Source organism: Tamandua tetradactyla, chromosome 7 (genome assembly GCF_023851605.1).
Source record: "Tamandua tetradactyla isolate mTamTet1 chromosome 7, mTamTet1.pri, whole genome shotgun sequence".
Taxonomy (NCBI): domain Eukaryota; kingdom Metazoa; phylum Chordata; class Mammalia; order Pilosa; family Myrmecophagidae; genus Tamandua; species Tamandua tetradactyla.
This window is the reverse complement of record NC_135333.1, coordinates 81,240,122-81,384,300: the sequence shown is the minus strand read 5'-3', so window position 1 is coordinate 81,384,300 and position 144,179 is coordinate 81,240,122. Positions and strand designations below refer to the sequence as shown.

Here is a 144,179-nt window from a genome sequence, read left to right as displayed (position 1 = left end):
ATAATCTAATACAGAGGTGAAAATCCAGAGAACTCTGAGGCCAATTTCTGGGTGTTTAGGTAGAAATACATGGAGCGTTTAAGGGGATTTAGGGAATGCTAGTTATTTTGGAAATAGTTATTTTGGTACAATTCTGACCAGACAATTCTGACCAGATTTTAATAATAGTAAATCATTAAAAAAATTATTGAAGATGTTTTTGTCTTAATTTTAAAAGACAATAATTTTATTATGATAAAGGATGCCTAACACTTCACTCCCATATTTACAATTATATATTTTGAAGTGCCTTAAAAAACAGTGGGGTTGGGCCACAGTGGCTTAGCAGGTAGAGTTCTTGCCTGCCATGCCAGAGATCTGGGTTTGATTCCTTGTGCCTGCCCATGCAAAAAGAAAAAATAATAAGAAAAAAAAAATTGGGAGAGTTAGTTTTGGTAATGGATGATGGCAATGGTAGCACAATATTGTGAATGCAATTAATATCACTAATTGTACATTTGAAAGTGGCTAAAATGGGAAATTTTAGGTTGTATATATGTTGTCTGAATAACAATTAAAAAACAAAGCAAAACCATAAAAGTATGCAACACAAAGAGTGAACCCTCATGCAAACTATGGACTATAGTTAATTATATAATTATAATGATATTGTTTAATCCATTGTAACAAGTTACTACACTAATACAAAATGTTAATACAATAGGACCTCATGTTCCATGAACTCAACAGGTGAAGCTGGGTATACATGATTGGCAATTGAAAAAGATTAAGGCAGGGAGAGAGAGAATTGAAAATTAAAAAAATTACTTCTATGATTAATTTTGTTTACTCATTGCTCCTAGAATGTTTATTTCCCTTATTTATAGAAAAAGGTGCAATAAGTATAGAACGTTGCATAAGAAATACTTATTGAATAATGGGGTTTGGTATTATGTGTGATTTTCAACTTATGTGAAGAATCTTGGAACGTACTGTCATGTAACGTGAGGTCCTACTGTAATAGGGAAAACTGTGTGTGATTGGAGGGGGAGATATATGAAAACTCTGTACATTCTATATCATTTTTTCTCTAAAACTACAATTGCTTTAATTTAAAATAAAAGGAAAGTAAGACAAAACAACAACAAAAACTGAATTTGCAAAGAATAGTGTACATTTCAATTTGGATTTATTTCACTCTTCCCTTTCCCCAAATATTTCAGCTTGTCTTGGGGTGGGGCTGGGTAGGAATGAGATGGGAGGGGAGAGCATGTTTTTATTGTTTGGTACCCTATTCTATTATTTGCGGTTCTGTAACTTCTGATCTGCAGACTGATTTTTGGCCTTTAAAAGAAAAAAAAATTAGCTTGCTAGTAATGTAACTCAAAAATGAAAATGGAGAAAAGTGCTAAAATGTACCTCAATTTGTTTTATGATAACAGGGCATCTGCTAGCAACACAGCCAGTTTTATTTGCAAACTCTTAACGAATAGACTTGCAAAAGGAACAAAGAGAGATTGCTCTTCTCCGAGTCTTAACATCTTCAGTCTGTGTCTTTATGGTGACAGTCAATGTTCAGTTATTTCAGCTCATCTGAGTGCAGCGCTTATCAGTTCCACATCATTAATTCAATTCCCATATGAGCTAGTTGGCTTTGTTCAGTGCGGTGGCCCCAGGTTGACTCTGAACTGTTGCCTCACAAATGGCTGCTATTGATCACAAAGACAGAACCAGAGATTGTGAGTGAATACATGTAAATCCATTACCACCACCAGCAAAGAACTCTGAACACAGGCCTACCATGGCAAAGGAGATTCAACTTCTGTGCATTCAAAGAAAATAATGTGTTTCATTTTCATTTATTAAATTGGCTCATTTAATCCTCATAACAACTCATTGTGGTAGAGATTTTTATCTCACTTATTCTTATGAGAAAGTAAGTCTCAGAGAGGTTAAATATAGCAGTGGGGAAAGATGATGGGCTTTAGTTTGCTCAAACATAACAATGTGAAGAGGGAAAAGTTAATAATAAAATTGGGTGAAAAATATTTGCTTTACCTTGTAAACTTTAAAAGAAACAATGCATATAAAGTACTTAGCATTATGTCTGATGTAGAGTATTTTTATTAAATTATCTGCTTGCACTCATACAATTTCTGAGGTGGCAGAACCAAGACTTGTGCAGGGATCTTCTGACTTCAAGTCTAGTGTTCTTTCCATTATGAGACAGCTAATATTACATGAAATGAAGGCTAAAGGAGGAAATCACATAATTTTTCTCTATGCAGTGTTTCTCTAACTTGCCTCTGTACTGGAATCACCTGAGGGGTGTGGCAGGCTGCTTGAGTTCCCACAAATGTGTTTTCTTCTTACTCTTGGGGGTGTGGCTGTCCAGCTTCACACTGCTTCCCAGCCATGTGACAAAGTCCTCACCAAGAGAAGGGAATAGAAGTGGTGTAGGCACCTTCTTCCCCTTTTGCTGATTAGGAAATTGCTTGGCTTGGACCTTTAGTCATTTGCTTTCCAAGAGGTAGAAAGTGAATGGGACAAAAACAACATTTTGACCAGCCATTCAAGGGTGATACCTTAGGGAATCTTTCTAAAAGTTCTTGGTTGTAAGCTGGCTCTATAGATGAACAAAAAGAATGGAATCTGGGATTCTTCTTGATTAAATGGAGCAGAGCTATACCCTGCCAACTTGGATTGATCACCTTCCAGCTGTTAAATGTGAAAGAAATACATTTCTATCATTTAAACTACTGTATTTTTTAGGGGCAAGTCATCTTTGTTTCAGGAGCTTAATCTTTAGTCTAAACCACTTAGGGAGCTGTTAAGAATAAAGATTTTCAAGCCCCACTAGGCTAACAAAGTCAAATCTTTGAGAGTGAAGCTCAGGTATCTGTATTAGTAAAAAAGCGCTAATGTATAGCCGGCCTCGAAAACCACTGCTCTACATAGCGAAGACCCCTTTCTCTGGAAGCTTTCATTTCTATAAAACAAGAAAGATGGGAAGCAAGAGAGGAAAAAACTAAGAAGAGAGAATAGAGCAAATGAAGTGAGAGAAGATGAGACAAGACTGAAGGTTCTCAGAGTTTCTGGTGGTGGTCCCAATTTTTGCATCTGACTGCCCCTCCCCCTTTTCTTGAATCTGCAGATTTTATTGAGATATGTTTATACACCACATTCTAGTCCCTTTTAAGGTCTCACTTGGCATTTCTGTGCTGGATTTATTGAGATGCATTGCATCTACTTAAAACTGTGAAGGGGAAAATATTTATGATTTACATGCTTCCCTGCCTTCCAAGGAGATAGGTACCTGATCTCACAGTTGAAGCTTATGAGGCTGGGAATTATAGAGACCTCAATTCCTTTGCATAAGAAAAGGAACTCAGATCACCATCTAGTAGAACTTAACTGGAAAAGCTGGAATAACAAAACTTGGCAGGAAAGATGGACTGCAGTACTGAGAGAGAACATTTTGAGAAATAAAGTTTGGCCATACCATATGGTATATAAACCCTCTTCAGCATCTCCCTACAAAACCTTCAATAATTAACCTATTTTTTTGTGTGTGGGTAATATTTTGAAGAGATGGATATATGTCTGGATGCCTGGGATGTTTCAGAGTCCTAAATCCAACTTCAGAGTTGGTGTGAGCTGAAATGAGCAGTTGTCCATGGGGATCCTGCCGATATTTGTTACAGTAAGTTGGTTTCTGTAACTAGCAACCAAAAAACACCAATTTGACTTTGTACTGAAAGATACAAACTCAGAAATCTTTTCAGTATTATTGTACACATTAACTTCTCTATACCTCTCCTATTTTTGACAGCTATCTCTTCATGTTCTTCAACAGTGGCACTGAAATGTTTATTCCTCTACACCTGCTTCTTACACTTGAGATATCAAATTGAGAGTAGGAAGAAAAAAATTATGCTAGCATTTTAAACTGGATGTAGTAGTCATCTTTATCTTCCTGTTTTAGACAGCTATCATATTATAATGAACAGCCTCATTTCACTTTGCAACAGCTGCATTTTATTGATGTGGCTTGCTATATTTGCAAAAAGCCCATAGGTTCTAAGTTGGTTTGAGTGCAAAGTGTTCCGATTAATGATCATCAAAATGACAAGTGCTAAAACACTTGAGGATTCAGTGGATGAAGAGACAACCCTTTTGCATTACTTGAGGCTACTGAGTTTCTAATTACTGTGAAAATCTTTCCAAAGATGGGCTAACACCTACACCCTCCAAGAGATTAGAATTTGGGATTAGAATAGGCACCTCCATCTCTTGTCAACAAGCTGTTGCTAAAATCTATTACATGCTTTAGTCAGATAAAGGTCAGTGTGGGTGTGTGGTATTTGAAAACTGTAGAGGACTTTATAATGTAACACATTGTTGTTTTATCATTTGCATTTAGATTAAAAGCTAACAAAATGCAGGATTCTCTTTCCTAATCAAACGACGATATATTCAGAATTCCAGGAATATCCCAGAAGAATTAATAAAGAAGACTACACTGGGAGAGTTGATTTGTTTGTGGACTGCTTTGCTGTCATTATTTTGTTGAGCTTTGTTTTTATAACTTTTCAAAATAGGAGAATAATTGCTCGTAGTGCCACAACATTTCCCCAGGACACCCATATTGGGCATTTTTTAGATGAAAAAGGGCCTCTTCTTGACAGCAACTCCCTTTCATTTCACTCCATTATTAAGAATCTGTTTCTTCAAATTATTTCTTAAAATTTACATCTGGAATAGGGAGATGAAAGAGTCTAAATACGTCTTTGAAAATTAATTTTATAGTAGTTCTTCTTGCCAACTAGGCCATTGAAATTTCACTGCAGATTCTCTGTAAGTGGCTCTCTGGATGCAGAGCAGAAATCGTTTAGTGAATGAGAGGAAGAGCGCACTGAAAGCAAGGCAATGTTAGTGATGGCAATCAGCAAGCATTAACCAGCCATGTTTTTAAAAATGAGCTCTGAATCAGAAGTCATAATCACTCAGTCACCTGCTGGGCTCAGTTGCCCTTCAGAAATAAGGACATCTTGAAGCTGCAGAACATTTTAATAGAATAGTGCCAGACAAGCTTGTTACTTAGCATTTTATTTGACAGGCTAGAACTTGTTCCCAATATTGTTTTTGGAATTACATGAAAAACTGTATCCTAGGTATAGTGTGAAAGGATAAATTGTAGATGATATAGGAATAAATAAACAATTTTTCTCAGTTTCCACATACGGATGAGCACCCTGGGCTGCAAACCCATGACAAGGCAATTAAGTAGTCAGTTCATTTAAAACGCTTACTCCAGTGACAGGCTGGAAAAACAAAATAACACAAAGATATGCTGTTTGAGCATCCAGCTCGAGAAAATAAGCCTGGTAGAGACATTTTAGTTAAGATGGTATGGTTTGCAACCAATTATTTTTCTTCCTTGTAAAGTCTTTGGGAAGTCCTTCATAAAAATTGACTTTCCTGTCTTGTCCTATAAGAGCGTAACAGCATTAACTTGGTTATTAATAATTTTTATCTTTGTTAAAAGGTTTGGACACATTTGCTATTTCTGATAAGAGGAATAGAGTTCATGATCCTGCTGACTTTCAATCTATTTTCATGTATATAAAAAGTTCTGCAAATTCACACATGCACACTTTGACCTACAGGTCATAAAAGCAGAGCAGATTGAATTGTGGGAGATGATGAAAATCACTCTTTGTAATCTATTTTTTCTCTGATTAGGAACTGCATATGTTGAGTATGGCATCCTCATAGTCCATTTTAGGATACCCTGGGGCCACAGATACCATCTAGCCTTGTTCTCTAACTACTGCATTCCCAGCAGCATTCATCCACCCTTTTGAAAATGGTATTTTTCAAAAATCTCAACACTTTATTTCATAATAAAAGTCTCAACACTTTATTTCATAATTCCATTATGTAACTATGTTAATTGTATAACATTTAGAAAATACATTTGTAAAATCTAGAATCTGTAAAAATCCTAAAATCTACAACTGATAATATTTGTCCCTTTTCTTTCCTCTGGCTCTCCTGCCCTCTCTTCCATTTTCTTGCCTTCCTTTCTTTCTTTTCTTTCTATCAGATTTAAAGAAATCATAACTAAAGTGGACAGTCTTCTAATAGTGTGTTAGAGAACTCATTATTTGCAAGCAGAATCTCTACCTGATCATTTGGTCCATCGGTTCCTCAGGTATGTGAAGTACACATACAAGACATTTTCCTAATATTTAGAATGTTGCTTATGAGATAGTTAGCTATCTCTTGTATGAAGTCTTTCATAGAGCCTTATATGCAGCTAGTAATGTAGGCATTAATGACTGTCTTGAAGTAGCTGCTGTTATGAGACAATTCCTTATTCTAGTTTAAGAATAGATTCAACTCATGGAGAGCATCTGGGAGGGGATAGCAGAGACATTTGTTTATGTTTATTTTTTCATCTTTTATGAAACATCCTTTACCTTAAGACTGTGCATTTTCTCACAGTAAAGAGGAGCAGCCCATTTTACCATCTCTTGATTCTGAGTTTGGTCTTGGGACTTGCTTTGGACAATGCAGTGTTAGCAGATATATTGCAAGAAGAGGCTTGAAAAAGCACAGGTGTGTCTGTTTTCTCTCTTGCTCTGCTGCTTTTGTCACGAGAAAGGCTAGCTTGCTGGAGAAGAGATCCTGTTCTGAATTGCTGTAGTTCTACCGGGTCTGTCCAAGATCAACTGACTTGTACCTGGTTGCCCGACATTTGAGTGAGCCCAGCCAGGGCTAGAACTACTTCCAAGCTCAGCCAAAATTGATGACCCACAGCCTTGTGAAGTAAATAAATGTCTGTTGTTTTAAGTGACCCACTTTTGGGTTAACTTTGTTACACAGTATTATTGTGACAATAGACTCACTAATGCATCTCCCTTTCCTAAATGTTATTCACTCATGGAAGCTGCTAAAATATTGTCTTATCTAGCTAAAGCTCTCCATCTGCTTTTCTCACTGCTCTAATTTTCTCAGTGTATAGTTCATCCTCTTTCTTGAAGCCCTTTCTGGTGACTTGTCTGAACTCTATTATTTGGTCCTTCTCCCAAAGGGCCTCTGGCATCTCCTCAGGCCTCATGAGCTTCAGAATTTGGAGAATTATGCAGTCCCTACTTTTATGCTGGAACTCAAGATTTTTGAATAATCTATGGTTAAAAATCACATTTACTGTACTGATCCAATCAATTCTGTTGCTCAGTGGTTGGCTCTACTGCTCCTCGGTAGCTGGCTTGCTGCAGCAATCTCTCCTATAGAAACAAAGAAATAGAACATTTCTCCCATCTTGATGTTTGGCTGTAAATTTCACATCAAAATACTCACTAACTTTATGGCTTGCTGTACAAGCTTGTTTAGGACAGGGAAACAATCTACCAAGTGATCCCAGTATTTTTGATTCCTGAAATATACTTAAATGTTGAATCCTGAACATTCTCACTCAATCTTTGAGCATTCTCAGTCGTCTTTACCTGCTGCCCTTATTAGCATTTCAGTGTTGTGTGCCCTTCATGATTCAACTTCTCCTGAGATGCTGATGTCTGGAAATATCTCCATTTAAGATGTCAGTGTAGCTTATCTCAAGCTATTTGGAACAATTTGAAAGACTCATAGCAGCTGCTTAGTCTCCATGGGATCCAGTTAGTTAAAAAGAAATATGAATTTGAAGTAGTCCAAGCATGTGTGGTCAATCTTTCTCTTGCTCCCAATAATTCTAATTTATGTAAAACATAAGTAGGCACCGAGACTAGGTTAAAAACTAATATCTGGTGTGCAAATTTGTGAGTGAATTTTTTGCACATCCTCATTTTAATAAGTTCATATAATGCTGTATGATTCTGGTTTCCACCTGGAGCATCCCTTCTTGAACCACGTTTTCTCTCTTAAACTGCAATTCCAAACTCAGCATGATCTCCTCAATGTCCATCTAGTTTACCACTGTTGTTTCAAGAACTACTATGGCTCAGCTTTGGTTGAACCTAGTCCCTCACACAACTTTTTAGCAGACTTAGTCATGATAAAAATTTGCTCAGAGAAATAAGATTTTAATCACTCACTCACAACCTGTATGAACTTCCTCTCTAAAATGGGATTAGTGATAGAATGGGAACACTATTATAATACAACAATAATGTACAATAAGAGTATTGTTATGAGAATTACATCTAATAATCTCTGTAAAGTACTTAGCAACATGACTAACATATGCTAAATGCCCTATAAATGCTTATTGTAATTATTTAAAGGAGCTATGAAGCCATAGTTCTGAGTTTTAGAACAGGTTGAATATGACTGAAGGACATATTTAACTTAATTGATATAATGTATTTTCACTTAATTCATTAAATGCTTTATATAAGTAATATATAATAATTATTGTCATGTACCTTATGTACTAGGAACTACACCTGGATCCTGCCGCCATAGAGCATATAATTTAGCAGGATTGATAGGAATTACACATATAATTATCCATCCTATTAAACAGTTACCATTGTGGGAGGTACCACAAAACTGATGCTGTGGCTGTGAGTTCATGTAGCAGGGGCCATAGCAGTGGGATGAGGTGCAAAGAGAACATCATTAAGGAAGTGACTTTTTAGCTGAGCCCTGGAGATTGAGCAGGAGTTAGTTTGGCAAAGGGATAAAGTGAAATAAAGGAGAAAGGATCCTGTGCAGATGAAAGACCCTCTAGTTTTTCACAATCTCAAAACAGCCAGGTGAGGCTTGAATCTGGAGAATGAGGCTAAAAGTGGCACTGATGACACTGCCGAGGAAAGAAAGGCCAAAACATGCAGGTCATTTATATGGCCATGTTGAAGAGTTTGAACTTGATTCTAAGAGGAATGAGAAGACATTGCAGAGGGTGTTTTTGTTGAAGTTTAATTTTTGTGGTAAAGTCCACATGTCATAAAATTAATAATTGTAAAACAGACAACTCAGTGGCGTTTAGTAAATTCACAATGTCGTACAACCACCTCCTCTATCTAGTTCCAGAACATTTTCATCAACCTCTGTTCTAGTTTGTTAGCTGCTAGAATGCAATATACCAGAAACAGAATGGCTTTTAAAAAGGGGAATTTAATACGTTGCTACTTTATAGTTCTAAGGCTGAGAAAATGTCCCAATTAAAACAAGTCTAGAAATGTCCAATCAAAGGCATCCATCCAGGGAAAGATACCTTGGTTCAAGAAGGCCGATGAAGTTCAGGGTTCCTCTCTCAAGTGAGAAGGCACATGGAGAACACAATCAGGGCTTCTCTCTCAGCTGGAGGGGCACATGGTGACACAACGTCATCTACTAGCTTTCTCTGCTGGCTTCTGGTTTCGTGAAGCTCCCCGGAAGGCGTTTTCCTTCTTCATCTCCAAAGGTCTCTGGCTGGTGGACTCTCTGGCTCATGGTGCTGCAGCATTCTCTGGTCTCTCCGAATCTCCCATTCTCCAAAACGTTCCCTTTTTTATAGGACTCCAATAAACCAATCAAGACCCACCCAAATGGGTGGAGACATGTCTTCGCCTAATCCCGTTTAACAATTACTCTTGACTAAACCACATCATCTGGGAGATGATCTGATTACAGTTTCAAACATACAGTATTGAATAGGGATTATTCTACCTTTATGAAATGGGATTTTGATTAAAACATGGCTTTTCTCAGGAGCATACATCCTTTCAAACTAACATAACCTCCCACTCCCAACCCCAAGAAGGAGACCCTGCACTGTTAAACTGACTCCTTAATCTACCCTTCCCCCAACCCTGGCAATCACTAATTTGATTTCTTTCTCTCTGGATTTACCTTTTCTGGATATTTCCTAAAATTGGAATCATACAGCTGGTGGCCTTTTGTGTGTGGCTTCTTTTACTTAGTATATTATTTTCAAGATTTCTTTTTGTGGTTGAATAACATTCTATTGTATGGATATAACACGTTTTGTTCATCCATTCATCAGTTTGTTGGAGTTAAAGGGTTTTAAACCTGAGGAAGACATGGTCATGTTGCGTCCCTTGTTAAAGTTCATAGGTCAAATGGACAGCTAAATCCTGAGTAAGTTAAGGGAACAGAGGAGGTTCCTGGCATGTCGGTGAGCAGTAGTAACTGTAATGACTAAGGAAACAAATGTAACTATAGCAACAGAACATACAGTAGGATTATGAAATGGCATTTTAAATTATTTTTACTTCTTGAACAATTTCAGATTTTGAATGTACTCAAGTCTTTCTTTTTATCCACCAAAATTATTTGATTCAGTTATTGTTTTTGTTCAAAAAATAGTTCAGATATTGGAAATCTATTTTATTTAGAAAATAAGAGTGTTTTCATATTGTTTCAAAGAATTCTCTCAAAAATCTATGTAAATTCTTGGCAGTTTTGAGAAAGTAGCTGGTTATTAGTGACATTTTCTTTCAAAAATTGAGTGAAATAATAATAAGACATGTAGAAGGAGGGAACTTAGGCTGAGTTTTCTATACCAAATCTGTTCTAGTTTGCTAGCTGCAAGAATGCAACACACCAAAGATGGATTGGTTTTTAATAAAAGGGGATTTGTTTTGCTAGCTCTTCAGAGGAAAGACAGCTAACTTTCATCTGAGGCTCTTTCTTACATGCGAAGGCTCAGGGTAATCTCTGCTGGCCTTCTTCCAGGCCTCTGGGTTCCAACAACTTTCCCTGGGGTGATTCCTTTCTGCATCTCCAAAGGCCTGGGCTGAGCTGCGAGTGCTGAGATGAGGAATGCCGAGCTGCTTGGGCTGTGCTACATTGCGCTCCCTCATTTAAGCACCAGCCAATTAAGTCAAACGTCATTCACTGCAGCAGGCACGCCTCCTAGCTGACTGCAGATGTAATCAGCAACAGATGAGGCTCACGTACCATTGGCTTTTGTCCACAGCAACAGAACTAGGTACCTTCACCTGGCCAAGTTGACAACTGAATCTAACTACCACTCCAAGGATCTCTAAACACTTACTGAAAAGCCATCTACCCAGCATAAATGATTGGGCATATCACCACTTGCAAGGAGACTCTTTTCCCCAAATTTAGGATATATTTATATGCATGCTCTTTAACACATCTCTTTCTGATAAATATTGTTTCCTTGGACTAAAACAAATTTGCTGTTTATAAGTCCTTAATTCTAAGATTTAAACAATACATTATAAAGATAGTCACACTTATTAATCACTTTATAGAATAATATTCTACTAAAATTGCTTCAGCAGAATTGAAAATAGGTTGTATCATTTCCAGTCTTGAAAGGTGCTTTAAGTTTAATGCATAGTATATACTGCAGTATTCAGTAGACTTATAAAGCATTGGTAACAATAAAACTATAATTTATGGATGATTTTAAATGAACTAGAAATAAAATTATCTTCTATCTGTGGCTGGTATAACTTTCTTCTTCTTCTTTTTTTTTTTTGGTATGCTGTGCAGTGGGGGGTCACATTTCATTCTTTTCCATGAATATCCTGTTATTGCCGTACCATCTGTTGAATTTGTTTTTGACAACTTTCATATTTTAAGGTTACTGAACTATATCCCCAGAAAAAGATTTTTTGCTTTGTCTAATGATGAGATGAATACTAAGTGCAATTTAGTAGCATTTCCCCGTTGAGTACCGGTATTGTCCCAGCTGCCTTATATTTTTTGCTTGATCTTCATTTGGCAGTGGCTACTTAAGCCATTTCCCCTTAAGAGAGATCTGAGAGGTCAGTAAACAGACACTTAAATACATCAAGGTAGTAGCTTTCAAAGAAATCCTTTTGCAATCCAAATGTTAACCCCCTAATGTTATAAAAGGTTTTGCAAAGGAAGCTTGCTGTTACACTGTACACTGCCCCATGGGGTAAAAGTACTTTTCCCATAAGATAATGGGAACACATGTTCTTAAGTAGGTTGCATGGTTTGAAATGAATAGCATGTAGAGGAAAATGTGGCAAAACCCAAAGACACAAACATACAAACTTTAATAATACTAAAGGATCTCTATGAGAATTGATAGCTAAAAGATTTTTAGCATGTTAATTTAACAGCAGCAAAGTCTATGGGGAAAGAAGAAAGACTCAAATTAACATAAATACGAAAAAAAGATAATGAGTCCCCCAAACAAGGGAGAATTGAATTTTAACAACAATAGCAAAGTAAGTGGGTAGGATTTTACAGAGTATTTTTGGGCCACTTTCCTTAATAATTTCTCCTCTCCTCTCCCAAGGGACTGCATTGTATATAGTCATACTAAATGTCAAGTGTTGCAGCAAGCAGGGATGGCCATTTGTTGCTCTCATCATCTATGTTGAGCTTATAGAAGGTTCTCTGATTAGAAATCATTGATAGAGAAGGTCAGCATGTTTTTTTTTTGACCAAGCATAAGTAGTTGAAGACTTGCTATATGTGTCAACTTAAAATTCCTAATTGATTCCAAGCAGAGACATTGTAATTTTTCTTAAATTAAAAATACCTATTGTGGGGGGTGTTCTAGCTTGCTAGCTGCCAGAATGCAAAATACCAGAAAGAGAATGGCTTTAAAATGAGAATTTAATAAGTTGCTAGTTTACACATCTAAGGCCGAGAAAATGTCCCAATTAAAACAAGTCTATAGAAATGTCCAATCAAAGGCATCCAGAGAAAGATACCTTGGTTCAAGAAGGCCGATGAAGTTCAGGGCTTCTTTCTCAGCTGGAAGGGCACATGGCAAACATGATGGTGTCTGCTGGCTTTCTCATGGCTCTACAAAAAGGGACTCTCTCCAAAATGTTTCCTCTTATAAAGGAGTCCCGTAAGCAACTCCACCTTCTATGGGTGGAGACACACCTCCATGAAAATCATCTAATCAAAAGTTACCACCCACAATTGGGTGGGTCACATCTGCATAGGAACAATCAAATGCTCCCACCGAGCAATATTAAATGAGGATTAAAGGACGTGGCTTTTCTGGGGTCCACCACAGATTCAAACTGGCACAGCGGGTATGCAGGTAGTTCAGTGGTAGAATTCTCACTTGCCATTCAGGAGCCCCAGGTTTGGCGCCCAGCCCATGTACTTCCCAACAAACAAACAAACCAAAACCAAACCAAGCCAAACCAAAACAAAAATTCAACAAATGGTGCTGCAATAACGGGATACTCACATGGAAAAGGAATGAAATGTGACCCCACCGTACAGCATACCAAAAAAAAAAAAACCATATTTGGCCACATATTTAGATATACTATACATTCAGATCCTGAGTGATCTAACCAAAATTTCTTTCATTTAATATTGAGCTTAATTTTTAAAACCACTGGATCAGATTCTCCTAAGGATCAAATATTCTCTCTGGTTATTATCTTTGGAGATTATATTTCTTTCGAGTCACCTGGGAAGAACCTTAGCATCATAAAATCTTACAGCTGGAAATCTAAGATTCTACGTTTTTGTGCACTGCTAAGGGAACTGAGGTTGCTTCTCCTATGTTAGTGGCAGAACTGCTGCCTGAACTGTCTCCAACTCCCATCTCCCAAGCTCTGTCCACAGCAACGCTACTCCATGCCTATGTATAATTAATTTTGGTACAAATTATCCTGTGATGGAGACAGAAACTGTTATTTATTTTCTTAATTGACACTAGGATTTGACTCCTTCTGGCTCTGCCTTTTTCCCAGCTGTATAAGTTTAAACAAGTTACTAAGCTTCTCTGGGCTACAATTTTTCACCTGTAAAATGATGAGGAAGTTAGATTATTCTCTAAAGTCTCGTCAAACACTCAGATTCTGATTTTATTCTGTGCTTTTTCAGCACTGAACATGTTACATTTATTGAGGATTTATTGGGCATCTACCTACCAGTATGTGATGGAGAGATCAGTTTTCATAGCTCACAGAGCTGGTTAAAATCTCAAATACCATGGAGGTCCATAATGTTTGATTTCCCTAGACTGAAACTCTGAACTGTTATAGATGTTCAATATTTTCATGGATAACTTTGAAAATCTCTTTCAAATAGTCTTCTCGATAGTTGCCTGTTTGTGACTTCCCTCCCCTGCTGAGTAGCATTGGGGTTCCCCTCCTAACCTGAGTGTCACAAAGCCTCTTATCCCCTGTTGACATCAAGGCAGTGGGAGGGAAGTGGACTTGGGTTGAGCTCACAATAGAGGAAAGTTTGCAATCTTTATGTATTAAGGAACTAGGTCAAGGTCAAGGTGGTCCCCAGCTTCTGGAAGATGCTATTTCTCTTATTCTCTGCAATTTATTTTTTACAAGAGACTGGCTTTGATTCCACATTCTGAATCTGTGATCTTTTTTCCCACAACATGTGCATCTGCTTCCATGGAAAGGAAAGGGCGTGTTTCTTGCTCTTGAAGATCCCAAACCTAGACTGAAATTCATCCCCTAAGTGTGATGTTTCAGTTTAGTTTTATTAAATGTTGTAAATATATACATAAAAGAGGAAGGACAAAGCAGCATTTGAGCCTTTGTATGTGTGGGAAATACTCTCCAAGTAAGCCATCGATTTTTGATGTTTGGTGAGAACAGGAATAGGGAAAGGGACCGACTTTTTAGGGAAAGATAATGTTGAAATATGATTCCCAAGTTAAACAAGTAGCATCAAAGCATTTGTAGTACTAGTTGATTTTTTCCAATTTTATAGATGAAAACCAGGTTCAGGGGAAATAAATAATTTATCAAAGGTCTCTAGCAGATCTAGGATTTAAATTCATGGCCATACAACTTCATAAGACATTACTTTCCTATCCTTTATCCAACCCCCTTGGGGCCAAGTGTATTTTGAAAATCAGAATTTTCAGAATTTAGAAAGCAATACAATACAAATACCATGTGCTGGTATAAGTCTCATAGGGGCAAACCTCAAGATTGAGGGCTTGGCCTATTAAATTTGTTGTTCCCACTGCTTGTGAGAGTATCAGGAATTCCTCAGGTGGGGAAGTTTAATATTTTCTCCTTTCTCCCCAGTCCCCTAAGGGGACATTGCAAATGCTTTTCTTGCTCTCTGCCCAAATTACTCTGGGATGTTTATAGAGTATCCTTGAGTCACTTGCCTTAAGTTGTGCAAGACTCCTTGTAGTCATGTGAGAAGGTGGTATTAAGCATCAGGGACTGTCCTTCCCCCTCTGGGGATACAAGGCTTTGGAGCAGCTAAATCTGAGGATGGTCAGAACCACCTAGTTCTCTAGGCTTGCTACCCCTTTAAGCTCCTTCATGCCCAAAGTTTATAGAGGGGCCCTTTTCAGTGATATCACATTTTCTCTTATGTTTGGGAGGTCATTGAAAAATGCAGAGTTTATTCTGTATAAATTCACATTGCAGCTGAATTCAATGAAGCTTATCTAATTTGAAAAGTGATGGATATTTATAGTTAATGTGCTAAAGCTATATTATGGTAAGGTTATTTGAAAATAGGCCATGCCACTGAGACAGGAATAAGTTAATATGAATCTGAAATATTAAAAAAAAGTATAATCATTTTTTCATACACTATTTGAAATATAACTATTTGATGGCATTTTTGTTGTTATTCTACAGTCCCTGTTGGTTCTTCAATTTAATATGGTATAAGCATTAATAATGAGTAAATTGTGATTGACTATAAAGTTAATGTGATGAGGACATTGGGAATTCATGCCATGGAAATAGTTTGAAACACAGAGGTATATTATGTTGTACCCAAAATTTGACCTTGGAACTTCACATGCATTAATAACTTTCTTCTTGGCACAATAGTAGAACACTAACGATATAAATAATGGATGTAAAAAGTTTAGATTAATTTTAGCTCTTTAGTCTTTATATGAAACTATATATGAGGTTAGATTAGGATTCTGATTTTGTTTCAAGTGTCCAAATTGCCAGATATTTATAATTTATCAGATTTGGAGGATTTTCCCTAGCATGAACTGAATAACTTTATACAATAAAGATATGGCTTTGTGGATTAAACAGTATCCTACAGATAGGTTGTCTTTTCCATATTTCTATAATCCAATTTAGGTGGACAAATTTAGGTGACAACCACTGAAGTATCCTAGGCCCTACCAAAGAAAAGAGGATAAAGCAGTAAATCTATATGATAGATGAAAGTGAATTCATAGAAATAATAATCAGAGACATATCTAATGATGGAGCTAATCTGATTATGAGGTTTTAAAATCAAATTGAGTCACTTCCAAAAACTAATCGAAAATCTATATACTAAAAGTTAGTGCTACTTTCTGTCTGGACAAAGACAAGAGAATATAATTATGTTCTAAGGCTTAGAACATAATTTGAACTTAATTTTGTTGAAATCAATATTAATGCATTAACTTTGTTTAATAAATGTAAACATTCTTAAATATAGAAACTAAATACTTTAATATTCTAATGTAACATCATATATAGCAGCTCGGTCATCTGCCTTAACTCCTTTTTAGAACGAGGTAAAAGGAGATGCATATGTCTAAATGAATAAAAGTAAAAGAGCCAAATCTGTTTCTGTGATGGAGAAATGACACATCTATTTTATTTTGCATTTAGGGAAATAATATTCAACAATCAGTTCAGCTATGATTAAGATATTACTTTTCCTACTAAAGTTTGATTATGCAGAAATGTTCAAAGGGTGCTTACACGTAAATTATGTTTTCTTTCCTGCTAACAGGATATCTATTTTCAAATGATCCTCAAAGGGTCCTTTTTGACTGCATCTTCATTCTTTATGAGGGCTATTTCTGTTAAAATAAAATCAGCATTAGATAAATCTTCAATCATACATGAGTGAGTGACTAAAGTTTGTATTTTGCATTAAAATTAGAGCCTAGAGGTGACTAACAACTGTTTAATTATTAGGTGATGTTTCAGTTTTCTTGGAAATATTTTTCTCCTGAAGGAATGTGTGTGGATATCCCCTTAGGATAGTTTTAGAATCAGGCTGGTAGCTAACATTTATATATGTCTAAATAGACAATATTTTTATTAATTATTGTAAAACTAGGGTGACATATTTCAATATTGTTTTCAGTTTAGCACATGTGATTATTATGACATGTCGAATTCGACATAGTCACTTAAACATTACTATTTTCTAATCAAATTAAAAAATAAAAATAACAAAATGTAGTGCATGATATGGCATCTGTTGAATACACTATCCTTTCCTGGAAAGAAAGGCTGTGACAATTTACTATGCATTTTCTGGATGTCCTCAGCAGATGAAACACATTTACAGTCCTTCCTGTGAAATGATATACCATGCAGAGTGGGAAAATGAACCCAGCTGCAGAGGCTGACAATCAAGAGCAATTACCAAATGGTTGTTTTAAATAAGAAGGTTTTAAATAGAGAATATGTCAAATTACTTTCAACATGTACACTGGATGCTAAGACTTGCTTGAAGAAAGGGCCTTTTCCTCTGGTTCTTTAGTCACCTGATGTATTGGTTAGAATCTGTTGTGTAACCAGAAAAGCAAAGTTCTTTAATCCTCATTCAACATTGCTGGGTGGGAGCTTTTTGATTATTTCCATGGAGATGTGACCCACTGAATTGTGGGTGGTAACTTTTGATTAGATGGTTTTCTTGGAGTGTGTCTCCACTTATTCAAGGTGGGTTGCTTAATGGAGCCCTTTAAAAGGGAAGCATTTTGGAAAAAGCTTTAGAGCCCACACAGCCAGAGACATTTGGTGATGAAGAAGGAATATGCCCCCAGGGGAGCTTCATGAAACAAAAAGCCTGGAGAGAAAGCTAGCAGATGTCCCCATATTCTCCATGTGCCTTTCTGGTTGAGAGAGAAAACCTGAAGCTCATTGGCCTTCTTGAACCAAGGTGTTTTTTCCTGAATTGGGAATCCTGGATTTTTCCTTAGAGTGAATGTTTCTATAGCCTTGCTTTAATCTGGACATTTTCACAGCCTTAGAACTGTAAACTTGCAACTTATCAAATTCCCCTTTTTAAAAGCCATTCCATTTCTGGTATATCGCATTCCAGCAGCTAGCAAACTAGAACACCTGGCAACTGGTACCAGGATCATGGTCATAGATTTGGGAGCAGATCACCACTTTCCAGGGGGAGAGGCCTTACAAATCCAATTCATTTAAAGGGCAATACATAGGACATTACATCACATTTTTATGAGATCTAAGTTCTGCTACGAAGCTGGGCCTATTGCAATGAAATTGAAGATTTTCTATGTATTATATAAGCCTTGTTCCGAATGTTCATTTAGGGATAAAAGCAATACTTTTCCAGACCTGGACTCCCACGATGTGACCATAACAACAAATCCTGTAAGGTTATGTGGGGGGAAAATAAAGAATGAATAAAAGAAATATTACCAAGGGTAAAGACCTCCTACATTCTCTAGCCAGTTTATTCTTTCTTGCACACTATTGTAAACAGAACATTTTAGTAACGTGATTCAGTATTTAATGACATCATTCTAAGATAGCTAAATTCATTCTTTTTTCACAATAAATGGACTACACCTACCTCTGGAACAAAGCAGACCCAGCCACTGAGCCATGGATTTCTCCTATGGGGGAGGGGGGGATATAATGGTAACCCTTTTAACCTCCCTATTTCTCTGTTTTATTAGTTGACAAATCCCTCATTTATATGAACATACAGTATTTTTCCCCAGGTAGTATTATTTCCTCTGTTTCAAAGATTTGGGAAGTCCTTATTACATCCCTTATAAACCAATCACAGAGCTTAGATGTCAGGTCCAATAAACTAATAAAGCAATAGGGTTATCATTTTGAAAAATAGATCACTTTTTAAAAAGTAGGATAGAATATATTTTAATCCATAGATTCATCTAGCTGAGACCAAAATTCTAGAATTTGTAAGAGTAACCAAACTGGTAAATATTTGCCAGAGCATGCCATTAACAGCTGTGCAGGGAGAAAAAATTTTATTTTACTTCAATTTTTCAAGCAACTCTACTTAAGTGAAAGCGTTGCTTATGATCAATTAAAAAGAGATTTGGGGTTAGCAAAGTTCAGGACAATTTTCCTTGGATTATTAAATCAAGAAAGGTGGGTCTCCAAGATTTATGATGTCTCCTGTGAGGTCATGTTTGAGAATCATGTAATTAAATCTCAGAATGTGTTCTCATTCCCTATTTTAATTGCGAAGCCTAGATCTCTATATAAGAATTCAGAGAAGAGTGTAATTTTAACTTATATGGGATTTTAGGTAGATACTTTCTGAATTCTTTTACACTAAACTGATGATGATGATTTCCATTCCAATTGTCTCTATCAAACAGTAACAAAGCAAGGGGAGCCACATTTACACTAGAGTAGATATTTATTTTTCAATTCAAAACATAAATTATTTTCTTTTTGTTGTGAATCCATGTTTTTATTTTGGTAACACATACATACCAAAAAAACTGTACTATTTTTACCATTTTTAAGGTATTTTCAGCATTAATTACTTTTACAATGTTGTGCTACCATCATATCACCTCCCAATACTTAAAGCTTTTTGATCACCCCAAAATAGAAACTCTGTACCCTTTAAGCATTAATGCCCCATGTCCCTTACCCCAACCCTTGGTAACCTCTACTCTGTCTTTGTGAACTTGCTTATTCTAGGTATTTCATGTAAGAGGAATCATGCAACATTTGTCCTTTTGTGTCTGGCTTATTTCACTTAGCATAAAGTCTTCAAGGCTCATCTATATTGTAGCAAATATCAGAACTTAATCTCTGTTTATGGTTGAATAACACTCCTTTCTATGGAGATGCCACATTTTGTTTACCCAGTCATGTATCAGCTTGCTAAACCTGCGGGAATGCTATTTTTAAAAATTTTTTTTAAATACCAAAAAACACAAAGCAAATGCAAACATTCCTATTTTGATCATTCCATTCTACATATATAATTAATAATTTACAACATCATCACATAGTTGCATATTTATCATCATAATCATTTCTTGGAACATTTGCACCTATTCAGAAAAAGAAATAAAACAAAAACAGAAAAAAAAATTTGTACATACCATACGCCTTACCCGTCCCTTTCATTGATCACTAGAATTTCAAACTAAATTTATTTTAACATTTGTTCTGCGGGAATGTTTTTACAATGGGGATTTATTAGCTTATAAATATACACTTCTAAGTCGTGAAAATGTCCCAATTAAGGCATCAGCAGGATGATACCGTCTCTGAAGACAGGCTGCTGGCATCAGGGGTCGTCAGCTGGGAAAGAACATGGCTGGCAGCTGCTGGTCCGTCTGTCCAGGTTCCATTGCTTTCAGCTACTATGTGTCCTTGTTGTATCTCTGGGCTCTTCTCTTTTAGCTCTCTCTGGGTGTGTCTTTCTGAGTCTCCCTGCGTTTTCTGCCTTTTATCCTCTCACAAAGGACTCCAGTAAAAATGAAGACCCACCTTGAGTTGGGTGGGTCACATCTCAATGGAAACAACCTAATCAAAAGGTTCCACCCATTATATTCTATATACACAAGAATGGATTAAGAGGACATGGCCTTTTCTACCACAATTCATCTGTCAATGGACAATACATACTTTTTAAACATAAACCATGTACTCAGGTCTGTCACAGAAAATGTCCCTGCCCTCAAGGTCTTACACGATAGTGGGGAAGGATGTATTATGACCAAACAATATCCTAGATGGTAATAAGGTCTGTGAAGAAAAATAGAGTAGGATGGCAACAGGGAATACTTGCCAGGCAAGGTAGGGGGGAGTACTAAGTTGACGTCAGGTAGTGAAGAAGTACTGAGGTGGGGGCCTGTTTGTAATGTTCAAAGCAAAGCAAAAAGGCTGGAGTGGCAGAGTGATAATGGGGAGGTGTGGTGAGGTATGAGTTCAGAGAAATACTCAGATCATGTAGCCCATTCTCACAATTTTAGAAGTTACTATAAGTAATTTGGTAAACTACTGAGGGATTTTGCACAAAAGAATGACAATCTCATTTTCATTTTTAAAAGATTATCTATGAAAAATTTACAGCTAATATCAAAGTTAATTATGAAAGACTGAATGCTGTCCCTCAAAGATTGGGTACAAAGTAAGGATATCTGCTCTAATAATTTATATTCCACATTGTAATGGAGGTTCTAACCAGGGCAATAAGTCAAGAAAATGAAAATAATAAGCTTAAGATTGGAAAGGAAAAATCAAGCTTTTTCTTTATCAGGTAATATTTTTTAATGTAGAAAATCCTAAGGAATCTACAAAACAACTAAATCTAATAATGAATTTGGCAAAACCATAGTTTACTAAATCAATATGCATAAATCAGTTTTTCTATATACTAACAACAACAAGTGAAATAATGTAATTCATAACAGCATCAGTAGGGATAGATAAATTTTACAAGAGATATGCAAAAATTCTACACAGAAAACTATAGAATGCTATTGAAGGAAATTAAGGAAGACAAATAAGTTAGAGAGACTTATCATGCTTATGAATTTAAGGACCCAGAATTATTAAGACTGGCAATTCCCCATGAAGTAACAGTTAATCTTTGAGTGAAATGAAGATTTGGACTAGAAAAATTCCTAATTAGGAAGTTATGGCACTTGGCAATATTTCCCTGACATTTATAGGCATCTGTGGGACCATTCTTTAGACAAAAGAATTTTTGGGGGGGGGGGCAAAGCAAAAGTTTTCAATATTTTAGATGAAGTGATGAGTTTTATAAAACCCTAGTCTTTAACAAACATATGATATTAAATTACATTACATAGGCCAGTACCTAGGAATGCTTATGTCTAGAAACTAAATTTGGAAGCAAATTTGAAGTAAACAGCTTCTACTGAAGCCAGAATTAACTCATAGGATATTCCATCCAAGTCTGCTACTTGCTTAAAAGTTTTAGAGTAACAGTCAGATTTTACATACTATTGTTCTACCATCTACTAAATCAGGAATGATATGAAATAATTTATGGTTTTTATAATATTCATTCAGCCATTATGTTTCTGTGGAATACAAAATGGTTAATGACAACTACTAGTTAGAGGAGTTATAAGTTTTCAATACATGGTTATGTTTTTCGGCTTCCATCCCTAACCATCTCCACCTACTTTAAGTGTATATCTTCATCTTCTAGTACCATTTTGGAATGAGCTGGGTGCATATGTTCACTATGGATGACAAAAAGATATAAAAAAATTGTTGATTGCTGACAACCTGACCTCACTAATCAATTATTGCCAGGCAAGGATTTCTAATCATCTTTTCTAAAAGACCTATTGCTGAATTGAGCTGAAGAATGAATAGCAACCTCCCATAAGAATGACTGATTATCCAGTTAATATATTTGGCTAGTAATTTACCCTGGAAGGAATATCAGGAAATAGCATTGCTCAAAGCTAGGCATCCTGGGGTTGCTTTATTGTGAGAGCTTATTTTGTTAAGGCAAGACTCAGATTTTATCTACCTTTAAAGTTTTTCAGGCTGAAACTATTTTGACCATGCTCTGTAGACTTTTGAAACCTTGCTCATCCATTGATCTATGCCCTGGAGGAGATTTAGAAAAATTGTCTGAGAAGAATCCTGCCTTTTTCAGAGGGTGTTCCCTCTGCCTGGAGCAAAGCGAAATGAGTGAGTTTTTTTTTTTTTTAAATAAATATCACTTTTTATTTTTGCAGGGAATAGAAACCCATCCAAATTAATTCACATGGAAATGGGGTTTATGGAAAAGTTGTAGGGGTTTTCAAAGATGTACAAACACAACCAGGTCTCACAGAAATTGGAAATCTATCCAGCAGCTCTGGAATGCCTATCACTTTACCTAAAGGGTTGCATGATGCCTCTCTTCTCTGCTTATTTCTACATGTGGTTCTATTTCTTCCTCTCCAAACTGGCTTCTTCTGCAAGGCATTTAGTGTCTGCTCTCCCATAACTTTGGTTTGTTATCGTGCTGACTGGTTCTGAGGCTACCATTCTGCCAGCACAGTTCCTGATAACTGACTGGGGTCTCTGTCTCTCTTAATTAGCATTGTTAAGAGGGGTACTGTGATGGCTTTGTCCCAGCCTGTGGATTGCTTGAATCAGGAGTCCATCTAGGGCTTGATCAGTTAGCCCTAGATGGACTCCTGGGGGTGGAGGTGGGACAAAAATCTCAGACCAGGGATTATATAATCTAGGTGAAATTAGATACTTTGAGGGGTTTCCAGGGGTAGGGCGTGAAAAAAATAAATGATGAGATGATAAAAGATAGGCAAAAATTCTCTTCCACTTCTCCCACTGAGAGGTGAAACCTAATGTTAGTCTAAGGCTTTTGAGAATTAGAAGCCAAACAGTACTAAATGTGCCAGAATTATATTAGGGTTAAAATACCTGCATGAAAACAAACAGGAAAGCATTCAGAAAAATGGCTGGGAGAGCCATCAGACAGCAATGTGAGTCTGACCTTGAGTGAAGGACAGAGTAAGGAAAGGGTGAAAGCATCCAGGATTGTTGCACAGTCTAAGGAAGTTTTGGCAAAGCTGTGGGTGTCCTGGGGTCAAAGTTGGTTGAAAAGGAGTCTTGTATCTCCCAGGGATGGGTCTACCTTCCTATTCCTGCCATCATTGGTGGGGAGGTACAGCCTTCAAATTGCACTACCTAGTACAGTTGGCTAATTCCAGGCAGTCTAGAAGGCTATTTTCTTTCTCCTTGAATCTGAGCAGGCTCTGTGACCACTTTGACCAATAAAATGTTGCAGAAATGACTCTGTGCTGGTTTCCAGGCCAAGGCCTGAAGAAAATGGCAGCACCCATGTACTTGCTCTTGAGAATACTTTCTCTAGGAGCCCTGAGCAACCATGTAAGACATGATTACTCTAAGACTTCCATCCTGGGACACTATTTGTAGGTGCCTGGTTGACAGTCTCTACTGAGCTCAGCCTTCCGACCATCTTCACCAAAGATCCAGATAAATGAGAGAAGCTGTGGTGGATCTTCCAGCTAAGCACATTCACCAGCTGAATACCAATTGGTGACATCAGTCAATGCCACTTGGAGCAGAAGAATCACCAGCTGGGCCCTGCCCAAATTCATGTTGTAGAGAATTGTAAGATATAATACTTTGGTAATTGTTTTAAGCTTCTAAACTTTGGGGGTAATTATTTAAGAGTAATAAATAATAGTAATATCAACTCTTTTGTACATGTTACACAGTATTAGATAAACTCCATCAAATGTGAGTGCTTCTACTTAGTTGGGCTCTTCTGGTGGAACCAAGGGTTTTGGGTAAAAGCAGCGTGGCATCGTGGGGATCAGCCTTGTGACCTGAGTTCTGAAGATTAGGATTCTACTTAATCTGAAATGGCATCCTGCTTAACCTGAGGGGATAAAAATCAGAGATGTCATGTGGCTGTTAACTGTATATGGTACCCACTAGCAAAGAGTAAAATGGGTATCTCCTCATAAGATTTGGCATTCTGGAATGCTTTTGGGCAGGGTTTTTAGTGCTAATAGGAGGCTAGCTTCCCTGATTTAAAGCTGTTAGGGGAAACGCCTGCTTTAGCCATAAACCTGTCCCCCATCACCAATGAAGGATGGGAACAGGCCCATGTAGCAGAATAATCCTCCAAGAGACAAGCTGAGAAAGAAGGTAGAACAAGTTAAAGCTAGAAATGCAGACTGGCCAAAAGTGGGACTCCAGAACCAGGAATGTTAACATTCCCTTACTAACGCTGACCGGAAGTTCAGCATCTTCTGGTGCTTCCACCGAAATCAGATCACACCTTTGAGAACGTGACCTCTGACCTAATGCCCCTCCTTTTTCTGCCATAAAAGAGGTGTGACTTGCTTCAAATCCATTTATGCTAGAGACCACAGATTTTAGAATACGAAGTTGAGAAGCTCAAGTGGATAATACAAGGAATGATACATAAAAATAATGGATGAAATATAAATTTAAGGATATAGCACTGATCATCAAGGATAAAGTATCATATAAATGGGGAGGAGTATTAGCCTCCTGACTAGGATTATTAACCTGTGAGCTGCCCAAGGAGAAGGGTTGGGAAGTCTACTGGGGAGGAGAGAAAGCTGACTATGGAGGCAAAGTAGGAGGGGGTGGGGGATGGGGATGAGGAGAGAGTCTGCAGCTCTTCCCGTTTACAGCAGACTCCCTGTTACCTTTTGTCAGCCATTATGAAAACACAGCATGAGAGAAAAAATAATTCATGTATAAGTAGAAAAATATTTATATTTAAAACAGTAAAAGGAAGAAAAATTAGGAATTGTCAGAAATAAGTAATATTGAAAATGGTGGTGAATCCAAATTTCTACCAAAAGTTAAAGAATCATTTGATAAAATGAAATTAAAGAAATAGAAATACATAATTATATATGTCAAAAAAAAAGCCAGTTGCTAATATTAGAGTTAAACAGTTAAGAGTACTACAGCAAATGAGAACAATATTTATGAAGAAAAGTTAGGCTGAGAAAAGGCAAAAATAAAAATATGAAAATATTTAAAAATTTATGAAGCAAACAAAACTAAAAATCAAGAGAGTTGGATGCTAAAATAGGGGAAAATCAGGACTAACCAGAACAACAGAGTACATGAGAATAATGCTGTTCTTTAGGCCTACAAAATGTGTAATAAAACCTAAGAGAACAGGAAAAAACGCAGGACATTAGGAATCATTTGCTAACCTTTTATTGAAGTATTTTATATATAAAGATAATACTACATAATATATATTATATCTCAGAATATTCACAAGTAATAAACGTTCAGCTCAATGAAGTTTCATAAACTGAACACATCTGTGTAACCAACCCCAGTTCAAAAAAGCAACATTCCCGCACCCAGGAGACGTCCTCGGGCCCCTCCCAGTCGCTGCCCTTGCCTCCACAGTGGAACCACTATTCCTGCTTCTAATGCTGTAAATTAATTTCACCTGACTCTTAAAGATCTTTCCCAACTTTACGGAGTATATAATTGAAGTACTTCTTAATCATTTTTATGAAACGAGCTGACGCAGGCCAAGTGGTGAATTTGGGTAGCGTCCTTCAAGCTGGAGACGGATTCCTGTGGCTTCCTGTCCCGGCCACCTCCAGAGCCTGTGGGAGTTCAGAGGCCGGTGCAGGGGCCAGCGCATGGCCGCGCGGCCGCCACCTCCGCTGCTTGCTGGGCCCCGCGCCACGGGTGCGCTGTGAGGCGCGGGAGGGCACCTGCCAGTTAGAAGCCTTGGGCCAGATGGGTCTGAACTGGGCTCAGTGCCCAGAGTGGTTTAAATACTTGGCAGAAAGCCACATTTGGATTATATGGTAACAAATTACCTTCATATATTAATTTTTAAATAGTACACATCATTTGGAACTAGGTTTTAAGAAATACAAATATATAATTATCACTTTGAAGATACAATCTGGTACAATGAGTTCGCCATCATTATGTTTTTTTTGTTTTGTTTTTTACTTTTTTTTTATTGTGAAATGTAACATATATACAAAAAAGCTTCTTTCCCACCTTTTGGTCAGGAAGACATTGTTAATTCCATGGTGCTAGGGCCAGGCTCATCCCTGGGAGTCATCTCCCTCGCTGCCAGGGAGACTTTCTCCCTTGGATGTTATGTCCCACTTAGGGGGGAGGGCAATGATTTCACTTGCAGAGTTGGGCTTAGAGAGAGAGGCCAAGGGTGCAAGGTTAGTTCAGAGGTAGAATTCTTGCCTGCCATGTCAGAGACCCAGGTTCGATTCCCTGTCCATGCACTTCCCCAAAAACAAACGAACAGGCAAAACAAACAAAAATTCAACAAAATGGTGCTGCGATAACGGATACTCACATGGGAAAACAATGAACTGTAACCCCACCATACAGCATATAAAAAAAAATGAGAGAGAGAGAGAGACCACAGCTGAACAACAAAAAAGGTGCTCCAGAGGTGAATCTCAGGCATACCTATAGGTATCATGTTTTTTTGTTTGTTTGTTTTGTTTTGTTTTTAGGTGCATGGTCCTGGAATTGAACCCAGGTCTCCCACATGGAAGGTGAGCACTCTACCACTGAACTACCCGTGTACCCCTCATTATGGTTTTTTTTTTTTTTTTTGGCATGGGCAAGCATCGGAGATCGAACCCAGGTCTCTGGCTTGACAGGTGAGCACTCTGCCACTGAGCCACCGTGGCCTGCCCCTCATTATGTTTTTAAGGGAAGAAAAGGTCCTACTATTTTTTGCCGCTTCTTTTCAATAAGTTTCGCTAACAATTTTTCAATTTCTGTGAAGTGTCCTGTGTAGTCATATGAGTCCAGCCTTTCACTTGTTGACTATTGATTGTAGACAAACTAATTGACTTCAATTTTCTTGTCTGTAAAGAGGGGATTAGAATAGAATTTTCATCATAGGATTAGTGATTAAAGAGAAAATGCAGCTAAAGCACTTTCCATAAAAACTGCCACATAGCCAACACTAAATGCTAATTATTATTACCATTAATATATTGTATATAACAGCCATGAAAATATTGACGTCTTTTCTACTTTTATTCTTACAACTGTTCATATCTTTTCTACTATGCCTTAAAAAAATACCAGAAACCTTTTTGACCTAAATTAAATGATTGTCCAAGCATTTAAGTATGTTGACCTCTATTATCAATGAATTTAATTCTGTTTCTGAATTATTCTAGTCTGGTATCATTTTTATAAAGAAGTGTAATTAAGTTTGGTGCTCTTATCTTACATTCTGGAAACTGGCTGGATTATTGTCTCTAATAATAGTTCATTCTTTTTTTTATTTTGGCTTTGCAGATACATATTCATGCCATCTGCAAATGTGGTTCATTTATATCTTCATTCCTGTGTTTGTATGACTTATTCATTTTCCTGCTTAAATAATGATTGCTGAAAATATTAATGCAAGAATTATCAGTATTATCAATATATTAAGTGGAAGTGCTAAAGGGGGCATTATTTTATTTTTATGAGAGATTAACCCCAGTGAATCTGTATTAAATAAATATCGAAACCCATGACTTGAAATAGATATATCCTTTGATGATCAGTTAAGAAATCCCCAGTAATTTTTGTTTTAGACTTCAATTTTAGAGCAAATATTAGATTTTGTCAAATGTAGTATTAGCATTTACTGAGAAGTTTAGACGATTTTAGCTTTTTCTTTTCTTTTAATGTGATGAGTCACACTGATTATTTTCTTTGTGTTATACCACTTTGCAATCCTAGGATAAGTCACTGGCAATTTTTATAATACTTGTGTATTTATATATCATTTCATAATTGAAATTTACCTAATAAATCTTTTTTGGTATTTCTTTTTTAGGTTTTGGAATTAAAAGTTTTTACATCGTAGAAATGATTTGGGAACATACTGTAATTTTAAATCTTTCTGCGTGGTTACTATTAAATATCTATTAGTCTTTGAAATTTTGAAAAAGTTCTGCAATGATCTGTGACAGTGAAATATTTTTAATTTAGTAATTTTTGGTACCTTTCTACATTTCTGTCTCTTACTGATTTATCATTGTGGGCCTCTTAAAAAAATATTAGTTTGGATATATTCTATTTTTGTAAATAGTTACCGGTCTGTATTAGTTCGCAAGCTGTCAGGATGCGATATGCCAGAACTGGAATGGCTTTTACAAAAGGGGAATTTAATAAGTTACAAGTTTACAGTTCTGAGGAAGTGAAGGTGTCCAAATTAAGGCACCAACAAGAGGTTACCTGAGGGTAACTAATAAGCTTTGCTAAATAAGGTCAAAGAGACAGGCAGTCGAACAGTTCAGATGCAGCAAAGAGCAATCCTTTCCCCATGAACATGACCGCCTGGCCCAAAAAAGGTCTGTAGGAGAGATTCATGGGATCACTTCACACGGTGGGAACAATTCAATTATGAAACATCTCGAGTTCATACTGCAGAATATTGAATAGCTCACAAGACATTCTTCAGGGAGTCAGATCCCACAAATCTTGGGCTGTATTTCTATAAGATATTGTTAGCCAGAGAGTTCCTGCTAAAAACTTTTCAGAAACAAGTTCTTCTCTTCCCCACAGATATCTCTAGTCTAATTACCTGGTGGTTCAGTTAACAAGGAGGTCATCTGCCTTTTGCTGGGGGCGTCCCCCGACCCCATGAATGAATTGCAGACCAGCTGCTTTAACCCCTTCCACCTAGTTAATTGTTACTTCTGGTGATCGATTTTACTACATCTTTATCTCCACTTTCCAGGCGTGCTTGTTTCTACTCTTAGTTGTATCGTTTCTTTTTTCCAACGATATTTGACTTAATAATTTGCTTCTTTCACAAGTTCTAGGGTAGTCAGTTAACATGTGTATTCAGAAAAGTGTATTTTCTTTTAAGTATTACTTTGGAGATATTTTAGTAATTTTGATATGTAATATTTAGATTTTGATCATACAAATATTTTGATATCTTACTTTTTCCTTATATAGGATTTTTTCCCCATATATCATAACCTTGACTGAGATAACATTTCTATAGCATGTCGCAATTATCAAATGATAGGCAGGTATATAAATGCATGTAACATTAATATAGTGTCTAAAATTCATTTTGTTTCCACCTTGCTCCTGAAATAATTCTGACACAGCCATGATGCTGACAATAAATGATGTCATTTGACAGTCATCTCAGGAACAGTTGCTGGATTGAGGCCCGTGATTGAAAGTGTCTCAGCAACAGGATTTTTTTTTAACAGTTTCATTCACACAGCATACAATCCATCATCCAAAGTGTACGATCAATGACTCTTGATAGAATCACAGTTAGACATTCACCACTACTATCAATTTGAGAACATTCTCATTGCTCGGAATAAAAAAAAAGAAATCAAAACAAAACAAATCTCATACCCCTTATATGCCCCCCCACCATTGATACTTAGCTTTGATGTAGTACCTTTGTTACAATTGATGAAAGAATATTACAATAATATTGTTAATTATAGTCCTTAATTTTCATTAACTGTATTTTTTCTGATATACCACTGTATTATTAATACTTTATAATAGTGAAGTACTTTTGTTTTAGTTCATGCAAGACATTTCTTATATTTGTACAATTAGCCAGTCATTGTCCACAACAGGTTTCACTATGCTATACAGTCCCATGTTTTATCCTCTAGCTTTCTTAAATAAGATTTGGAAGTGGTGTTTCAAATGTCTGTATTATTAGATAATTTTGTTTCTTGTCTAATTTTACTATGAGAGCTGGAAATGGACCACATCAAGTTTCTGTCTTTCGGTATCTGTTAAGTAAATTAGGATTAGAAAGATTCAGGACAGTGTGTATTTACAGAATCCACAGTATTTACCAGACACCTAAAATGTACCAAGCACTGTTAGAATGGGAAAAGTATCCCCTGGATCCTGTTTCCTATCATTCCTTAAGAATTTTGCTATCATGCCATCTTTCTCTAGCACCACTGATTTTTCCTCTTTACTAGACTATTTTTTATCAGCATGCTCCAGTATCTCCCATTTGAATAAATGAAGCAAAACTAAACAGACGCTTTAAACTACCCTCTTCAAGATACTATGCAACTTATCTTCTGCCTTCACTGTAAAATTCACCCAGAGAAGTGCCTTTCCTTGCTTTCTTCCTTCCTCACATATCATTCTGTCTGCATCTCACTTCAGCTGGGCTTCTGGTTCCCTCCTCTCCAGCGAAAATGCTCTAGTCAAGAACAGCAGTGACTGCCGTCTTTCCAAATCCACCGGCCCTTCTCGCCCTCATCCTACTGACATTTTAGTAACATTCCAAAGTTTACCTTTCTCTCCTCCTTAAAACACTTCTCTTTACTTATGTGTCCACATACTGCCTGTTTTTCTCTGAAGTTCCTCTCTCTCCCTGTGAGTCTGTTTACTGAGTCCTGTCTAAGCCCAGGCTCTGTTCTGGGTGTTTAACTGTACTCTCTCTCTAGATGATCTCCTCCAGCTCCATCACTTTATATACATTGCATATGTGATTAATCTCATAGACACCTCCAACCTGGGTCTCTCCTTTTGTTGACAGGTCCAGTTGTCTACTTGATGTCTTCATTTGGATATCCAACATCTGCAACTTAACTTGTACAAAGTGAAAACCTTGATGGTAGGCTCAACCCTCCCCTAAAATGGTTCCTTCCCTTGTCTTTCTCATTTCATGAATGTCCCATATTTTTTCCAGTTGCTATATTCCCAAACTCATGAGCCATTCTTTTTCTTTTAATGCAATTTTATTGAGATATATTCACATACCATATAATCATCCAAAGTATACAATCAATGGTTCGTAGTATCATCGTATAGTTGTGTATTCTTCACGACAATAAATTTTTGAGCATTTTCATTATTCCAAAAAAATGAATAAAAATAAAAAAGAACATCTAAATCATCCCACACTCCTTACCCACCCATTCTTTATTTATTTTTTGTCTTTATTTTCTTACTCATCTGTCCATACACTGGATAAAGGGAGTGTCAGTTACAAGGTTTTCACAATCACATGGTCATACTTTAAAAGCTAAATAGTTATAAAATCATCTTCAAGAATCAAGGCTACTGGATTACAGTTCAACAGTTTCAGGTATTTCCTTCTAGCTATACTAATATACTAAAACTAAAGAGGGATATCTATTAATGCCTAAGAATAACCTCCAGAATGACCTCTTGGCTCTATTTGAAACCTCTCAGCTACTGAAACATTATTTTGTTTCATTTATCTTCTGCCTTTTGGTCAAGAAGGCCTTCTTAATGCCACAATGCCAGGGCCAGGCTCATCCATGAGAGTCGTGTCCCACAGTGCGAGGGAGACTTACACCCCTGGGAGACATGTCCCAGGTAGAGGGGAGGACAGTGAGTTTACCTGCTGAGTTGGCTTAGAGAGAGAAGCCATATCTGAACAACAAAGGAGATTCTCTGGAGGTGACTCTTGGGCATAATTGTAAGTAGGCTTAGCCTTTCTTTTACAAGAATACATTTCATAAAGGCAAGCTCCAAGATCAAGGGCGTGGCTTATTAAGTTGGCAGTTCCCAATGCTTGTGAAAATATCAGGAATTTCCAAAGTGGGGAATATTAATATTTCTACTTTTTACCCCAATCCCTCAAGAAGACTTTGTAAATACTTTTTAATTTTCTGTCCAGATTACTCTGAGATGTATTGAGGCATCACACTAACCTGTACAAACCAACCAGATCTTACTCCCTGTTCAAGGTTCCATGTAATTATGGTGTTCAGATAAACTGACCATATGAGTAAAATTAAATTAAAGCAATAAATTAAATTTATACCAAAAATATAAAAATTTGCACCGAATAAACATCTCTTCCTTTGATCTCACACAGAAATTGCCGTTTTAAAGCACAGTTAATCCTGGAGGTTATTCTTACACATTATACAGATATCCCTTTTTAGTTTATGATGTATTGCATTGGCTAGAGGGACATACCTGAAACTGTTGAACTGTATTCCAGTAACCCTGATTCTTGAAAAATACTGTATAACTATATAGCTATTACAGTGTGACTGTGTGATTGTGAAAACCTATGTCTGATGTTCCTTTTATCCAGAGTATGGAAAGATGAGTTAAAAAAAAGATTAAAAAATAAATAATAGGGGGAGATAATCCATAAAAATTGGGTAGATTGAAATATTGTGGGTCAATGAAAGGGAAGGGTAAGGGGTTTGGGATATATGAGTTTTTTTATTTCTTTTTCTGGAGTGATGTAAATATTCTAAAAATGATCATGGTGATAAATACGCAACTATGTGATGACATTGTGAGCCATTGATCGTATAATATGGTTGGACTCTATGTGTGTGGATATTTCTCAATAAAAATATTTTTAAAAAAGGTAAAAAAACACTGTTAATATCATCCTTTACCTTTAGTTGTATTTACCTCAAATCTAACCAGATCAGCTTCATAATATCTCTAATTAAAATCTGATCTCTTTTTCAGCTTTTTAAACAGTTGCTGTATGATGTAATGCTGACTTTCACCACTGTAGAAATCTAACTCTGAGTCTCAGTTGTCATACACATGCTTAAATATAAGAGCCAGATTTATCAAGCTCCTAGAAGAAAACATAGTAATGCATCTTTCATGACCTTGTGTTGGGCAATGGATACTTAGACTTTACACCTAAAGTACAAACAACAACAACAACAAAAAAACATAAATGGGAACTCATCAAAATAAAAAACTTGTGTTTCTCAAAAGACTTTATTATGAGAGTAAAAGACAACCTACACACAATGGGAGAAAATATTTGGAAACCACATAGCCAATAAAGGATTAATATACAGTATATATAAAGAAATTCTTCAACCTAACAGCAAAAAGACAAAAAATCCAATTAAAAAATGGGCAAAAGACTTGAACAAAGAAGATATACAAATGGTCAGAGAGCACATGACAAGATCATCAACATCATTTGCCATCAGGGAACTGCACATCAAAACCACAATGAGATAAAACTTCACCCATTAAAACGGTTGCTGTTAAAAAATGGAAAATAACAAGTGTTGGAGAGGATGCAGAGAAATAGGAACACTCATTCATTGCTGGTGGCAATATAAAATGGTGCAGCAGCTGTGGGAGACAGTTTGGTGGTTCCTCAGAAAGCTAAGTATAGAACTACTGTCGACCTGGTAATCTGACAACTAACTATATGCCCCAAAGAATTGAAAGCAGGGGCTTGAACAGATATTTGCACACCAATATTAACAACAGCATTATTCACAATTGACAAAAGATAGAAGCAAACTAGTGTCCATCAATCAAAGAACTGATAAATAAAATGTGATATTTACCTTTCAATGGGATATTATTCAACCTTTCAAAGGAGTGAAGTCCTAATACATATGACAACGTGGATGAACCTTGAGGACATCATGTTGTGTGAAATAAGCCAGGCACAAAAGGACAAATATTGTGTGATCTCACTGATTTGAACCAATTAGAATAAGCAAACTCATAGTGTCAGATCCTAGAATATAAATTACCAGGGGTGGGGATAGGGAATGGGAAGTTGAGGCTTAAAATGCACTGGTTTCCTATTTGGAATGATGGAAATGTTTTAGTAATGTATGGCAGTGATGGTAGCACAACACTGTGAACATAATTAACGGCTCTGAAATATATAGCTCTGAAGTATATATCTGAATGTGATTTAAACAGTTCACGTTCGATTGTAGGTATGGTAACAGATGCTATCATCAGTTACAGCAAATGTTCCTCACCAATGTAAAGTGTTGATAATGGAGTGGTATATGGGAATCCTGTGTTTATGTGTAGAGAAACTTTCTAATCCAATCATTTTGAACAAAATCTTAAAGCATGCCAGTTATCCAAAAATATATACTCTAGGGCTATAACCTTTGAAAACACTCCATTTAAATTTTGATGGAACAGCTTATTACAACAGCATGCCCTTTGCTCGAGCACCGTTCTATCTTGCTCTCCCCTGCCTTCTGCACCCAGATGTCCTGTAGGAACTACATAGAAACACCCCCTGCCTCTGTTTTGGGATTGGGGCCAGCTAAATGGGAACTCCTTGGAGGAGGGGAAGGAGGTTACAGTAGTTATTCCTTTGGCTCCCTTCCTGATGCCTTAACTCTGGCTGGTTGAGATCCCAACTAAAGGCTACAGGTCTTCTCAGGGTGATTGTTTTTCAAGTTATTCTCTCAATCCAGGTTCTGGTACTACTTGTCTACTCACTCCTTCTGAAGGTTTAGGTGTGTTAACTGTTCTAAGGTACTGCAGTATACTTGTGGTTTCCCTAGACTCATGCTCATCTCTTTCTATATGATGTCCTTATTAATATTTTATTATATATTACTTTGACTATTACAATTGCTTGGCACTCTTGTTGGCACTCTGGTACAATAAACAAATAATTTCATAAAGTATTACATATGATACCAAGACCTGAAGAAGATACTAAACACAATAATTACATTCCAATTTCATTTCTCATGGAAAAGATAATTCCAATTAAGATATTAATAACCTTATATTACCTATTTTGAGAGAATACTCCACCATGAACAATTAGTTTGTATTTGAAAAATGCAAAGATGGTTAAATATTAATGCATTTATTTCACATCAGTAGATTAACTAAGAAAAAATAATCAATAAATTCTGACAGGGTATTTAATAAAGTCTAATGTATACCTGGTTAAAAATAATCAAATACTAAAAAATAAGAGAAGAAGTATTGTCAAACTAAAAGCTTTCCTAAATGGTGAAACAAGAGCTCTTTCTTGTCATTAAATTATTATTTACCTTGTATTACTTAAGCATTACAGAAGTTTAATGTAATAGAATAAAATTAGAATTTTTGAAAGAATGAAACAAATTATTATTTGTTGATATAAAATTTTAAAATATAGATATCCTAGAATTAATAAACTTTAGTAAAGTGGCTGGACTCAAGAAAGTTATACAAAATCAATAATTAGTTTTAGTGTAATGGCCAATTTGGACAAAACAATCAGGGCATCCCATTCACAACTATAACAAAAAATCATAACATTAGGCATTAAGAAATGAAAAGGAATATAAAAAAGCTATAACATTTTACTGATGTATATTAAAAGATTCTTGAATGGATGGAGAGATGTTCTGTACTACAGTATATCATGATAATTAATATTATGGGCTTGGAAGTAGATTAGTTCAGCCTTGGATTCTGGCTGTTCTATTTGCTGCTTAAAGTCCCCTAGACCTATATTCACTACTTATAAATTGGGGATAACAATGCTACTTCCAGGGTTCTTGCGAGTATAATAAGCTACACAATTTAATAAAGCTTTTGGGATGGTCTACTGAAAATGATAAGGATTCAAATATGTCAGAATGACATGTTAATTTCCTCACCAATGATAGATTTAACAGAATTCTAATCAGCTGGAAAAATAATTTTTTGGGGGGGCTTGACAAAAGTTTTAAATTTAATCTGGAGGAAAATATCCAGGGAAGAATTGGCAAGACATTTTTTTTATAGGCAAAGGTCTTTAATAGATCTTTTTCCAGTAAAGATATACAAATGGTCAATAAACACATGAAAAGATGCTCATCATCAGCCAAGAGGGAAATACAAATTAAAACCACAGTGATACACCATGTCACACTCACAAGGGTGACTAGTTTTTAAATGGAAAATAAGTGTTGATGAGGACTTGGAGAAACTGAAACTCTAGTGCATTGTTGGTGTGAACATAAAATGGTACAGCCACTATGAAAAGGAAAATGGTAGTCCTTCAAAAAGTCAAATATACAATTACCATTTGATTGAGCAACCTCACTTCTAAGTATATGCCCAAAAGCTAGCAAAATAGCCCAAAGCATCTATTAATAAATTAATCGATTAAGAAAATGTGGTACATACACACAGTGGAATATTATTTGGCCATAAGAAAAACTGAAGTTATAAGACATGCTGCAACATGGAAGAACTTTGAAAACATTGTATACGGTGAAATAAGACATGTAAGGACAAAATCGTATAATCACTTATAAGAGATGACTAGAAATAGCAAATTAGAGGTTACCAGGGGAAGGGGAGAAGAGGAAGGGGGAGTGTGTGTTTGTAAAATTTAAAAAAAGTTACTGCCTGACATTTTACTCTCCAAGAAAGCTGATAGTTCTGACACAACCATGGGACTGGGCGAGTCTGAATTCCATAAGACAGTCCACAAAGCTGGGAACTCAGATGAAGGTATCTGATTAATTCCCCCAAAAGAAGCTGTCCAGCTGAGCAGAGATGAAAATTCTTCCTCCTGACTGCTGAAATCATATTTCTCTTTCTAAGGCCTTCAGCTAGATTAGATGAGACTTCTCTCATTGTTGAAGGCAAGCTCCTCAGTTGATTGCAGACTTAGTCACAGATGCTATCAACTTACTGATGATTAAATCCATGAAATACTCTCACAGTAACAACCAGACTAGTGCTTTTCTTTTTTTTGCACGGGCAGGCACTGGGAATCGAACCTGGGTCTCCGGCATGAGACTAGTGCTCTCTTGACCAAATAGCCAAGTTGACGCATGAATTTCACTATCATAGTTGGGTTTTCTTTTCTTTTTTTAAAACATAAACTATAAAACTAAATTGCAAATCACAGGGAAACCGAGTATTTGCACCTGTTATATCTACAGAAGCCGAAAACAATAAAGAATGAAGGCATACAGCAAGGCACTAATGTATCTCCATTTGAGAACTGACTTAATACTGGGATTCTCCAACAGGACACAGGGACAAGGCGGTCCATGATTCTCCCGAGCTTCCCTTTGTACAGTGGCTGAGTAGAACACAGTGTTTTCAAAGGAAATGAGAACAGAGTACTCCAGGACATAAGTCAGAAATTTTGGTTAAATCATTCTCTCACACAGGTACACAAACATATTCAGATACCCCTAGAAAATAACCTACATGCCTGTGGTAACTGCTAGAAATTTTGCATAGCATTAGTATGGAACAGTATCTTTGACTTTTCACGTAATTTTATGGTGTCAGGATACGGTTAATTCCTTGGTGTTCAAGGCCTACTCCTGAGGATGCTGTTAAAATAAAAACAAAAATAACCCCCTAAAGAGACGAAATATTTTATCTGGGCAAAAGGATAATTTAACTCATGAAACTCAAAAACACAGGCAAACAAGAATAATGATGACAATAAAAAATAATTTCCTTGAATATATTTTTCTACACAAAACATTATCATTTTCCCAATACTCCCAAAGATCTCCAACAAATAATTTTATGACGAAAAGGACTAGATCAGAACCATAAGTAAAAATTGGCCCCCAACAGCAGAGAACATAAGCCACAGCACTCTCACAGGAACACTGGTAGAGCCATACAAGAATGTCAGAACACCTAAAGCTTGACCTGCAGTTTTGCCTTTTGTGAATGTGAATGGGTGGAGTTTCCACGTTGCTTTACAGAACTGTTCTGTCTGGTAAGGGTCAGGCAATGAGTGAAGCCAAAGGGTACAAAAGCAAGAAGTAGTTTCCCACAATGCCTTTGTCCTCTGACCAATGCACTAGGTTTGAATTGTTGACGTCTGCCTTCAGGCTGGAGTTCTTCAGCAGGGTGTCTTTTCGCTCATGCAGCTATCACGCAGGGCAGAGCTCAGGAGGTCTCTAGCAATAGCAATGCTTTGCTAAGGGATCCCTGTAGGTATTCTCATGTTGCACGCTCTGGGACAAGGTCCTGCATCTAGCCAAATACAATTCAAAGTGATGTTCCACTGCCATGAAGAAGTTCTGGAATGCCACAGCTGCCCAGTTGAGGAAGTGCTCCAGGAGAAGCTGGTTGCTGGGCTGTAGGCAGCAGGAGACACAGGACTCTTAAGGCGCAGCAGCAGCCATTAGACAGGTAGTCATCACAGCAGCCTGGCTTTGCGCTAGGCACATTGACATGGCAGCAGCCATTCACCGGCAAATCCTTTCATAAATGTATCCTAGTTCATCCGTATTGAGGTGCTTCCCTGGAATGGAATTACGCGCGGATTGCCTGGTGAACGCTGTTGCCGGTTAAACTGTACTGTCCAGAGAATGGGCTGATCGTGGTCTTGACTCTGTCAGATACTCCGATCTCTCACTCCCCTCTCCTCCTGCTTGAAGGTGCTGGTGATGACGTAGACAAGCGAGAGGCCGAAGAGCAGGGCGAACAGTTACCTCTTCCGCAGGGGCCGACGCCACACCATGGCCGCCAAGTTCACCATCCCGGCGCGGAGGGAGCCAGGCAACCCCGGGGTCCGGGCGGCATGGCCCCAACGTTCCTCACCGCCCCAACCTGCCCCAAACGGCAAGACATTTTTGAAGAAAAAAAAATAAAAATAAGTGTGACAAAATCCTGAAGGGAAATTTCTAAAAATATGTGATAGAATTTGTGGAGGAAATTTAAAAATGGAATGGAAACAGACATGTATATGTAAGAATTTAATATATCATGAAAGGAGGCCCTTTTATGGGGAGGGCAAGGATATGCCCTTAAAAGGACATTGGCACTTTTGGTGGAACTAAAAAGAAAGCTCAGTTCGATCTGAAGTTTACACAGATTAGCAAAATAAAACCAAATAGTTGGAAGATTAAAAATGGTACCTTTTTCCCACACAGCAGTGGTTCTCCCAGGCTAAACAAGAGGGGTTTCTTCCTTGAAGAGCTCCCCACAGAGCTTTGTTTTGATGATACAGTCCATTTCCCTACCCAGAATGCTTCCTTTCACTCGCATTGTGGTTTTCTTTTCCTATCTTGGGGGTAACATTTTTAACCTTTGCTCCTTTAATTCTTAAAGTGGCTAAAGGTTGGAAACAATCCTGAGGGTAGTAGCATCTGACACTTTCACTTCACCCATAAAATAACTAAAGAAATATTGCACTAAAAGTATAAATATAATGACTAGAAAAAATGGGACCTGGTCCCACTGTACTTGGAAATGGTCAAAATAAACCTGGTAATATGTGAAATCCTGGGTAGTTTTTATTAGGAGGAAACTTGAAAATTTGGAATATCAATAGAAGAGATGATGATGGTGAAGTGTCTAGAGAGTATATCACACAGTGCATAAATAAAGGAACTAGAGAGGTATACCCTAGAAAATAAAAAGCTTGAGTTACATAATTTTGAGGTAGTAATATTATTGAATTGTGTTTTAGTTTCCTAGTACCATGAAATGGTTTGGCTTAAGCAGTGGGGATTTATTTGCTTATGGGTAGAGTCTGAGAAAATGTCCAAATCAAGTCATCATTAAGGGAATGCTTTCTTCCCAAATACTGGCTGCCAAGGATCCTTGACTTCTCTGCCATGGGTCAAGGCACATGGGGGCATCTGCTGGTCTTTCCCTTCCTTTCTGGGTTTCTTTTTTTGTTTCTTGCTTCCATAGTTTTTTTTTTTTTCCCTCTCTCTCTGTACTCATCTCAACTATAAAGGACTCTAGTCATAGGATGAAGACTCATCCTGAATGAGATGAATCACACCTTAGCTGAAGTAGCCTCATCAAAAGGGTCTACTTACAATAGGTTCACACCCACAAGAATGGATTAGATTTAGGAACATGTCTTTCTAGGGTACATACAGCTTCAGACTACCACACCTGACTCTCTGGACCTCAAAAAGACAAGGTCTTTCTATATATAAAATACATTCATTCCATCACAATATCCCTAAGGCCTTAAGTCATTACAGCAACAATGCTTAATACAAAGTCTCATCAAAATTGGCTATTAAGGTGGTGTGATGGTGGCTCAGTTGCAGGATTCTCATGTGCCATGCTGAAGACCTGGATTCAATTTCCAGGGCCTACCCATGCAAAAAAAAAAAAAAAAAAAAAGTTGGTTGTATAATCAGAGACTTCCATGTTCCCACACGTAAGGCCTTTGATACACTGATAGTTTGAAGCAGCTATAGAAGATGGCCCAAATTCCTTTAAGATTAAGGGAGCTATATATCTCTCAGGGGGAAATTGAGGTAGGTTTAGAATTAGGTTGGTGGCTGGATGAACAATGGACAAATTCTCAAAAGTGGTCAGGCTGCAAACAGAAAGATATCACTGAGAAGAACAGCCACAAACAGCACATGGGAGAAAACTGACCCCACCTGAATGAATCAGCTATGGTCAAGCATCCACAAAGGAGGGAAAAGAGGAAGGTAGTGAAATAGTTAAAAAAAGACTTAAAAAAAAATCTGTAAAAGCAGATTGCCACACTGTGTTAGTTTACTAATGCTGCCAGAATGTGATATACCAGAAATGGTTTGGCTTTTATAAAAAGGATTTATTAAGTTACAAGCTTATTGTAAGGCCATAAAAATGTCCAAACTAAGGCGTCCAGGGAAAGATACCTTAACTCTGAATAAAAGGCTGATGGTGTTCAGCATTTCTGTGTCACATGCTGAAGTTTTTCCAAAGTGGTTCCTTCTTAAAAGACTCCAGTAAGCAGATTAAGACCCACCTCGAATGGGCAGAGACCCATCTCCAAGGAAACCACCTAACCTAAAGATCCCACCCTAAATAATAGGTCTGCTCTCACAAGACTGAATTAGGAAAAGAACATGGCTTTCTAGGGTACATAACAGTTTCTACACAGCACACTCACAGTGCTGGGGCCTATCACCTCTCACCTCTTTTCCTTGCAAATGTGCCTATATGTCCTCTCACATGCATTCTTAATAAACTTTCTATCTGCTTACTCTATAAAAAATTGGTTAGAGGTGTGATCTGTCCTGGGGTACAATTTTCTTCTATCTTTGGACCTGTGAAGCCTAGAGAACAAGTTATCTGCTTAAAAATGCTTGTTGTAGGATAAGCATTCTTATTTCCATAGGTAAAAATGAGTACGAAAATTAGTACGAAGTTCCCAAATAATTCTGAAACCCTCCTGGGCATCCACTATTAGATTTCAAGGTCTGAGAGTCATCTATAGAATGATGTTTTGTCCTCCAGCCTTAATGGAGTGGCAACCTGACCCCTTCAAAGTGCTTGTGCAGTGGCCATGCTCTCCCTGAATACTGGGGTGAAGGTTCTACTCCCATTGAACGTCACAATGGGTGAGCATGCTTTCTTGGTTTGAGAAGATATCTTTGGTCCAGATCTCAGCTTCCATTGTCCTGCCCTCAAAATGATTTTTCCTTCAATCTGTACCTTTTTTGTCCCTTTGAGTCCAGGCTGTCAGTGATTCTGTTCATACAGAGTTCATGAATAACTTGTTGGATTTGAATGTAATACTCAGGGATCCAATCCACCAGTCAGTAGGACTTTACACAGATCCTTCCTGGATATCTGGATCTCCATTTCTCACTTGCACTGAAATGGCTGACTGGATCCATCGTCAGGTAAATGCTCACATGGAACACTATTCCATGGGGACATGCTTTCCTAAATGCAGAATTCTCTAAACCATCAATTCCTAATTTCTTTGTGCCCAGGAATTCAGTTCTCAGATTATCCTTTCTTCTTGCATTTTATTATATGTCGCAAGGGGAAACCAAGCTTCACTTTCTGTACTTAGCTTGGAAATTTACTCAGCTAAAAATCTAAGCTCATTGCTTTCAAATTCTGACTTCTATCAGACATCAGGACTCAATTTCACCTAAGTTCTCTATTACTTTAAAATAAAGATCACCTTTCTTCCAGTTTCCAATAACACATTCATCATTTTCTTCTAAGCTCTTGTCAGAAATAGCTTTAGCTTCCATATATCTTTGAACTGTCTCTTCAAGGTAATTTAGGCCTTTTCTTTCAAGCATTTCTCAATTCTTCCTGCCTCAGTCCATTACCCAATTTCAAATCTGATTCCATATTTTTTGGTATTTGCAATAGCAGCACCCCACTCTCCTTGTACCAAATCTGTTTTAGTTTCCTAGCCTGCTTAAAGCCATATCCTAAATGGTTTGGCTTTAGAAGTGGGAATTTATTTGCTTTCTGAAAAAATGTCCAAACCAAGGCAATGCTTTCTGCTCAGAGACTGGCTGATGGTGATCCTTGGCTCCTCTGTTACATGGCAAGGCACATGGCAGTGTCTGTTGGTTTTTCTTTTTCCTTCAGGTTTCATTGTTTTCAGTTTTTTGCTTCTATGGTGTTCTCACTCTCTCTCTCCCTCTTTCTCTCATGTACACACACACACACACACTTCATTATGTTTATAAAGCACTTTTGTAAGAGGAATAAGACCTATTTTGACATTGTGATTGAGGTAGGTCACACCTTAACTGAAGTAGCCATATCAAAAGATCTTATTTACAATGTGTCCACATTCCTAAAGATGAATTAGATTTAAGAACTTGTCACCCTGGGGCACATAAGGTTCAAGCCTCCACAAGTGGTATATTGAAACTAACACTAGACTTCAGTTGGAGTGAGCTGGGTTTTAGCAGTGACTTTGTCACTATATAGAACTGTGGTCCTGTAGAAAACATTTAATCTTTCAGGGCCTCTGCATTCTTTGTAATTTGAGTGTACTTGATTTGAGAGTATTGAAACTGGCATAATTTTCTAGGCTATTATGACAAATACTACATATCACTTTTGCTTAAACAATAGAAATATAGTGGCTCCACGTTCTGAAGCTAGGGGAAGTCCAAAATTGAGTGTCAACAAATGATGCTCTCTCCCCAAATCTGTAGCATTCTGGTGCTGGTTTGCCTGTTATCCTTGGAGTTCCTTGGCTTATATCTCCGTCTCATGGCCTGTGGGTGCCTCTCTTCTGAGTTCTGTCGACTTTTTGCTTCTCCCTGTGGCCTTTCTGACTTAGGCTTCTGGTTTCTTTTTCTTTATAAGGCCGCCAGCAATCTGGATTAAGACTCAACCTCACACGGTTGGACCACAGCTTAATTTTAAAAAACATCTTCAAGACATCCTATTTATAATGAGTCCACACACAGGATGCATATTAAGATTAAGAGCCTATCTAAAAGGGGCCCATAATTCAATCTACCACAATCCAGAGCTCTGTGTTTTTACAGTACTGTGATTTAAATATCTTTTTGTGATGCCAAAATATGCCTATGATTTTTCCAAACCATCTTTTAGAAGTAAAGTTCTCTTTTCTTTGAAACAATATTTTACTGGGAATCCCAACATATAAAAAGATAAAAAAACAGATTCTCTGGTTGAAGCAAAGAAAAATACTAAAGACTTACCCAGAAGACCTCCACTGCATGCTCCATTGGTCCACTACTCCATTCTGAATAGTAATGAAGATGCTTTTACAGATCTTCTCTGTGGGAACTGTTTTGGTTTCTTGGCTGCTAAAACAAATACCATGCAATGCGTTGGATTAATAAGAGGAATGAAATGGCTCATAGGCTAGAAGGCTTGCTTCCTCCCAAGATCTGAATCTTCCGGCTAGCAGGCAATCTTTGTGATTCCTTGGCTTTTTTGTCACCTGGCAAGGCACACGGTGATGTCTTTTCCGGTTTTGTTCACTTTCCACTTCTGACAGTTCCCTATGGCTTCTTTTTCTGTTCAATTTCCTTTGCTTATAAGGGCTATAATGAATTAAGGCATACCCTAATTCAGTTTGGGCACATCCTATCTAATAACATCTTCAAAGTTCTATTTACAAATGGGTTCATGTCCACAAGAACCAGGGGTTGAGATCTGAACATACCCTTTGTGGAGGATATGATTCGATCCCTAACAAAGACACAGTCTGAAACCACAGAAAAATTGATTAAAAATGAACATCAACTTTATGGGATGAATTGTATGAAACCGGCATTTCTGCGGTTCAACAAATGCTTGAATGTCAGCAGTTTCCTATGGCCCATTCTAATGCACAGGCTGAGTGTGGTTAGAGCCTCCCCTGTGCTGTCCTTCCTGTCAATCCTTTAAATGAATTTAGGACTTGAGACCCATATGGCTTTTTGTTGTGGAAAAGCTTTATCACAAATGCCCTCATCAAAATGCCTTCCTCTCACTTCAGGTGGGAAAAATTTACCTTCCTATCCTAGTGGGAAAAATGTATATTTACAGTTGTAAGTCTGCTCAGATGTTTGTAATTATAATCATTTTCTTTAATTGGTTTGTAATACATTAACAGTGAGAGATTTTCATAATTTTTCAAAACATTTTCAAATATTTTAAACCTTTAAGGAATGTTACCTGATTTTCTGAATCCAGAACCAGATCTTAATAATATTCCCTGCTAATAAAACTGTCTGTATATATGCATTTTTCTTTGCAGATAATTTAATCAATGTCATAGTCCTTTTGTAATTAAGAAATATCTGGCCGTCTTTCTACCTCTCAGTCAGTCGGGGACAGAGATGCTTCCCTATGATCCATTGCAGTGACTGCCCAAGGAGAACCTCAAGGTCAGTTTAAACTTGTATTGGTTAGTGATGGTGGTACTGGAAAAACTACATTCGTGAAACATCATTTGACAGGTGAATTTGAGAAGTATGCAACCACCTTGGACATTGAGGTCCATCCCCTTGTGTTCCATACCAACAATGGAGTTATTAAATCTAATATATGGGGTATGGCTGGTAGGAGAAATTTGGTGGCCTGAGAGACGGCTATTATATCCAAGCCCAGTGTGCCACTATGTTTAATGTATCATCAAGAGTTACTTACAAGAATGTGCTGGTTGGCATAGAGATCTGGCAGGAGTGTGTGAAAACATCTCCGTTGTGTTCAGTGGTAACAAAGTAGATATTAAGGGCAGGAAAGTTAAGGCAAAATCCATTGTCTTCCACTAAAAGTAGAATCTTCAGTACTATGACATTTCTGCCCAAAGAAACTACAACTCTGAATATGCTTCCTTTCTTTGACTTGCTAGAAAACTGATTTGAGGCCCTTACTTGGAGTTTGTTGCCATGCCTGCGCTTGCACCACCGGAGGTTGTCATGGACCCAGCTTTGGCAGCACAGATTAAACATGACCAAGAGGTTGCCTAGGCAACTGCTCTGTCAGATGAGGATGACAACCTGTGAGAAAATGAAGCTGGAGCCCAGTGTTAGAAGTCCAGTTTTAGAGGCAACTGTCCTGTGATGTCAGTGGTGTAGTGTGTTTGCCATTTTATTATATAGCTAAACAGAACATGTGCTTAATCTCTGGGATACTGAGGGAGATGAATGGGCTTCCAAGTGAATGTGGCAGTTAAATAAATGCCTTCATTTTTTGGACCTGCATATTTAGCCATTTGGGACACAATTGCTTCCTTTTTGAATTTCAAATGTAAGATTGCTACAGTCACATCACAATAAAAAAAAAAAGAAATATCCAAACAGTTTTCAAGATACAGATATTTGTACCAATGATTGGCTTCTTTTAAATCGGTTTTAAATGGATTAGGACAGATAAACCAAGCTCCACAGGGTGAAAGAGTATTTTATTTCATGAAGAGTCTATAGGTCAGAACAGTTAACGTTGTTGATGTGACTTCAAACCAGCCTTTTGAAGAAGAGAAAAATGTTGACAAAAGTTAAAATATGCTTAGATGAAAATGTACTTCAAATAGAATCTTAATTACTGAAGTAACTGTACTGGAAAAGACAACGCTAGCTGAAACAGTAGTTAATTTTTCAGGGAGTGCCACAGAATAAATTTACATCCACAAGTTAGGCTGGAAAAATAATAGCACCAAATATATGAAACCCTTTTAGTTTTAACATATTGCTTTCTGAGCCTTTAGAGAGATGAGCAGGAAGGTGACTTTTATACTGATGCACTGGAGGATTTAATTCATTAGCAATTCAAGAAGGAATAATAAATACTTCAAATAAGCTGTGCTTTTCATATCTGCTCACTAATGAAAATTTAATTAACTATAGAACCAATTATAAGATTTTGTATAAAATATCAGAAGATAAATTTTTTAATGGAAATTAAAGTGCTAGAGCAATTTTTCTCTTAGTTTTCTTTAGAAAGGCTTTATTTTCTTTGTTTCTTTTCTCTCTTTTTCTTCATTTTTTCCATCACTGAAATGTGGAGGATACATAGAGATTCAGATTTTTTGTTTTTGCATGCTATATGGTGGGGGTCACATTTCATTCTTTTTCCAAGTGACTATCCATTATTGCAGCATCAGTTGTTGATTTTTTTGGGGGGTGGTGGTGGTGGAGTGCACAGGCTGGAAAATGAACCCAGGTCTACTACAAGGCAGGTGAAAATTCTACCACTGAACTACCCTTGCAACCCCTTTGTTTAGAGATTCAGATTTTAAAAGCCAGCCCCCTTTCGTTTTTTTGTTCATATGTTTGTATATCCATAGAAAATGATTTTGAAAATATAAAATTATGTGTTGACCTATTTTAGATAAATTGTAAGCCAAAGAGAGGTTCCCTTCTATTTTGTAGGGCCTAAATAATTTAATGAGCCTCTTTTATATGGCAGGCAGTGATACACTCAAAGTCCAAGAAGCAGGTTTTATCAGTCTAAAGAGTTTTTCAACAAAGTATATTTTATTTTCTTGTCAAAAATATAAAAAAAAATTGATGAAATTTCTTGTACTGTGTGTTTTTTTAAAGCTCTACAATAATAAAAATTACTTTTTGTATTTCAAATGAATGAACCATTAAGATGGACCTGATGCTCTGCCCCAGCAGCTGTCTCCAGTCCCATCCCATCCCCATCTTCTACCTTTTTTTAAGACAAGCTCTGTGGAACATATTTGTCTCTGCTTACCTGGGGACAAAGTGACCATCTTCTCTATATTACAGCTGAGATGATTGGAGGGTAATGACTCCCAACTACAAGTTTTCCTTTTTTGTTTATGACATGAAGATTGGACTCCCTTTTGTTAATAGCAATCTTATAAAGAAGCAAGTGTGCAAAATCTTTTGTGACATTGTGTGTGACATGAAACCTGCCAGCAAGAGTGTGCTTTCGTTCACTTCCTTAGTATTCTAGCTTGCTAACTGCCGGAATGTGATATAACAGAAATGGATGGCTTTTTAAAAGGAGAACTTAATAAGTTGCTAGTTTACAGTTCTAAGGCTGAGAAAATGTCCCAATTAAAATAAGTCTATAGAAACGTCCAATATAAGGCATCCAGGGAAAGCTACCTGTGTTCAAGAAGGCTGATGACATTCAGCATTTCTGTTTCAGCTGGAAGGGCACATGGCAACCATGGTAGCATCTGCTAGCTTTCTCTCCAGGCCTCTTGCTTCATGAAGCTCTGTGGGAGGCATTTTCCTTCTTCATCTCCAAAAGTCATTGACTAGTGGATTTTGTGCTTTGTGATTCTGTGGTATTCTGAAGCTTCCCCCCCCCCCCCCCCCCCAGTATTTCTTCTCTTATAGGATTCCAGTAAACTAATCAAGACCCATATAGAATGGGGGGAGATAAGTCTTCATCTAATCAAGTTTAAAACCCACGACTGATTGAGTCACATCTGGATGGAGATAACTCAATCAAGTTTCCAACCTATGGTGTTGAATAAGTATTAGAAGAAACCGTTGCTCCTACAAGATTGATTAGGATGAAAACATGGCTCTTCTAGGGCCATGTTTTCAAACTGGCACACTTTAGTATTCATTTTCTACTTAGAGTTAACTTGCACAAGCTTTACGGTGGCAGTCTTCAAACTGGGCTGTGAGTAATTCCACGACTTTGCAAAGAAAGTCAAGAAGATTCTTTTTTAGACCCTCAATCCTTCTCTCTGTTTTTTTTCTAACATGGATCTGTTGGAGACTCTCCTGCCCATTCAAGCAGATTCCTCTGGCCACCTTCTTTGTCATAATAGCTTTTCTACACACCACTAATGCAAACCTCACCTCACTATGGTCTACTTCTTCAGAGTTTAAAAGAGTTCTAGGGTGCTAAACAAAAGGAAGTCTGAGTGTTGGTTAAGTGTTGTCATGTTCTGAATTCTGATATTTGTAGAGTACAGTAATGAGAGTGAGTTTGCCTCTTCCATTGCCTTGTATGTTTAGAAGAATGCATGCCTGAGGAAGAGTGCCTTAAGAACAATTCACATATTTAAAAGTAAGCACTTCTTTTTTAGCTATCTCTAATAGTCATCCTCAAGCTGTGTCATTGACTTGTAGAAAACACCTCTGAAGAGCCAAAGGAGCAAAAAATTAGATGGCCAGTTCTTTAATATGTAAATGCAAAGTATTCTGAGACTGTCACATTTTTTAAGGTACTGGTTGAAAACTGTAAATGAACATTTTTGTGATTTAGGTAGGAGTACCTTTGCTCAAGTAGTTAAACTTATTTTCCCATATCATTTCATAAATATTTATTCCAATTTCAGTCAGCCTAATCTCTTTTCATCTATAAAATATTTTATATTTTCTACTTCCTTTTAACAAAAAATACAGTTGTATGTTAATTGCTGGAATAAGTAATTTTTAGCAGTAAATATAATTTCTTTTGTAAAATCCACAGAGACATTTTGGTCATGGATTTATTTGTAATATTTTATGCATAATTATTGTTTAATTATACCCAAAAGTTCAACAGTAGAACTTAGTACATGCATTCCATTTACCAAAGGATTACGCTGCCTGATATCATACTGCTTACTTAATAAATAACTCTTAATTTCAGTTTCATATTTTAGTCTTGCAAGTTAAGAAATAAACATGGTGTTTTAAAATTGAGATTTTTTGTAAATAAGACCTTATTTTATTTTCATGAGATGAATATGAATGGATTCATGACACTTGAATGCAAGAAAAGTAGAATGTCCAATTTCAATCACATAGTTGGGATTTGGGATTATTCTCCCTCTTATAATTTATGAGCGACCCTTAACAGAGTTCCTGATGATCCCTGGCATGTGGCAGGAATGATAATGCAAATTATGGAACCACTCCTCCTCACTCCCATTTTTAGGAAACCTGACTTTGTTTAACTTCAGTTATCTCTACCTCCAAAACAAAGCCCGCCGCCTTCTGTCACTCTAGTGCAAGCCAACTTAATTTATTTCTCCTTTGGACCTGAATCAGAAAAAAAAACAAACATTAATTTAATTCTAGGACAAGGGATCCCAGAACTCAAAAAAGATATTACTTTTTCATTTGTTTTATTGATTGGATCTATAGAAGCATAAAGCAAAGATATTAATTTCTCAATAACTCACTCTGCTAAAATTTTTATCTTCAAATGGTAGGACATCTAAGATAATATCTACTATTTCATCGTTAAATAGCAATGACAATCGCTACTTTTTTTTAAGGACACTAGTTAGTTGACATATGATCAGTCCTCTGTTACCTTAGCACTGCACCAAGATGTTGATCTTCTGGGGAGCAGAGATCGTAATTCACATTGCCTTTCCATATCCACAGTTCCTGGTAGAGAGGTGTTTTCAGAACAATGACTTGTAGAAAAAATGAAAAGTAAATTCTTTGTTATAAACCCAATGCTAAAAAACAGTACCTGATTGATATAGTTTATGCTTTGCTCCATAAATGGTAGATGAACTCAGCTTGATTCAAATCTTCCTACTTATGTAGACCTTTGAAAAGAGTTTACTGTTGGCATCATTTAAGGTACCACTCTGTCTGTGCAGGCTGCGTTATGTACCTCCCCGAGCACATGTTCTTGGTCTTAGTCTGTGTTCTTGTAGGTATGAGTCCATTGTAAATGGGACCTCTTGAAGATGTTTTAGCTAGAGTCTGCCCCAACTCTATGAGGGTGGGCTTTGATCTGATTACTGGGGTCCTCTGTAGACAGACAAAATTCAAACATAGAGAGAGAAAGCTACAAGAAAGAGCTGGAAGTGGAAGTCTCTGGAACCTGAGAGAGAAAGGAGAGGACATCATCCTGCAATGAGAAGCCAAGGATATGACTGACCCTGGGAGGATGCAAGCCTTCTAACCTCTGAAATTGTAAACTAATAAATTCCCAGTGATAAGCCAATCCAATGTTTGACACTTGTCATAGAAGCTAGGAAGCTAAGGGCCCATGGTCACTTTCTAGTTTGAAAGCTGCCTGAATGTGACATATCAGAATGGAATAGCTTTTATAAAGAGGAATTTATTAGGTTACAAGTTTATAGTTCTAAAGCCATGAAAATATCCCAATTAAAGCAAGTCCAAATTAAACCACCAACAAGAGGTTACCCTCACTCAAGAAAGGCCAATGAAGTTTAGGGTTTCTTTCTCAACTGGAAAGGCACATGGCGAACATGGCAACTTCTGCTAGTTTTCTTTCCAGGCTTCTTGTTTCACGAAGCTCCCCTTGGGAGCATATTCCTTCCTCATCTCCAAATGTCTCTGGCTGCAAGGACTTTTGAGGTTCTTGTATCTCTGAAGCTTTCTCCAAAATGTTTCCTTTTTTAAAGGATTTCTGTAAACTAACCAAGACCCACTTGGAATGAATGGAGTTACATCTCCCTCTAATTAAAGGTTAATACCCACAATTAGCTATGTCGCATCTCCATGGAGATAATTTAAATCAAGTTTCCTGCCTATAGTACTGAATAGGTATTAAAAGAAATGGGTGCCTCCACAAGATGAATCAGGATTAAAACATGGCTTTTTTAGGGTATAAATCCTTTAAAACCAGTATAGTCACTTTCCCAGGAGGTGGGAACATAATAATAAGCTAATAAGGTGGAAACATATAAAATGAGGGAAACAATTTCATGTGGTGGATAGTGTTCTAGTTTGCAAGCTGCCAGAATGTGCTATACTTGAAAAAGAACAGCTTTTAGAAAGAGGAATTTAATAAGTTGCAAGTTTACAGTTCTAAGGCTGTGAAAATGTTCATATTAAGACAAGGACATGAAAATGTCCAAACTAAGGTCCCAATGAGAGGTTACCTTCACTCAAGAAAGGCCAAAGAAGTTCAGGGTTTCTCTCAGCTGGAAGCACACATGGCTAAGTCTTCTGGCTTTCTTTCTCTGCTCTTTGTTTCATGAAGCTTCCCCTGTGGTGTTTTCCTACTTCATCTCCAAAGGTCTCTGGCTGTATGAGCTCTAAAGCTTTTTCCAAAATGATTCCCTCTTGAACGGCTCCAGTAAGCAACCCCACCTTGAATGGGTGGAGACATCTCCATGGAAGCCATGTAATCAAAGTTACCACCCCAAATTGGGTGGGTCACATCTTCATGGAAACATCTAAAAAGCTCCCAACTAGCAATATTGGATGAGAATTAAGGAACTCGGCTTTTATGGTGTACACAACAAATTAAAACGGGCATAAATAGCTTACTTAGATTTCTTACTATAAATTTAGATAGGAGGTGATGGTGGTGGAAGAGTTGGGAGGAAATCTCTGGCATTACACTGACTCTATAAAAAATTTTATCATATTATCCAATTTAAACACCTTTTGGTTTTGATACAAAAGAAATGGATTTTACTTACATGCCTAAAATTTTATTCTGTATATTTTGAGTTTGGCTATAGTGATTCCCATGATATTTTCTATTGCTGCATATTAACTATAGCAATATGCTATATTCCACAGTTTTACATATCTTGGGATAGATATCTAGTGTAAAGTTTGTGCTGTCTGTTCTTTGTGCCAGAAACTCCAGGGCATCCTGAAAATACCTGTAATTGTGTGTCAAGGGCACCAAAGTGTCGTCAATACCTATTCAAAAAGTGTCAACTCATTTTCTGTTATGCTATCACTTACAGATAAATTCATTCTAACATAGAACTCTGTTTAAAGATAAGTGGATTCTTAGCTTTGAAGCTTTTTGCTTTTTCTGTCGTATGCATTGAACTTTAATAAATAGAAATTTAAAAATGAAGTTTTCAAAAGAAATTTTTAAAAGTTCAGAAACTTCTTTCTGCTATTTTTGTTCACTGCCTGGAAACAAGTTGAGGCAATGACATAGAACTGAACAAGTTGAGGGTTAGAATGAGGGGAAACTGGAGAAGCAAGTAATTTATGTTCTCCTACATGAAGGAATTTTATATAAAGAAAAGTTTTGCAATTCTGTGTGAGTCAAGGGTAAAGCTGTGTGTACTATATGTTTATGGTCAGGCTTTCAAAATCTGCTGATCTGGTAACAAATGCATTAACGTCACTGTTTACCAATGATAACTCTATCCCCCTTACAAGTCCTCTGGCCTCTTTTGATCTCTCCTAGTCTATAAATTCATACCAGTGGCAGCCTCTGAAGCCAAATTCACCTTTTCCAATCATTCCCTAAGCAAAAACAAAGATAGACTTTTCTCTGGCAATTCCAACTTGTGCTTATCTCAAGGAATTCAACCTCAATCTTTATTAGGATTTTTGTCTTCTGGTTGAGTGGCATTTCGCACCTTTGTTCAGAGCACACTCTTACCTCTCAGTCTCTGTCTCACTGCTGCTAACCATTAACAGTTGAATGATCTGGAGATGAAGTGTGTTGCATTTTGCTTGGGATGTGAGGAGAGGTGAGGGAAATTGTGGGGAAATATTTTAATTCGTCTTTAGGTGCTTAAGTTCATGCTACTTCTAATGAAGTAAAACAATTATTTTCCCTTAGTGTCCTCTTTTTGTATTGTAGTCTTCTATCTCTAGTTTGTTTCCTTGCCTGTCTTATTATAGTTATTTATTCCCTTCCATATCTATTTTGTTTTATTCCCCCCTTTTTTTCTCCCCTCCTGAACTGGCCATGATGGTAATAGATTTAATGTGTATCTTTAAAAAAAATTGTGAGTCATGAAAAATATGCATTGTTATTTGTGAGTGTCAATTTTTAATTTCTGCATTTGTTACTGGGATGTTAAAGTATATATTATTTTACTTTTACCCAGTAGTGTGTTTTTAAGACCTATGCATATTGCTCTGTGGACACTTACCCCATCACTTCCAGCTGCCCATGGTACTCCTCGGTGTGTGTCTATCAATTTTACCTTTTCACTCACTGGTGGTGGACTTCTACATTGCTATACACTTTTTCCCACCACAAACAAAACTGTAGTGAACATCTTTGTACCTATTTTTTTCAGACAAATGTGAGAATTTTGGAAGAAAATACACCCAGGAGTAGAATTGCTATGTTAAGGAGTATGCTTATGTTTAATTTCAGTAAATAGTGCCACTTTGCTCTTTGGAAGAGCAAATTTGTCTGTCTTCTCCCCAGCAATGTATGAGAGTTCCCGCACACACACACTCACACACACACATACACAATCATGCATACACATCCTTGATACAATTTACCTAAATTAGCTTTTAATTTTTGCCTTTTTTCTGTAGGTATAACATCAAACTCATGAATGTTTTAATCTGCATTTCTTTTTCTAGACGGCGTATGGGTTTCCTGCTATATAAATTTCCTTTTTATATACTTTGCCCAATTTTTACTAGGATTTCTGTCTTTTGGTTGATTCGAATTGTTAATTTTATCAAACTGTGTATTAGCAGAAGAAAGAAAGATAAGATTTATTTCTCTTCCTTAGTTTCCCACTCATGATCCTTATAACTTTACCATTCATCAACCACATGAAAACAACCTTTAAGACTGTTAAAAATTCTAAAGGCATTAGAGCAAACTTGAGTTATTAAGAAATTAAAATTATTTATTTTTGTGTGTGTGTGTGACCATCCACTTGTAGGCAACATGGCGATATGAATGGAGCTATTTAGAAGATTAAGAAGATTAAGGGGAAATAAAATTGGCATATAATCCCACCTCTCTCATAACGGCCCCACTATAATGGAAATGTGAGTGCCTCTCTTACTAAGCATCCTCCTGAAAATTAGATAGGTTGTGCTTGTGCCTAACCTTTCTCTCTATTCTTTCTAGGATCTACCCTGTAGACAAAGGAACAATTAAGAAAATAGAGCACAATGTGAAAATAACACTGAATCAATTAATTAAAATTGTGTGAACGTGGAAAAATCATTCAAATTCTCAGAGTCTCAGTCCAGTTTTCCAAAGAATAAATGAAGGGATTAAGCTGTATGATGGTTACAGTCTCTTAGTCAAAAACAAATGCAAAATGTGTGACAGAAGCAAACGAAAAAACTCCATGAAACTCTTCAAACTATTTCTAAATCTAAAAGTAGATTATCAGCAGAAGCCCTGCACGTGAATTTTTCAAGGTAAGGTTGGAAAAAGTCATAAGGAAGTATTCAAAGGAAGGGAAAATTCTTTGTAGAAATTAGAAAAATAATGGCTAATGAATATATTTTAGCATGGTCCATATATAACTTTTACCTGGAAACCTAGAAATTACATTATATTATGTTACATATACTCTGTAATGAACTTTTGAGCACATATATTGTTTTATAAATTCTTCAGAATTATTAAGCTCATTATGTATGACCAGAAATGCTTAACTCCTTGAAGACATTTTTAAACCTCTAACATAAAGTGGTAACAACTCTTCCATCTATATTAGACTTTCCCAAAATGTATTCTGTAGCATGTTAATAAATTTTACTTGAAAGAGGATACAATGGCTAAACATATTCAACAAATTCCCTACCACTAACCAGGCATTGTTTAGGGTCCAAAGATATTCTGGTATGCAAGATAAGTGAGGAAACCTTCTAGAGTTTGTATTCCCTACTGGAAATTTTTAAAAGTTCAAATTGTGATGAGTGTTTTGAAAGAAAAAGTAAATGATATAGTGAGGAGTAACTGGGTGTTATGGATTGAATGATGTTCCCCCTAAATATGTTGAAATCTTACTGTCCAGTACCTTGAACAGGACTTTATTTGGAAATAGGGTCATTTTGTAGAAATAAGGCAAGTGAAAATAAGGCCATACTGGAGTACAGGGGGCTTTTAATTCAGTATGTCTGGTATCTGTAAAGGGGAGGAAATTTGGACACAGACCAGGAGACAGACAGAGGGGAAAATGCCATGAGACCTCAGAGATAGACAGATGGGAGAATACCCTCAATTGCAAGAAGCCAAGAGAAGGGCAGGGAACAGATTCTTCCCTACAGACTTTGAAGGAGGCATGATCCCACCAATACCTTGACTTGAGACTTTTGGCTTCCAGAACCATGAGACAACAACTTTTGGTTATTTTAAGCCTGCCAGTTTGTGGTATGTCATTATGGCAGGCATAGGAAGCTACAACAACTGGGGAAAATTTTCTTTTGAGAGTGATTTCAGAAAGATGACATTCTAGCCGAGACATGAAAGACAAGGAGAAACCAATGATGGGAAGGCTAGTGGGCAAAATAGAGGTCATCAAGGAGGAGAGTGGTGATTGATAAGATTGAAGAGTGAGGTCATAGGGCCTTATAGGCCGTGATATGAAGATTGGCTTTCAGAGGTAGGAAGACCATCAGAATGCTTTATGAATGAGCAGGGGATTTATTGAAATTTTTAAAAGTTCATTCTAGGTGCTCTGTAGAAATAATTGTAAGACAAATAGTGGAAGCAGAGAGACTAATTAGGAGGACATTGCAGTATTTCAATAAAAAATGACGGTACGATGGACTAGAGTGATAGCAGGAGTGATGGAGGGAAGTAGAAGGATATACTTTTGGAGATCGAACTCATGGGACTTGCTTATTGGTTAGATATGGCTGGTGAGGGGGAAATGGGGCAATCAAGATGTTTCCTAGATAAAACTCTAAGAACTTTTTAATGCCGGAATTTCTCAGAGCCTTTGATATGCTAATGTGAATTGAGACTGTTTAAAAGGGGATATACAGCATTTGTAAAATTTATTTGTGCCTGGAACTCCACTTTTATTATTTTTTTAATCATAAACATTCTTTGTGCTCTGCAATTTTAGATTGCACACAAAACTCTTCATGCTTTGATAATTAGAATATTTTGTGAGAATGGTATCTATTTAAATGAAACAGCATGTCTTAGTTTCCTGGATGCTAAAATGAATACCATACAATGAATTGGCTTATACAATGGGAATTTATTGATTCACGTTGTTGAGGCTAGAAGTCCAAAATTGAGGTGCCAATGAGCAAGGAAGCACTTTCTCCCTGGAGACTGTGGCATTCTGGGGCTGACTGCTGGCAATCTTTGAGACTCCTTGAATTTTCTTTCACCTGGTGACATCCTCTGCTTCCTCTTCAAGGTTCCATTGACTTCCAACCTCTTGCTTCTCCTGTGGCTTCAGTTTCCATGTCCAATTCCCTTTACTTATAAGGACTTCAGCCATATTGGATTAACATACACCCTCATTCAGCTTCACACCTTAACTACCAACATCTTCAAAGATCCTATTTAAAAATGGGGTCATACCCACAGGACCAGGGCTGGGGACCTGAACCTACCTTTTCTGAGGGGCATGATTCAATCCTCAATATAGCAATAGAATTTATTTCTTTCCTTTATTTTATTCATCTATTTAACCATTGATCTTCATATTCAACAAATATGTACTAAATGCTCATTATGTTCTAGCTCTGCAATAAGATCAGCAAGGTAAATAAGCTATGACCTTTTCCCCTCAAGGCAGCTGTATTATCATGGTAAAAATAAATGTATAAAGAAACTACTTTTTGAAAACTAGCTGAGATGAATTTGTAGACAGAAGGACAAAAGGGAGACAGAGTCATTAATAGGTCGGAGGGAGAGAGAGAGAAATTTTCAGCGATATATAGAGGCTCTTGGGACTGCAATCCCTTTGGAAGGAGAAGGCTGAGACATATATGTGGAAGGATTGGTGTGGACAGGCCAGATTGTTCTACAAGGTCCTGAGGGCTTTGACATGAGGACATTATGGGTGGAACAAATGAAATATGATCATGGTTGTTGGCAAGTGGGTTAGAAGTACATTCTTGATTGGCTAAGTCAGTTAATGCATGTTAATTCACATTTTCCATAGTCAGATTTCCTGTGAATAGATGTGAGCTGGGAGTCACTGGTAATTCTAACCAAATGTACCAAGTGGTACAATATAGCTTTAAAGAATAGACAGCAGTCACTGGCAGATTTTCTTCTCTTATTTCCTGAAGTCTTATGGTTAGAGATTATAGCACACCATAATGATTTCGTGAAATTCTGAAGAGAACAGTTTGAGCATGATCACCAGTGCTAGACATGGCTAATTTCATTCCAAAGAGATACCACAGACCCTTCTTGAATTTAAGGCATTAGTTTCACTATATTAATAGCTTAGAAAAAGATCCCTCATTCTCCTTTAGTGTGTGTGTGTGTGTGTGTGTGTGTGTGTGTGTGTGTGTGTGTGTGTGTGAATTCATAAGAATTTGGGCTGTTGGATAGAAGACTGCTTTTCCTAGAATGAGTTATGTAAAGAAGTACTGAAGTGAATGTGGGAAATGCTCATTACTAAACAATGGAATATAGTTCAGTTGTCCTTGTTAAAAATATATATTAATAGAATTTCCCCCTTTCTTGAAAAATTAGTCCATCTTGTGATTCTTCACCATCACTGTGCTTGCAGTCAGCCTCCTGGGTTGTCCAGTTGAGTGATTTGCACAGGTTTGATAAAAGAGCATTGTTACATAACAATAAATTAACTCAGGCTTTCTTGTACTACAATTGCCTCTGGATGGAGGGTTGCATTTACACAGTATTAGTGGTCACAGATCACATTCCTAGGGAGTGAAAAATAAATCTGTCCAATTAGCAAAGCCTATTCACACCATAAATTCTTCTTTATTTGTACGTTTTAAGCATGAACATAGTGTTTGCAAAGCAAGGACATTTTATACATTCTAAAATAAGAATAAAAAGTCACTAAGGAAATAAGAATAGTACGATAAGCATCATATTTATCTGACACAGTAATTTGGGAAAGCTGTTGCCTTTTTAATCTAGGAGAGATTGCCCTTTTCAGGGAGTTAAAATGGACTAAAATATACAGGAAAGTTAACCAAAATCCTTCTAAGAGCATCTTTTATGTAGTGTACAAATATATTTATTTGAATTAATGACATTTTTAAATGAACCAAAGAATGAAATATATTTGGTGAATCTCAGATGATCATCTTACTAAAATAAAAGCCCTGAAAGATCAGAAATCACAGTCGGATTAAAAAAAATGTGTATCTGTATCTTCTACCTGCCCCTTCATATCCAATTTCCAGCCTTCATCACCTTTCTGTTGCACTCGAGTGGCAGCATGGTGAGTGCGGACTATATGATGGGATCCCTTGCCCTCTAGTTTCTGATTGGGTTAGCCAGTCAAGAGTTCTGACAGAAGAATGGAGGAGGGGGAGCCTTTATGCCCTTGGCTCTTTCCCTGAAAGATCTCCTCAGGCAGGCAGTGTCTCTCCATTGAAAGTCACAGCCCTCCTTAAGGTGGCCCTTTATAGTGATTCCTCTTTCCAGGTTCTGGTGACATTCTCTCTCTGGTCCTAGACCCTAAAGATGTGAACTACTCTCGTGTTACTTCACTGTCTCTTGTTTCCACAATTTTGTAGATAATCTGTTAATGATGCCTTTTTTAAGTTAACCAATTTTCATTTGTCATCTGTTTCCTGTTGGGACCCTGACTGATTAAATTTGGAAGACAAATATTGTCCCTGGAGCTTCCTTAAGGAATCTATGTCCAGTTGGCATATAATAAGACATCAAGAATAAATTGTCAAGGAAATGTAGAGTGTGGGAATTATATTCTTATGTGTCAGGCACTATGAAAGATCTTTAAAATGCAAAGCTGTTCTTCCAACTTAAAAGAATTTCTATATTAGAATTCCTGGAAAGTGAGGAGTTGGTTAGATTAAAGAATGGTGCTCTTAGAAATCTTCCCTTATTTTTGGGAAATACTGCAGGTGCAGCTCTGGCCAACCAGTGAGCTTGGAGGGAAATGTCTCCTTTCTTGGACATTTATTCATTTACTGTGCTAGGTGCTGCAGATTTACAGTTGTGCTTTCACAACTTATTGTTTCATTTTAGTTTTGCAACAATCCTTCCCATTTGCAGATAGAACAATTGTGCATCAGAGAAATCATACATCATAACCTTGCCTAAAATCACAATGCTAGTAATTGGTAGTCTTGAACTTAAGACCTGAGCTTACGTATTTTGATGCAAAGTTCCATTCATTTGAAATACATTGCATTTGAATGAAAGAAATCTTTCCTTTACTCTAATAAGAGAAATGAATATTTAAAATAGAATGGACCTGTAGAAAGAGAGAATTAGAGAGAAAATGTGTTAACCTTTAGGAAATGTAGAGAGACTTCTGGTGAAGGGATTAGAATAGACTTCATGGAAAAGGTAGTAGAAGTACAATTTAGTCCATGTAGATACATGGTAAAGATAGGGGCAATCAGATCATGGAAGACCTTGGAATGCTAAGCTAGGGAATTTGAAATTTATCCCCTAGACGATAGGTGTCTTTTGAAAGTGTTGGATCAAGATTATGAATAATCAACAGTGAGTACTTGGCTGATATTTATGAGAATCTGACTTCATTTCATAAAATAGGCTGGAGGTTTTAAAGAAATTAAAAAAAAAGATGGCAGGGAGACAAGTTAAGACATGTAATAAGTGAGAATAAAGATTAGAAATAAGGTACTGGCAAAGCGAATGAATAAGGAAAATACTTGGGGAGAAATAAAAGGAGAACAGATTTTTGGAAATGGGAAAAATAGCTAATGATTCCTAAAAGTGTCACTTTGAGTAAATGGCAGGATTGTATTCCCAGCAGCATAAAAGAAAGTATCAGAATAATTTGCTTTGGGCTATGGGGGTGAGCTGGGGTCGGGGGAGCAGGGTAGAAAAAAATTAGCTTAGTTCCAGAAATATTGATTTGATGATGTATATGTTGGATAGTAGGTAGGTGACAATGTGCAAGTGAAGTTTAGAAGTCAAGTTGGATTGGAGTCATTGATATGGTTGTTGAGTAGATGTCTTGTTTCCACTTATAGAGTCTGGGTGAGTTGGATGGGGTGGGAGGGAGTGTGTTCCTAGGGAGAGCAGTGCCATACAGGGCATTCTCCAAGGTCAAGTAAAACTGAAAGTTATGTTTATGCAAAGCTATACTAGCAGAGGATAGCTAAGGTTGTATCTTAGGATAGGCAGAATAGCAAAAGTGAAGAGTCAAGAATAGAGAAAAGTAACTGGAATGAAGAATCCAGAGGACAAAAGAATTTAAGAGGAGAAAGAAATAACTTAGAAAGGAACAAACACTTCTTTGGAGACTATTTGGAAGATGAAAAAAATAGATACATTTTTAGATGCAGAGGAAGGAAGCTGAAAGAACTCTTTTTTTTTAAAACGTGTCTTCTTAATGAAGAGGCAATCATTTATAAAGTGAAAGAATGAGATAAAAGCAGAGCTTAAATAGAATGGAATGGAAAAATTTGGAAGAACATCACGAAGAAGGCAATGGGAGTCAATGGAGAAGAATAAATGAATTGCTCACCACAAGTGAGGGACCAGTGACTAAAGTAGAGATGAGATAGATTTCACTGGAATTTAGAGGAGGACCATGGATAGACATTCTTTAAAAAAAATCTTAAGAGGCTCTTTGAATTCTATAAGTAAAAGGGTCAGAATCTAAGAGATGTGTCAGGGATGAAAAGATTGATGAGAGGGTGGTATAAATCGATAATGGGTTAAAAATTGACAATGACAGTGACCTGAAATACTTTTCATATTGATTCACTAATATTCCATTAACTGTGGGGAGGGATATTCATAAATTTGGAACTCTAACGAGGCCTACAGGAGTTCTATTTGTCTGATTATTTCCAACTCAGGTGATATATAGAAGGGGATAATGAAGTCTTGTACACTGATGAAGGTTCAGAAAAAGATGGAAAATGAAAACTGTTTTAACCTCAAGGCAAGCGTGGAGTTAGGGCATGCCAGAACAGCAGGAGCTCACTCTGATATAGAGGAGAGTTGAAGGATATGTAGCCCCTGATGGACCTCTGGTTGATTAGAATTGTCATTCAAATAGCTCCTCTGGACTGGCCCTTGAAGGAAATGCTAGAAAATCTTTGGAAGAGAGTCATGTAAAATTGAAAGAAATATATAACTCTTGAAGAAGTTGATTTTCTTAGACTTGGAGAAATCAATATTTGGCAGAAGAAAAAAGCAAAGGTTTTCATCAGAGCGAGAGACTGTCAATGGCTGCTTCAAAGTGCAATCAACCATCCTGAAAAGAGGGGTCACCACATGGCACAGTGAATCCGCATTGACCACATAATTCCTAAGGGGCAGCAGGTAAGATGTTTTACAAAAACTTAATTAAATCGACGGTGCCTTATATCTTTATTATCCTTGATCATTCTTTCCTTCTTTTGTTTATTAAGTAACTACCACATGACAGGGACTGTACAAGGTCCTGGGAATAGACAAGTCCCCATTCTGATGGAGCATACTTTCCAGTTTAGAGTGGGTGTAGGGGGACCACACAAGACTAGTCAAAAAGTTTGTCTTTCTGATATGCTACACTGACTTCTCAGGATCTGAAGCATTTTAAGTGAATGTATGTGTATGTCTAAGACATGTCTATGTGAGTGTATGTATATGTAGCCATAGTGTGGGTCTAAGTATAGGCATGTGTGTATGTATATATATGTATGATGATAAGGGTACAGGAAGGGGATAATAACTGGATTTTCAGGCTATGCCAGTCTCCATGTAAAGAAAATAACTACCAAATAGTATTGTAGTAAGGGTAGTTTTGCTCTAGTATGGCATAAATATAATAAAATACTTTTTCTGATATTGTTTTGAGGATTTCATTTGTTTGTTGCCTATCAAAGAAAACATTTTGTATTTGATATTGCCAGGATTCCTGTGGTGAGACAGACACTCTCTTATGCTACTGATGGAAGTATAAATTGTTAAAATCTTTTTGGAAAGCAATTTGGCAATATATATTATAAGCATTAATATGTTCATATCCTTTCAGTATGCAATTTTAAGGAATCTGTCTTAAGGGAAAAAATCTAAAATGTGGGTAAAGTTTTATGCACAAAGATTCTCATTAGAGCATAATTAATAACAGAAATAAAATGCTAAAAATTTAAATTATGCATGAACAGAAAAACAGTTGTCTTGTTATGGTGCATCTATAATATGACTATCATGTAAATAATTAAAATAATGCATTCAAGGAGTTTTTAACAACATGGAAAAATGTTTATGATATGTGATGTTATGTAAAAAAAGCCAGAGAAGCAATTTTTATGTGCTGTATGTTCTTAATATTTAAAACAATTCCTTAAAATTAGACGGAAGGAAATAGATCAAGATTGGTTTATACTTTAAACATTTTCCACAATTTGTATATGATTTTTATCTTAAAAATATTGATAAATACTATTTTTAAAAGCCCATATTTCAGCAGGAACTAAATGTTTCTATAATTGTTACATAAATCATTGATTCCTCCTCTAGAATGATCTGGAAAATCAACACTTAAACATCAAATCATCATATCAATGAAAGTTTTTGCTAAAGACTTCACCATATGGCTTTATTCTAGTGAAATTGGAGCAATTTTCTTTAGAATTTTTTTTCTTACTTTTTTTTTTAACATGACAGGTGAATACCTATTTTTAGTCTGTACATAGTGAATCCAGTGAAGTAGAAGGGATGGCCATCACTGAGCTATGGTTTTTCTGGAGAAAAATTTTTAATTAAGTAAATAGAGGGCAAAGAAATGTTTAAGATTATGTCAGTATTTCTCAAGATATAGATTTCCAGACCTACTAAATCAGAATCTAAGGGTAGGTCTCCCAAATTTATATTTTTAATCAACACTCAGATAACCCTCCTGAAATATTCTAGGAGTTATCAGGTTAGAGAAGATAGGCTTAAGGTCTGGAAATTCGTGCACAGAATCTCGTCTGCTCCAATAATCATTAAATAGAATTAGACCTTTTCTCAATTGCATGGTTCCAACATGCACAATCTATTACTTCCCAGATAAATCAGAATGGGGGATGAGATAATCAACTGCTCTATTGCAGTCTTATCAGATTTAAATTTCAAATTCATTGAAAAAGGCAGACACAAGTGGTCATTATCATTTCTGGGAATAGTGGTAGGGTGACTGTCCAGGTGGTTCGCCATAGCTTAGAACAAAAACAGCCCACCAGTTCCACTTCCTCTGGTATATTTGTTAGGTTGAACTTTTAATGGAAGAGGTCACCATGGAGATCTGTGGTAGTTTAGTGGTTAAGAGCATAAAGACTAGTGAGATACATCTGTGACTTATTATGTGCTTGAATGAATTAAATACCTTGAAATCCTAGGTGATCTTTATATAAAATGGGGGGCATACTAGTTCTGTCCTACTAATGAGAAATTGTAAGCAAAGCACTTAGCACAAGACCTAGCAGGAAGTAAGCACTTACAACGAAGTGCTTATAGTGACAATGTCTCAATAGCTAGGCTAAATAAGCTTGGGAAGTCAGAATTTTCCAACTGACTTCTGGAAGATCATGTTAGTTAATAGCCAAGGCCAGGGGTTTAGAGCAGTTCCAAATATTTTGGTAGAGGGTGGGGGAGGGGATAAGAGTGGCAGGGAAGCTAAGTTAATAAGTCCTTCAGCTTATTTTGGTTATCTGCTGGTTTCATGGAACATCCAAACCTAATATCACTTGTTAAAATCCACACTCTCAGGGTTGGTCTAGGACTCAATTGAGTTACATGAAATATCATTTGCAGAGTGACCTTCATTTGCATAACGTCTTCACTTCCAGAGAAAGTTAAAATTCATTCCTACATACACACATATACCCACAGGCACACACACACATAGCCTTAACTCTGGTCATCTCCATAACATTTCTGAGGTGTAACCTTCTACAGAGCGACTTTAGGCCTTATTAAATGTCTCAGCCTTTATGATGGTCACTATGATGGAACACATTTACTCCTAACTTTCTTGCCTTATGGGTAAATATTCTGATAAAAATTTTTGTCCCAATTTTTCCTATTTAAATGTGCATTTATTATGCCGTAGGCATCTCTAGGGGATGCTCAACTTAAGGAAAACAAACAGCCTTTCTAAGAAGCACACCCAGGTTGGGTCGAGACAATTACCAGGAGCAATCCTTTATATTATCCAGTTGCACAACACACTTCTTGAATAGATGACATATCCTAATTTAGGATACATCACCAGATTCAAGTCAGAGAGAATCCTCTGCCAGTCGATAAGAGTGCGGGTCACTGGAAGATCCCTGCGTAGGATTTTTCTCAGGGCTTCATTGGATAGCTCCTGTAGTTCTTCTAAGACTGCAGCTTGGAATTTATTCTCTTGCTCTTCCACAAGCCTGGCAAAATTTAGAGCCAGTTGAGCTTGGTTAACCACTTCCAAGCTTTCTTTCAGGTCCTTGGAGATTTCAACATGAAGGTTGACACACCTGAAGAAGTGAGCTTGCACAAAAATTCTTCCTGTTACTTGGGTCAGAAATGGATTTACTTGGAAAATCCATTTAGATTTCCAAAGGCCATTCCAGCAATCTCCTGATTCATAGTTGTGATCTTCGATGCAGGCTATTAAGAACTCCTTATTTTTCACAGTTTTTCTAAGCACATTGCAATTTCCCCTTGGAAAGTGATCACTCACATACAGTTTTAAGGCACACAGAACAACAGTTCTCAGGTACTCTGCCTCTGTCCTAACGATGCCGTGACTTTGAATGTCTTTTAGCTGATTTTGAAGTAGGTCAAATTTGAAAGAAAGTTTGCTTTGACAGTCAAAAAATCTGTAATTGCCCATTACATTGTGGTGAGACAGGAGTACTGGATTTCCATCGATGCAGAGTGGTACAGAATATTTTTGGCAGTGTTGATGACCTGCACACTCACCTTGATGGTGCATAAGTTTTTCATCACGGATCAGCAGACAGAGATCATCAAAGGCATTTACAAATTCCCCTGGAGGAGCTTGTATTAACAGTCTGCGAATTACTTTTTCTTTGTCCTTCCTATTCAGAATGGTAAGTGACATGCTTGCTTGCAGCAGAAGCAAAGCTTCTGAAATAGAAAGTGTTCAAAGGAAAGAAAACATTCCAAGAGACACCTTTCCCATCAAGGTGTTAAACATTCAAGCTGAAGATTATTATGCCTAGCCATGAAAACAGGTTGTCTGGCAAGCTCTGAGTCTTCTGATGAAGTCATAAAGAAGCTTTCTCTATGATGCTTGGATTTTTTGATGATATCACAATGGGTGTTCAGACTGGAAGAAAAAGAATGACAGCCACCTGACAGTGTGTTATGCAGCCAACATGCTTTGAAGATTTTAAGCGCTTACCCTCCTGAACAGACTTCTTCAAAAATGGTGTGTCTGTGTGTGTATTATATGGTGTCAGGGGTTGAGAGAAGCAGTCTAGAGTTTCTAGAGAGAGTTTGACAGTGTTTTGCACCTTCAGGGACCATAATGGAGTTGATTTGTACTCAGGCCCTTAGAATAGTTGTCCTAAGCCTACCAGAAGCACATTATGATGAAAAGTTTGAGGGCTTTAAACCAAAAAAGTAGAAATAATATGAGATACGATGGCTGTTCACGGAAAAATGGCAGACAGCAGGGAATGCTACACCCATTTTGGGTTTGAAGATGGTCAGAACATGAGCAAACAGCTAGAAAGAGTGAAGGGTAGCAGTGTAGGGGCTGTATCCTTCGCACTGCTTCTGTGGGCTTTAAGTGTGAGCTACTGCCAAAGAATGCAGGCAACAACCCACTGGGTATTCTCTGCTTTCTCCCTAGAAAACTGGTGGCAGTGGCGGCAACTGATAAGTATCAAGAAATTCCATTCCTGCAAGGGGGCAGAGCTAATTAGATTGCAACCTGTGACAACATCCAATGGGGAAAGACTTCTGAGCAAGGAGACACAGCACAACAGGTCATGAAAGCATGGAGAACAAATATCCACTCAGAAGTCCCTTCTGTTCCTCTTTCCTCTTCTTTCTTGATTTTATCTAACTCAACTAGATTCTGTTCTCATTCTTTTTGTAGAGTCCTGAATTTAAGTCCCTCTCATTTAAGTATAACCTATTTCCTTTCACATCCGTCTTGAGTTTTCCTGAGTTCCCCTAGCTTCATGTATCTTTTTCTTGTATGAATGTAAGCTTTGCCGTATTAGGTCAGAGCCATTAAAGTTAGGGTTTTTCGTGATTTCTAACAATCCAATATTGGGTGGATTTTTGAACAGTTTTTAACCTCTCATGATTTTATAGATTGTCATATTATTTCATCTCAACGTTAGTTTTTCAGATTAGAGTGTCCAGATTTTTGTAGTTTATATGTATGTAGTAAGTAACTTTGATTATTTTAGCTTTCTCTCTCATTCCAAGTATGCACTCATCATGTGATTGTTAACCATTTCTGATGGTGCTAAAAATGTTGCCTTTTTGAGGATGCATTTAGTTAAAATGGCACATTTGACCAATGTGGTGATAATTATGCCAGTAATCATTACCATTTATTGAAGTAAGCACTTATTGAACATTTACTATTTTTTGAAAGTTCAGCAGAAACTGTGCTCATTGACATATAATGGTCTGATTTAATCCCCCACCCTGGTTTCTAAGATTAGGTATTAATATATTTACTTTCAAGATGAGGTAACTGAGGCTGAGAGCCTAAATGACCAAGGGAAAATTCTAAGTCCAGCTGTGTTTCTGGCAATAGATTTTAATAATGTTTTAATATATTTACTAAGTAATAACTTTATTTCTCAAATTTTTATTTTTTCCTTTAATTTTAATTTGTGCTTAGGGCTTTCCATACATTTACTACACAATGATAACCATTAAGGTTTGTTTAAAATATTACTTATAGGATTATCTTGTTATCTACTTTACTTTATGCATGAGATAGACTATCTTTTAAAAATAAAACTAAATACATTAAATTGAAGAGAGATCAGATGTATCTTTAGGCATTTCAAGAACTTTATCACTTTCTGTAAGAATTTCCTTAACTTCTTTTTGTGCTTCATACGTGGTTTTTATCAAGGATACAGGAAGATTTTAGAGGTGGAAAAATTAATCTAGATAAAACTGTGAAATTACTTGAAAAATTAGATATCCGGTGCCATGTCGTTCATGTGAAATATATCTTTAAGGTGAGACGATATCTGCCTTTCCATTCCATTTTAAGGAAGACTTAGTCCAACATAAGTACATGTCATTATCTACGTGGACTTTGTATGGTTTGTGTAGAAAATTAGTCTTTTATGAATTAAATAATTTAATTGTGCTAAATGTATTTGCATCAAGATGGAGAAATTTTAACTAGGAGGTAAAAATAGTTGTTGATAAAATTTGTTAAAAACCCACCAGTGTATCAGGTTAGAGCACTCTACTCATATCAGATTGAGGATTCATGGCATAATTCCATCAAAATCTCATAGATGATCAAATGGTAAATGAATTGGATGTTAGTGATTTACAGAAGGAATGGATAATCTTGAGGAAAGTGATGTTTCAATCATCCCAAAGGAGAAAGTTGTGCCAAAAAAATCTCTTGGCTAAATAAGAATTAGTAAAGGGGAATCTGACTCAATTCAATGGCTAGAGGTCAAGGTCATGAATAAAATGAGAAAAAGCCAAGTATTTTATCTGAGGTTTGGATTAGGAAGATGGCAGATTTCTTGGGGGGGGGGAATCAAGCAAGAATGCTAGATTAATCAATCCAGATGGCCAGGAAAAGAGAAATCCTAAATATACTTTTGTTTTTTGAGCAGCAAATTCACAGATTGCACAATCAATGTTAAGTAGTTTTCACTATTACACACTTGGAAAGGGCCTGAGATTTATCCTACTTACAAGCCAGCAAATTAATCTGCCACAGTTTCAGGGGTGCTGGCAGAAGGTGATTCCAGGCTCAGAGACAAAGGACAGTTCATCACTCATAAAAATGGCAGTTGCCAGAGATCAGCATTTTGGTGCCAGTTCCCCAAATCCAATTTCCCAAAGGGTGATGTGACCTGGGCCAGGTGACACCTGCACACTCAATGGGCTAAGGAGCCCAGTCTTATATATTGGGCAGTAAGGCTGCCTGACCTTTGCCCTGCAGACAAGCGTTACGTGTAACAGTGAACAGTAAACTGCTAGCTGCTCTGGAGGGAAACTGATCTCTTCCTTGGTTAACATCCTTGAAAAGACAGTCCTGAAGAAAGGCAGTCCATGCTTCTGCTCAGATGCCCTGCAGAAGCAGACACCCATGGAAGATTATCTCTCAACAACCATTTCTCTCAATAACATTTAGCCCCTAAATTTACAAACCACTAAGAGGAAGTTAAAAGAATTAAAAACAGTTCTACTTCTCAGGAGACTGCAGTAAAAGACTAGAGCTTTGGAGTTGTTTTGGGGATCTAAGCAGTGTGTGCTGTCATAAGCTATTAGAATTTTAATCAATTCATGTCTAACAGCACATTTGAAGAGCACAAGGTTTTGTGGAAGACCTCTGCATGTAAGATTTCCTTTCCCTATTGGTATTCAGGGAGAAATAGTTATATGCTTTCTGATTTAAGGAAATTCACATTCGGTGCAATAAAGGGGTAGAAATATATTAAAGTCTGTATCAAATGCAAAATGTAAATATTATTTGGTGATTATCAGGTTACTTGAATTATCTTTGAGACAGAAATATCTATTTGAAATGCAACTGAATAACATTCATGCCTGGTTGAAAAGCATTATGTACAATGCTCAAAAGATGTAAGCACAGATATAGGCAATTAATTGGAATTTAGGATTATTTGGGCACTGGCATGTCTGAAGGTCTACTTTGCTTCTCAAAACCTTTTGGAATGACTGTGAAAACAATGTTAATTATAGAAATTAAAGGGGCAGAGTTTGCATAGAATACATCAGAAGCCTCTTAAAAATGACCTTCTTTTGAGAAGGGACCTCAAGTGCTTTAGAAGCATAATTTACATATAAACAAGGTTGATGATTGTGAAAAACCATTGCTATCTATTAAAATAATTCCCCTAGGCCCCTGATAATACTTTGTTGCCTGAGGCTAAATTGCTATTTATGCATTAAAATGTTGATTAAATAGAATGCTTAGGGAGGCTGTACTGGCTAACTGAATTTTCTGTATAGATGCATGGTAAGCTTCTTAAACATCCAACTCTTGTTTCAGCTTCTGTTCTTAATCTTTCCACACTTCATAAGTATACCTTTCTGTCAGAGTAAATAAAGTGAACCATACTGAATCTTAATTTGGTGCCATAAATCTTCCAGTGTCTCAGAATTGGATTACCGGTTAAATGAATGGGTGTAAAGATTCTTGGCTCTGTTAGATCTGAGCTGTCTAGTATTGACAAGTCAAAATCTCTCTGAGCATATTTCATAATCTGCAAAATGGGGATACTGATGAAGTTATCTCACGGGGTTGTTCTGAATGTTAGGTAAGACAATGTGTGTGCCTAGTATCATGCAAGGCAAAAAGTAGGCACTCAATTGTGAAAAATAATAGGAAATTGCACTAAATTTATTGATTTCTTATGAAGTTGGCTTTCCAACGAATCTTTGGCATGAATTTATTTTCTTACAAGGGGACTTTTTCATATAAAATTTGAGTAAAAAAAAGCGCTTTATGACTTTGGCAATGTACACTAAATTTCTTTCTATAAAATTAATTACTGATTTATGGCTTGAGCAGTAATTCTCTAGATTGTTTTATGTCTTTACTAAACAGCCTTTTTTGCTTTTATCATTGTCTTTCATTTTTAGCATTTAAATGTTTTATCAGAAATACTATGTGTCATTTCTACACATATAACTCATCTTAAATTATACGTTTGATTGTTGGTTGAGTAGGAAATAGAATTCTTCATCATTTCAAGAATTTATTTTATGGGGCGTGCATTAAGTCTTCAGATTCTCTAAGCAGTTAAACATTGTTAAATCAATAGTATGTGCAAGGTACTCAGTTAGGAACTGTGGGCTTTAAGTGTGATCTCTTATAATGAGGGGAAAGAAACATACAAGTTACTATATTATAATAGATTATAATTATATAATTATAATAGATTATATAAAATTATGATAAATCTCATGAGTAAAGCTAGCACGGGTCTTGGGAGCAGAGACTCTAACTTGGCCTTTTAAAGGAGATGTCGTAGTGGAGGTGACATTCTTGCTGAAACTTGAAGAATGGGAAGTTATGTATACAGTGAAACACAAGGAGTGTCCAGGGAGTGAAAGGTAATCAAACAATTACCTTTTTTTGGAATTTTGCATACTGAAGGGGAGTGGTAGGAAACGCTGCAAATGCCAAGATATGACCAGATGATGGAGATTTTGAGAAGTAGACTATGGAATTTGGATTTCCTTTTTTTTTTTCTAATTAATCAATTAATTTTGCATGGGCAGGCACCGAGAATAGAGCCCGGGTCTCTGGCATGGCAGGTCAGGACTCTGCCGGTGAGCTACCATGGCCCGCTCTGGATTTACTTTTGTAGACGATGGGTAGCCACTGAAGATTTTAGAAAAGGGAAATATTAATGTGTTTTGGATAAGGAATCTGGCAATAGTGTGGGATGAATTAGAAGTAAGAAGGAAGGATGTTTTGGAATTTAGAAATTATAAACAGTAACCCGGGATCAATTCAACCACTTATATTCTCCTATAATCATATAATCATTCTGTTTAGTTCCACCTTAATGTTTTGATTCCATCCCTCAGTTGGGCCTCCAAAATCTAAATCATTTTTAGTTTCATCTAAAAAATAAATAACTCTCTATCCTCTTCTAAATGCTGCATTCTTTATTTCTTTTGACAAATAAACTGACAGATAGACTCCTTTACATTTCTTTCTGTAGTTCTTCCATGACCCATGGGGGTCTATCTCGAAAGCCTCATTATGTCTTCAATACTTAGTTCACTGGTTAGTCTCTCATGCATTTTATTTATCCCTCTTTTCTTAAAGTTTCTCTGTTCTAACTTCCAAGACATCACTCTCCTAGTTCTCTTTTAAAATTTCTGACCATTCCTTTTCTATTCATCCACCATATCCTAGATATTAGGTTTTGCACACATTATCTTAATAAACATTCAAGAAAGTTATTATTATAAGTTATGATGGATGAGTCCTTATTTGTAAGTATATTTGAGAATAAGACTGTTGACGTAATTTGTTCACATTACATATCACAGTGGGAACTCATTTCTGGGCCTGTCTCCAAAGTCCTTGTGTTTTCTTTTATAACATGTTGTCCCTTTCCTGTTTCTCCTCAATTGCTTGCTGGTCATCTCTGCTTGGATGCCCCAGAAATACTTCATATGAAAAATATTTAAAATGAAACTTATCTTTTTCTCTCAAACTGTCTGTCCTACTTTTTTTTTTTCTTTTTCTGGCTGATGGCAATGTCAGTCTCTGTTATCCAAGCTGAAAACCTGTGAGATCCTTAGACTCCTCTTACCTTACTTCCACATCAAATTGTCTTTCAAATTGTCTTTTCAGTTTTTCTTCCTTGCTATATTAAGTTAGTTGCTCTTTAACAGCTTGCCACTCAAAGTGTGGTCCTCAAACTAGCATCTTTGCTATCCCTTGGGAGCTTGCTAAGAATGCAGCATCTAGACTTAGTGAAGCTGTCTCTGCTTTTAACAAGTCTCTAACTGACGCATAGGTATGTTGAAGTTTGAAAAGCCTACATACTGGTTTCTTTGCCTTTAATCCCAGGCTTTACTTTCAATACAGTTGCCAAAGTGATTGTTTTAAAGCAAAAATCTAACTATATGATTTCTCTCTTTAAAGCTTACCAGTGATTCCTTGTTATTACAGAATAAAATCTAAACTCCTTGAGGTGCAAATGTCTTTTCACCTATGAAGACTCATCTCTGGAATCATTTTTTCTATAAAGACTCTTTTTTGACTTTCTCAGAAGAGTTGCCCAACTTGCTTTATGGTGTCTATCCTCTATAAAGTTTCTGTGCTTTTCTAAATTATAAGCTCCCAGAGGACAGTGATATTGTGTTATCTATGCGTCCTTCTTACCCGATATAGTATCTGACTCATATATTTAGTTAGGAAAAAAAGGAAGAAGGCAAGGAGAAGACAAAGCTGACAAAAAGTTTAAATTAATGTGTCAGAGTTTGGGGAAAAAGAAATGGAAAATCACATTACTTTCTCAAAAATATTTTGAATGCTTCATTTTATCATAATTTCAAAGACAATTTGAAGTGCTGTGTTATATGTTGAAAGCAAATTCTATGGTTTGATGGATCAGTTTTCTTATAATAGCATTTCATATTCTTATTAGCAGACTGAGCCATGGAAAATGGTGACATCATGGAAAGCTTTAATTCTTTTTTTCTGAAAGTGAGATTTTAGACCAGCAGAATGATTTTAATATGTTATTTTATCCTCATTCATTCATCAGTTCATTTAAACACATAATCATTAAACTCTCACTCTAGGTAGGTCCAAGTCATAGACACTGGAAATGAAGAGGTAAATATAATATTTGCCTTCATGGGGTTCATGATTTAAAGATAAATTATTAGATATATATATTTAAAATTATAAATAAACAATGAATGAGTTGTTTGGGAAAATTCTTTGTGTAATGCTTTGTGAAGAATAATCACTTGTACTTTTTTTAGAGCAGGAGAAATATGATTTTTTCGTTCTTATTTTAGGTTGTATTTTAAAAATGATAATATGTAACCTTTTTAAAAGCTATAGTATATACTGCAGTGGGGTCTGAGATTTCATATATTTTCCATAATACATATTTAAAAGAAATTCTCCTATTCTCTGTACATATAGGGACATATTTAATTCCTTTATCCAAATATTTCTTAAATGGCTCTCTTTCACCAGAATCATAAAATTTGGGGGGTTGACAGACCATTTCAGAGTACCTTCATTCAGGCACTCTTTTTTTACGTGCTGAGGATAGCAAGAAACAAATGACACACTCCCTGTCCCAGGCAATTCTAAAAGGAAGATAGAAAAAGGCTCTCATTATGGTGTAAGAAATCCTGTGATAGAAGAAGAAGAGTCCTATAAGATCGCAGAGAAAGGGTAGCTTAATGTAGCCTTAGAAGGAGATAAGGGAAGTCATCTAGAGAAAGTGACACTTTTTCTAAGATTAGAAAAAATTAGCAAATTAAGCAGTAGAAGAAAGTTATTTCTGCCAATAAAAACATCCTGCACAATAGCAGAAGATAAGTTGGTGTTTATACTGTAACTAAGTCAGAACACCTGAGGTATGGAATGCAAGGAGGGAAAGGGTAAAAGCTACTACTACTGAAATGGGAACAAGTTCTAAGTTTTTGACCTGAGCAACAGAAGTGCTATACAGAAAAACAAAACAAAACAAAACAAAACAAAAAAACACAAAACCATATATATATATATATATATACACACACACATGCAAATATTTGGTTTTTGGTTATCACCTGCTATGTTCTAGGTACCCACATCTTAAAGTGTTTAGGATACAGTCAGGATTTCGTCTTGAAGGCAAAAGAGAACGCTGAGAAATTTGAAAGAGTTGAAAAGATCAGGTTTACCCTTTACAGAATTTATTTCTGCATCTACCTTGTTAATATCTATAAAGGTGTATTTTCTTTCTTCCGACTGCGCCTCTTTGTGATTTTGGAGTTAGTTCGAGTCCTGATCTACCACTGTCATAAGAATGGGGGCATTTTTTTTTTTTTTGGCACGGGCAGGCACCGGAATTGAACCCGGGTCTCTGACATGGCAGGCAAGAACTCTACCACTGTGCCGCCAACACCTGCCTAAAATTTTACTTAAGCTTTCGAGCCTCGGTTTCCTCTAACGTACTGGGGAGATAATGAGATCCGTACTTTGTAAGCTTAAGCTCTTATTATGTAGCCCAGTCTTTTCAACTTGATTCTTGCTCATTGCTTTTCTTCTTTTTCTTTTTTGTGTTGCCCATTCATAACTTTATGTTCACCAGTTGTCAACTTTCTTCATCATTATTTAATCCTTGTAACTTTCTTTTTCCTTCTTTCTTCTAAAATAAGATCTTCCTGTCTTCAGTGATAAAATTGTTATCTATTTTGAGTGGTTTTTATTTTTTAGTAATTTGATTATTTTTTAGCCCTTAAGTCCTGTTTGGTTTTGATCAACTATAGAAATTATTTAGATTGGGGGAAATTTGATTGATCTTTACTTTTCCAATTCTTTCTAGTATCTGATAACAACTTTGCTCTTTTAGAAAAAAGTTAGCAGAGGACAATTTAGATGATCAAGCTTCTATCTTGTTTGAAAGTAATAAAGCTTCCATTGCTCAGTGGATAATGTATATTATATTTTATACTGCTATTCAAGAAGACCATAATTTCTGATTTATACAATTTTATGTAATAAAACTTTTCAGGAATTACAGGTACACTTTGATTATTATTATCTTGCTTAAGATCATATGACAAATTAGGAGCTGGTAAGGCTCAAAGAAAATAATTTTAATTTTAAAACATCCATTTCTGTGGACCTCAAAATCCAGAATTTAAAAACAAGTTATGTGATATAAGTACACTAAGATAATTGTTAAAAGGTATGACTTTCTGTAAGCTCCTTAAGTAAGGTTGCATATTTTTAAGGTGCTGTTATATTCTTTAATCAGCTGTGGAGATCCAAATTCTGATTTGACGACCACATGTCCCTGCTTTTCCTCCAGGATTATCTCCATTTCATACCCTTGGGGCTTCTTTCCAGTTCTTAACTTTATTCAACTCATTCTATATGGGTGGATTAGTTTCCTCTTTGAATTGACCTGGTGTGTTACGTACTTGGTTTCTATCTCAGACTGCTTCTTGGACCCGTTTTTTCAAACACTCTGGTGACCACCACTGGAGTTTTCTTGACTAAATGAAGAAATTATTTTCAGCATTTTTGTTTCTAAGCCTACTATAATGATGTATACATTATAGGCAAAATTGTCAAAATATGAGTCAATGGGTTAGGTGATATGAGGGAAGAAATATAAGACATAAAAACACACTTATATCTACAGCTACCATTTATTATAATATATACCCAATCTTCACAGCAAGCTCATGACATAGGTAGTACTATCTATCCCCATTTTACAGATGAAGAATAGGAAGCTCAGAGAGATTAAATTATATGTTCAAAGTCCCACATACTTTGGAGCTTAGATTATAATATCAGATCTGTCTACAAATTGTCAGCTTTCACTATAGCACAATGCTCCTTCAACACATATTCTCTGTATTCAGGCTGTTTACAATATAAGAGAAAAGGTCATTCATACAAAAATAGCATCTTTCTTTGCAATTTAAATCTCTCCCTAAGTGGCATTTTCTATGCCCTAGTTTTTAAAATCTTTTTTGGTGATACTATAATTCCACCAGTTATTCTAACACCCCCCTACTCTAGGTATTCTTGCCTTCTCTCCCTCATGCCTCTAATTATTTAATGAGTTTTGAAACCTTCTGACTTCTCCCTTCATAATTTTACTAAATCTGTTCTTTACTTTTTACTTGGACTAGACCTTCATCACCTCACACCTGTATTGCATCTGTGTCGCTCCCTTATGTTCTCTCTCTTCTAAATGGGAATGCTCAACGAATCACACTAAGCTTCTGCTTTTGCTAATCATTTTCCCCCTTAGAACCATATAGTGGTTCTGTTATTTTTAATAATTGGTTTAGCCTACTGTGTACTCTCATACATCATAAAGCTCAAACATGAAATTTTACTGCAGCCAGACGAATCCAATCATTCTTATTGGAACCCATCTTTTTAATTTTTAAAATTTTTTTGTCCCTGCCCCAAATCCTTCAATAACTCAGATCCCACTTTCTCCAGGTAATCCATAAACATTCAGCTTCTGCCTTTTACAGTGATCTTTAATGTCCCTGATTCACTTTGATTTTTGTGGTTTAGGCTTTACATTGGTGGCATGGGATTATGCCATTGTCCTGGGATTGCACCCTACTTGGCATGGTTTTAAGAAGGAAGAGAAGTAGAATGGATACAAAAATGAAACATGCAATGAAAACACAACCTAGAATTCTTATTTTCTCCTACACCCCTTCCACTTCCACTATGGCCACTGGTTGTAATGGATGTTGATCTATTAACCCTTTTCCTGACTTAGAGACCCCTTCACATGGTTTTATGTATTTTATCTCAAGTAAAGATTCGATATGTTTCAGCTGCTTTCAAGTATAATTTTCTTTATATATTACTTGAATACTCTAACTTTGTAATTTTACGTATTTTTCATACTTACAATGTGAGCCACCAGTCATTTTTTTTTAGTAGGATAATGACAGGCTGAAGCAAGGAAGAATCACCATAGAAGAATTTAGAGCAATTTATCGAATTATTGCCCACAGAGAAGAAGTTTTTGAGATTTTCAGCGCATATTCTTCGAACCGGAAAATTCTTTCTGAGAACAATCTGATTGACTTTCTGAAGCAAGAACAGTATGCAATTGAGATGAGTACAAATTTTGCTTATGAAATCATTAAAAAATATGAGCCCATTGAAGAAGGTATGCTTGCATTTCAAAGTTTTATCTGAATATTTACCTGCAAAGCAAAGTATTATTTTTTTTATGAATTAAGGTTATCAAATTGAACTTTGGTGATGGATCGGATTTCTTCTGGAAAACATAAAATATTGGCAGGTTAAATTTTTTTGTATTCACAAAATGTAATTTCACATTCTTTAAATTTTAGAAAGTCATAGGCATTGAAAATAAGAGAAGGATGCAGTCACATGTACTTTTAAAAGGAAAAATGTGTCTTGATCTCATGAAAAAGAAACTGAGTTATAGGCAGTCTGCAGTCTTTATGCATTATTGAAAATATGTTTGAAAATTACACTACATGAGAACAATTCTTAGAATAAATATTACAATATCACTAAATTCACCTCACTTTTTAGACAAATCATTTAGACAGCTAAAATGTTTTAAATTTTTGCTTTTCCTTCATTTTTGAACATGCAGTCATTTGGTTTATATTTGAATAACCATTTAGGCTAATGCTCTGCCATACAATTTTGAACTCTATCCCGTTTTTTTACTTTAATTTTTTTCATTTCTTCTCATTTAAAATATAATAATAAAGACATAATAAAATAAAATAATTATATAACTGTCCCAAAACACTGTTAAAGCACAATGTTTAACCCCACCAAAATTAGCTAATGGATAGCTCAAAGTATTAATTTAACAAGTAGAGTATGAAAGTCCAAATTTTGCATTTGATAATTAGTAACAGCTGCTTGTGTTTAACATGTGATCATATGAGTTCTAACATCAAATTTATTCCTTCATTTAACTGAATATTTGTAATTCACTCAAATATTTACTTGTGGCAATCAAGTACTGTTCTAGGGGCTGAGGATATAGTGGAGAAAAAGGCAAATCAGGTTTTTTTTTCTTTTTTTTAAAATTTTTTTATTGTATAGTATAACATATATACAAAGCAAAGAAAAAAGCAATAGTTTTCAAAGCACTCTTCCACAAGTGGTTACAGGACAGATCCCAGAGTTTGTCATGGGCTACCATACAATCCTCTCATATTTTTCCTTCTAGCTGCTTCAGAATATGGGAGGCTAGAGGGCTTAAATATTTTTTTATCATCCCAATTGACTTTTTTCCCCTTTTTTGTGAAAAATAACGTATATACAAAGAGTTATACATTTCAAAGCACAGCACAATTAGTTGAAGAACATATTTCAGACTTTGACATGTGTTATAATTTCACAATTTTAGGCTTTTGCTTCTAGCTGCTCTAAAATTCTGGAGATTAAAAGAGATATCAATTTAATGATTCAGCATTCATATTCATTTGTTAAGTCCTATCTTCTATGTAGAATTCCACCCTCGCCTTTGATCATTCCAGCTCTCTCTTAAGGGTTGCAGACCAGGTTTTCTTGATGGGTGTTAGAGAAGGATTGACAGTAATTAATTGAATACATGAAAGTATAAGTTCAAATAGTGCTAAGTGCTGCTTAGCGTTTACTTAAAAAAAAAAAAAAGAGCCTGAAAGATGATAGGTTGAAAGACCTGGAAATCGGGTTGAGCGTTCAAGAGAATCTTCTCTGAGGATGTGACATTTGAGTTTTGACCTAAATGGGACAAAATGGGGGAAGTGCTAGAAGTGATGACCTTGAGTTGGAGAATTCAAGCAGACGAGGAAGACATTGTGGCTAGAACTTGGGGGATAAGAGGGAATGAGCTTGGAGAGGTAGGCAGGAGTCAAATTATAAAGGGTCTTGTAGGCCATAATTAGAATTTTGACTTTATGACTAAGTGCCACGTAAAGACTTAGGAGGGTTTTAAGCATAGTAATCATAGAACTGAGTGTAGGGCTACTCAAAATTTGGTCTGCACACCATTAAACTTGTGCAGGTTTGCAATAGAATATGAGCTTAGCAACTGTGTCACTAAGCACTCTTGATGAGTTCAGCTTTTTTTTTTTTTTTCACAGTAAGACTTTTCTCTAAAGACATAGTGAATTGATTTATGTCTGGGTCAAGCTCTTTGTCTCATTGCAGACACGAAGCAACCAGTTCACAGATGAGCACTTTAAGTAGCATTAATCTAGTGAATATTACTAAATAAGTAGCACTTTGTAATGTCACCTGCAGGAGGTATATTAGGAATCAAAGGGATATTAGGATGGTGACAGTGGTATCTTGGAATCGTGTTTGCATTTTGGCTAAAATAGTACACTGTTCATCCATTTCATTTTTCAAGGCTTCACCTGCCTCAGATACTCTCATACCTAGCCAAGACCTTGTGTTTTATTTACATCATTATTGATCACTTTAGAGCCTTACTAAGGTCAATTTGTATTATGCGTTTATAATACTAAATGCTGCCAAGCTTCTCAATCTCATCCCACATTAGTGTTTCTTATGTATACTAAGTAAGGTTTTTAAAAATCCGTTACCAAATGAGATTAATCCTCATCACAATCGGGTAGTTCCTAAGGGCACAAGATGACTTTACTTTCTATTCTATTACCAAAGATGTTCACTTAATTACCGAATGGCTTGAAAGGACTATAAACAACCACTGCTAAATGCACAGGGACAAAGAACAAACTTATACAAATCATTACTGTTACAATACATGATGCATTTGTCCCAAAAACTCCCATATTCCTAAATTTACATAGCTTTGAAATAGAAGGTTTGTGTGCTGCTAAACACTTTATATGTTTCCTTCTAGCTTTTATTTTTTAAACCAAAAGTGTAATAGCATATTGAATGCTGACTTTTTAACTTTTATGATGTTATAAACATTTACATATGCCGCTGTATTTTTTTCTGAATTGCATCATATTTTTGAGCTTTAATTTGTTTCCTACCCCTGTTTATTTTCCTTTTATGAATAATGCTAGTGTGAGCACTGTTGTGTCTCAATCTTTGCCTGAATCTCTACCCATTTCCGGAAGTAAAATTCCTTGTCAAGAATCACTCTCTAAAGTGAATATTCACGCAAGCTTTTCTTTTGAGCTAAACTGAATTATCAGTATCATGGGCAACAATAATAATAGCAATTAACATTTATAAAGTGCTAGGATGATAACCAATTTTCTTGGATAATCTCATTTAATCCTCACAACACACAGATAGGCGATCTGATTATCCCCTTATCATAGAGGAAAGGTTAGCTAACATGTTCACGGCCACACAAGTAAACGGATTTGAACCCAGGTGGTCTGATTTCAGAGCCAGGGTCTATTTAAATCGATATGTACTTTCGTACATATTATACTAAATAAGAAAATTCAGAGATAATTTTACTAAAGCTGAACATTTGCAAATGACTCAGCAACTCCATTCCTAGGCATTCACCCAAAAGATATGTGTACATATTTGCATTTAAAGACATGTACTGGTTGTTTATAGCAGTATTGTTTGTACTGGCCTCAAGCTGGAAATTATCTAAATGCTCATCACTAATAGAGTGGATAAATACGTGGTGGTATGCTTAGGCAATGGTAAACTATATGGCAGTGGAATGAACAATACAAGATCAGGAATGAATCTTAGAAATATAATGTTGAGCACAAGAAATCAGGCACAAAGAGTGTATGTGGTATGAATCCTTTCATATACAGTACAAAACCCAGAAAAAACCCATCTATACTGTTGAAACCCAGATGAGTGGATACACTTGGGGTGGGGGTGGAGGTGTGACTGGAGAATCAGCAGGAGGTCGGCTTCTGCAGGGCTCTGATGTTCTGTCTTGATTTGGGTGCTGATTACCCAGGTGTTTAGTTTGTACAAATTCATTGATCTGTGTTTTATGTACTTTTCTCGTAAGTGTTTTTAAAACTCTAAAAAAGAGATAACTATATGATACATTTTTTATTTGAATGTTGGTATGGAAGAACTGAGTATCCACTAGAAAAATCTGTTTTCCAAAGAAAAGTTAGAAATAGTATTAATGTTAATTCTAAATAAACATTTTAGAAACAATCTGCTACTGAAAAAGTTTATAAGTGGGATGCAATTTTTATACTACTAATGGTATTTCTGTATCCTTTTTACTTATTTTTTTATAGTGAGGAAGGAACGCAAGATGTCATTTGAAGGTTTTACAAGATACATGGATTCATCTGAGTGTTTACTATTTAAAAAGGAATGTACAAAAGTTTATCAAGACATGACTCATCCATTAAATGATTATTTTATTTCAAGTTCACATAATACATATTTGATATCTGATCAATTATTGGGACGAAGTGACCTTTGGGGATATGTAAGGTATTAAAATTTTTTAAAAATATATTTATACTTTAAAATATTTGGAAACTCCTGGTCATGTCCACCTCAATAAACAGGAGTAGACAGTAAGAGCTTACCCAAACATACAGGGAAGCTAGATTTTGGTTTGTGCATATCTTGGGCATCCAATCTTTGGATGAAGTGGCAATATAATCTATTCTATGTATTAGTATCATACACAATCTTTCCAAACCTGCCTGTTGAACTCCTCTCTCTGGCTATGGCTTCTCTGAAGCTTCTTAAATAATTTGGATACTTTTTACAGGATATTGGAAAATCCTGGACTTCAACAAATATGGTTAAAATTAATTCCCAGGCATCCTGGGCCCAATGCTATGAGTAAAGCCAATGCATAAAAATATAGTAAATTATGTGATTTGGCACTTACAAATAATGATTTATAGATATGAATGTCAAAATAATCTATGTAGATTAAAATTAGTTGATGCCTGTATCACCAATTTTACATTCCACTATATATCATGCCAGTATTACTGAGCTTCAGTTTAGTTAGTGTTAGGATACAGTGGTGAACAAGATTAGCAAAGCTGTTACCCTCATTTGCTATGAGTTCTTGAGACTAGACAGAGAATAAAGAAAAAAATATTTTCAGGGACTTATGAACCATAAGGAGAAAATAAACTAGAGTAATGCTATTGAAAGTGTTTGGGGTAGAGAATGCTACTTTCATCAAAGAGTCAGGAAAAAGCTTTCTTGGAAGGAAGCCTTAGAAAGGTCTGGTAGGAAGGACATACTAAGAGGAAGGTTCATATAAGAGATATACAGCAAATGTGATGGGAAACAGATACATTGAGGGTGAAGGGAGATGAGTTTGCAGAGATGGGTATGTTCAGTTTATAACAGTCTTATGGACCATGAAAGGAGACTGAATTTTACTCTAGTTCCCTTGGGAAACACTGGATAGATTTTCCTTAGGATAGTGTCATAAATTCATTTACTCTTTGCTGTGGAGGAAAGACTGATGGGACAAGAGTGGAGGTAGAAGATGACTTGGGAAGATGCTGTAGTAGTTCAGGTGATGATGGTGACTTGATTTATGAGACAGCATTCAAAACGATGATAGGTAGTTGAATTTGGGATATTTTGACAAGGTAGAGCCAAAAAGGCTTTTTACTGATTTGATGAGAGATGTAGGGAAAAAAGAGGAATCAAGATTTTTGGCTTGATAATCAAATGTACATTGAAACCATTGACTGAATGGTGACACCTAGGAGAGGAGAACATTGCAGGGTGTGAGCATCTGTGGACAGTTCTGTGTTTCCCATGTTAAGCTTGAGATATCAGTTAGCTATCAAAGGGCTAGGCCATATAGTCAATTGGGTACATGTGTCTGGGATTCAGAAGAAATACCTAGAAAAAAGAAAAATAGAACTGGAACTCATCGGCATATAGGTGATATATAGAGCCACATGTCCTGATATTACTTGAGGAGAAACTATAAAAAGAAAAAATATCCTATCATCTCATGATAATAACATTATGTATAAACTTTGCTACTTCTCCATTAAAATCTAAGTTAATAATAAATCCATAACTCAGAAGTGTATCCATTTAGAATTCTATAAAGTGAGTCTAAATTATAGTCATCATTTAATTGTACAAATTTCCGTTCATATTTATTATCTTAATTTTTTTAAAGAGAGAAAATAAATTTAAAACAGAGCTATTTATAAGTATAGAAAATTAATTCTAAATTTGAAGTGCTCCACCCAGCTGCAAATTTATATTGAAATATAATGGCATTTATTCCCCTGTTTCTTTAACCAACCTGAAGAAGAAGAAATCTTAGAGTGCAAGTCTTTCAAAATAAAACTTGGTTTTTGGCACTCACCTTTCAACCCTTTTCCCTCACTTGTTGGTTATATAGCAGATATAAACTCTTTGTGTCGTGACTTTCTCATCTTTAAAAGAAGAAAACTAATATTACCTGCCACATAAGATTAAGCCTTTTAATTCATGAAAATTCCCTCTAGTTTATTGCCAGGTAAAATTCAACTTCAACCAGAAAAAAACAATGTAACAATCAGAATTTAAAGAAAAGTAATAATAAAAACAATATTCTATTCATTGATAGTTTATAAGAAGAATTTGAGGAAGATTTTAATGATAAATAGATGAAATTAAATGTATAGTAAGGATTTCATACCGCAAAGTCCTACAGAGTTTCTAGGATGGGGCCAGAAATTCACCCCTAAGCTTTCTTTCAGCCAAAGCCAAGAGAGAAATAGGATTAGTTATAAAATTTGTGATGATCATTAAAAAACCCCCCACAAAAAAACAGTTGCTCAGAAGTGGAACATTTTTTACTGAATAGGAGAGAAATTTTCCCTATTCATTTCTCAAAAGGGAACTCAGTGTAAAATTATGGAGAGTGGTCTCGACAACACCTGTAGCGAAGACACAGCTGTCTCTTGAGCACCTCTGGGTATAGAGGTTGGCATAATGACGCTGTGCAATTTACTCTAAACATTTTTGTTGGGAAATAAACTACGTAGTCTGAAAATGCAGTTTTGTAAAGTTTGGCTCCATCTAAGAAAAAAATTAAAATTATCTACAGAAGTGGCAAGAATCAGTACTATTTAGGTTGTCTTTTAGGAAAAGTTTTATTTCATAACCAAGTTTTTTATAACATTTTCTTTCTTTTTTATTTCTAGTAGTTGGTTCAAGGTTATTCTTTGGTAGCACTTTAGAGTACCAATATTCTATATTAATGATAAGGGCAAGGCAATATACTCTGACAATCCACTAATAGTAGGGCAAAGCAAATATCCTTTCATGGCAATTGACAAGCGTTATAAATAAACTGAATCTTATCCAATTTAAAATCTAAGTAAATCAATTAATCCACCATCTGAGAAATACATTCATTTAGAATCTATATAAACAGCCATATTTAGGACTTGTGTCTAAATAAGGTGACCAGCTTATTACCCCTGGGAATATTTATGGGCCAGACAGGATTTCTTTAGAAGAGTGTCCCTTCTCCCACACAAGAACAAATGGACTAGCAAAGCTCTCAGGTTTTATATTACACTACACGGCTACAATACCTGAGTAAAACAGTGTGCATGTAACAAAATAACAAATCTGAAAGAAGAATCAATTGATAAATAATCAATTTTATACTTTCATATTGTCTCGGTGAAATTTCCAAGGTTCATCAACTCCTTTCTCCTGTAATGTCCTATCAGATTCCTTCCACTTTTCATCTATATTTTTCCCATATATTCTGAATTCAGAACCTTGACTTGCTGTCTTAATTACTTTACCTTTTCTCAGCTATACTCTTGCCTAAATTGCGCTTTAGCTAACTTCCTAGAGAGTTGACTAAGTATAATCCCGAAAGAAAAACTGGAACCAAGAGCTCCATTTGCTTTTATGGTCCATTTTGAACTTCTGTGCTTCTGTTTGGATGAGCTACTAACTATGTATCAAATGCTTGATACTGGGACTCTACTCCTGTCTTCTGGTTGCGTGGCCTAGGGCAGGGTTTCTCAAACTCCTGACATGTTGAATCAATTGATTTTTTGCAGTTGTTGTGGGGGCTCTCTGCACAGATGTTTAGCAGCACCTCTGGCCTCTCCCTACTGGACACCTACCTCTCTGCAGTTGGGGCAACCAAAAACGTCTCCAGACATAGCCAAATGTTTTCTGGAAGGCAAAATTGCCCCACTAAATACCATACCTCTTGGAAAACAAGTGCTTAACTTGGTTTTCTATGGGTATATATCTCTGTGGATGGTAAGGGACTTCTCTCCCCTCCTTCTTTATATATGCAGATCAATTCTAAGATCCTGGCGCTTAAAGATCACCTCCTTTTGATTCCGTTCTATCCCTTGCAAGGTTGAATTTTAGTATGATCACCTCTGTCTGCCTTCCACTTTTCTTCTTACAACCATATAATTCTCATATTTCTTTTTCTAATATAAACATGATATTCATTGAGAATAAACTAAAAGTGAAATTTTTTATGAGACTTAAGTTTCAGTTCCTGCTGTTACAGAACTTAGAGCATATGGAAGAACTCGATATTGCAGGATTCAGAGTCCATGATACTAAACATCGTGCCATCTTGTGGGTATTGGAACTGCAATGGGCACACATTAGCTTCATGTTAGGCTGTGCTCACACAGAAAATAAAATAAGAAGAAAGCTGTGCTCAGTTCAACACAACAACTGTGTGTGTGTATGAAATACATATACACACACATACACATTATATATGAAATCAAACATTCATCTTATGCCCACATATGCCTTTACATGAATCACTAAAACCCTTTCTAGCCATCAACAAATTTTGGTATTTTGTGGCAAAAAATAACCTATTTTATGATGGCATACAATGACTTGCTCTGGGTCTTTGATGAAGGTTTTGAGGTATCTTTATTTGTGTATATTAATTGTTATGAAGTCAGTAAAAAAAATTTGAATGCAATCAGCTGCAAATGACGCAGTTTAAGTAATGCAAGTTTATGTGTTAACAAAAATCTACACAGCACTTTTGCCATAAGAAAAATAAATTCAACTAAAATTGGTGGGTATACCAATTTCTGGGCCTGCATTAGAATTTATATCTTGGTCAAGAACCCAAGATTTATTTGAAAGGTGGAAAAATCGAATCCAGTCTTAGATATTTGCAGAACTAGAAAGTATATTTTCCACAGTACTGATAAGGATGTGAACTTAATGCATTCCAAGGCAGCCACTTCAAACTTTTCTCCTAGTAAAATTATGAATCAACAGATATAGATAGGCAGGTATTCAGGCTGCTTTTGTACAAATCTTTATTTTCCTTAGCTCTTATTTGGATTAGAATTAGAGATGGCCTTATATAGAAATGGTTAAGATAGCATGTTTCCTGAGCCATCAGATTCTTTATACAGCTTCTACTTCCTCCATCCAACATTTTCTCCATGGAACAAGTGTTATGATGTTTTCTGTTTTATTTTCTTCCCTCCCCTTCCCATCTCATACTTCATTCATCAAACCTGATAAGAGGAAAGAATCAGATAAAATTTTATTAAGATATTTCATTATTCTGAGAAGGCTTTGAGTGTTATCTCATTTCAGTAGTATTGCATTTAACAACAGAGACACCACCATAAGCAAAAGAGTTTGGGTGGGGAGTAGGGATGTTTCCCAAACTCCAACTTGGAGGTCTACATCTTCTTTGCTTGCCTGTAAGCCAAGTCTTGATTGGAGAGCAATAAAGAACAGAGCATTTGATTAGAAAGGAGTAGGCACAGTTTTGGAATTCACAAGTGGTCTGCCCTTCCTTCCTCCCTTCTTCCTTCTTTATGTTGTAAATTTCTCGAGATTCAAATTTTGTCTTTATCATGGACTCATTTATGTATTTATTACATAATCATAGTCTTTGGAATATTTTGACACTATGGTATCCATTTTTAATGATCTAGGAGTGACACTTTACTTTGTTTAAATTTTGATAGTGCCCTTGTGAAAGGATGCCGTTGTCTGGAAATTGACTGCTGGGATGGAGCCCAAAACGAGCCTGTTGTATATCATGGCTATACGCTTACCAGCAAGATTTCATTTAAAACTGTTATCCAAGTGATACACAAATATGCATTCATGGTATGTGCCTGTCTTTGTTAAATTGTAGTAATTTATGTGGAATCAATTATAATTTACCTGCTTTATTAAAATCCTATAATGCCTGGCTTCAGTTTGGAGCAGTGATATTTCAGTTTTTGAATTATGACCTCTCAGTAGGGAATGAAATCAAAGTGGTATGTAGTTAAGGGACGACTGATCAAAGTTAATCTCACGTAGTGAAGGTATATATTGTTTAATGGAAACTTTTGTTTGTGTATATTTATATATATGTATGTATATAAATACACATATACATATATGTGATATGTGTGTGTGTGTGTTTACTGTGTCACAGTGTAGAATATATTTCTTTCCATACATTATGATAAAACATTTAATAAATACTGTGTATAAATAATAATAAATAGTTTACCACTATTTACCTATTTCACTTTCAAGGCATAAAATGTTGACATTTTCTGTGACTATGACAGCAGCTATTATGCCACAGCAAAGAATGCTCAGAAGTTACCTTTCTATTTTAAAATTATTATTAAACTTTTTAAAGTTATGGATTCAAAGATATACCTCTTCCTGGGGCATCTAAATTCACCCTGTAAATCCTATTTTATAAATTGAACAGGTTTTAGCATTCACTAAATGTTAAGAGGCCTTTGAATAATGTTTAGTTTCATTTACAAAATGAAGCACCTTTAGACATTATAAATTGTTTTTTGTAAATTTAATATATTTATTTTTTTGTAAGTACTTCATTTGTCTCTCTTATGCAAATTTGAGTTCTTAAACAATGTACCTCTAATAAACTAAACTTATGAATATGAGCTTAATATTCTCCTAGTGTTTCAATACATTACATAATTTGTAAACATAAACTTAAAATCATAAATTCAAATCAATAAATTTCTCTTTTTCATGTTATAAATGGAGTATAAAATACTAAATATTCACAAAGTATAAATATTAAGTGTGAAATAGTCTATCAATTATGTATTGATTCTTTTAAGTATTTAATTTCTGATGATTTCTAAATTTATATCTCTGCCCCAAGTTCTCAACTCAACACCAATCAGTACAGTTACCTATTGTGCATTTCCACTTAGATATTTAATAAGCATAGTCAACCTAACATGCTTAAAGTTAGGCTCCAAATGTTCCTCTTTCTCCCAAACCTGCTCTTCCTGCAATCTTCGGCATCTCTGTTAATGGCAAGGTCCATGTGCTCAGGCTAAAATTATTGTTGTCAGTTTTAAATCTTCCCCTGCCACTTTCATAATTCCACAGTTGGTCCTTCAGAAAGTTCTGTTGGCTCTACCTTCACAACTGGTCTTGAATTTAACCCCTCTTCTCATTCCACTGCTGGCGTCCTGGTCTACCACCACCACTTCTCACTCTGATGATCTCAAATGGACTCTTACCTGATGCTCCCATTTCTCCCCTTATTCCCCTGCAAGCCTCATCTAACATAGCAAAAGAATAACATTTTGGTAAGTTGGCTCATGTCATTCTCTTTCTTAAAGCCTTCAATGTCTTGCTATTCCACTAAAAAAAAAGCTAAAATCCATCCTGTGATTTACAAGGCCCTAGATAATCAGGCTTCCTGTTACCTCTCTGGCATCTCTTACTTCTCTCTCCTTTGTACGCTTGGCTATTCTGGCCTCCTAACTCTTTGACACATCTCAAGACCTTTCTACTTGCTATTCCTTTTATCTGAAATATACTTATTCCAAACATTTACATAGCTAACGCAGATTAGGTAACTCAGGAAATAAAAGGAGATAGAGACAGTCTAAAAATACAGACTTTGCAGGAATAGAAATGCCTACAGCTTCTAAGTCTCAAAGCATAAGACATAAGATAAAACAGGCTTCACACAACAAAGACTCAATGAAGCCCCTCAAATGAACATGGGAACTCAAGTTTTGTTGCAGATATCAGATTGAACTCATGATAGTTCTTATTAATTTGGGAAAGAGAGGCATGGAGATGAGGAGCAGTGAAATAACATAGATTTGAGAACTATGTCTAGGAAAGAACTTTGAGTATAGTTATTGACACATACAACTTACTGGAAACAAATATATAAGAAATATGCCAAGTTTTTGAAGGAATTACAATATCAAACAAACCATAAGCCTGACTCTTGGATGGGACTTAAAACAATCCTTGGTTAAGAAGTGGGCTTCAAAATTTCTTGACCTTAAGGAAGGCAATCTCCTCAATGCTTTAGATATGTCCAAGGAGGATAATGGATAAGAGGACCTTCCAGAGGGTGGAGTCAAGGACTGCAGAAGACAAAAAAATGAGCCCTTCCTAAAGAGTGAAATCAGGGTCTAATCAAGAAATCCACCTGCTAGGTATGCCATCACTTTGCCCACTCTCAAAACCACTTATTATTTTGGGGAAAACATAATACATATTAAAAACATCTGCTGATATTAGAGTGAGTCAAATGTATATGTATGTGACAAGTTGGGAAGATCATTATAGTAGGCTCAATAAAGATCCCCCAAAACATCAGGTTCTAATCCCAGGAACACACAAATGTTAGCTAATTTGGGAAAAGATGTGATTAAGTCAAGGATTTCGAGATTGGGAGATTATTTTGGATTATTAGGGTGGGTTCAAGATACCATCATATGTATTCTTATAAGAGGGAGGGAATGGGGTGATTTGATACAGAGATGAGAAGGCCTTGTGAAGATGGAGACAGAGTTGGAGTAATGCAGCCACAGACCAAGGACTGTTGGCAGTCACCAGAAACTGGAGAGGCAAGGAACAGATTCTTCTCTAGTTTCTGGCAGGAGCCCAGCCCTGCTGATGGCTTGATTTCAGCCCAGTGAAATGGATTTAGGACTTCTGGAGTCCAGAACTATGAGAAAATAAATTTATGTTATTTTTAGCCATCAAGTTTATGGTAATTTGTTACATTAGCCATGGGAAATTAATATGGTCATGCATTTAAAAAAGACATAATATCATTTTTCTAGTTTAGAGGGCTATGATAATATAGCAGGCAATTTCCTCGTTAGTTTACAAATTGAAAAATTTGAGTCCTGATAATTACATATGAAAACAAATCAAAGAAAAAAATTTTGAAGAAGAGCCCAAAAGAAGTTTTCGTTCTATTTTGTGATAAATTTAGAAGTTATAGTAGTGACAAAAGGCAGAAAATACCTTTGTAAAGAGTCACCTTCACTTTAAGAGCCCTCCTTTATTATAAAAAACTGGAAATCCTTATCACTGTATCTAATTATAAAGCAATAAATTTTGATTGTAGAACTTACAAGTGGAAGTTATAAAGTGTAAAATTAAAATTTACCCTGGCTAACTAGTGTGATTTCTTCCTTCACGTCTAAAAATATCTAAATAAACATACATATGTACTTTAAGACAATAAAAATATAGAATCTTACGCTTTGGCCACTTGCTTTTCTCGATCAGACTATATCATAAATAACTTTCTTTAGCAGTGTATATAAATCTACCACTTTTTAGATGGATCTACATTATCCTTTACATGGTATAGCATAAATTATTTAAACTGGATGCTTCAATGTTGCCTATAACTCTAGTGCAAATAGTAATAATTTTCCTTTACTACAGATTTAATGGTCCTGTTTTGTCAAATTTGAAAAGTTTTTGCAGTTTAAAGACTACTTAACAATTTTGCAAAGCTGCTGACCATTAGAATTGTTTTAAAATTAAGTGCTTATATTAATATCATTAAACTTATTTAGAATTCTGATCAATAACTTTAGTAATGGTTAATTTTTTAGACATCTGACTACCCAGTGGTGCTCTCTTTAGAAAATCACTGCTCCCCCTCCCAACAAGAAGTGATGGCAGACCATTTGCAGACTATTTTGGGAGATGCTCTGCTTTCTGATATGCTTGATGATTTTCCAGACACATTACCTTCACCAGAGGTAACATTTTGTCTGAGAAGTTCAGGTTTAGAAAAAACAAAAAGCATGTCACTATAATACTGGCCCATGAAACTGAGTTAGAGATCAAAGAAAATGCTTAGTTTTGATGGTTTTTAAAGGTGTATCTTTGAAATGTGCTGCTTAGGAAATGTTCCTGTGGGCATTTAGGTGAATATATCTTAGAAAAGAGACTATATGGAGATATGTATAGAAAGCCACATTTTTATTGTGTATCATGCCTCATGAGTGCCAAAGTTTAAAGTCAATTAGTATTAGGCCATAAGAATGTAACATGCTTTCTGCACAAAAGTCTAAGAAAGAGGCAAAAGATGTAGCCATAAATAGACTAGAGGCCATACACAATTTATCATCTGTTGGGTAGCAGGTTCCCTTTTTTTTGTTGCTTTTTTTCAGTTTCTGTCTCTACTGACTCCTATCTCGATTTGAACATATTCAAACACTTGGTTTTAAAAAATACCTTTGCCCCTGCACTCAGGATTTCATTTCTTCTCTCCAATTACCTCTTTATTCTTCCCTCCCACAGCCTATATTTGCAATTCCTCATTTGCTCACTTATCCAGTCAGTCTTCCTCTTCCACATGCCCCACTCCCATTGTGTCTGTCTAAAACATTTCTACTGTTAAATCCTAATGTGTCTATTTCAGTCTTCATCTGACTTGCTCCTTCAGCAACAATCAATACTGTGGACACTACCTTCCTTTCCTTGAAATATTTTCTTCTGTTAACACCAATTCTTTACACTGCCTTCCTTCTATGACTTTAGTTTCCACTGCTGACCCATTTTCCTTACCCCAAATTTTATCAGGTGATAAATGAACATTTGAGCTTCTGCATGATAGTATTGGCTAACAACCAATAGTTCCATTTTGACAGGTCATCATTTTGATATGTTAGGCATATTTCATAGCATTCCAATATTCACTTATATTTTCCTCATTATTTCATTTAAGTAGGTGGAAAATGTAAAAATGAAAGTGTTATGACGTTAGTAACAAGAAGTGTAGGGCTCATGAAATAACTGAGCCAAACAAAAGGAAATCATTGGATAAATTAAAAAACTGAATCTATCACCTATGGGAATGCTCACAGACAAATGTAACTGTGACAGAAAAAATATTAAAAACTTGTGTATAATGCTGGAAACATACCATCAAAGATAAAATCTAATTGCTGTGGTCTAATTCAGTATGTTATAGTAATTTTTAGCTTTCTGGGAATAAATACCTTCTCCTATTATAAACACATCTACTTTTTTTCAGCATTCATATATTTGGCTTTCATTAAAGTTTTCATTGACGTAAAAGTGTGCAAAGTTATTGCCTGGAGGCCTGTTAAAGAAGCATAGCTGCAGGCCCACAGTTTAAGTTTCTGATACCCTAATTTTGAAGTAGGTGCCTGGAATCTGTCCCTTCCACAATCACCCGAGATGGTCCTTCTGATTCTTGTAGCTTGAAAAATCCCCTACTGAAAAGTTATATTAGGGGCATGGTAAAAGAAAGAAGGCTTGAGATGATGCAGTAAGTTGGATGGATATCTGAAGATGTCAAAAGGGAAGGGAACCATGCTCCTTGAAGAAAAGGACTTTGCTTCATTATCCAGATTTCAAACAAATTAATAATTACATTTGTTGAAATAATGAATTTTTTTGAAAGAGCAGGAGTTTCTAAGTGAAAGAAGGGATCCAGAAAGCTTTGGATTTGAAATGATGATCAATTTTGCCATCTTCCTCATTTCAATTGAGAGAATGTCAAATTAATGATGCTTGGATGTAATATAGTTGAAACTGGAGGGGCTTTACAAATGTTTAATTTAAATTTAATCTATACTAGATGACAGATACTATGAGAGACACTTTTATACACCTGATCTCATTTAATACCTTTTAATGTTGGGTAAGGAATGATGACCTGAAACATTTACTACCAGAAGTTGTAAAATTCCAGCTTCAACAACATGGAAAGCATTTTGAACATATATATATGCATAACTTTTCATGCATTTTAAATTTTTGGAAAAGTGGCTATTTGAGGAATGTTAAAAAAAAGAAAAGAAATGGAGCTACAGTAAGTCCCAATCAAAGTAGGTTTATTTTTTAGTTAATTTTGAACAAGGACATAAAAGCACTGGTTTCTATTAGGGTATGAATAAGGGGTATGGGAAAAAGATGTCCTTATCCTAATGGGGATTTCCCATATTTAACTACTGAGGGCTAATTGAAAATAGGATGCAGCACTTTACAGTGACTATAACAATGAAAACTTATCCATAAGTGTGTGATTGTGTCTCTCTATCAAATTGTTTCTGTAGGCATTAAAATTCAAAATATTAGTTAAAAACAAAAAAATAGGAACCTTAAAGGAAACCCGTGAGAGGAGAGGCTCTGATAAGCATGGTCAGGTGGAGGAATGTGAAGATGACAACGAGACAGAACCAGAAGAGGAGGAGGATGAAGCCAAAGACTCTGACGCACTCAAAGATTCTTTTGCATCTGATGTTTTTTTGATAAAAGAAACTCAAGAAAAGGATGGGGAGATGAAAAAGGCAGGCAGATTATTAATTTTCAGGAAAAAGGTGAGATGATGTTTTGTGAAAATCTTGTAAGCGATTTAAGAATTTTCTAAAAGTCGTACTGGTTCAGAATTACAACATTTTGGAGAGAAAACTCTTTTGCTTCTTTATAAAAGCTCTAGTCTGCAATTTTAAGTTTACTTTGAAAAATTGACAAGTGGAAAAGAAACTCAAAAACTTATCTCTTTTCCTCTGTTGTTTTAAACTTTTTTCTCTTAAGGTCAAGAAACATTTCATATGTGCTCTATGTGGTAGGCATTCTGCAGTGTACAAAAGACACAGAGGTGAACAACATAACATCTGTGGAAGAGATGTAGGAGAAAATCAATTTCTATAACCTACAGTGTTTTGGGCATATCATCCTGCATAATTATATTAACATTAAATACTATAATCATAAAAAATAGATGCATTGACTTGATCCAAGTAGTTTGTGAGAAGATAATATTATGAACAGTCTAGAATAATAGATTTGATAGGATATTTTCTTTACTGGAAAAGGAATTTTTCAAACAAATCTATGCAAAAATGCAAAATTACTGTATTGTATTTTTAGACCTCAAAGGTAAAAATAGCTCTGGCCCTATCTGATCTTGTCATTTATACGAAATCTGAGAAGTTCAGAACCTTTCAACATGCAAGGATGTATCAGCAATTTAATGAAAATAATTCTATTGGGGAGACACGAGCTCGAAAACTTTCAAAGCTGAGAGGTAAATTCTTATGATTCAGAAAATAAAGTTTTAAACAAATTATATTCACTGTTAAGGTGTCGAGATTGTTCAATGATACTGTGTAGACAGAACATTTCAACTTATTTAACATTAAATAAAAAGTGGGTTATATGCCTCAGGGTACATTAAGTATGATTTTGTAGAACTTAGTCATTAGTTAACTTCTTTAAGTCATGAAATTTTGATTGAGAATGCCCGTGTGCTTTTGGAGCAGCTATATGTGGTGAGCAGTTTATATGGGAGAGCAATGAGTGACAAAGCTGTAGCGGTTGGCACAACCAAAGTACAAGGAACTTGTACTTGTCCTGGAAGCAAAGGTATGCAGTAGAAAGACTGAAATCTAAGGATTCACACAATCCACTGTGTATTCCTGAATGATACCTTAGAAAGTAACATTAGGGTGAGACTTCAGGCTAGGAGGAGTTGAGGACGGTTTATGGCAGTGACCGTAGAGATGGGGTGGACTTTGTGGATTCAATAGTCATCTAAGAGTTCATCAGGCATAGAAGCTATATGTACTAGGTGATGGAGAGGGAGGAAATGGCACCCAGTTCAGCACCTCAGAAAGCAAAGTGTACACTGTACATTTCTAGAGGTGCCGTTTTGTTGCTGCATCTAGTTTCTGCATCACTGTCTTCTGATTCTAAATCTGAAATGGCTTATTCTGCTTGGTTGAGCCCAAGATGGAACAAGGTCTAGAAGAGAAAATGGGAAGCAGACCCTACTCCCTTCTTGGACTCATATGGTGGGTCCCAAACACAAAAAGGAACAGGCAATGAATGAACTCAACAGCCAGAGACTCTCCCAATAGTTCTCAAAACATTGCAATCAACCATAAATGTTCCTTGTGTAAAAACACCATGGCAGGAAAATAGACACCTATAATTGACATGAGAGAAGGTGTTGGTTGTTTGAAAATGCAATCTCTAATATTTGTTGGTTGACTTCATTGGGTTGGCCACCAGTGCTTAGTGGTTTTGAAAGAAACTTTGATTCATCTCTTCCACAACTACCTGTTAGACCCTGGATATTTTAAGGACTTCTTTTGGTTTATTTTTGTTAACTGTGGGTTGTGACAAATCAATTAAATAGGTCTGGACCACTGTGTAGAGTGAAACAGAGTAGAGTAGAAAAGAAGTAGAGGGGAGTAGAAAAGAAGGTCTTCTATGTAGTTATAGTAAGTATTGTTTTATGAACCAGTGTGTGGGTGTGTATGTGTTTTGGGTTGCGATAGTAAGTGTGTTTCTTGGTTTGGCATGTGGTCAAGAGAGTTTGAATGACCTGCTTTACGGATTTCAGTTCCTTCAAACTATTGGATGGTTTTAGTTCATTTTCATGAGGACAGAATCACTCAGCATAGCAATTGCAATTATATTTCTTTCAATCTTGATCATATTAAGCACCTTCAAAAAATTTGAAAGAGGATTGTGTAATTTTGAGTAAAATCATATAAGGTAGCATCATTCCCTTCTGGGAAGACTATAGAGCTTTTTCTTACACCAAAAGTGTAAGATATATGATTAATGATGTGGGCAGTGGTTTAGATGCAAGAATATTCGTCATTATCGTTAACACAGTGGGCATCATTATGTTTATAATAGTGAAAAATCAGAATTTTTCATATGTGTGAAATTTTTGTCATTTAAAAATAATGTAGTAGGTGAATATTATTCAAGTGGAGAGGTTTTCATATTAGCAATTTCTGTAAGGGAATAAACAATATGATTCAATTTTTAAAATTGAATTTAAATTCTTTTTTCTTATTTGATGTTTTCATTTTTCAAAAATGAGCATGAACTGCATTTATAATAACAAAACATTTAATTTCTAAAGTAAAGCCATATTATGTTAAGAATCCTTAGAAATCATTTGTGTTTATCACTTTGTACATGGGAAAAATCAAGATGCAGAGTGTTTTATCTTAGGACAGGCTTGTGATGTAGGGCTAGGTCAGAACATCGGTTCAGAAATGTGAAGGTGTGACCAATGGTAAAGGATGTGAGCAAGTTTTGGATCTTGAGTCATTTAAATAGAAAGCATATCAGTAGAAACATAAAGAATTTATTTAGAAGCTTAAATAGACTTATAAGTGGGTGTGTATGTACATATGTATTTATACTACACATGCATAGACCTTATCTCAGTAAGGATGACCCCTGAAATAATCAGAAGTATTGTGAGATATGAAGTTCTTTTAGAGCAGAGTGATTCAAACAGAGATTAATTGAATTCTTGGGGAACTTTCTGGGGTGACAGATTGGGAATTGAGTTGGATAACTGTAAGATCCCTTTCTATCTAAGAATCTGTGAAATGTTCAACTTGATTAATTTGACTGGCATCATATAGCTTCATATGACTTATATGTGATTATATACTAATGTGAGAATCAAAGTAAAATGGATAAAATTGGGAAAAGATGCTAGTTTTGCTTTTCAAAAATGGATACACTTTATTTTGGAATTTGGTATATTCTTGTCAACTAATTTGGAGGTGGAAAAAAGAAATATAAATTTTCTAATCCATTTTATTCTCAAGTGAATTATCACTATACACAAATGTATAATAAAAATTATTAGTGACTTCAATAGCAGTGAATTATACCATCAAACTTAGCATGGATTTCTTATGATTTTCATTAATTGTGAATAGTTTTGGAAAGAAAATACACATCAAAATTATTGAAACTGTTAAAGAAGTATATGATATAATATATGGAAATAGTAGTCTATTTGAAATCTTTCACAATGTTTTAATAACTTTTTTAGCCCACGAGTTTATTGTTCACACTAAGAAATTCATTACCAGAATATATCCTAAGGCAACAAGGACGGACTCTTCTAATTATAATCCTCAAGAATTTTGGAACCTAGGTTGTCAAATGGGTATGTTACATAAGATATCAAGTTATTTGCCAAAGTAAGATAAAATAAGATTTTTTTTATAGACTTGGAATTTCTTATGAAGATTTTTGGTCCTATATGCTCTGGGGCCAGGCAATAATGATGGTTTCAAGAATTGAAGTCATTCATAAATGGGTTGGAGAGAGTAAATCTAAGTGAGGTTTGGGGATGTAGAGATTAAATTCATGAGTGGTTAGTAGGCATGTAGGGTGGACAAAAGGAAAAAGGAAACCAAAATAGATGCATGAAGATATTGAAGACCAAGCTCTCTTGCTTGAAAGATTTGATAAGACCTCTCCAAATCAAGTTATTTCTACCCTTTAAACTTTATACCAGCTTCTTCATTCATTGTCTTGAAAAGTGAATAAGATTGTGTAGCTTTGCTACCGTGCTCATCAGATTCTTCCTATTCTTCAATTCCAAATTGGACAGCTGGCATAGCAATGGCACTACTAGAAAATTCCAGGCTTTAACTATGTCTAGTTTGCTAGCTGCCTGGAATGCAGAACACCAGAAATGGGATGGCTTTTAAAAGGGGGAATTTAATAAGTTGCTAGTTTGCAGTTCTAAGGCTGAGAAAATGTCCCAATTAGAGCAGGTATATAGAAATGTCCAGTCTAAGGCACTAATAAGAGTTTATCTTCACTCAAGAAAGGCTGATGAAGTTCAGGGTTTCTCTTTCAATCAGAAAGGCACATGGTGAACATGGCAATGTCTGCTGGCTTTCTCTCCAGCTTCTACTTTCATGAAGCTCCCCCGAGGATGTTTTCCTTCTTCTTCTCCAAAGGTCTCTGGCTGTGTGGCTTCATGCTTCTCGTGGTTCTGAAAGGGACTCTTTCCAAATGCTTCCTCTTTTAAAGGATTCTGGTAAAGTTATCCAGACCCGCTTGGAATGGGTGGAGTCACTTCTCCATCAAATCAAAAGTTAATACCCATAATTGGGTGTGTCAAAGCTCCCAGCCAGCAATATTGAATGAAGATTATAGGATGTGGCTTTTCTGGGGTCCATCACAGGTTGAAACTGCACAAACTCATTTGCTTCTGGATTGTGACAAGACCATAGGTTTGAGGAGAGCGGTGGTGTGGAGCCAAAGCTGAGGGTTTGGGGCTTAGGGGACAGTATAGGGGATGGTAGCGAATGCAGTGACTATGTATTAGCCAGTATGGAGGTATTTCTACATTTTAGTAACCAATATTCTGCCTATTTCACTTTCTTCTCAAGTGACAGTGGTACCTCATCGGACCTGAATGTTTGGATATAGTTAGTGTTTTTCGCTCCTGCATTTAATATACTAATTTAAAAAATTTCTCATATGCTCTTGAATGTCACCTGATATGTACATTGCTATTCTGTAATCTGTATGGTGTGCCAATTTGATTTTTACTCAAACAATTTAATCTATGGATTAAATTACACAATTTACATTCATATGTTGACATGGACATGGTGAGAGGAAAATGTTAAAAAAAACATATACTTATTAGGCTAATGGTGCTTGCTTTCAGTGCATTTGAAGATGTATAATCCATGATTATATTTCAGTGAATTGTTTAACTGCATGTTTTCTTTAACTTTACCCTCTATTTCCTGAAAATGTTGAAATAATTTTTCTCCACAGTGGCCTTAAATTTCCAGACCCCTGGTCTGCCGATGGACCTGCAAATTGGGAAATTTTTGGATAATGGTGGTTCTGGATATATTTTGAAACCACAATTCCTAAGGGATGATAAATCTAACTTCAATCCAAATGAAAAACCAAAAGACAGTAATCCATTTACCCTTACAATACGGGTAAGTTAAATAACATCTCTTTCTTTTTTAATTTTTTTATAATATAAGCTAGATACTATAAGTTAATATCTTGAGTTCCATTGGTTTCCTTTAATGCTTTTAAAATTTCTGTTAATGTTTTCAGTTACTGTAGGTTGGTAGCATTTCAACATTTTCCCATGTCTGAAAATATCTTTCTGTTTTCTTACATGAATGATTACATGCTTGTGAATAGAAATATAAGGCTAAAACCTGTTTCTCTCAAAGGTCTATTTATATTATTCCATTGTCTTTAGAGATTTAATACTATGATAGAGAAGTCTAAATTCAGTCTCATCATTATGTTGTGGGTATACAGCACCTTTCCCCTTTTAAGAAATTTTACCGGGAAATTCTGGGAGCTATTTATTTTTCATTAAGTTCCAGAATTAAGCTTTTGCAGTTCAAGAATTTTTCCCATCATGTCTCCAAATGTACATTTTATTTATTCAGAAGCCTTAAATATCCCTGTGTTATTCACCAGTAGCTGTCCTCTGTGTCTACTTTATCACTTTTCCTCTGTGCTCTTGTTTGCAAAAGCTGCTGGAATGCAATATACCAGAAATGGACTGGCTTTTAAAAAGGGGAATGTATTAAATTGCAAGTTTACATGTTCTAAGGCTGTGAAAATGCCCAAATTAAAACAAGGCTATAGAAATGTCCAATCTAAGGCATCCAGGAAAAGATAACGAGGTTCAAGAAGGCTGATGATGTTCAAGGTTTCTCGTTCAGCTGAAAAGGCACATGGCTATGTCTGCTAGCTTTCTCTCCAGAGAAAGCTTCTTCAACAGCTTGCCCAGAGCTCTGTCTGTTTTGTTGGCTCATTCAGTTCTGGTGGCTCTCTAGCTTTTTTCCAAAATGGTTTTCTCTTAAAGGGCTCCAGTAAGCAACCCCACCTTGAATGGGTGGAGACACATCTCAATGGACACCATCTAATCAAAAGTTACCTCCAACAATTGGATGGGTCACATCTCCATGGAAGCAATCAAAAAGGTCCCACCCAGCAATATTGAATGAGGATTTAAGAACATGGACTTTTCTGGGGTACATAATAGCATTTTGGGAGAGGGTTTTTTTTTTTACATTTTTTCTCTACATTTCTGATTCAAGCTCTGTTGTTGATTTTATTTTATTTTATTTTTTACTGATTTCTGGGTAGATTTGATTTTTTTTCTCTTCATTATTAGTTTTTCCCCCTCAATTATTATTTCATATTGCTACCTTTTTATTCCTGTTCATATCATTCCCAGCACCATTACCCATCCCCAGCTATTATTTTATTCTTTTACCTATCATCTTATATTTTATTACATCTTCATTTAATTTCACTGACAGCAAAAGTAGTTGTCTGAAATTTATTGTTTCCAGTAGTAGAGACTTTTCAGAAGCTCTGTCTAAATTGTCCGTAACCTAAGTCCTCTGTTTATTTCCTTTTTTTAAAGGTCGCTAAGTCTTTGGAAAATTCCCTAATTGCTTTCTCTTTCCATTTGAGAATAAACAGTCCTTTTTTTTTTTTAAACAATCCTATGTAGACAGTATCTATACCTGTTGTGTGCAACTAGATGGAATGGGTGTGTCTTTGGTCTCTCTTTCTATTTAACTCATTGTTCCTGAAACCACAGAAGCCATCTCAGATACTCTGGAGGTTTGATGAAAGCATATAGTATTACCCCTGGCCAGTTTTATTGTGTCTCACATTATGACCTAGTGCTGATTCTGCTGGTTGATGAGCGCTCTCCTGCTCCCATTATCAACTGTCTAGTACATGGAAAGCTAAAACATCAGAGTGTGCTTCTCCCTTGACTCTTCCTAGCTCAACTTCTTCCACCATTCCTATAGCATCGTTTAGGGAACCACTCTCATACACATCAGACCCAGGCCACTTTACCACCTTAGAGAATGGAGGTTTGGGAACAGTGTTACAGAAATTCATGTGGAAAGAGAGAACAGCAAAGATGAAGGGGACTGAAATGATCTTGGCCATTGTAGGATCATTTGTAAGAGCAAGTGGCTGACTTGCTCTTTTTCTCACTTTTTAAGACCTCTCTACTCCACATAAATCTCCTGGCTGTGCTTCTGTTACTGTATTCTCTCTTTTCCTCCACTACCTGTTAAGATATCCTTTCTCATTTTCTTTTGTGGATTCCTTTTCCTCTACCTGCCCTTGAAATATCTGTGTTGCTTAAAGCTTTCTTCTTAAGCCTACTCTCAGACCAAATAATATCTTTTAATTATTTTATGCACACTCATGACTTTAACCACCATGTTTATCTAATGATACTCAAATCTCTGATCTGACTTCATTTTCAGGATCTATTTTTAGCAGTTTGCTTAGCATCCCTACCCATTTAATCACCATTCTGTCAAACTTAAAATATTAAAAACTAAATATCCCTTCCTAGTCAAATCTGCTTCTGCTATTTTATTTAAATTTCATAAATGGCACTATTAATGTCTTATTCATTTTCTTGATATGAACTCATTTGTTGCTTTCCTGTATCAGGAACATGTTACCTGCAATTAGGTCTATTCCTTTGGCTTCTTAAAGGGTTTTCAGGTAGCTTGTCTCTCTCCTGGTCCATCAAATAATACAACTGGAGAAGGTCTGCTAAAATGATAATCTTATCACATCGACCTAATATTTGTCTGTGTCTTCTGATTGCTTTCATAATCGGACCTTGACCACCTTCACGAGAGCTTGCTGTCCTCCCACTCCTAGCCTTTCATCCTATTCTGTAACTGTATGGACCTAGGAGCCTTTTTTGCCCGTGATGATATCACCATGTGTCACATATACTATTTCCTCTAACTAGACTGCTTTCCATTCTTCACTTGCTTATTGCATTGCAACTCATTTTTTGAGACTCAGGAGCCACCCCTTTTTAGAAGCTTTCTTGCAGGCTAATTTAGCTGTGCTTCTACTTTCCTCTGTTTTTTGATAAAACTCTATGCTTGCATATATTATGCTACTTATCACGCTATATTAAACCTATATATTATAACAACTATATTATAATTGTTTACTTGCTGTACTTGCCTTTCTCCCCCATTTGTGTCAGAAAATTCTGTAACGATAAAAACTGTGTTTTGTTCAACCTTTATTCACAGTGCCTAACAGAAGAAGCTGATGCCATCCATGGCTTTATGAGTCTTTCTCCTTTGCCTTGATCATTCTAGGAAGCTTTATGATTACTTTATGGTTTGCACAAATTGTGGAGGGCCTGGATTGGAATCAGGAGGCCTAGTTTTGTCTTTAACTTCCTTATGCCCCTGATCAAACCATTCAACATCTCTGATTTGGCATCTATAAAATGAGTTTTGGACTAGGCCAGTTATTTTACTTAATTTTTTGCATGGGTAGGCACTGGGAATCAAACCCAGGTCCCTGGCATGGCAGGCGAGGACTCTGCCACTGAGCCACCATCAGACTGCCTTAGGCCAGTTATTTTTAAACTTCTTAAAACCATGTGACATCTTTTAAATGCAAAATCTATGCATAAGGCCAATATATGAAAATAGAGCTACTGTGGCTGATCACTGAAGGTTTTCTGTTTGACATCCCTTCTTCCATGGCAGCCCTGGTAAGGGCTTTGTGAATCAGAGTTTGCAAATTATTTGATCAAGTTATCTCTGAATTTTCTTTCTGTTCTCATATTCAATTATGTTTTCTAACCAGACAAAGTCTTTTGGCATAAAAGGCACCAAATCTGTCCTTGTTGATAAAGGTCTATAACCTGTAGAGCTGATATTCAGCTGTTATGGGTTGTTATTGCTATACCAGTTGTTCATCGCCAGTGCTCCTACTAATTACACTTATGTCTGTTCTGATTGAGCAATACCCATGCCATACTTGTTAAATCTATCACTCTTATTTCTAGCTAATGCTATAATGTGTGGAGTTAGGAAAGGAAAAGTTACACATTAGCAAATTTCTTTTCCTTTATTTTCTTGTTCTCCTTTTTTCCTCCCTTCCTCCCTCCATCCCCTTTCTTCTTTTCTTCTTTATTTAAACTTATTATTTTGTTCCTCTGTATTATAATCTTCAGAAATTGAGATTATACCTCTTTTTTTTTTTTTCTTTTTAACATGGGCAGGCACCAGGAATCGAACCTGGGTCTCCATCATGGCAGGTGAGAACTCTGCCACTGAGCCACTGTTGCCCACCCTCTCTTCCATTTTTCATCCTGAGATTGGTATATTCAAATGTAGTTTTGGGTATTTTGTGCTCACTTTATGCTTTAAAATGAAACGAATCTTTGCTTTAGTATTTAGTTTGGCTAATAAAAGGCTAGATGGAAATGCTGTTGATTAATTTGTTAGTCATTTTTCTGACACTCAGTCCCTAACTAATATACATATGAAGTAATTGATTTTGTCAGACTCAGGTTACTTTTCAAAAAATATATACAAGAACAAATAATGTCAAATCTCATGATAAATCACTCAAACATAAATTCTACCATCAGAACATTCTTATATAGGATATTTTGCAGTACATTTATAGTTTTTACAGTTGAGGAGTAGTGTTCATACTATTTCCAATTTTCTTTTATATATTATACATGATATGAACGTGAAAATAGCACGTTATCAGAGTAATTCAGCCTAAAGTACAATAAAAGTTGTTCATAATAATGCTTTTAAAATGAAAATATGTTAATGAATCTTAAACCTCAGACAATGTGGATTCTACTAAACTCAAATCAATAAAATGGAATTCTTTAGACATATTCTCAGTATTCATGTACTGATACTTGAGGATAAAAGGGTAAAATTTTAAATTTTGAATTATTATCCAGCATCAATTTTTGTGGGAACTGACTTAGAGTCTGTCAACATTTTTTTGAATAATACATGTTTTTATTTAAAAATTAAGTGGTGATGCAACTTAATATTCTGGTAAATTTTTGTATTCAAAATACATTTATGCAGCTCATCAGTGGTATTCAGTTGCCTCCGAGTAATTACTCATCATCTAACAAAGCTGACACCTTAGTGATAATAGAAATTTTTGGTGTTCCAGATGATCAAGTGAAACAGCAGACTCGTGTAATTAAAAAAAATGGTGAGTTCCTAATATATCTTATTGAACTTCTATTAGACTTGTTGGAAAAATTAAATAATTGTATATATAGATAGATACACTTTTTGTACATATTCATTACCTATGTTACATTATATTATATTCAAGATTACTAAAGTGTTCTATGCAATAAAAAGAACTTGGTAATGATTTAAAATATTATGTATGTCGTCAAGATTATGGATACAAAAAATTATCTGACCTGCAAAATTATTACTTTTTTCACCTCTACTTCCTTTTCATGCTTCCCCCATATCATTGATTTAAGAGAGATGTTTTGACAGCTGCAAATCTACTTATCTTCTAGCCCCTGTGCAAAATAAAGAACTTGTGATTTTTCTGACAAAGCACATTACAGATTTTTACCTCAGTGCTTGAATTATTTTAGATCAAATGTCTATGGCTTAGACTGAATCGAAGGATGCCATAGAAAGGTACTCATACAATATTTGGATTCATAATTCAGTCACTTTTGCCAGAATGGTAACGTAGGAATGGAAAAATTGACTTTGATATGATTTTCCATTTTCACATTCCATGATATTTTATGTAATGCAATACTAGCATGTCATTTTTCTCTGTTGTTGAAATCACTAAGTAATCACTAACATCATCTTGGAGGTAACCTGGAACTGATCCTTGAGTTTGTACTACCCTTTGAGTGGATATTCCCAAAGTATAGTGGACTTCCTTTCAGAGTCTGAAAATATGCTCCAGAACTAAATGGCATTAACAAAGAAGCAGGTGGAGTTTTGTTAGTCTTTTTTTCTTGTTTAATATTCCCAATGTCTGTAATCCCCACCCCTCCTCTCCCCTCCCACCCCTTGTGGACTTCTAGTGCGGTTCTAGGGCTAAAGGCATAGAATAAAGATTTGGGAAATTTTTGCTGACTCACCCTAGATTAGCAATGGGCAGATCTTTTTTTTTTTTAACATTTTGCATCACTCCAGCAAAAGAAATAAAAAAGAAAAAAACTCATACATACCATACCCCTTACTCATCCCTCTCATTGTCAACTAATATTTCAATCTACTCAATTTATCTTAACCTTTGTTCCCCCTATTATTTATTTTTTGTCCATATTTTTTACTCATCTGTCCATACCCTAGATAAAAGGAGCATCAGACACAAAGTTTTCACAATCACACAGTCACATTGTAAAAGCTATATAATTATACAATCATCTTCAAGAAACAAGGTTACTGGAACACAGCTCTACAGTTTCAAGTACTTCTCTCTAGCCACTCCACTACATCTTAAACTAAAAAGGGGATGTCTATATAAGACATAAGAATAACCTCCAGGATAACCTCTCAACTCTGAAATCGCTCAACCACCGTCACTTTATTTTGTCTCATTTATCTCTTTCCCATTTTGTTCGAGAAGTTTTTCTCAATACCTTGATGCTGGGTCCTGGCTCATCCCGGGATTTCTGTCTCACATAGCCAGGGAGATTTACACCCCTGGAAATCATGTCCCATATAGTGAGTTCACTTGGTGTGTAGACTTAGAGAGAGAGAGTCTACATCGGAGCAACAAAAGAGGTTATCTGGGGTGACTCTTAAGCCTAATTCTAAGTAAGCCTAGTCTATCCTTTGCAGGAATAAGTTTCATAAGGGCAAACCCTAAGATTGGGGGCTCAGCCTATTGATTTGGTTGTCCCCACTGCTTGGGAGAATATTAGAAACTCTCCAAATGGGGAAGTTAAATATTTCCCCCTTTCTCACCTTTCCCCCAAGTGGACTTTGCATATACTTCTTTATTCACTGTCCACATCACTCTGGGATTTATCAGGGTATCACACTACCCTGAACAAACCAACAAAATCCCACACCCTATTCAAGATTTCTTATACTTACGGTGTTCAATTAAATTGACCATACAAGTTAAAGTAGGAAATGCACTACCCGAAATGTAAATATCGTCCTTTATCCAGTCTTCTGATATCCCTTAATCCTATCCAAATCAGCTTCATTTATATCTCTACTTGATGTCTGATCACTTTTTCAGCTTTTTAAACAGTTCCTGTATGGGGTACTGCTGACTTTCATAGCTTCAGAGCCCAAATGCTGAGTTCCATGTGTCACATAAATACCCGAAGTTTCTGGGAAAGACCATGTTATATACAAACAGCTCAGTATCTGAGAATTTAGAATTAACAGTTACACCTCCTGAGTATACATGACTGCTGTAAGAGTTTACAATCTAGGACCCTTTACAATATGCCCCAACTTGATATCCCATGCTCTCAAATTTAGTTCACTGAATTTTTATATTATAGTTAGTCCATATGATTGAGACATGATAATATTCATCTTTTTGTTCCTGACATTTCATTCACCATAAAGCTCTTGAGGTTCATTTATCTAGTTGCATGCCTCACATCATTCCTTCTTGTGGCTGCTCAGTAGTCCATTGTATGTATATATACATAGTTCCCCTTCCATTCCTCAGTTGTTTTATCCTTAGGCTACCTCCATTCATGATAGATCATGAACACTTCTGCCAGAGACACTAATGTGCAAATGTTTATTCGTGTCCCCACACCCAGCTCCTCCAGGTATATACTGAGCAGTGGGGTTTTAGGATCATATGGCAAACCCACCCCTTGTCTCCTGTGCCACCACACTGTCCTTCCTCCAAGGTGCTGCACCTCTCATTTCCCTACCAACAGTGAATAGGTACTTATCTTTCTCCAGATTTTCTCTAGCACTTGTGTTTCTCTGTTCTCTCTCTCTCTCTCTCTCTCTCTCTCTCTCTCTCTCTCTCTCTCTTTTGGCATGGGCAGGCTCCAGGAATCGAACCTGGGTCTCCAGCATGGCAGGAGAGCCACCATACTCTATCTGAAGACATTTCCTTTTCTTCCACAAAGAATTCTTGTCATGTTTTTGATTTGAAAGCACATTACAATAACTGTCAAGAAATAGTAACTGCTGATGCCAGGAAGCTTATAGTAACCCACCTCTTGTTCCCTCCACCCCCTACTTGAATCTTTATGGCAATTTCCATAAAACCTTTATTTATTCAGTGCACCTCTTATGATAATATGATTCCTGTTCCTGTTAGACTTTGGATTACATCCTTGGGTTTTGCTGGAATAACTACAGAAATTCAATTTTCTTCATCAAACCTTTCTGAGTCCCTGCTATGCTAACAGCCTGATACTTAGTATCAAGAGATTTAAGATCTTTGTTTATTAGATTTATTATTATGTATGCTTCACCTAACTGTGTAGATAGATCACAGAGCAACATGGGAGATGAGCTGCAGAGAGGACTGTTACGATATAGGTTCTGATTAGTACTTTAAGGAATGTGGGAAGAACTATTGTGAAAGGGGCAAATTTGGAGATGGTTCTGGGAGAGTAAATAGAATTTTTACAGAGATTGGGGATAAAGACATTTAGGCACAAGGTGTTAAAGCATGGAGAAGTCAAAACTCAAACATGCCAGGAAAAGTAAAAAAAAATTAAAATGTATGGTATATAGAGTATTTAAGGAATAGTAATGTGAGATAAAATGAGAACGTTATATTGGTTATAGGCAGCACAGCCATGCTAAAATGATAGGAATTTTCTGAAGAAAATGAATAAAATTAGAGCTTTTAAACAGGATATAACAATAGCAGTTGTACTTTAGGGATATTGTTGCTGCAGACTAGGTAGGAAAAAGTGTATGAGAAAGACACATTAAAGTTAGGGTACAATTTCAACAGTTAGAAGATGTAGAAATCAGGTGATAAAGAAAAGGTGAGGCAGCAAAGAATAAATGGAGGATGTATGTGAGAGATACTGAGCAGGAGTCAAAGTCTAGATGGCTGCACAAGAGGGACTCGAAGACAACTCTGAAGTCCAGTGGCTTGGTTAAAAGGGCAATGGTGGCGGGCCGCGGTGGCTCAGCGGGCAAGAGTGCTTGCCTGCCATGCCAGAGGACCCCGGTTCGATTCCCGGCCCCAGCCCATGTAAAAAACAAACAAACAAACAAACAAACAATAATAAAAAAAAAAAAAAAAAAAAAGTTAAAAAAAAAAAAAAGGGCAATGGTGGTGTAATTAAAGAAAGAAAGCCAGGGAAGAAAAGATGTGAAAGTCACTCTTCTGTTCTGGTCATGCTAGAGAAAGTCATGTTGGCAGCTATCAAACTCTGGTTCTGCTTAATTTTTTTTAATTGCTGAGCAATATTCCATAGTATGGATATGCCGGGTTGGCTTATTCATCTAAGAAAGATGAATGAATTGGAGGACATCTTGGTTGGTTCAAATTTTGGGCAATTGTGAATAAAGCTGCTATAAATATTTGTGTGCAGGTCTTTGTGTGTACATAAGTCTCCAACTCCTTTGTGCTAATACCCAGGAATGTGATTGTTCGATTATGTGATAAATCTGTATTTAGTTCTGCAAGGAATTGCCAACTTCCAAAGTCACTGTACTATTTTGCATTCCTACTGGCAATGAATGAAAGTTGCTGTTGCTCCGATTCTCATCAGCATTTTGTGTTGTCAAACTTTTGGATCTTAGCTATTTCAATAGGTGTGTAGTGCTATCTCATTGTTTTTTTAATTTAAAATTCCCTACTGACACATGATATGATTTACTATACTTGACATTTGCATATCTTCTTTGTTAGGTGTTTGCTTGTTTTCTTATTGTTGAGTCTTAAGAGCATTTTGTATATTTTGGATAAAAGTCTTTTATCAGATTTGGGTTTTGCAAATGTTTTTTCTTTTCTCTCTTTCACTTAATCTTGATTTGCTGTTTATTTTACCTTCACTACTAACAGTTATGACTTCTTATAAGCAATACATAATAGGTGTGTGTATGTGTGTGGGAGGGAAGAAGAGAGAGGGAAGAAAAAAGGAGTGGGTAGTATAGTAGGGGTTGGAGGAGGAATAATAAAGCAGTTGAATAATCTTCTGCAGACATTTTGCAGTGTCTATAAAAAACTGGCTCAAACCTATCCCTGTGCCCCATGGAATTATTTCTCTTCTTAGATCAAGGTAATATAGGTATTGTTCCAGCATAAACTAATTAATTTACTATTTCCATGGGCACAGACTGCATCTTGTATTGCCATCTTGTAAATTTATCCTTATGGCCATGAGGGCATCATAGAAAACATCATATAGCATAATTAGCCACAAATTCATCAATGCTCCTAGAAATGTAATTCAAAGAACATAAGCTATTGGCAGCAGATGTAGCATTATCTTTGTACATGAAAAACAGTGAATATTATTTCTCTGAAAATCTTTGATTCTTCATTAAAACAAGAATGTATTTGATTTGGAGGTGAATTACTTAACTCCATTAAATCATGCCTTAAATTTTGAATGATTTGGGTCACATTTTGATGCACATTAGATTTTTTTTTGGCAAGGGATTGGTTGCTTGGGGTGATTTATTTTGCTACAGACCTACATTACTTATCAGCGTTAGACTTTGAAATGAAAACTTAGTCAAAAAAATGGATTAAGAGCTGGTTTTAGAGCACTTATTATTTAGCTTTGAGAGTCTTTCAATAATAGGACCCGGATGTAAAAGCAATGCTATTTAACTTCATGTCTCAACTTCTTTGTTAAGGAAATATTTAAACATTTCGATCATATAATATAATGGTTAAAGTTCCTGCTCTGAAATCAGACTTTGTGTACTTGAATTTCTGCTCCACCACTTAATGGTTGTGTATGTGAAAACCTAGGAAGTTATGTAAATCTTTGTGGCTCAGTTTTCTCATCTGTGAATGGGGATAATAATAGTCCTGATTGGCATTGTTGTGAGGATTAAATGAGATGATATATGTGAGGTTCTTCCAACTTTGCGTAGCAATAGTAAACACCCAGTAAAGACTGCTATCGACATTACTTTTCCTCTTTCACTGGGTGCATTAAAAATTTAAGCATTCAAAACAGAAGCTATTATTATTAGTAGTAGTATTAATGAAACATTGAAAAATTTTGGAAATAGCCATTATGCATTTTTCCTTAGAGAAACTGTCTGTGATTATTTTACTGTATCCATTCATTTATATTTCAGCCTTCAGTCCAAGATGGAATGAAACATTCACATTTATTATTCACATGCCAGAACTGGCATTGATACGTTTTGTTGTTGAAAATCAAGGTGTGCTAACTGGAAATGAATTTCTCGGGCAATATACTTTACCAGTTCTATGCATGAACAAAGGTAATGTTCCTACAAATAAGATTATCATGCTAATATTTAAATATACCTTGAGTTTATCATAGACACATTTTGATATGCCAAATAGCTCTGCCCATAAAAGTTGGATGTAAGGAAATTTTTTGTATTGACTTGTATTTTCCTTCTGTGGAATTATAGAAATAGATTCTCATGTGGAAGGTGGGATGGGGGTGAGGGATTGCTAGGAAGACTAATTAGATAAATTTGGCAGGTATAAGTATTTCTTTACATGGATCATAGCTCTTTTGTTTCAGTGAAGAGTAGTCATGACTACCGTAAAGAACATGAAGGATGGAATCAAACAGAAGTGAGAAGCAGTGACTCATTCTTCCTGCCTGAGGAGAAGACAGGGAGCTCAAAGCTGTCCTTTCCTGACTCTTTTCAGGCCTGACTTTATGTTGCAGGGTCGTTTTGCCTCTGTGACTTACTATGTGCTCCCAATTATCTTGTCTTAATATGTTCAATTTTCTAATACCATCTGAGATGTTCCTAGGAAACAGGGTCTTTTTGAAGCAGAGGGGTGGTGGCTAATTTTGGAGCATGCTATACTTTGAGACAGGAGATGTGCAAACTGTGTGCTTAATGTTAGGCAGTAGGAAGCCAGAATAGAAACTGTAATATTTATTTTTTTGTGGAAAATTAATACACAAGATGGAAATATAACTTCTGAGTCATGATTTCACATATGCTTGGTAAATATAACATCTCCTTTCCCAGTAGCACTTATCAGGACCATCATTGATTAATTTACTTTTATTGTTCTAATTAGATATGATTCCCTTTGCAGGTTACCGCCGTGTTCCTCTGTTTTCCAAATTGGGTGAGAGTCTTGATCCTGCTTCACTGTTTATTTATGTTTGGTACATCAGATAGCAACTAACAATACCTTGTTTGCTGTAGTTATACCTTGCAATAAAACAGCCAAAATGAATGTCCATAGATTTTCTTTTCTTTTTTTTTAGCATAAAACAAGATAATTGTTTATGAGAACAGAACATTGAACTAATTCACTTTTAAATATACCTAACAGAACAGTGGAAAAAAGAAAACAAGAGACGTCAGGGTGGCATTCATGTCAGCCAACTTCTCCTGCCCCTTTGCTCTGAGCCTGTTCTATTTGCTAACTTCTTTTTTAATTAGTGGAATTTACAAGCTTTAAAAATATGTCTGATTGTAGAAGATATGTTGGCAAATATTTAGTGGTATAAATGAAATGTGAAATTTAAGATTATCTTAACTTCTAGACACCCACTACTGTATATTTTAGGAGGAAGGAGTTAGACTTCTAGGTGCTTTTTGCCTTTTTATATCCTAGAGAATAATTAGCCCTTGCATTCTCAGGCAAATTCTTAGATGCTGTGCATTGGATTTGGTACTCTGTAATTATGCAGACATTTTTATGTGCATATGAAATGATTTGCATTCAAACTGCATTCAGTCTCCATATCTATTAAAGAGAACTACTATATGGACTTATATATTCGGATCTCTGAATTAACCATCTGAAGTATTTCTGAATCTCTAGTAAATGTACTTTGGAGAGTCTCCTTTAGGCACACGTGAGTTTCCTCTGTTATTTCGTATGCTGACTTTCTCACATCAGCGGATTGTTCTTTCCTAAATGTCATATGTAGAGAAATATAGATTCTTAACTGTTTTTCAAAAAAAACAGGACTATTAATACTTATCCCACCACATTGTTACATGGTAGTGATGTGAAATTATCCAGCACAATGTTTGAAAGTTGGGGGCTCTCAATGATTATTTGTTGAAAGTGAATTAGGCTTAAGATAACAAAAATGACTATTTCTTTCAAATGAATATTAATGCATTACCTCTCGATGGCCACAAAAATACAAAATAACCTAGTAGTGTAGTTTACCAATACAATGGTTTATCCTCAGCAGCTAATATTGAAAATACAAATGACACTGGAAATTAAAATTCCCAGGCCATAAGTAGTTAGAAATGCCCCAGGTTACTCAGGGCATAATGTTGCGGATTCTCCTTCATGGGCTCTCAGGATTTAAGATGGAAATACACTCTCCCCAGTAGGTGTCCACTGCCAATGTTTAGGTGGACAGTTCCATTTTACCAGGTAATGTCTGGATCTTATTTAAATCACCATTTATAGAAATCATTCATTGTTCAGCCCAAGAGCAGGTGGGATGTTCAGCCCATTGACCCAACCCTTTGATCTTCTCTAAACTCCTAAGACCTTTTGAAGAACTAGAATTCCAGGAAATTTAAAGACTTTGACCAGTGGATTTGCTGGAGAGTTCACTGATTCTGCAGTGGGAGAAACTTCTATTTATCGTTTATACCATCAAATTTTGAAATGAGGGATAAAAAAGTATTTGCTTTATGTCCTTTTTCTTCACGTATCAACCAAACTCACTTCACTGTTTGAAGACCAATTCTTTAATTTTTAAAATTTCACTCTTCATATCAGGAGCACAATTTTGAGAAGAACACTAGATTATTTTATTCCCTGCCCAATAATCTTGAGATACCTTTAAAATGTTTGGTTCCATTTATGAACTTTATTGATCATTGACTTCCCCCTTAAAATTGTGTTGGTATTATTATTACTTTATTTTTTTCACAGAGATGCTTAACAGATACTACCCATTGAAACTCCACAGCCAGGTGATGTTGCCTTATTTAAGGAAGTTGGAAATGGTATGAGAAGTCAGTTTTGACTCATGCTTTCAAGGCATAATTCATACGTGGAAATAAATAATGTTGGTGAGTGGAAGTAAACAGAAGAAATGTTTAAATCAATCCCTGGGACTGTGGTAACAGGAGACCTTTTGACTCTTAAAACTTTAGTTCAAATCCCAGTTCCTCAGAGAAGACATCCATGATGTCCTAGATTAGGTGACACTCCTTGGTTTCTGCTTCCATATAACTGAGAAAAGTGGTGATAGGAGCTGGCCTGACACTCACAGCTAAGCCTGGGTTTTCTCCTGTTAAAAATGTAAGCAACTTCACAGAACACTAACATCAGGCAAAGTCACACTGTCACCATGATGGGTCAAGACTAAAACAAGGCCATTCTGTAATCATGAGTGAACACATGATAAGCGTGAATGCTGTCCAAACTACAAAGCAAATAAGTAGGTACCTGGGGAAGGGGATGGCAGAAGGCATGGATTAAGGGGGAACAGGGTACAAGGAAACTTTCAGCAGTCATGGAATAGTATTTTAATTGTGGTAGTTTAATTGGAGTATTCATACATTTGTTGAAACTGATCAAATTGTACACTTTGAAATTGTGAAGTGTAGTTACTTCAGTTAGATCTAAAAAAAGTTGAGAAAATACAAACTCTGAAAAAAATCTGTATAGTCCCAGCTCTCTTTGGGGCATTCTGACCAGTAAGTTGCCTCCAAGGTATATGAAAGGTTTACCTGTCTCAAATGCAACACTGGGTTCCATCAGCAGGATCAGTCAACCTATTGATCAGATCAAGTGACAGAAGGCTCCCTAAAAGTGGGGACACAGTATCAAATGGAGTCCTAGGTCTAGAATGCTATTTCAAATGCTGTGAGCTTCTGGGCTCACTAAAAACTTGTATGGAGGTGCTTGAACAATAGTTACAGCCAACCTATGTATCTTGAATACCATTCATTTGACCACGAAAATTACTTTACCCCTTTTTGCTAATTAACACACTCTACATGCAGGCAGGGTTCTGAAGCACTTTGTGTAGCCAGCTGTGGAACGTGGACCCCTGAGTAGGGTCTTTAAAATGTTATATAAAAGGTTGATTAAAACTAATTTATGTACACACAAACACAAAAATAACACACACAGGCACACCAGTGTGTATGCACACATGCTCACAAATATATATCACAAGTTCTATGCAGATGTTAGTAAATTGCAGATCAAAACAGTGAATTAAACCAAAAGAGAGGATAGATTTGTACATGTGTTTTTTAGGTCTAGCCACTTATTTAGAATACCCAAACAATTATTTTTGGTCTTAGTCTAGACCAAGCAGCAATTTTTAACCTTATTTGTACACTGTAGTTATCTGGAACACTTTAAAAAATACTGATGCCTGAGTCTCATTTTGACTCAGATGAATTTGATTCAGATGAATTTGGTATGGCATGCTGCTTGAGCATTAGGATTTTTAAAAGCTCTTAAGTTTATTTTAATGCAGTGCTCTCAAAGTTTGCTTTCCCAAAACAGTGAAAACAACACCACTTGTGTTTTTTTAATTCTTTTGGAAATGCAGATTCTTAGGGTCCACCTCAGGCCACTTGAGTTAGAAACTCAGAAGGTGATGCCAAGCAATATATGTTTTAATAAGTCCTCCGGGTGATTTAGAAGCATGCTCAATTCCTGTATATTATGCTGATTCAGCCTGTTATTTCTCTGGTTTGGATTTCTAGAAACTTCCCTGTGTCCCAGCTTCCCTCCATGCTTGGCTCAGGTTTAGAATTTGCTCTCTGGATTCACGGCACCTTCATGTTGGGGGCATCATATTGCCGACCTGGACAGGATCTCCTGTTAGAATATTATAGCATCTCAGGTCTTGGCAAAATCCCTAGTCCAGTCTGCCCTATCCCAAACTCTAGAGAGAGTGAAGTCTCTTCTCTGACACCTTTTAAGTTCCTTTCAGAAAAGGACCCTTTTTCATTCACCTTTGTGTGGTCCACAGTGATTTTAATATAGCCAACACCCAGTATTTGTTCAGTAAACCTGAACTAGAATGTTTGGGGTATTTTTTGGGGGGGGTGAGGAATAGGGAAAATAGTTTTGCTTTTGCAGCCTTGGACATCTGAAGTCTTATGAAAATGATGGATGCTTAGATCTTTCTGTTGTTAATTTTACATGAATTTAATCTGTATTTCCAATTAGACCTCTTCTCAAGCATAATCTTTCCCTCCCAACCTTCTAGTTCCTCTAAAATCTACTCATCTTTTAGGACTCTGCTGAAGAGTAAGAGTTGAGACATTAGGAAAAGTTTGTAGACAGACTATTGGGTAAAAATATTCATTACATTATATACCTTAGCTTTAATTATTTTTTCTACTTCAACCTTGCTAACCTGATCATTCTTTGTAGTCTCCATGACAGCAAGAAATACTTTCTCAAATCTAACTATAAAATTAACATGGCTACTACATATATAAATAAAAACAAATAGGAGAGAATAAGGCGTCAGGGGGTTGGGAGGCAGTTGTTGAGTTACTAACAAAGCAATTGTAAAACATTTTGCTGAAGGAGAAAGGGGTCAGTATATAAAGAGACTGATGCCTAAATTGTTATAAGGACAACCTACAAAAAGTTGAAGGTGGGACAAAGATTATATAAGATTCTTTCAGTTACAAAGAAAGTACAGAGAATCTGACTCAAATTGGATATTTGTTAGCTTATCTGAGTAGGAGGAGGTAAATCTGACTTCAAAAGAGGCTTTACCCTGGGTTCAATATGGTTAAGGCCCAATTTCTCTGCTTTTCTCAGTTCTATTTACTCAGTTTTGTTTTCATTTTCCAGCATTGTCTTGCCACATGGCCCCAAGTTGGCTACCAGAAGCTTCTGAGGATATCTGTAAAGCAGGGAGAATGGGAAAGGCAGAGATCTATTGACCTTGAAATGTGGCTAGCATGACTATGGAACCAAATTTGAAATTTTATTTAATTTTAATTAATTTAAATTTAAATAATCAAATGTGGTCAGTGGCTACCATATTGGACAGAGAAACTCTAGATGGTTGTAGCCATTTAACTAATTCCAGGTGAAATCAGGGGAACCACCCAGCTTAGTCCAGTAAAATTACAGAATTGTGAACAAATAAATGGCTGTTGTTTCAAGTCACTATGTTTTGGTGTGATTGCATGCCTATAATAGGATTCTAGGTATATTAAAATTTTTCACTATTGCAGGAAATCCTGTTGGAGAGCACTGATCTAGAGACATATTAGGGCCAGGAATTCCAAGATGGCCTCAGTCACATGACTGGAGCCTCTGCCAAGCTGAGACAGCTAGACTTCTCCCTCTCCATCAGATCTTACATTCTAGGCTTCTTCAAAGTATAGTGGACACATTCCAAGAGGGCAAGAATAGAAACTGCAAGGTATCTTGAGGCCTGAGCTTACAAATCACACACTATCACTTTCACCTTATTCTTTTAATTAAAGCAATCACAAGACCAGTTCAGGTTCAAGCAGTTAACTACCATAGTTTAACTCTTAATAAGCGTAGCTGTAAAAAATATGTGATCATCGTTTGTCAACCAGAATGGGTGAAAACAAGAAAATGTAAAAGATTTACTTTATTAAGGATAATTTTTGGCTGACTGGAAATTTTAGATTAAGTAATGATTGGAGGGAATTAAAATTCTAGGTTCAGGAAGAAATTCATGCTTCTTTTCCAGTCTAGTCTCAGGGATATACTGTGGGAGCTGAGGATAAAGTGGTAAACAAAACCAACCAGCTTCCTCCTCATGAAGCCATATTCTGTTGCCAAGATGGAAAAAAATAAAAAAAGCCAAATGAAATAATTTGATAGTTATCTGAAGGTGGCATGAAAGGTAATATTTTAGAGAATAAAGTCAAGAAATATGAAGAAATCGTATAGCTTTTCTAAATAAGACATTATATTCATTTCTTAATTAAGTTCAACATATATGTTAAAGGGTGCATGCAGTAAAACAATTTCAAAAAGGTTTCCAAAGATATTTGACTCCGTGTGTTCCTATATGCTTTTCTCTGCTTTACTGTTTGCTTGTTTTAAATTTTATTTTTCATAGCCATGGTAGATAGCCTCTAAGATTCTCGAGTGATCTCCCACAGCCTTGTGTAACTTGGACTTTCCCTTGAGTAACATGCTTTTGTTTATTTATTTATTTTTGTTTCTTTTTCTCCCCCCTCTTATTTGCTTAAATGAGTAACTTGCTTTTAACTAATAGAATACAACAATGTTGAGGGACTGTTGCTCCTGGGATAAAGTTGTAAAAGATTATGACTTCCATCTTGCTAGTAGACGCTCTCTTTTGCTTTCTTGTTTGCACACTTTAATGAACCAAGCTGCCATGTTAGAGAGCATGGCAATGAATTCAGGGCAGTTTCCATTCTACAGCCATAGAGGAACTGAGGCCCTTGCTTAGTCCCAAGACCGAATGAACCCAGAGTGGGTCCTTTCCTAGTTGATGCTTCGGGTGGAACTTCAGGCCTGGGCTGACACCCTGATTGCAATTTTGTGAGATAAGTGAAGCCCAGATTTCTGACCCATAGAAGCTATGAGATAATTAATGCGTTTAGTTTTAAGCTGCTAAATTTGGGGGTAATTTGCTATAGAGCAATACCCAATGAATATAATAGCCAATCCTTTCTTTTGGTAGAGAGAAGGAACCGTATATAGTATGAAACTTCTGCCGTCTTTTGTTTATTCAAAAGACTAGCCACCTAACCCAAATATTCCTAGAATTCTATAATGGGTCCAGATATAAAGGTGTATCTTGTTGTCATTTCAAAGATATTTTCACATCACAGCAAATTATACTACCCTCAGTATAATCTCAGAGAGAGCATACATATATTTCCATTTCAACAGACTATATACTCTTCAAACATAAAATTTAATGTTGTAGTAGAAGAATTAGTATGAACATAGCTAAAGGACAAAGTATTCTTTGTTTTTAAATGGGTTCCTTTTTCTACCCTTTTTGAGGGGCAGTATATGAATCCATCTAACCATTAAAAACATTAATACATTCCACTTCTCAAGTATGTCTTTTTAATTCTTCTTCAATCTCTAGGACTTTTCTACCTTAGCTAAGTTAATCTGTTTTTAAAATCTTCGTTTAACCTTAGCTAAATGGATCTTCTCTTATATGTACTGTGCTGGTTTGAATCTGTTATAGATCACAGAAATACCATGTTTTTTAACCCAATCTTGTAGAGACAAAGAATGTTGGTGGGACCTTTTGATTAGATTGTTTCCATGGAGATATGACCCTGTCTATTTAAGGTGGGTCTTAATCTCTTGCTGGAGTCCTTTAATGAAGAAACATTCTGGAGAGAACTCAGAGACAGAAATGCCCCAGGAGGAACAAGCAAAGACACATAAAAGCCCAGAGACTTTTTGGAGAGAAGGTCCAGCAGACATTGCCATGTGCTTCCCATGTGACAGTGGAACCCTGGACACTGTCGGCCTTTCTTCAATGAACGTATCCTTTTGTGGATGCCTTAGTTTGGACATTTTTATTTTGCTGCCTAATAAATCCCCTTTGAAAAAGTGAACCTATTTCTGGTATATTGCATTCTGGCAGTTTTAGCAAACTGAAGCATGTACAATAAGGCAAACATTGGGTAATTTTATTAATGCCATCCTCTTAGTTATGTACCCATCTTTACACAATTTAGATGCATAGTTTATTTCTTCCTGAAATCCATCTTTGATTATCCTCTTCTGAGCCAAATATTTTCTGTTGGCACCCCCAGACCCATTTTTTTTTTTTTTTAATGTTTCACTTTGATCTCTGCCTGAGAAAGTAGGCTTGCATCAAAGGACTCCTATGCTGTTTGGCTTCCTGTTGGTTAGGCCATGGGGAGAAACTCAGCAGGAAACTGGCATGAGAGAAGGGAATGAGTTCAGGTTTCCCTCCTTCCTCCCGGTGGAGCTTCATCCAGGTGGCTGTTTCTTTTCCCTTCTGGATTTTGGTCAACAAGAAAGTCAAGGTTAGTAAAGAAAATGTCAAAGAATGAAAAATCTTCTATTTTTTTTTTATATTCATTCAACTCTGATGAATAAGTAGAAGTAAAAATTAGTCTTCAACATATGGAATGTCAAAAGTATATTAAATGGGGGTGGGCCACGATGGCTCAGCAGGCAGAGTGCTTGCCTGCCATGCCATAGACCCAGGATCGATTCCCGGTGCCTGACCATGTGAAAAAAAAAAAGTATATTAAAATATATTTACAAAGTTTATTAAATGGTACAAATATATTTTTAATATAGTTTTTCACTCTAGATTTAGTTTAGTTTCTTCTTTTTTCAAGTTACTTATTTTGATTCCAACTTCTATATTGAAATTTACATAATCAGAGATAACACATTAAATGATCTAGTGAGAAGTGAGGTGTAGCTGGCATAACGTATTGAGTAAGAGTAAAGAAACAATTACTCAAAAGCCTAACTCTTATCTTAATTCAGGGGAGGTTTTGGCTTGATGAACAATGAAGACTGAGCCCGGGGGTTCAGGAACAAGTTGTTCCAGAAGAGAAGGTAATAGAGGTGCGGAGAATTAAGTCCGCATGAGGAGACAGCTGCATTTTCTCATTAAAATACAGTAACACCACAAAAAAATTCTCTGAAGTAATGTATGTTAATTCTGCAAAGCTGGGAAATGTCAAAAACTATGGAGCTATAAATCACGATTATTTTAAATCTCTTTTAATTAAAGGTTGCTATTTATATTTTGAAAAAAATATTAAGTTCTCCCTTTTCCTCATCATTTCTCTAAAACCATGCCATGCAATAAAATTGTCCGCAGTTAGGCAGGTGTTCTCTATCTATGTAGTCCAACTGGATAGCCATGAAACACATGTGGCTACTGAGCACACGCAAAATGGTCAGTGCAATTGAAGGATTTTTAATTTTGCTTAATTTTAATTTAAATAGTCACATGTGGTTGGTGGTTACCGTGGCAGACAGATTTCTAGAGTGCTGGGCTCACTCCTGCTCGTCTCTGCTTCAGGCTCTACCCGCCACCCCTTCCCCTCCACACTGACTCACTCACATACAATCTCTCATTCCACAAAGGTGCCATGAGCACATGATGTTTTTTTGATGTCTTTTTTTCTCAACCCTGCTCAGTTTATTGTGGGTTCAGTTCAATAAGAAAATACAGTATTTTATTTGTATAACACTTAGGAATATAGGAAATGCTTTTACACTCAGCTTCATAATATAACAAGAAATTATATTTTTCTTAAGTGATTTTTCTCAAGTGATGCTCCTTAACTGATTTAATCACTTAAAGGAGCTCATATGAAAGAATGCTTCACTGACAATATGAACATCAGTGATTCTGGATGTTGGTGAGAAAAGTTTACTTAATATGGCTCAGGATGAGCATGTGAAGAGAACACCAAACTGGGGATCAGACCTGTGTCTGCCGTTGATGTTGATAATGATAATAGTAATAATAATGATAATAATAGGAATAATGACATCTATTATGTTCTCACTATTCCCCAGGCATGTAAGTGCTTTGTAAGCATTAACTAATTTAACCCTTGTAGCAATCCCATGAAGCTACATCTTCGCAGATGAAGAGATTGAAGATTAAAGAGGTAAGTAATGTGTGCAAAATAATACACTTATTTTGTCTTGGGTAGGTCCCTTCAATTATCAAGCCTATTTAAAATGAGTTTGCTGAACTAGATAATATCTAAGCTCACTTACAGCTCTTTTTAACAGACAATGGGATGAAGATTAAACAAAATAATATATGCAAGGTGTTTACTATAGTGCCTACCACATAGCAAAGACATAAAATATGGCCACACCTATAATTGAAAGATGATCTAGTGCAGTGGTACAGAGAATGGTTTCTGGCATTTGATTGCCTGGGTACATGTCCTACCTCTTCTACTTGTGCCAAAGACCATAGCAGGGACTCAGGATATCTGAGTGAGAGCAGGAGATGGAAATATTCTTCTTGGTTTCAAGGGCTCCACCAAGGTACTTATCAGTCTACAACAGTTTTTAGGAGTTAATGACTTAACTTAAACCCATTTGTGAGAAATCTCCCACCCGGGTAAATTGAGGTATTATGCTATCACATTGCTGGTTAAAATCCACTTATGCATTTGAAATTATTCTTGCTTTCTTTCAAAGTTTAGAAATTTATAATGGTGATAGCCCTAACCACGAGGCCTTATTTGGGTCTCTTTTTGATGCATTCAAATCTTTTCACTTTTCATTCCAGGTATAAGCCTAGTGTTTCTGGTACCAGCTTCCTCTCCTCGCTTTTATTATACAAGTCTGGAGATGCAGCCTTTGCACATCATTGAGGGCAGGCAGTTCTGGGCCCCAGTTGCTGCTTTTCCTGATTCTTGCTAAGAAATTGTGCCCAAGACCCTATAACTTCCTCCTAGGGAATATTTTATTTTAAATAATTTTTATTTTAAAATTTTAAATAGTTTTTGATTTGTAGAGAAATTGCTAGGATAGTAGTACACACCCAAGTTCCCCTATTATCAACATCTTAACATTAGTATGGTACATTTGTTACAATTAACAAGCCCATATTAAAACATTATTATTAACCAGAATCTGTACCCTATTTGGATTTCCTTAGTTTTTCCTGAATGTCCTTTTTCTGTTCCTGGATCCTGTCCAGCATAATAAATTACCTGTTACCATCACATCTCCTTAGACAACCCTTGGCTGTGATAGTTTTTCAGACGTTATTTGTTTTTGATGACTTTGACAGTTTTGCTGAGTACTGGTCATGTATTTGACAGAGTGTCCCTCAACTGGGACTTGTCTGATACTTTTCTCGTGATTCCACTAGGGATAGAGGTTTGCAGCAAGGAAACCACAGAGGTAAAGTACCATTTCATTGCTTCATATCAGGGGTACATACTATCCACATACTCACCATTGTTGATGTTGACCTTGATCACCTGGCAAAGGTCGTATTTTTTAGACTGTAAAGGTCTCCTTTTTCTCCCTTTTCATGTAGTACTTTTTGGGAGAAAGTCACTATGAGCAGCCTACAGTTAAGAAATGAGGACTTGTACTCTAGCTCCTTGAAGGCAAGGAGGTCACTACATAAATTATGTAATTACATAAATTATTTCAAACTCCTCTACATGGGAGATAAATCCCCCACTAACTTATTCTTTCAACCAGTTATATCCATATAGACTCATGGATATTTATTTCATCCTTTGGATTTTAACCCAATACTACCTGCTGAAATTGTTCTAGCTTCGGACACTGGGGGTTGTTTGGGTTGACTCCTATGTCCTAGTGAGTATTTTTTCACCCTCCTCACCACTTTTGTTTCAGCTGGGGGATCACCGGCAAAAGATTCCTTATCTGAAGCTGCAGTTGATGTTTCTGAATGATAGGAGCCTATTATCTTGCCATATGCTGTTGAAAATGCTTTTTCATCTCAGCTTGTAAATACCTTCCTTATAGTAGTATTTCTTTTTGTTACATCTTTTTCTGCAGATGTTGGGAAAGCCTCTGGCATTTCCCCCCCCCCCCCCCCCCACTTCCTGGAAGGAAGGCTCAGCTGGGTTTATGTTTTAATTCAACTTCTTCTATTGGTCCCTTCACTTCTCTAACTCACGTAGGTCTAACCTTTCCTGGACCTGAATACCTTGTTCTTTACCCTCCCTTTGCTCTCTGGACCAGGCATTTTTTTTCCCTTTAACTTTCTCATCTCAGAGTTTTGTCTTGCATGTGTTCAATATTTAGAGAGATGAAATGAGTTCTGAGTCTGCCATAGTATCCTTTTTTCAAACAGATATTGATCACTTTGACCCTCTTGTGTAGGCTAGTCCCACCTAAGAGACATATTCCTACCAGATCGACTTCTGATCCAGACCAAGCCTTGACCTAGAGCCACCTTGTCTGGTTACCCCTTAATTAGTCCTCTCTTTACCTCATTTCCCCTCACAGTACCAGTTCTATAAACTTTTCAAAAATATATCTCCTCAGGATACCTCCTCTGACAATTTTGTTGTTTGAAACTTATACAACAATTCTTTGAGGATTTTATATTGATTTTTCTGGACCTTCTCTCTCAAATCTGACCAGATTTTCTTAGTCACTTGGAAGATCTCTCACAGGTTTTAAAGACTGGCTGACTTACTATTTTTTTTTTAAACTCTGCTGCTTTAAGAGGGAGATTTTTTAAAGTTTCTGATGGTTCTCTCCAGGATATTATTACATCTGTTTTCTGTTCTCTAAGGTTTTTCCTCTAGGATTTATTTAGGGACTAGTCTTCTTTTCTGAACCGATAAAACGTCTTGCCCTTTTCTGTTACCTTCAAGAGAAGTTGGATGTGAGTATATTTCCTTTTCAGCATTGTAGCACTCTCTCCTGGCTCTTAGCCTCTCATTTCCCCTTCATATCTGTCCAGGCTGTCTTTTAAGATCCCAATCTGTCTTTAGGGAAGTATCTTTCTCATTACTACTCAGTTTGACATCTTCTATTTCATTTTCCTTCTTCAACTCCCCTTGTTCTGATAGTAAGAAATAAATATCTTTTAAAAGCCATTCTAGTTCCTTCTTGATTCTTAGGGTAAATCAGAATCACAGAGCCAGAGGTTGCCAGGCATGGAACTTTTATTGCTTTCTCTGCTTTTGGGTATTCAATAATCTCAGTCAGTTACTTCTTGACTTCAGCTGGGGAATAGGATATTTTTTCTGTCTATAAAAGAGTGCCACCTTTTAAAAATTTTAATTTTAATAAAATCCACTTCCCTTCTATAATTTCAACCATAGTTTGAGTCTCTGAGCTCTTCCAATCAAGAGTTTCTTTAATTATGAAACCGAGAGCCTTCTTAAGATGGCATTGTGGATGACTGAAATCTCTGGAAATGCCACATGAATTCAAGTTTGGTGTGCTATCAGTGCTCTCTCCACCCTAGAGTCACTTCCAAATAGCACACTTGTGCACCAACAGATACATGGGACACAGTCTGGAGAAGTTATTTTAGCAGACAGGCATGTCTGTGTCTGGCAGCAACAATTTCAGGCCACTTCTATACTAGGGTTCAGAGTTCAATTTGAATCCAGCCACTGTTCCAGATTCTGGCCTGGCAACTTGAAATCTGGCTGAAAAGCCATTAAAGAAAGCAGCCAAATGTACTTTCATCACTGAATGATTCAAAAGATTATTAGAAAATATAAAAAGCTTATCTTTTCATTATTGTCTATTTTACACCAGGGACTAAATGTGATATAACCTGTACTCATTAATGCCTAAGAGCTCATACTCAATAACTTGGGATAAGCCAGAAACTTGGTATTATCTAAGCTTTACAGACCACTAAGGTTAAAAAGTCCATGTGCCATGCATGCCAGAGCTTAAGATATAAGCTGCATGTTCTGCCCACTGAAAGTTTCCATATGAATGTTCTGTTGGGCCTCATATTCTTTCTGAAGAGAAGGCTTTAGTTAGGTTCAATCAGTTTAACTAAAATCTATAGAGAACATGCAAGCTCTTGCATTGGGAAGTAAAATATACCTAAATTTGTGACACTCATGACACAGTAGAAGCGTTAAAGTTTCTGCGTAATTGCTTTAGTCACTAGGATTTCTCCACGTGCTATTAAGTCTTCACATTTGGCCCAGATAATATGCGAATAGCAGTGTTAACTCAATTATCCATTTCATCTAGGAATTGAGTCCTGAGCCATGTTTGCTGGGATGGGCCTTGATTACCATTACCACTTAGTTGTCTGATATTGGTAGCCACTTAGCATCTTGATCATCAGTTTCCTCTAGAGTTGTGCTGTTTTGAGATGCTTTAGTTTCTTTTGGAAGTTTCTTAAGGGACTTTAAAGGTAAGAATGAATGGAGAGGAGGGATGTTGAAGGAGTGGCCACTTGTCCAATGCTTCAGGTCCTTCATATTCATTTAATCTAAAATATCTCCATATATATATGTATATATTCCATTTGAATAGAAGAGTTCTGCCATAAGACATTTGGGTATAATTACTCTCTAGAGACATAATAACCTCTCCCTTCACCACCTCATAGACTTCTGGAAGGGAACAAATAACTACAACAAATAAAAATGCTAAAGGAGCTTTTAAAACATTACATGAATGTAAGTTAAGCTTAGGGACTTTGCCTTTCTTGTTTACTAGTGTGTCATTCAATCGTTTATTTAGGTATTGATTCAACAAATATTTATTGGTCATACTATGTACCAAATATCTGTGGGGCTACAACAAGACAACAAATGAAGACATACACAGTCTGCCTACATTTAAAAATTATAAATAAGGCTAACAAGCTGTTAGCTTATTGTGATAAATAAGCCTTCATCAATATCTTGGAGGCTAGGTTTCAATTTAGATTTCTTAGATTCTTTGGAGATACATGATGGATTGCGGTGGCCTGAAGCGAGCTGGCCCCAGTCTCCAGCCTCCTTCATGCCCTGCTATTTCTTCCCACCTCTTACTCTCTCCTTCCACTGTGGGGGCCTCATACACATGTGGACACTGCAGTTGTCCTATTCAAGCTACACCCATATCCCTTGTGAACAGCCTTCCTTTGTTTCTCCTGGGGCCTTGGCATGCACACACTGGTAGTATAGTCTTGACTTCAGAAGAATGGACTCAGAGAAGTGGCCCAAAAAGGCTATCCAGACAGGGAATTCTGGGATCCCGAGTTCCTAGAATATAATCTAGAATGAGAGTTCTGGATGTGGCTAAGTGTTCAAACTAGAAGAGGCAGGATTCTCTATGAGGAGGGGATCAGGGCAGGGGCACTTCTTATCTGGATCTTGGGCTGTGCTGTCAGTGAGCTAAACATCTGCATAGTTTAGGGTTTATTGTCTAGTGTGGAGAAACAAAACAAACAATAAGCAAAATAGGTAAACTGTACAGAATGTTCAAATGTGATAAGTGCGTGAGAGGAAAAGGAAAGCAGAGTAGGAAGGATCCAGTATGTATTTGGGGAAAGGGCAAGTTGCAAAATACATAGAGGTCAGATTAGACCTCACGGAGATGGAGACATTTGAGCAAGACTTTACAGTGGTGAGCGAATTAGCCAAATATATATGTGGGACAAAGGCAATCTGGGGCGGCAGAATGTACCTGATCAAAGACCACAAGGAGGAAGCATGTCTGATGTGCTCAGTTGACAGAAAGGAGGCCAGGGTATTTTGAGTGTTATGGGCATAGAGGGTTTTAGGCCATATTAAAAGCTTGGACTTTTACTCTGAGATTAGAAGCTACTGCAGAATTTTGACCAGAAGAACAAAATGATCACATTTAGATTTTAGAAAGATAACTCCATTTTCTGTTTTGAGAATAGACTATTAGGCAGAGCAAAGCAAGCATAAAATAAACTGTTTAGAAGAAGAATGCAGTAATCCCAGAGAAAAATGATAGCAATAACATGGGACCAGGGTGGGAGAAGTGGGAGAGTTGTAAGTGGTTGGATTTGAAGTATATTTTGAAGATGGAACCAATAGGAATTCCTGGTGGGCTGTATTCAGGGAGTAAGAAGAAGGGGGGGGGGAGAGAAAGAGAGAGAGAGGAGGAGGAGGATACTGAACAATTGAAGTACGGGTTTCTCATCAACTAAATGAGATGGGTGGGGAAGGCTACGGATAAAATAGGTTTTGGGGAAAAGATCAGGAATTCAGATTTGGGCATGCTGAGTTTGAGCTATTAGGCATCCAAGTGGAAATAGTTAGTAGACAATTGGCTATTTGCCTCTGGACTTTGGAGGAGATTCTGGGAAGGAGTTATAGAACTAGAAATCAAGAGAATAAGATGGTATTTAGAGCCATGAGAATAGATGAGACTATGCAGGGAGTGAGGGTTGATGGAGAAGAGAACTAGAGAGCCCTGGGGCTCTAACATAGAAAAAAGAGAATTTTCCTAAAAGAAGGACAGAAAAGGAGAGCCCAGAGCTGTATAAAGAAATCACAAGATGTGCTTTGTGTCCTAGAAGCAAGTGGAGAAAGAGTAAGGAGGAAGGTAGAGTTCTGTTGCTATAAGACCTTTCAGTGTTATTAATCTCTAGAGACATAATAATTCCCTCTACTGATCAAATACTTGTGAGAGGTAAAGTAAGATTAGGGTTGAAAACTGGCCTTTGGATTTGGCTACATGAAGGTTAGTGGTGACCTTGACCAAAGCAGTTTTGTTACAATGATGAGGCAAAAGCCTGCTTGGAAGGGGTTTGAGAGAGTACTGGAGGAGAGAAGTTGGAGACAGAGAGAGAGAGAGCTATCTTGAAGAGTTTTGCTGCAAAGAGGAGCAGAAAAATGAGCAGTGTTTGGAAAAGAAAGTGAGGTAAAGAGAAGTTTTTTTGTTTAATGTGGGAAAAATATCATAGTTTTATGTTGAAGAGCATTATTCAGGACAAATTAAAAAAATGAAGTTTTTGTGTGTGTGTGCATGGTCCAGGAATTGAACCCAGGTCTTCTACACCAAAGGCAAGCATTCTACCACTTAACCACCTGTGCACCTCAAAAGTAATGGTTTTGAGAAGAGATTTCCAGTAGTAATGCTTTGGAGAAGGTGAGAGGGGATGACAATAAATGTACAAATTGAGAGATTGGCTTTGGACAGGAGTATAGGTAGTTCTGTGGTAATGAGTAGGTGGATGGATTATATGGTGAACACAAAATCAGCTCAGGTGGTGTTCTAGTTTGCTAGCTGTCAGAATGTAATATACCAGAATTGGAACAGCTTTTTTAAAAAAGGGGAATTTAATAAGTTGTTAGTTTACGGTTCTAAGGCTATGGAAATGTCCAAATTAAAGCAGGTCTGTAGAAATGTCCAATCTAAGGCATCCAGAGAAAGATACCTTGATTCAAGAAGGCCAGTGATGTTCAGGGCTTCTCTCTCAACTAGAAAGGCACATAGTGAATGCAGCAATGTCTGCAAGCTTTCTCTCCAGGCCTCTTGCTTCATGAAGCTTCTCCAGGGGCATTTTCCTTCCTCTCCAACGGTCACTGACTGGTGGACTCTGTTGTTCTCATGGCTATCTCATCATTCTCTTGACTCTGCTCCCCGCTGTCATGCTGAAGCTCTCTCCAAAATGCTTCCTCTTTTAAAGGGTCCAGTAAACGAATCAAGACCCACCTGGAATGGGTGGAATCACATCTCCCTCTAGTGAAAGGTTAATAGCCACCATTGGGTGATTCACATCTCTGTGGAGATAACCTAATCAAGTTTCCAACCTATATGATTGAATAGGGATTAAAAGAAGTGGTTGCTCCCACCACCGTGATTAAGATTAAAACACGGCTTTTCTAGGGTACATCAGTCCTTTCAAACAGCACAAGTGGGTAGATGCAGTAGTGGAAGTCTGTGAAGGTTTTCTTTTTATTGATACCAATTACTCTGTGAAGTAGGATGCAAAGACATCAGCTGAGAATGAGGATAAGGCAGGAGGTATTAGGATTTCAACAGAGAGAAGGGTGCACAATCATTGTCTTGCAGAGAAGAAGAGTAAATGGACTAGAGACATACTGACTAACTACTAAGCAATATTAATGGCTTCCTTGAGTTGCATGGCCATATGTTTCAGCCCATACCAGGAACTTAATAAATATATTTCTGGGAATAAATGTATAGAATTTTACATGCTTATATGATTATCTAGATGAACTAGCATATAATATAGTTTTATTGTTTTTCCTATGCAGCAAAATATTAAAGCAAGGGTTTCAAAATAAATTTTTAGCCATTTGAATGGCTGGAATATTTTTCAATCTCTTATTTGCATCTTTTAAAGATTGTGGCCTAATGCCACTTTACAGGTAGAAAGCTGTAGGGTTATGTATCAGTCAGGGTACTCTAGAGAAATAGAACCAACAGGAGATATCTGTAAATGTAAGATTTATAAAAATGCCTCATGCAGCCTTGGGAATGTAAGAGTCCCGAATCTGTAGGGCGGGCTGCCAGGCTGGCAACTCTGATGAAGGGTCTTGACGAGTTCCACAGGAGAGGCTTGCTGGCTGAAAAAACAGTGAAAATTCTCTCTTCTCCCTTAAAAGTCTCCAACTGATCAGATCCAGCTGATTGGATTATTTCATTTGTGGGAGACATGCCCTTAGTTGATTTAGATGTAATAAACAGCAGCTTATTGTTTAAAACAACTGACTGGTGATTTAATGAACCAGTCTTCTGGTTTATTAACCAGTCTTTTGGTTTATTAACCAGCCATGAAATATCCTTGCAGTAATGGTTAGGCCAGTTTTTGCTTGACCAGAAAACTGGGAACCATCACGTGGCCAAGTTGACACTGCAGCCTAACCATCACGTGTTGTTTCACTCAAATCATGATGAGTATAAAGGTAGGTTTAAAAGTAAGGCATATTCTTCATGTTGCAAAGGTAAGAGGATTTGGTCACGAGGAAATTCTCAAGAGTTCAAGCACTTGGAGATACAGCATAATGAAGTTTCAAAACGTGATTATTCCCCTGGGTGGGTGAAATCCAGTGACAGTGAATCAACGTGTATTGAAAAAGGTGAAAAACTACAAAGCCAGTATTCTGGAAGTGTTATAAACATATACATGGAGCGGGATGAAGTGGAGAGAAAGAGTGCAATCCAAGAACTTAAAAACAAGGACAATAAAAATATAAGCATCTTGGAAGAAAGCAGATGACAGGAATAAGCTCCATTTAGGATGGTGGAAATTTCACGAGAAGTTTGTTCTGAAAAATTAGATTTAATAATTCCAGGCATTTATGTTTTGTTTTCTGATGGAAAATAAAATTCTTTTGGAGTTTACCAATCCCCTCAAAAAAGCAGGGTTATAAGTGGGTATGTAGGCATAAATATTTAATTTAAATTTCAAAAATCTGTTGCAAATATATTTATATTTATGTCTTGTGTTAATTAATGAAATTTCTTTATTTGGTTATCTTTCTTGGAAAATACATTGAAAGTATTGCTTTCAATCGTAGGTGCACAATTAAAACAAAATGTGAACATTTTGATTCAAAATATGTATTAAATGGTATTTTCTTATTTTGCATATTGAATTTTACACAATATATTGGCACTCCATTTAAGGAGAAAAGATTTTAAGAAAACACTGAAAATACAGGTAGAGAATAAATAACAATAGAAGACAGATCCTGATTTCTTTTTCTAATGTCCTTTGTACCCTATCCTATCTTTGATAACAAAATTGTCCTGAAAGTACAAGTAGTTAATGAATAATGCATATGTTTATGGCAATGGTTAAATTATACTGTTTCCTAGAGGATACCACTTTTCTTCATTGAGCAACACATCACCGAGTTGGATGTTAATTGCTCCTACAAACGTGGTTTTGCTCTTCACAATAAGCATTAAGACATGTCCTTGAAGCTCTGTGACTTCATCATATACCACCTGAAAAGGGAGAAAACAATGAAAATATGTCAGATAAATGCTTGAATGCATCTGTTTTTTTTGTACATTCTTTTATACAAAAATATTTAGCAGTATTCTGGAATAGATAGGTCAATGTTAGAGTCTTTTATTTGTAACTCTGATTCTGAAAGGCTAAAGGTTCTGCTAACAAAGTGGAGTGTAAAGACAAAACACTTCCATAAGATGCTTAGAACTTACATAGATTCCACTAAGAATTGCCCACCCCAAATTTAATAAGCCTGAAAATTACTCCATAGGAAGGAATTTAAAATACATTCACCCATTACTTTTTAATTATCCTTGAACTTATCATGCATTAGTGGAACTTGAACTTCATCCTCCTCTCTTGAAGGAAAGACAGCAAGTTCAATGATTTCTTTGTGTTATTTAAATGGATGCAGTGCAATAATATTTTCATCTACCTGTGGAGATATCACTCTGTAGTTACTTTTCTTTAGTTACAATTGCTTTATTTTAATGATCAGAATGCCTGCTCATGAAATAAAATATGGATGAAACAAAAAATAAAAAATGAAAAAAAATCTATACTACCACCACTGGGAGATGATTACAGTTAATATTTTGATGTTCCTTTTTGTTTTCTACATATAATCACTTTTTAAGTCTCTCAGCTCAAGTATGCTGTATATACAATTTTGTGTCAGGCTATTTTCAACTCACTATCCACATAATTTTTTTTATTTTTAAGGAATCTATTCAATTGTGTTTTATAACAACCAGAAAGTAAGTCACAGGCCTCACCACTGGATGCTTGCAGTGGCAAAGAAACTTTAAATAAATGTGTAGTGTAGTACTACAAAGAAATTAGAGATTCATAAAAAAGTAGTGTATAAATTAGCATGGTTGCCAGCAAAACTTTGGAATACAAGCTTCACATGCTGCTATAAATGTGCTGCCTTTTCAGCTAAGCTACAAGATCAGTCTGTTAATTGCTTAAACAGTGATTTAAGATAAAATAAATAATTCCATCAAGGGAAACCAGATGCAATAGGGTATGTGTTACAGGTTGAATAGTAGCCCCCCCTCCCCTCCCAGAAAACCCAGATATGTTCAGGCTCTAACCCCTGTCCTGTGAATATGAATTTACTTGGAAATAGGGTCTTTGAAAATGTGGTTAACTAAAATGGAGTCAGACTGCAGTGCAGTAGGGTAGACCCTAATCCAATATGTCCAGTGTCCTTATTATGAAAGGAAAAGTTGGGGAGACAACTGGCAGTCACAGAAGACTAGGGTTTTGAAGATGTAGGAGGCACAGTGATGCATTACAAATAAAGGAACACCAAGAATTGCTGGCAAACACTAGGACCTATTAGAGGCAAGGCAGGATTCTCCCCTACAGAATGCCATGATTTTGGACTTCTAGCATCCAGCACTGTTGTCTTAAGTGATGTCGTTTGTGGGACTTTGTTACAGCACCCCTAGGAAATTATTCCAGTTTACCCTGCTCTAAGTGACAGTTTCTCACTTCCTCCTCTTCCAAAAGCTCACTTACATTCCAGAGAGGAAATTATCTTTTACATTTTTTTAGTACTGATGATTCAAATTATTCCATTTCATCTATTGGGTTCTCCTGGGGAAATAAAAGATTCTAAGGACTGCCTTAAACCCTCAAAATCCTGCCAATGAAATTAATGTTCTTTAATCACAATTGGACTCCCAAAGCAGCCTGGAAATCTTTCCAGGGCTTCAGAGTCAGCTCTGTTTTCTTTGCTTGAACTATCCTCCATTTGCCTTCTCACAACACTTTCAGCAGATAAACTCATCTCGTATTTTACAGAGAAAATAGATAAAAAGAGGCCATCAAAGTGTTACTGAATGTGAAATCGAAAATGGAATAACCCTAAGAATTAGGCCCTTTGGAAAAGTTTGGTTTAAGAATTCTGTGAATCATTTAAATAAGCCCTAAATAATTACATTTCTAAGAAAAAATATCAATTTATATTTAGACTAATCTGGAGCCAAGTGTCTGTTTTCTCCTTTGCATAATGGTGACAATAATTGTTACATTTTAGCATTGTGGGGAGGAATAAAAGAGATAATGAATATAAACCTTATTATAAAACCTGTAGTATAATAAACACTAAAAACATTTGGTGAGACAAAATAAGCCAGAAACAAAAGAACAAGAATGGTATGGTCTCCTTTAGAAAATGCTTATAAGAAAACAGGGGCCTAAGTTGTAAGCTTATAAAGCAGACACATTAAGTCAGAAGTGGTGATTATTATTTCTGGATTTTGAGAGGCAGTTTTATGCATATATGTAATCTATTTAGAGATAAGAATGAAGCCGGACAGGTTGACGTTAAAGTAATTCAGAACATAGCGGTAAGGAAGACAGTGTCTATATTATAGAACCACACATACTCTTTGAGATCAGTGGAAAAAAGGTTTATTTGGTCTGGAACTGAAATTTTCTGTAGTGCATAATCCAATTCAACCTATCTGTATAGCTCATTTGAACAACTGAAACACAGGAAGCACAGAATAAGAAAGAGATCCTTTAATCCTGTATAGGTTATTGTAATGCCTGGATACATCTTAGAGTATATTAAGCAGATAATAAAAAATATTGGCAAAGTCCCTTGAGGGATGGAAGAAAAATATGAACTATTAAACCTTACCATCAGAGAATCTCCTGATACTGTGTCAAACTTTAGGGACACCCAAATCAATAGGCCATGCCCTCGATCATGAGACTTACTCTTATGAAGCTTATGTAGGTAGTGAAACTATAGGCATGCCTAAGATTTACTTCTGGGGGACCTCTTTTGTTGCTCAGATGTAGCCTCAGTAGAGAGGCTACATCTGCAAGTGAAATCATTGCTCTCCCACTACGTGGGACATGACATCCAGGGGTGAAAATCTCCCTGGTGACGTAGGAGATGATCCCTAGGGATGAATCCAGACCTGAAACTGTGAGATCAACAATTCCACCTTGACCAAAAGGGGGAAAAGAAGTGTAATTAGTAAAGTATCATGACAGAGAGAGTTCAAATAGAATCGAGAGGCTTCTCTGGAAGTTGCTCTTAGGCAAGCTTCAATTAGACCTTGCTACCTATCATAACCTGCCAACCCCCAACCAGGATCATTCCAGCCAATCCTAAAGAACATTTAGGACAATATATAAGATTCCATAAGGGTTCCAAGCACTAGAGTAACTTTCCAGAAACCTTCATCCAGATGGGTTCCTGGTCCAGATAAGTCCTGAAACCTGGCCCAGCCTCTCCAGAACATCAGATAGTTCCATCTCCCTATCCTATATTAGTGAGAGACCCTTCCGTTATCAAAAATTTAGAATTCCATAGCCCAAACATCCCTAAGGGGAGGGCTAGAAATATCAAAGATGATGGTAGAGTTATACAAAGATAGGATTTAACAAATGAATATAATGCTGAATCATCAAATTGATATCTCTTTTAGTCTCCAGTATTTTGGAGCAGCTAGAAGTAAAAACCTAAAACTGTGAAATTGTAACCTATGCCAAAGTCTGAAACATGTTCTTCAACTAATTGTGGTGCTATGCTTTGAAATTTATAGCTTTTTTGTATACATGTTATTATTCACAAAAAGAGAAGGAAAAAAAGTCAATTGTGATGATAAAATATATTTAAGCCCTCTAGCCTCCCAAATTCTGGAGGAGCTAGAAGGAAAAATCTAAGAGGATGGTATGGTAGCCCATGACAAACTCTGGAATCTGTCCTGTAACTACTTGTTGAAGAGTGCTTTGAAAACCATTGCTTTTTTATTTCTTTGCTTTGTATATATGTTATATTGTACAATAAAAAAATAAAAAAAAAATAAACACCAATAAAATAGCTGAAAAATCCATCAATACACAAAATGGGACAGTTGTTTCCTTGGTATTTTGCTTCAGTTGTCTGGAGAAAACACTTCCAGACAGATTTGAGTCTCTTAGATACTTAATATGCTGAAAGTCTTAAGAAAACACTTTAGCAATTAATTGCCTTCCTTGTTAAAATATAAACATTCGAACTCCCCAAATGTTTATTACTTTATGGGTATTTTTTTCTATGCTTTATTGGACAAATTTATTTTCCTAAAAGTAACTGAAGTTTTATGAAAATGTAATCATTGCACATTGTTGGGGATTGAATCATGTCCTCCACAAAGGGCATGTTCAGTACCCAACTAAACTAAAACACACATTGTAGATGATGCATATCTATTCTAATTGCTTTAGGGCATCCATAACACTGTGTTTTTTTTTTTTCTTAATAAGCACTTTTTTCTTACTGTGCAATGAATAATTAGTGGGTAATGCTAGAAAAGTACACAAAGTGCCCAGGAGACATACCACTGGAACTTTCTAGCAATTAGGTAAAAATGGAGGTCAAAAGCTTGAGAGAAAAGCAAGACTAGGGGAAGAAATTCAGACGCAACCTAAATATAGGTGATATAATGAAAATTTGTAGGTATATAAAATAGTTTTGTGAGAGTGTATAAGAAGATGATTGTGGATCATGGAACTCCAGCAAACAACGGTATTTTTATTTTATTGTGAAAAATAATATATAGACAGAAAACCCCAACAAATTTCAAAGTATACCATAACACTTAGTTAGAGGACAGATTTCAGAGTTTGGTATGGGTTACAGTTCCACAATTTTAGGTTTTTCCTTCTGGCTGCTTGAAGACAATGGCGACTAAAAGAAATATCAATATAATGATTCAGGAGTCATACTCATTTATTAAATCCCATCTTCTTTTTTATAACCCCACCTTCTCCTTTGATATTTTTAAAATATTTATTTTTTATTGATATATATTATATATTCACATACCACATAATCATCCAACATGTACAATCACTTGTTCACAATATCATCATATAGCTGTGCATTTACCATCACAACTTTTTTGCAAAAAATAACATATATACAAAGAAAGCAATAAATTTCAAATCACATCACAACAATTAGTTGTAGAACAGTTTTCAGAATTTGGTATGGGTTCAATTCCACAATGTTAGGTTTTTACTACTAGCTGCTCTAAGACACTGAACACACACACAAAAATATAATGATTCAGCAATCATATTCATTTGCTAAGCCCGACCTTCTCTGTTATACAGATAACACCCTTGATCTTTCTCCAACTCTTTAGGGGTATTTGGGCGACCAAACAACAATACTTTAAAAGGAAGAATGGCAGTGAAGGAAATGAGGGAGTGGTTAGAGGAAATGGAAGAGAACTAAGAAAAGATAGAACTGAGGAAGTGAAGGGAGTTATCAAGAATGGGAGCATGGTCAGTACCAAAAGTAGAGGATGCTCTACTGCTGTCCTGGGGAGAAGAATCTGAGGACTCATTGGATTTGGGAGTCAGGAGTTCATTGTACCACTTGAATGAAGCAATATTAATAGAGGTCAGAATCCAGATTGCAAAGGATTAAAGTTCAAGAAGGAAGAAATGAAGTGAGGGAAGGAGTGGGCGTTTATTTTGCTGAAGTTTGGAGGTGATGGTGAAAGAAACAAAATTTGGATGATTTAAAGAAAAGCTAAATTGAGGGGATATATATATACACATATATATATGTGTATTAAGATTTCTAACCAGTGGATGAGACAGTGTTAAGAAAAAAAGAGCAAGTAATTGAATAAGCAAGGAACAGAAGAAATTGGAAAAGGTGGAGTCAAGAGAATAATGTAGGGTTTGCCTTAAAAAGAAGCAGCTTTGGATGTTGAAACCATATATTTCAAATAAATTAGAAAACCATTTATACCATAAATTAATTTTAATTTGTATTTTGTATTTGTTTATTTTGTCAGTTTTTCAAGAGAGATTTTATGAGATTTACTGTTATACACAGAGTACACTATGATAAAATTATTAGATAAGGAAAATCAAGTAAAGAAATCAGGTTAGAGAAAGGAAGATAAAATCAGGTATAAAGTTCGTATGCAAAACAAATGGGCTCTTGCTGGAGGTTATGCTGCAATTTGAAAATTGGTCATAAGCACTTTGAGAGCAGACTTTGTATTTTCTAGTTCCCATAGTGTCTGGAACAGTGATCAGCCCACAGTGGCTATTTTGGGAAATAATCTTTCCTTTATAGAATGATGCTGCCATTTACTGCAAATTCGCCATATTTGTTTGTTAAGCTGAAAAATTGTTAGAAAAATACAAAACTACTGGACAAGAGATGAAACATACTTACAATTTCATTGTAAGTGGGGTCGGTACATTTTGGAACAGATTTTGTTTTCCTCTTACGAACTTCACTGGGATATGGTAAAAGATAAAATTCAACATGTGCACTGGGCGCAGAGCCATCTGGAAGATGCTGCAAAGGAAAACGGTTATAAATATTAATGTGTGTTGCTATCAAATAAAACAAATACAAAGCCATTAAATATCTAGACCAAAGTCAGGAACAGGATTTATAACAGTCATTCTGTTTATCAGGAACAGGATTTATAACAGTCATTCTGTTTATCAGAAAATAAGAGAACAATAAAAAGAAATATATCACTGCTTAAAAATCCCAAATTATAGTTTAAAAGAATATAATTGTCTATCTTAAATTATTTTGTCAGAGAACTACTTTTAAAATCCCATTAGGTATAATTTACTTTAATTTTTTTTACAGTAAAAGCCAAATTTGCATTTTGACAAAAATGGTCAAGAATTGAATGTTAGCGGGAATCAAGTGCCTTGGGATACTGTAACCCATTTGAAAATTTAAAAATTGAGTTTAATACATATAATGAGGTATCACATTTAATGATGCACATATGTATATTTTATAACGTCACATTTAAAAACAAAATTGAATTGAAGTATTGATTGGAACTTCACCTTTAATATACTTACAAGAATCTTAAATGGTTACATTAATTTTTATCTCAATTTGAATATACTTACAAGATTTTCAAAAGGTTACAATAATTAAGGGTAATTATTATCTAATTACCCTAAAAGACATTGGAGAGTCTTTATAAATTGTAATCTGTGGCGCTCCTGCAGTTACCGAAGGGGCTGCCTGAGCAATGGAGCTGAAGGGGCAGACTTCTGGAGCCCGTCCTCTTGGCTTCAGAATTTCTCTTCTTCTTCTTTCATCTCTCCTTCAAATCTATTAAAGATATTTTTATTGCCTAATAATTGTTTGAAGAATGAAATCCACTGTTTCAAAGAGTTTGAAAACCACTATATATAAAAGAAGTGGGTTGCAAAGGTGGTGAACAGAACTCGAGTGTTGTGATCTTCACCAAATGGAAAGTACATAGCACTAAAACTCTGGATATTTAGTTTAATCAAAGGAGGAATATTCATATAATTTATATTTAAAGTAGATGGTTTAAAAGACAAATCTGAGGAATTAAATGCTTATTTTGTTGATGACATTCTAATGACCAAATCAGTAATTTTCAACCAATATACTTTTATGCCCTGAAACAGTGATATCACATGTGCCTATCAGTGCCACTGTCACTACTATTAGCTTTAATTTTATCTCTCCAAATTCTGTAGGGCAGCGTGCTAGCTGGTAAAAATGATGAACGCTGTTGATGAACCCTCCAGGAGAGGAAGGCTGGCTGAAGAGGAAGTGAAAGATCTCTTCTCTTTTAAAAGTCTTCAACTGATAGGATTGAGAATGGCTTCTCTCATTGTGGAAAACTCTCCCTTAGTTGATCGCGGATGTAATCAGCCACAGATGCAATCAACTGAAAATGGTGATTTAATAAACCAGCCTTATGGTTTATTTACCAGCAATGCAATATCCTTGCAGTAATGGTTAGGCATATGCTTGCTTGACCAGACAACTGGGCACCATCACCTGGCCAAGCTGACACATGAACCTAACCATCACAATCATAGTGCATAATTCTTTTGATGTGTTGTTAGATTTGATTTACAAGTATTTTTGCATCTATATTCATTAGAGAGACGGGTCTGTAATTTTCTTTTCTTGTAGTGTCTTTTAAGGATTCCAGTAAACTAATAAAGACCCACCTTGTGTGGGTGGGGCCCCATCTCTGTGGAAATGATCTAATCAAAAGGCTCCACCCAAACAATGGGTCTGCCCCACAAAACTGGATTAGAAGAACAAGGCTTTTCTGGGGTATGCAACAGCTTCAAACCAGCATAGCTATTCACAAAGTATTTAGCAACTAAAGGTTTTGGCTTCTATTTCCAAGTCAGTGTCCTTGACATGGACCTTGATTATCCTGGAGGTTTTAGAATGACAGACCAGTACATGTTTCAGTTTAAGACAGGGGTGCATTAAAGCTGAGCAGCAAGGCTCATACATCCTTAGCAACTTTAAATTCAGACACTGTTTCTCAAGTCTTTAGGAGTACCTTTTTGTTTTACAAAGCTGCTGGCTTATCAACATTATTTATTTTTCTACTGACACCATATCCTGTTCTTTAAAGATCTCAGCTAAGTTTTTAAAGATATCACTAGCTGCCTCCTCATTAATATGTTTCATTTTACCTTTTGCCCTTATGTTTATGTAAATTAAATTTTAAATGATTAAAACCCCCTACTTATCTAAATGTTTCACCCTTGGATTTTTACTCTCGCTGCATTTTGGACCTTCACAATGACCACTACTCTGACCTGAAGAGTCATAAGAATTAGGGATACAGAATTCTTAGACTGACCATCAGTCTAAACAATGAGGTTTTCTGTGTCACTCAGAGGACCTTCTTATTCATGGTAGAATAATTTAAAGTTGTAATATCACTTTCTTTTAGAATTTTGGATAAATTTTTGCAGTGCTCAGAAGAAAAAATGAAGTTGGCTAAACCTTATTTTTGTTGCTAATACTAACACTGGATTCTTAGGTATTATATATTGCTGTTAAGATATTTATCATTTTCTGTGTTGTTTTATAGTTTATACTTGTGTTATCTTTCTTATGAGATGGGAAATTCTTTGAAAGGAAGATTCGTGTCTTACAGTTTCAATCCCCTATCCCGTTTGCTTTGGATTTTCCGCTGTTGGTTGTTCACTAACCACACCATACTACCAGTGCCTTCTTTCTATGCTATTAATATGTTTCTGAATCTCCAATTAAAAATGTTAAATTCCCACTTGAAATTGGGTTTTTCTTTACCATTTTATTTTCCTTCCTTTCATAGTTATTTCTTCTTGTCATAGCATTCTTTTCTTTTCTTTTTTTTTTTTAATAACAATCTTGCCCCTAACAGTGCCTGGTAGTATATGGTAGATGTTAAATAAATATTATTAATTTAAATTACTAACTGAATGAGGTATATCATCATAGTGTCTAATTCTTTGAAAGTACTCCATTTACATTTGTTGCATGGATGATTTTCATTATTTATAATTTAATATAAAAACTAGAAGTCTTCCTAGCCTCCTAGGATTTCATTTAAATAGCTTCTCTTCTACACTGCAACATTTTTCATTCTAAAACTAAGCAAGGAAAGATCTCTTGCAGGGTAAAGTGAATCGATCCTGGCTTTGTTTCCAAAGTCTGTCCTTGGTGGTTACCTGAACACCTAGCCATTTGAAGGCATTTTCTGCTAGAGCTGACCTTCTGCAAATCATTTGGGTTTTGTGGTTGATCAGGAGTGTTTGGGCAAAGTCTACTTATGTCCATTATCTCCATGTTCCATTTCTAAAACATTGACCTATACCATCTGTCAGGTCATATTAGACAATCAGATGCTTACTACTCCACTTTACTCCTTCCCACCCCCAACTGAACCTAGACTGGGTTTGTAACATAATTATTTGTGTTCAGTCCCCAGAATGAATCCTCAGCCACCACCCTCTTCTCTTCCATCTGGGGACTTGATCTCTACCTGCCATCCTCCTTTCCTGGGATATTCCTTTCCACATATCTGGATTTCTCTCATTTTACTCTTTGAAAACCTCCTTGTCAATAAGCATAACTAGTTATTTAAGTATCCTTCTAGGGGCTATTGCTGTCTTAACTATTTCTTGGTGGTCACAGATAAAAACTGTGAACTAAAGCCATGACACCAGATCTCCCATCACATCGCTCTTTTGTGGAGTTTGTGGAAAAACAAGACAAAAAGAAATAGGTGAGTCCCTTTGTCCTGGTGATATTCGTGGATATTCACAATTTTAACTGGAGAAATGTCTTATGGGGACTATGGGTGGAAGCAGGCGCTAAGTCCATTTTCCCACTAAGCTCTCTTTTGTGGCAGGAATAGAAATTTGAAAAAATAAAAATAGCAGCTACTATTTTTCAAATATATCTAGGTACTTTTATGAACACAATTTTCATATTTAAAAACACTATTACATTCATAGTAGTTTAAAAAATATTTAGTATTTCTTAAATTTACCAGATATTCAAAGGACTTTAATGATGCTTAAGGAATCTTTTTCTTTTTCAGTTTTAAGAGGGTCCTTTTATTTGAAACGTTTGGGAATGAAGATCTTAGGATATTTTTAATGTTAGCTAGTGGAGAATCTTCTTTCTCAACTAAAGACTGAAGTATAAAGGATTCTTAGCTTAGTTATTTTTTTGAGTTGTAAAAACTTAAAATGTATGTGTGTATATTAGTAATTCTTTGTTCACAATGTTGACTTCTAAATGGTATTGTTTCAGGCATGGGAATAATTAAATATACTTATTTTTCAATCTTTACTTCTTGCCCCAGACTGCACACAGTATTTCAAACATTTTTCATTACTACTATTGTTGATCTTATGTCAAAGAATGAGAATGCTTTGAAAATATAGTAAGTTTGTCAAAAGTAAGGAACAACCAACCAACCAAGTAAACACTATGTTGGTACAGAAACAAAGGACAACATAAAGCTGTCATAGAGTAAGTGAAACCATCTCACACAACAGGGTGTGTCAGTAGGAGTCAATATTTTCATACCAGTTATGAGGAAGATATTTAATTTTAACACATAATGAAAATAATAATAGTTACCACATATTGATAATATATTTAAAGCATTGTCTTAAAACAATCCTCAAGTTAGTATTCTTGTCCCCAGGAAACCATGACTGTTTTCTTATGAAACCTATGCTTTTAACCACTACACTGATTGATTCTCTACAAAGAAAGGTAAAGGAAACTGTTAGATTCAAATTAAGAGCACTTCTAGTTCAAGCCTTATCAGGAATGTGACAAAAAAGATACATACATGATTTAAAAATATCAGACACTTTGGAAACGTCTGTAGATTAATCTAAAGCCTAAATGTATTTAATAGGTTATTATCTTTTTGATGAATAATGTATGAGAATTTTCTATCATGTTAAAAAAATTTAGATGTTTCCAATTATAGGATAATGTAGGCTTTAGTAGAAATCAACTGAAGATATGATAGGACTATCAAAAGCTAAGGTCTATGCCAGAAACAAAGCAACATGATAAAAGAGCATTTTCCTTATCTATGTGTCTGCCAAATTACAATTTTGAAATTCAGATCAGCTACATGAAGAGGGTCTGTTCATAAAATCATAGTGTCAGAGTTAAGAAGTGTGATAAAAGCACTTGGTTTGTTGTGTGCTTCAATCAAAGAAATATTAGAATGATATTTCCAACCTATGTTTGTTGATTAATATATAGCGTGATGATTTTAGTTCTACAAGAATTAAATTAGGATGGTCTCTTGCTTCATTTCACACCAGTTTAAGCCTTTAATAGGACTATTTTCATCAATAGGTAATTTGCAATAATGATTTTAAAAGATCAATTCAAAAACCTAACTACTATGTGTCAAGCACTTTTCTATGGTTTGCCAGAGGACATAGAAAAGTGATCAGAATGGTTTCTGCCTTCAAAGAAATAGCAAACTCATTGGTATGATAATATTGTTATATATATATATATATATATATATATATTTAAATTAAAAATTTTAATCCTTAACTTAATGACAGAAGTCACAGTCTAGTTGATAGAATTATTTCTCTGTGCCTGACTCAATGCATACAAATTGAATTGCTTCTAAAAATCCTGAATTCTAATTACAGCTTCAGGCTTTGTTACTAAAGTGGTTTGTGAAGTTTGGCAAGTTTTCCATTTCTCAATCTTAATAACATATAAGAGGTAAGGCTTTAAACTTCATTTCAGTTTTTAGAATCTACTCAATTGCAAATGCTGATGAGTTGTTTGTGAGTTAGCTGGTGATTAGACTCTTTATACAATTGCACTGAACTGCTCTAAATGATTCCAAATCTCTAACCCTCAGCCTCTATCTCCAGGTATTAATAAAAAATTACAAATAAGAGAGACAGACTGTATTTCATTAATGATTGTTAAAGAATGGCGAGGAACAGATACAATGCTGGGAGATTATTAACATGATATGGTTATACTATCTATTATAGAAAGCAGATGGATTGCAAAAGCAGAAACCAGTTTTTAGGGGTAATATATAAGCATTTTCTATTTATTGACCAGAGATTTGCCTTGATCTGTCATTCTAAACTGTTTTATCACAATTTAAATAAAGTTATGGATGTATAATCACCTTAGGTGTAGGTGTCAAGAGTGTGAATGTTATGGCAAATATGCTGGATTAGAGAATCAGGATTGAGTTGAGACACGAGGGGCTGGAATGAAGAAGTTTATCTCATGAAGTTAAAAGCAATACACTACATGGTAAGATCTTCTTTTATGTCTTGAAAACTAACTCCACAAATCCATGTTATAAAATACCTGGTTTAGGAACTGTACTTGGGAGAACAAAGGGTTATAGATGATAGTATGTTATATAACCTGAGATGATCATAATCTGAGATTGCTAGCCACCCCTACAGAGTTGTGACAGAGACCTGATGGCCCTCAGGCCTAAAATATTTGCTATATGTCCCTTTACAGAAAACAGTTTGATAATCTCTGCAGTAGCCTGGAAGATCATGGAACCATATTTGAAAAGAACATGAGTACCAAAATGAACACGTTGCAAAGTCGCTGGTAAACCTGGAATGTTTACTTTAGTATTTTACACAAGAGAGAAATAAGTGTCTAAAACTACGTTACTACTAGGTGTGTGCCATAGAAGCTTATATTTTTACTCTAATCATGTATAGCGACTATTGGGCCCACTTTTGTAAAGTTGGTAGGGTAGGGTCAACACCAAGAATGGGGACTTCAGCTTCCAAGTTGCAGTAACAGTGCCTGAATTTACCCTCTCACCTGAAACAACTGAAAAAGAAGTCAAAATATATGAAAGAATGATTTTTAGACATTGGATGTCAGAGAACAATGACAGTAATTCCTGATAGGGGAAGTGAGGTGAACCTTCTGATTGCCTCAACTTAGTGTCTGGAGAGTTTTCTGATCACGCTTGTGGTAGTTAGATTCAGTTGTCAACTTGGCCAGGTGAAGGCACCTAGTTTTGTTGCTGTGGACAAAAGCCAATGGTACGTGAGCCTCATCTGTTGCTAATTACATCTGCAGTTGGCTAGGAGGCGTGCCTGCTGCAATGAATGGCGTTTGACTTAATTGGCTGGTGCTTAAATGAGAGAGCGCAACGTAGCACAGCCCAAGCAGCTTGGCATTCCTCATCTCAGCACTTGCATCTCAGCCCAGGCCCTTGGAGATGTAGAAAGGGATCACCCCGGGGAAAGTTGTTGGAACCCAGAGGCCTGGAGAGAAGGCCAACAGAGATTACCCTGAGCCTTCGCATGTAAGAAAGAACCTCAGATGAAAGTTAGCTGCCTTTCCTCTGAAGAACTAACAAAATAAATCCCCTTTTATTAAAAGCCAATCTGTCTCTGGTGTGTTGCATTCCAGCAGCTAGCAAACTAGAACAACACTGCAGGGAGGGAAACCCTAGATGGAGCTAGGCTATTTTCCTGAGCTGAGGATCCACAGCTGAGAGTTTGGAGAAACTAAGATCGCTAGATTCTATATGGTGAACTCTTGGAGAAAAGAAAGCTGCACAGAGAGAGAGAGTGCAGAGATCTGCAGAGAGTTTCTCTTTGACCGCATATTGATCAGCTCATGCATGTGAGAAAACTCCTGGAAGCCATGGGAAAGATGATCTGAAAGGGCCTGAGGGAATAATCCCTGAGTATCACACAGGGCTACGAATATTTCCTGTCCCTACTAGCCAGAATGGAAAACCTTGTAATTCACAGGGAATAGGTTAGGCTACCCAGAAGGGTTTTGCTTCAATCGTGGTGCAAAACTAGTCCTCAATTAAGGGCTACTCTGGTCTCACCTAACAAAGTTTAAGAGCAAGATCCAAAAGGATTGCACTGTTCCGAGGCTACTATTTTCTAGAATGAGGTTCAAGAACATTTATAGGAAAAAAACAAATCAGCAACTAATAACGTAAAATTCAAAATGCCTAGC

General features: G+C 36.2%; 3 protein-coding genes, 1 long non-coding RNA gene and 2 pseudogenes across 12 annotated transcripts in view; 3 read left to right on the top strand and 3 right to left on the bottom strand.

Moving 5' to 3' along the window:
- Positions 1-36,501: 36,501 nt before the first annotated feature.
- Positions 36,502-39,136, bottom strand: LOC143689822 (SREBP regulating gene protein pseudogene; annotated as a pseudogene). Its single transcript, XR_013178927.1, has 2 exons — positions 39,047-39,136; positions 36,502-38,738 (listed from the first exon to the last, which is right to left on the bottom strand). The product of XR_013178927.1 is annotated as an SREBP regulating gene protein pseudogene (transcript).
- A 2,348-nt stretch (positions 39,137-41,484) lies between these two features.
- On the top strand, positions 41,485-45,376 carry LOC143690512 (GTP-binding nuclear protein Ran-like; annotated as a pseudogene).
- An 8,530-nt stretch (positions 45,377-53,906) lies between these two features.
- LOC143689821 (uncharacterized) lies at positions 53,907-61,517 on the top strand. Its single transcript, XR_013178926.1, has 3 exons — positions 53,907-54,004; positions 54,087-54,385; positions 60,947-61,517. It is a non-coding gene; the product is annotated as an uncharacterized LOC143689821 (long non-coding RNA).
- Positions 61,518-64,246: 2,729 nt separating this feature from the next.
- Positions 64,247-65,333, bottom strand: CAPZA3 (capping actin protein of muscle Z-line subunit alpha 3). The gene has a single exon (XM_077170228.1). The coding sequence runs from the start codon at positions 65,161-65,163 to the stop codon at positions 64,264-64,266; it is 900 nt and encodes a 299-aa protein (XP_077026343.1). The 5' UTR covers positions 65,164-65,333; the 3' UTR covers positions 64,247-64,263.
- Positions 65,334-65,365: 32 nt separating this feature from the next.
- On the top strand, positions 65,366-110,700 carry PLCZ1 (phospholipase C zeta 1). Of its 8 annotated transcripts, none has more exons than XM_077170221.1 (14): positions 65,366-65,493; positions 65,920-66,077; positions 67,156-67,279; positions 76,438-76,669; positions 80,706-80,907; positions 86,403-86,547; positions 90,306-90,455; positions 92,784-93,047; positions 93,601-93,757; positions 96,545-96,661; positions 98,299-98,471; positions 103,422-103,554; positions 109,602-109,688; positions 110,557-110,700. In XM_077170221.1, the coding sequence occupies exons 2-14, from the start codon at positions 66,067-66,069 to the stop codon at positions 110,640-110,642; spliced, it is 1,881 nt and encodes a 626-aa protein (XP_077026336.1). In that variant the 5' UTR covers positions 65,366-65,493; positions 65,920-66,066; the 3' UTR covers positions 110,643-110,700. The 8 variants fall into 8 exon arrangements, with proteins under 8 accessions (XP_077026336.1, XP_077026334.1, XP_077026335.1 ...); XM_077170219.1 differs by having other exon boundaries at positions 109,602-109,751; XM_077170220.1 differs by lacking the exon at positions 110,557-110,700 and adding an exon at positions 110,024-110,290.
- A 16,284-nt stretch (positions 110,701-126,984) lies between these two features.
- The window catches only part of PIK3C2G (phosphatidylinositol-4-phosphate 3-kinase catalytic subunit type 2 gamma), a 392,208-nt gene continuing 375,013 nt past the window's right edge, over positions 126,985-144,179 (bottom strand). The window contains 2 exon segments of the mRNA XM_077170217.1: positions 126,985-129,849; positions 136,068-136,193. Coding sequence (XP_077026332.1) covers positions 129,697-129,849; positions 136,068-136,193 — 279 coding nt within the window. The 3' untranslated portion in view covers positions 126,985-129,696.

What these genes read in the sequence shown, in the direction of transcription:
- CAPZA3 (XM_077170228.1), bottom strand. Translation starts at nt 65,163, where the DNA reads ATGTCACTTACCATTCTGAATAGGAAGGACAAAGAAAAAGTAATTCGC.
- PLCZ1 (XM_077170219.1), top strand. An exon ending in ATGTGAAATATATCTTTAAG is followed by an intron (nt 67,280 to 76,437) that starts GTGAGACGATAT and finishes TTTTTTTAGTAG; the next exon opens with GATAATGACAGGCTGAAGCA. An exon ending in ATATGAGCCCATTGAAGAAG is followed by an intron (nt 76,670 to 80,705) that starts GTATGCTTGCAT and finishes ATTTTTTTATAG; the next exon opens with TGAGGAAGGAACGCAAGATG.